At 45.3% G+C, this 144,179-nt stretch overlaps 1 protein-coding gene across 2 annotated transcripts; it reads left to right on the forward strand.

Annotated features, from left to right (window-relative positions):
- Positions 1-325: 325 nt before the first annotated feature.
- TALDO1 (transaldolase 1) lies at positions 326-93,617 on the forward strand. Of its 2 annotated transcripts, XM_033928708.1 has the most exons (8): positions 391-487; positions 18,512-18,635; positions 36,504-36,611; positions 47,439-47,570; positions 70,785-70,960; positions 78,995-79,192; positions 86,348-86,493; positions 93,384-93,617. In XM_033928708.1, exons 1-8 carry the CDS (start codon positions 391-393, stop codon positions 93,414-93,416), a joined length of 1,014 nt encoding a protein of 337 aa, XP_033784599.1. In that variant the 3' UTR covers positions 93,417-93,617. The 2 variants fall into 2 exon arrangements, with proteins under 2 accessions (XP_033784600.1, XP_033784599.1); XM_033928709.1 differs by lacking the exon at positions 86,348-86,493 and having other exon boundaries at positions 326-487.
- Positions 93,618-144,179: the final 50,562 nt, after the last annotated feature.

Here is a 144,179-nt window from a genome sequence, read left to right on the forward strand (position 1 = left end):
ACCTCGGGTCTGACCCAGCAGAGGCATTGCTTATGTTCATAGAGGTTGTGTTGTGCATGTGTGACCAAGGCCAGGTGTTCTGATAGGAATGAATAAGATTATATTTTGTGTCTGTATATATCAAAAATGAATGGAAAAATGTCATTACAATTAGTACTATTAATATTGGGGCGGGATCTGGGGCAGAACTTTTGAAAATTTGGCTGCCCAAAACCTGCCAGTATATACCGCTTGAATACGCAAAAAGCCTCCAGCGAAGCTGACACAGTTTTGGCCTTTGCCACCTCCCGTCTGGCGCTCGCGCTCGCATTCTCCGCCCACTTTTGAGCCTCGTCCGCGCTCTACCCGCTGCGCTCGCGCCCTATAAAAGCTCCCGCGTGCCCTCCCGAGATGTCAGCGTCCCCCGAGAAGCGGCAGAAGATGGAGTCGGCGTTGGAGCAGCTGAAGCAGTTTACCACGGTGGTGGCGGACACCGGCGATGTGAACGGTGAGAGCGTTGGAGGGAGGGAGGGAGGAAGAGGCGCGTCTCAGGCCGCCTTCTGAGGGCCGGTCCCGGGGCTAGTCCTGTGGAGGCGCGAGACGCTTTGGAAAGGACATAAAGAAGCAGCAGCTAAAAGTTGTAAAACAATTGGAAAATGAAGGGACCTTTTAGGGGTGGGATGAACGAGCCCCACAGCTCCAAATGCCTCTTGCTCAACATCAACTTACGTAAAGCGGCTGTTTCACAATCTGCCAATGAGTTGGCTCAGGGTTCCGCAACCCCTTGAAACCAGGAACTGCTAATGAAGTGCAAACGAAGGAGGGAGTGAGAGCAAGTAGGATCATTCATTTTTCCATGGATAAAAGCTAAGCCAAATTCAGATCAGTATTGTCTATCATTTTTTTTCTTTTTAATGCAGTTTGACCGATTGAGCAGGCTGCCTATTCAACAAACTGCACCAAGCAAAAAGTAAAGAACCAAAAAGCAGGGTTGTGGAGCTGGGGATTCACTGAAAGCCCTCACCACACACCATCCCTCCTAAACTGTAGGTCTAGTCAACTTTACACCTACCCTACAACTTAATTATCACTGTAGAGAATGACACGGTCTCTGTCCCCACAGTTAACATGGGAAGAAAGCATCCTCATGATGCTCTTTAAGGGAAGAGGGAAAAATCGGAGTATGAATGGGCATTGAAGAATGTTTGTGTAAAAGGACTAAGGTTGAAATAGACCAGTGGTCTCAAACTCAAACCCTTTGCAGGGCCACATTTTGAATTTGTAGGTACATGGAGGGCCGCAAAAAAAAAAAAAAATAGTTAATGTCTTATTAAAGAATTAACAATTTTGCATCAGGTAAAACTCTTTATAGTTTATAAATCTTTCCTTTTGACTAAGTATTAATAATAATATTGCCATTTATAGCTAAAGAGACATATGATCACTTTGTGAGTATGATAAACATACCGAGGGCCTCAAAATAGTACCTGGCGGGCCGCATGTGGTCCCCGGGCCGCAAGTTTGAGACCACTGAAATAGACACTAAAGAATGACATGGGATGCTTTGCCGTGGTTATCTGCAGGGATGGCAGCAAATTCTGTCATCGTGTCATTCCATACTTAACAGCTCTTCGCTTCATTTTTCCCTAGCTCTCGCATGTCATACCCTTGCCACTTTTACTTACTTTCTAATTCCTCCCCTCATCCCCACTTCAGCCTTGCTTCATCCACTCATCAGGTTTACTTTCCTTCTTCTAATTCTTTATTTAGAACACTCTCAAAGATATAGGACAAAATGCAACACAACAGTGCGTTCAACAGAAGCTCCCCAAATACATTAATAGCACTATAATCACTAGTACAATGTTAAACAGTTTCCAGAAACCCACAGAGAGGTACACCCTGCTAAAACCCTATCAAAACACCCCTTATCCCAGGTCAAGCAAGCAGCATATTCTCAACATGTGGGTGATGTCATCCATGGAGCCCTGTAGCAGACAGCCTCGCAAGCAGACTTGCTTGTAGAATCATGCATGTGCAAGTGCCTTCCCGCTGAACGTAGGTCGTGTGTCTCTTGTGAGGTACCTCAGTTTTCCGTGGAGCCAAGAAGCACCTGTTTTCCAGCTCTGCTGGTTTTTGAGTTGCCTTCTCGCACCGCGGCTTTCTTTTTTTCTTTGTTTCTTTCTCTAGTCGCTGTGTGATGCATCTCTATAAAAACACCCCCCCCCCAAAAAAAATAAAAACCTACATTATTCCGTCGGTTCTCATCTGGCAGGGCTTGGGCTCAGGCCCTGCCGCCAGCCCTTGTTTTGTTGCGGCCATATTGTTTTCTATGTCCCAGCCTCTTACCGGGTTTAAGAAGTGTAGCCATTGTAATCGGGCGTTTTCTCTCGACCCTCATCCTTGGTGTATCAAGTGCTTGGGGCCTGAATGTTGTCCTGAGTCCTGCCAGCATTGTGCTACCCTTCAAAAACAAGCTCTCCGGAGGTGTCATGCCAAGATCCTGGAGTTCTTCAGTCCTATGGAGTCGTCTGCTGAAAAGGCCTCGGCCTCCACCCCCGTGGCGGCCTCATCCAAGTCTTCAACCTTGAGCAAGTCGCGATTGTCTTCGAAGACCTTGTCTGCTGTGCCTCTAAAGGTCTCATCCTCAGGCAAGTTTTCTCTTCCCTCTGCAGGTACACTACCTAAGAAGCCTCCAGCTGAATCTCAAGCATTCCAGGCAACGAGTGCAGTCGTGCCAGCCTCTACGAGACCTCTAAAGCGTACCTCTAAACATAGGGAATACTCATCTTCGAGGTCGCCCTCTATGGAGCACACTGCTGCACCTTCTAGACCAGAGTCATTGGTCTCAGTACCTGTCTTCGAGAACATACTGCAAGCCATATTGACCATGCAGCTTACCTCTGTTTTGGCTAAGCTTGCCCCTGCCTCGGCCCTGCTTTCTGCGAGCCAGCCTGAGCATACTGTTGAGGCACCAAGAGCAAAACCTCTTTGGTCTCAACCCTTGTCCTCCAGTGACTCCTCGCCTTGTCCTTCCAGGTCCGGGTCTTCAGCTACTCAACCTGTTGAGAAGTGGTGGAGAAGCCTCTATCGAGGCCTCACTCGAAGCATTCCTCGTCCTCGAGGCACCTGGCTTCAAAGAAGAGTGCAGAGTATCCTATGCCTCGTTCGTCGCAGCCCATCGAGACCCCTTCCAAATCCAGGTAAAGGCTCAAACTCCGAAGCTTTCTACGCCTCAAGGCCCATCCAGGCCTCAGACTCCTCTCTCGAGACCATCTACGAGGGATCCTCCTTCGCCTGTCTCTATGAGGCACGAGTCAAGGCTGTCCATTTCTCATACTCCTGGGACTTCTCCATCGAGGCATCTCTCTTCCAACACTATACCCCCTGATGGATCAAGTGGATTGGATATGCTCCCTAGATCTCAAAGAGGCTTATACTCATATTCCAATCCATCCAGCCTCTCGCAGATTCCTAAGATTTTGGGTGGGGAAACTTCATCTTCAGTACCGAGTCCTTCCTTTTGGCCTTGCCTCATCTCCCAGAGTCTTCACAAAATGCCCGGTGGTGGTGGTTGTAGCCCTGCGTACACAGGGTCTTCAAGTCTTTCCATATCTGGATGACTTGCTCATCAAAGCATTGTCTCAACAGGAGGTTATTGTAGCGACCCAACGGACTATAGGGTTTCTCCAAAGTCTTGGGTTCAAAATCAATTTTCCAAAGTCCCAGTTACGTCCCCCCATACTTTACAGTTTATTTTAGCCTGGACACTTCAACTCAGAGCATTCCTGCCTCAATCACGTCACGACGCTCTCATTTACCTTTGTCAGCGAGTGTGGCAAGACAAATGATGGTTTTTCTAGGTCTCATGGCCTTAACGGTTCACGTGACTCCTTTTGTCAGACTTCATCTCAGAATTCCTCAGTGGACCCTGGCATCTCAGTGGCAGCAAGCTTGTGACCCACTCTCAACACATTATAGTGACTCCTTCGTTGAGACAGTCTCTCCACTGGTGGATGCTCTCTTCCAATCTTTCCAGAGGTTTACTTTTTCACACACACACTCCCTTCAGAAGATTCTCACCACAGATTCTTCAACCTACGCTTGGGGGGCTCATCTTGATGGGCTCCGTACTCAAGGCCATTAGTCCAGCACAGATCGTCAGTGTCGCATCAATCTGTAGGAACTCGGAGAGATTTTCAATGCTCTCAAAGCTTTTCAGCACCTTCTTCACGACCAGATAGTCCTCTTTCGAACAGACAACCAAGTCGCCATGTGCTAAGTCAACAAGCAGGGAGGAATAGGATCACTCCCTTTTTGTCAGGAAGCTCTGAAGCTTTGGAATTGGGCAATCCTTCACAACACCTTCCTGCGAGCTGTCTACATCCAAGGGCAGCAAAACTGTCTGGCGGACAAATTGAATCGTCTTATACAACCTCATGAATGGACACTCAATTCCTCGCCTCTCCATCACATTTTTTCTCAATTGGGTACTCCCCACAACAACAAACTGCCTCAGTTCTGCTCCAGGATATACTTGAGGCAGATGCTTTCCTTCTGGAATGGACGAATCAGTTTCTCTTTGCATTCCCTCTGATTCTCAAGACTCTTGTCAAACTCAAGAAGGAGCATGCCACCATGATTCTGATAGCTCCTTGGTGGCCCAGACAACCTTGATACTCCCTTCTACTTCAACTCAGCAGCAGGGAGCCTCTACTTCTACTAGTATTTCCCTCTCTGCTTACACAGAGTCAAGGGTCTCTACTTCATCCCAACCTGCAGTCTTTACACCTAACAGCTTGGTACCTCTCAACCTAACTGCCACTCTATAGTTCTCTCAATCTGTGCAGGACATTCTAGAGGCTCCCAGGAAGCCATCCACTAGGCAGTGTTACACCCAGAAATGGACTAGATTTTCTACTTGGTGTACTACTCATCACAAGGAGCTGCAATCTACCTCCTTGTCTTCAGTTTTGGATTACATAAGAACTGCCATCTCCGGATCAGACTTTCGGTCCATCAAGTCCGGCGATCCGCACACGTGGTGGCCCAGCCAGGTGCACATCTGGCATATTTTTAAGTCATGGAAACAAGCTAGCATACCACTATAACCATGAAGTGCATCACACTCTTCTACCACGGTCTCAGAACTGGAGCCTACGCAAGGTATTTATATCACAAACTCGAGTGATCAGCGTAGTAATTTAGCTCCCTGCTCCAATCATAGGTTTTAAAACATATAAACTTTAATAATTTAATCTTAAAATATTTCTTGTAGAAAACTTTTTTTATATATATACTTTTAGTTCATTTTATTTAGTTCATTTTATTTTAATTCATTTTATAGAAAACCTCACTATCAGTGCAAATTTGCCCACTTTGTATGCACTATTAAGGATTTGAAAAAATGACAAGCTACTTATCTTTAAACGGCGCTTGTCTCTGGATATGTTTTTTTCAGCAGTGTTCAAATAGTTGCACAAGCCGACGCGGCCAGCGTTTCACGGACTCACTGCGTTTTGAAAAATTTGACGTTGGAACTGAATGCTAATTGAATGCCGCAGTGCTGGCCCTGAAGCAGCGGACAAACAGTGAGTCTGCGAAACGCTGGCCGCGTCGGCTTGTGCAATACTGGCTTGTGCAACTATTTGATCACTGCTGAAAAAAACATATCCAGAGACAAGCGCCGTTTAAAGATAAGTAGCTTGTCATTTTTTCAAATCCTTAATAATGCATACAAAGTGGGCAAATTTGCACTGATAGTGAGGTTTTCTATAAAATGAATTAAAATAAAATGAACTAAATAAAATGAACTAAAAGTATATATAAAAATTTTCTACAAGAAATATTTTAAGATTAAATTATTAAAGTTTATATGTTTTAAAACCTAAGCGGTCAATGATTGGAGCAGGGAGCTAAATTACTACGCTGATCACTCGAGTTTGTGATATAAATACCTTGCGTAGGCTCCAGTTCTGAGACCGTGGTAGAAGAGTGTGATGCACTTCATGGTTATAGTGGTATGCTAGCTTATTTCCATTTATTATTTACTACCACTTGGGATACTTGTTTATATATTTTTAAGTCACCCATATCCCTCTATGCCTCTCGTAAGGAGATGTGCATCTAGTTTGCTTTTAAATTCTAGAACGGTTGATTCTGCAACAACCTCCTCAGGGAGGGCATTCCAGGTATCCACCACTTGTTGTGTGAAGCAGAACTTCCTGATATTTGTCCTGGACTTGTTCCCCCTTAGCTTCAGTCCATGTCCTCTTGTCCGTGTCACATTGGACATTGTAAATAATTTTTTTTTCTGCTCTATTTTGTCAATTCCTTTCAGTATTTTGAAAGTCTCAAACATATCCCCTCGCAGTCTCCTTTTCTCAAGAGAGAACAATCCCAGTCTCTTTAAGTCGTTCCTCGTATTCCAAGTTCTCCATACCCTTTATTAGCTTCGTTGCTCGTCTCTGCACCCTCTCTAGCAGTTTTATATCCTTCTTTAGGTTGGAAGCCCAATGTTGGACACAGTATTCCAAGTGTGGTCTGACCATTGCTCTATAAAGCAGCATTATAACTTTCTCCGATCTACTCGTTATTCCTTTCTTTATCATGCCTAACATTCTATTTGCTTTCTTTGCCCCTGCCGCACATTGTGCCAACGGCTTCAGAGTCCTATCTATCAGTACACCCAGGTCCTTTTATTGTTCGCTCTTACCTAAAGTTGCACCTGACATTAGAGAAACTGGGCCTCTTCTCTCTCGAGCAGAAGAGATTGAGAGGGGACATGATCGAAACATTCAAGGTACTGAAGGGAATAGACTTGGTGGATGGGGACGGGTTGTTAACCCTCCAAGGTAGGGAGAATGAGAGGGCACGGCACTCTCTCTGGGGTTGAAAGGGGATAGATTCTGTACAAACATGGGGAGGTTCTTCTTCACCCAGAGAGTGATGGAGAACTGGAATGCTCTTCTGGAGTCTGTCATGAGGGAGGGCACCCTGCAGGGATTCAGGACGGGGTTGGACAAGTTCCTGCTGAACTGGAACGTACGCAGGTGGGGCTGGTCTCAGTTGGGGTGTTGGTCTTTGACCAGAGGGCCACCGCGTGAGCAGACTGCTGGGCATGACGGACCACTGGTCTGACCCAGCAGTGACAATTCTTATGTTCTGCCTAAATGCATTACCTTGCACTTTTCCACATTAAACTTCATCTGCCATTTCTCCGCCCATTTCTCTAACTGACACAAGTCACTCTGGAGTTCCTCGCTATCCTTCTACGAACTGATTGCCTGGCATAGCTTTGTGTTGTCTGCAGACTTGATGATCTCACTGGATGTTCCTTCTTCTAGGTCATTAATGAAAATATTAAATAAGATGGGCCCAAGTACCGAGCCCTGGGGTACACCACTGGTCACTGTCTCCCAGTCTGAGAACTTCCCATTTATGCCCACTCTCTGCTTAGTGTTTTCCAGCCATTTGCCTATCCATCTTAGTATATCTCCCTTTATTCCATGGCTTTGTAGTTTTCTGAGAAGTCTCTCATGTGGAACCTTGTCGAACGCTTTCTGGAAGTCCAAATATATTATGTCCACCGGTTCTCCACTATCAATTTGTTTGTTCATGGTCTCAAAAAATGAAGTAAATTCGTCAAACATGATTTCCCTTTTCTGAAGCCATATTGACTGTCTCTTATCAGGTCATGTGTATCCAAGTGCCAGACTATGCTATCCTTAATCAGTGCCTCAACCATCTTTCCAGGGACAGACGTAAGACTCACAGGTCTGTAGTTGCCCGGTTCTCCTCTTGATCCTTTTTTGAAAATAGGTGTGACGTTCGCTATCTTCCAGTCATCCGGTATCTGTCCAGTTCTAATTGACAGGTTGGCAAGTTTTTGCAATAGTCCTCCGATTTCAACCTTCAGTTCTTTTAAGACTCTTGGGTGAATTCCATCCGGTCCAGGGGATTTGTCACTTTTAAGTTTGTTGATCTGGTAGTATATCTGGTCCAAGTCCACTTCTACTGTGGTGAGGCTGTCCTCTATTACTCCTTTGAACATTTTCACTGCTTCTGGTATTGTTGCGGTGTCCTCCTTCATAAAGATAGACGCAAAGAAGGAATTTAGTCTGTTTGCAATTTGTTTGTCTTCCTTGATGTACCCTTTTCTTCCCTGGTCATCCAGCGGTCCCACCGCCTCTTTTGCGGGTTTTTTCCCTTTTACGTATCTAAAGAAGGGCTTGAAATTTGTGGCCTCTTGTACTATTTTCTCCTCATAGTCATTTTTGGCATCCCTCACCGCCTTGTGACATTTCTTCTGATCATCTTTGTGTTTGTTCCAAGCTTCAGTCATTTTCATGCGTTTCCATTTTTTTTAAAGAGTCCTTCTTTTCTTTTATGGCTTCCTTCACCTCTCTAGTAAGCCATGCCAGTTCTCCTTTGCCTTTAGTTTTCCTTTCTTTGGAAATCCGCGGAATGTAGAGATTTTGTGCTTCCGTGATAGTATTTTTCAGTAGGGACCATGCCTGATCAACCGTTTTAGCTTTGTCCAACTTTTTCTTGAGCCGTTATTTCACCATGGCTCTCATGTTATCATATCTTCCCTTACATCTCATACACTCATTGTATGTATCTCATTGTAAACATCGCTTACTTCTTGTTGTAAACATCTCTTACTCTCATTGTATGTAACTTGTTGTAAACCGCTTTGAACTTATGGTACAGCGGTATATAAGAAATAAAATTATTATTATTATTTTTAAAGTTTAAGATCATGGTTAAGGTTTTGGTACATTTTCCTTTCCCGATGTCAAGTTTAAAGTTGATCATGTTGTGATCGCTCGTCCCCAGCGGGACCGTGACTTCTACTTCTTTTGTCGGTCCCGTAATGCCATTTAGAACCAAGTCCAAGGTGGCGTTTCCTCTCGTTGGCTGCACTTATGTCACTCTGGCCTCAAATCCACATCTATTAGAGTCCACCTAAGTGCCATTGCTGCTTTTCATCAGCCTATTGAAGGGAAACCCCTCTCTGCTCATCCGGTGGTTTCCAGATTTATGAAAGGACTTTTCAATGTCAACCTACCTCTCAAACCGCCTCCGGTGGTTTGGGATCTCAATCTTGTTCTTACTCACTTGATGAAGCCTCTATTCAAACCAATAGATTCGGCTCATCTTAAATATCTCACTTGGAAGGTGGTGTTTCTCATTGCACTCACCTCTGCTAGACGAGTCAGTGAGCTCCAAGCTCTAGTGACAGACCCACCTTTCACAGTTTTCCATCATGACAAGATGGTCCTTCGTACTCATCCAAAATTCTTATCTAAAGTGGTTTCGGAATTTCATCTCAATCAATCCATTGTCCTTCCAGTGTTTTTTTCCAAAGCCTCATTCTCATCCTGAAGAAATAGCGCTTCATACTCTGGACTGTAAACGTGCTTTAGCTTTCTACTTGCAACACACTCAACCTCATAGACCTGTTCCTAAACTTTTCATCTCCTTCGATCCAAACAAGTTGGGGCATCCTGTTTCCAAGTGAACCATCTCCAACTGGATGGTTGCTTGCATCTCTTTCTGCTATGCTCAGGCTGATCTCCCTCTGCACGGTCGAGTCACGGGCCATAAAGTTAGAGCTATGGCGGCGCCTGTAGCTTTCCTCAGATCAACTCCTATTGAGGAAATCTGCAAGGCTGCCACTTGGTCCTCGGTTCATACATTCACCTCTCATTATTGTCTGGATACTCTCTCCAGACGAGACGGCCATTTTGACCAGTCAGTTTTACAACATATGTTCTAAATTTCCAACTCTCCCACCATCTCATTCTGGTTAGCTTGGAGGCCACCCACATGTTGAGAATATGCTGCCTGCTTGTCCTGGGATAAAGCACAGTTACTTACTGTAACAGTTTTTATCCAGGGACAACAGACAGATATTCTCACAACACACCCACATCCCCTGGTTAGCTTCTTAGCTAGCTATCTGAACTGAGGTGCATCACAGGAGACGCACGACCTACATTTGGCAGGAAGGCACTTGCAAACTCTTTGAAAGTTATACAAGCAAGTCTGCTATGGGGCTCCGTGGATGACGTCACCCACATGTTGAGAAAAAAACTTTGTGACAAGGCAGTAGTGGCTGCAGCCAGAAGGATACTAGGCTGTATAAAGAGAGGTGTAGCCAGTAGAAGGATGAAGGTATTGATGCCCCTGTACAGGTCATTGGTAAGGCCCCACTTGGAGTATTGTGTTCAGTTTTGGAGACCGTATCTGGCGAAGGACGTAAGAAGACTTGAAGCGGTCCAGAGGAGGGCGACGAAAATGATAGGAGGCTTGCGCCAGAAGACGTATGAGGAGAGACTGGAAGCCCTGAATATGTATACCCTAGAGCAGTGGTCTCAAACTCGCGGCCCGGGGACCACATGCGGGCCACCAGATCCTATTTTGAGGCCCTCGGTATGTTTATCATAATCACAAAAGTAAAATAAAACAGTTTCTTGATCATATGTCTCTTTAACTATAAATGACAAGATTATTATTAAGACTTAGCCAAAAGGAAAGATGTATAAAATATAAAGAGTTTTACCTCATGCAAAATTGTCATTTCAGTAATAAGACATTAACTACTTTTTCTGAGGCCCTCCAAGTACCTACAAATCCCAAATGTGGCCCTGCAAAGGGTTTGAGTTTGAGACCACTGCCCTAGAGGAAAGGAGGGACAGGGGAGATATGATTCAGACGTTCAAATACTTGAAGGTTATTAACATAGAATGAAATATTTTCCAGAAAAAGGAAAATGGTAAAACCAGAGAACATAATTTGAGGTTGAGGGTGATAGATTCAAGAGCAATGTTAGGAAATTCTACTTTACGGAGAGGGTAGTGGATGCCTGGAATGCACTCCCGAAAGAGGTGGTGGAGAGGAACAGAGTGACTGAGTTCAAAGAAGTGTGGGATGAACACAGAGGATCTAGAATCAGAAAATAATATTAAATATTGAACTAAGGCCAGTACTGGGCAGACTTGAATGGTCTGTGTCTGTATATTGCCATTTGGGGGAGGATGGGCTGGGGAGGGCTTCAATGGCTGGGAGGGTTTAGACGGAGATTTCGGCAGTAGGAACCCAAGCACAGTACCGGGTAGAGCTTTGGATTCTTGTTCAGAAATAGCTAAGAAGAAAAAATTTAAAAAATTTAAATTGAATCAGGTTGGGCAGACTGGATGGACCATTTGGGTCTTTATCGGCTGTCGTCTACTATGTTACTATGTTAATATCTGCCTGCTGTCCCTGGATAACAACTTTTAACGGTAAGTAACTGTGCTTTACCTCCGCTGCCCCCCAAAAAAGACAGCTGAGATACCCCCAAACCAATAGATTTGCATACCCCATACCTAGACAAAGCATTAAATGCAAATACAAGAGCAAAGGTTCCCTCAGCAATAGTCCCCCCCTGTAGTCCAATGTCAGTCTTTGGGTTAAGTGTTGCACTGCCCTCCGCCTCCAGGAACCTATCTCATATATCCTCAAATTGTTGCCAGCGTCGTGTTAAATAAAGCCCTAGAGCTGATATTTATCAGAAACCCATTCCAGTTTCGTCTTCATCATCCTTCTTTCATTCTTTTCCGCTTCCAGACCTTTTCTTATACCTTATTCCCTATTCAGGCTTCATTCCCTCATTTTTATCTCCTCGCCTGCTCCATAACTGTCCCTTTCAACCATCTCTAATCTCTTGCTCCTTCAAACTGTCAATTTACAGCCTTTAGCATAACATTATAATCTTATTTACCTTCACCCAATCACCTAAGCCAAGATGCACAAAACTTTGACTATCTAATAATTGTCGCTAAATCAGTTCATCTGGCTTAGTGACAGACCTAATTTGCTGACCTAATGTACAGAATAGCCCACTGCATTCTTTTCCGTGTGTTCTTTCATTCTCTGATACTGCCATGCAAATGAGGTCATTAATATTAAAATGAGTCCTCCATTCAATACCCTGACATCACTAAGGCATAGCGATGGCTGTCAAGGGCCAAATTACTGATAAGTCTGCCTTATTTTTTATTATGGCCAAAGATGGTGTGTGTTACACACACAATATAAGTTGTGCTGAAGTGTTGCCATGCTATGACAGCTCCCCCCCCCTCAACAATGCTCCGAACAATAAAGAGACAGGAGAGATGCCCACTCCCTCCTGCCTCGGCCACCTGGACCCTCAACATTCAATCCACCCCCCCTCCGCCATGTTGCAATACCTGGACACCCCCACCGAAGATCCTTGGCAGGAGGGATGCCCACTCCCTCCTGCTTCAGCACATTTTAATGCATCTAGGACCCCTTCCAACCCCACCAAAGTCCCCAAAAGAAGGTCCTGCTGGGCTGGGGGAATCTGATCAGTCCTCCCCCCCTCCTCAAGGACATTCCAACCCCCTCCCTGGTACCTTGTAGACATTGTCGTCATAGGAATCCAGCAGGAGGGAGGCACCACCTCTGAGTAGGCCCTCTTCCCACTTTGAGAGGGGGACCTGGATACCTAAGGCCCCTCCCAGTGCATCCTAGGATATCTACATTTCTCTCTCCCCTCTTCTCGAACTGGCCAGCCAGCAGTGCTAGCATGTAAATCAAAGCACTGCTGGTTGGGAAGGTAGGAGTGTGGAAGGGGAGCCGCGGGGGAGGGAATGAGGAGAAGCTGAAGGACATGATTTGGGGGGAACCATGGCCCCGTGTATCCCCATTCCGACAACTATGCTTTCAGCTGCCAACCCCCTGGTGCTGTGCATGTGCGGCTGTACCCGGCCCAGAGAGCCATGCTCTGTGGTGCAGCTTATAGCCGCTTGCCTCAGATTGGTGTGAGATTAGCTGCAGGAGCTGACAATTGATTTTTCAAAGTGGCTTCTGTGGCTTTCTTGCAGGAGGAAGCTGCCTCCTCTATACCTTCACTCCAATCGCGGTCCTGTTGCTGGAGAGAAGGAGCTGAGATCTGACAACTGAATCAGGGAGGCCAATTTAAAATATATATAAATCAATTTGAATAGATTCAGTTGGAGTGAATCGTTTTGCATTGAGACTCAGGCAGCTCTACTTCACAGAATAGTTGGCAGGTATTTGTTTAAAAGCAGACTGAAAACCCACCTTTTTGGTATAGCCTTCAGTACATAACCATACTCCCCACTGCCTCTAACTCAGCCAGCAGATAAACAGTTCCCCATCTCCTCCATCCTTTTCTTTGTGAAACTACTGGAAGCACTAACTGTTAAACTACCTAGAACATGACATTCTTCATGACTCTCAATCTGGCTTTTGGCCAATATTCAGCACAGAGACAGTTCTAGTCTCACTAACGAATGACATCTACCACCTCTTCAGCAGAGGACGAAGTGCTCTCATACTTAATTCGACCTAAGCACAATTCGACCTTTGACTTAGTATGCCACCACATATTACTTTCATGCCTAGACGCTATAGGCATCACATGATCTGTCCTAAATTAGTTCAGGGGCTTCCTAACAAGTCGCTCATACCAAGTCTTCCACAATGACAAACTGTCACCTGGCCTGGACCTTCTCTCTGACATCAGAATTGACGTCGAAGGGAAGGCTTCTGGGCCGGTGACATGCAATCGCTGCATGCGCCTGGCCCTTCCAAGCAATTTGTTTGCTGTGGATTGGGAGTGAAGCACCACCGGCTTCCTGCTCCTCCTCCTCCCTTGCTCTCGGGCCGCAGCGAGGCCATGGCTTGTGGTGCCACGCTGAAAAGGATTCTGGAGTTTGACCCGCTGTTGAGCCAGGTGTCCCCCAAGTGCCGGAGATGCGCATGCCCCTGTCCACACCCAGCGTCACTGCTGCTGCTTCATCCCCGCAGAAGAGCCTCTGTCTGGAGCAGCTCACAGTGGCAGCAGCGGGAGATAATTAAATGGAGGACGCAGCAGATGGCAATGGCGGACTGGGGGGGAGGAGGAATTGGCAGCAGGTTGGCTTGGGGGCAGGCAGACTTCAGCACGTCTTGGAGGGGGGACAAAGGCTGGAAGGCAGTGAGGGGGACAAAGGCTGGAAGGCAGTGAGGGGGACATAGGAAGGAGGAACATAGGATGGTGGGAGGGAGGAAGGGGGCACTAACTTGGGACATAGGAAGGAGGGAGGGAGGGAATAGGAAGGGACAATTGTTGGGCCTGAGTAAAGAAAGAAAGAAATCACCAGACAACAAAGGTAGGAAAATGATTTTATTTTTAATTTAGTGATCAAAATGTGTCAGTTTTGAGAATTTATATCTGCTCTCTATATTGTGCACTATATTTGTCTATTTTTCTATAGTTGTTACTGAGGTGACATTGCATATTTTAAAGTCATCTGCCTTGACATCTTTGAAACCCCCCCCCCCCCCCCCGGATATAAATGATAATTAACATTTTCTTTGTGTATCGTGTGCTTTTTGCTTTTTTAATTTTGTGGTTACCATTATGTATTAAGATTATATTCTGTGTATATGAAAAATGGATGGAAGAAATTGAGTTACAGTTAGTATTATTATTATGGGGCAGAGTTTGGGCTGGGGTACTCGGTTGGTATTTGTTAGGCTTAGGGGGTACTAGGCTTGAAAAGGTTGAGAAACACTGAACTACATGACAAGTATTTGAGTTTACCCTTCCCCACGACTTGCATTTTGCACTCCAAACTCCATCTTTGTCTACCCCTCTCTGCTAGGAAAACCTACGTGACAAAACTATCATATCAAGCAACTCGCTACAGCTGGGAATTACTTCCCATTATAGATTGTCTTCGTCATACATGCTTTTCAGGAGGACTAAAAACATATTTATTTAAAAATTTATATACTGCATACAACTATGCGATTTCCATACCATATACATAAAATCTTGTTTCCCTCCGATTATCACAAATAACATAGACATGTCTAAACAACATCGTTAACCGTCCCTGTTATAATAGGGTTAGAGCACAAATTCAATGAATTCAGAAATACAAGCAAGCTTTAAATCATACATTGATGTCAGAAAATTCTAAAAGACGATAATGAACTGAAATATACCTTAGCATAAAAAGGCATTGGCAAATAACTGAGTTTTCAGCGTTTTCTTAATACATCCTCCCCATACAAAACTGCAGGATACCAGGCAAGGCATTCCATAGTTCTACGCCAGCCACAGATATTTGTTCAATAAATTCCTAATGCCCTCTTCATGTGTCTGTCTTGAGGATGATGAAAAAGGAAAGCTCTAGGTACGGACTCGTTCCTTTCTCGCCTCCAGCTCCCCTCACCTTTCCCGTCTCTGGGTTCCCCGTATCTATATCTGTACTGAGATCCAAACTTGAGTTCTCCTTATATTGCCTCACCTGTATTGTATTTGACTCAGACCTGCCACGATCCTTTGTTATTTATAGTCCTGTGTTACTTGTCATTGTACCCTCACCCCTTATGTATGATCCTATATTTACCCCGTTAACCGCATCAAAATTCATAGTATATTGTGGTATACAAATAAAATTTTGTTATGATCATGGTCCCCTGCAGCCATCAGCTATCGGGGCATGCCTTCCAGCTTCTCCCATTTTAATGTTTTCCAGTTGGTGTCCTGTCTGGTATTATGTCATTCTGTATTCTTATAACTAAAACTTAAGAATTTGATGGTTTACAGTTGAGAGTACTAGAAGTTGTGATTTAAGCCTTTGGTTTTGTTGCTAGTAACACTTTTAGGACGGAATAGCTAGTCCTATTCAATAATTGCAGAGGTAAAACTTGTTGTAAAGTTGTCATGTCCAAGTTCACTTATGTTTTTGCATATTAACTTCATATCCCACTGAGGGAATAAATATGCCACCAAAGCAATATGATATTAAGTACCTCGGATATATCAAGTTATTTGGAGTGGCGGTGTTAGAGAATCAAGCTGTAGGGGCCAGAATACATTTATTATTTATTCCATTTATAGCTTGCCTATTAACTAGCTGTCCGACACTGAGTAGTTTATTTGCGGTATATTCAATTGACGTTATGGTCATCTTTACCTTGAGTATCACCTTAAAATCATAGGGACAGAAAAAACTTCTCTATATAGCCTGCCTTTCCTGCACTTATTTCAATCCTGATCTGAGATTGGAGAGTCTTGAAGTCTTTATTTTTATCCTGCTCCATCCACAGTTCTTTTGTCATTTTTGTTTTGGAGAATGTATGATTGGCTTTCCTAAATTTTTACTATTTAGAGGAAAGATGAATCGGTCTAGCAGGAATGTCTCTAATGTCCAGATGGCTAAAGAGCTTGTAGCAGCCTCTTTTAACAAAAACTGGTGTTTGAGTTTGACTGGTAAATCCAATTAGTTGACCTTTGACAGGAGCTGTTGCATTCCTGAAATCATTTAGTAATTTAGAAAATTGCAATGCTAGAGTTGCTTAATAGGGTATGTGAACATACAGTATCTATAATGCTTCCTCTTACTCCAGGGCGGTCAGATCTGTCTATTGGTGTCTAGAATTGCTTACTTGCTTGCAGGTAGTCTGACTGCAGAAACAGACTTAGCAGTGAAGGTACTATACAGTATGTGTGGAAATAAGTAAAGCATGTGAAAGTTCTGCTTCTGAGGCTTGACTCCTGAGGGAGACTGATGTTTTTCCTCTGCATTCTATCCAGCACCAAGATATGCACTGAGAAATGTAGATAGTCCGTTGATGGCATTAGAATTATTTTTCTGAAGCTCTGTTACCACAGATCTTGAAAAGGACAATGTATTTTCAAAGATGGCTTGGAAAGGTATTGATGAAGAGCTCTGCAGTTTCTTGGGACTTTTTATACTTACTGTCTATTGTTTTACAAGTTGAAAAATGAACCCATATGTCAGCTGTGGAGCACACAAGATGGTAGACCAATCTTCACGAAAGTCATGGGCAGGAATCGTTTCCTGCAAATATCTTGTTCGATGTGGTTTGATGCATGTCAGAGAGTGACAAGAATTGGACAAGCTGGCACCGATTAGAGCACTGTTTGACATGTGGGAAGCAACATTGCAGGATGCATTTGTGCTACATGAAAATGTAACTGGATGAACAATTGTTGACCGATCATGGACATGTACCTTATCCCAGGACAAGCAGACAGCATATTCTCACATATGGGTGATGTCATCCATGGAGCCCCTATGCGGAAAGCTGCATAAGCAGTCTTGCTTGAAGAACTTTAGAAAGTTAATGACTGACCGCATTGTGCAAACGTGAGTGCCTTCCCGCCTGACCTAGGGCGCACATCTCCTCAGTTCTAGTTTTTCTGTGGAGCTGAGAAATCTATCGTCGAAGTTCTGCCTGTTTTTCTAGTGCCTTCTCTCTGAGGGATTTATTCCCTTTGGGTTTGTTTTTTGATCATTTGATCTATCTTTCTTTTTTTCTGTCTTTTCTTTGATCAGCTGTTTTCGACGGTGGGGCCTTGTCTTCTGTCTCAGCCTTCGGACTTTGATTTGGCTGAGGCGGTATTTCCGTCCATGTCCTGCCCGCTCACCGGCTTTAAAAAGTGTAGCAGGTGACGGCGCACAATCTGGTTCTTCAAGTTCTATAGAGTGGACATGGCATCACGGGAGGCCACCATCTTTGGGTCCTCAGTGTTGCAAGCAGGTGCAGAGGTCCATCCCTAGATTTCTAGGACCACTTTTGTATATCCCTACTTTCCAGAATGATGATAGGACACACCTATTACACTAGAAAAAGATTAGGTTCTTACCTTGCTAATTTTTTTTTAAGTAGATAGGTGTCATTCTGGAACCCCGTCCTCTCAGTATTTACTACGCCTGCCTATGGTTTTAATCAGGAAGTTAAGAGTAGACTGAGATTTTGCTATCAGACCTTAAAGGTATAAAGAATAATCTATTGCTATAAAACATTGGGAGAATGTTTGAGCTCCATAAATGTTTGATTGGTATGGTTATTTCAGTGTTTTGATCGTTAAATTTAAATGTTTAAAATGTTTGGTTCGGAGTAGAACAGATTTGTAGTTTGGGGAGTCTTGCCCATAGCCCTATATAGGAACAAATAAGGAAGGGTATCACCTGCTTTGGTACAAACTGAAGGGGGCAGCCAAAAACCTGGACTGGATGCCTTCTGCACAACTTGTGTGCATGGAGAGAATACTGGGCCGTCCAGAATGATGCACGGGGAGAATACAATAATGTCCAGAACGACGTACCTATCTACTAGAAAAGATATTGGCAAGGTAATCTCTTTAGCCTGGTTTCTAAAACTGTCCAGACTTTATGGTAGATATCCTGCAAACAATGGGATGGTTGGATAGGCTGGAGTGAGCTTGGACAGCAACTTCAGCATTTGGAGCCTAGGACAATACCGGACTCTACATTCTATGACCCAGAAATATCAAAGAAGATACAAGTTAATCTAATCTGTATTTTTTTAAATGGGTTTAACTTATTGGCAGACCTGGATGGACAGTTCAGGTCTTTATCTACCATCATTTATTATGTTACTGTGCTATGAAACTGTCAGCTGGACACTATACAAAAGCAAGTTTAAATGGATATTTGCTTTTTTTTTCTAGCTATTGATGAATATAAGCCTCAGGATGCCACCACAAATCCGTCCTTGATACTGGCTGCAGCCCAGATGCCAGATTACCAGCATTTAATGGAAGAAGCTATCAAGTATGGAAAAAAGCTTGGAGGGTAAGAGCATTTTTTTTAAAAGCAGTTGGCATGAGGGTTGATCATAGTAATAAAGCAGTCCCAAAACATCAAGTTTATTAAAAATTTGATTAGTTGCTTATTCAAAATTCTAAGCGATGTACAAAAAGTAAAAATTACAAATTTCAGGGGAAAGAGAACATACCAAACAAAAGGGGAAAAATGGGGAAAGAAATGCAATTGTTGATAGTAATTAAGACAAATAAGGAAAAAACAACAGGGAGGGTAAAAGCGGAAAACTTGAAATAAGTCAGAATATAAAATCCATTAAAGGTTCCTAATCTAGCTTACTAACAGTCAAATGATCTTTAAAAAGAAAGCATTTTAACTTGCTCTTGAATCTGTCAATAAGGTGCTTTTCCCTTAAATGGGGAGGGAATTCCATGTTTGGGACGGAGAAGATAAATTAATGACGTGTATTAATGTTTTTGAGAGAGGGAACAATTAATAAATGTTGGTGGTTTGACCTAAGTATTTTTGTTTCATAAAGGAGGGACTTGAGAGTTAGCAAAATATTTTATATGTTATGCGATGGGGCAATTGAAAGCCAGTGTGCTTTCTTAAGGAGAGCCGACACATGGTTGAATTTCTTGGCTTTCATAATAAGTTTGAGACATTTTGAATAATTTGTAGATGTCTTATTTCCTTTTGGGCTATTCCCTTAAATAGGGCATTACAATAGTCGATTTTTGAAATTACCAGAGAGTGAATTAATGTGTTAAGTGACTTGGGACATAAGAATTTTGATACAGAACGAATTTGACATAGCCTGAAGAAAGTCGATTTGACAATTCTACTAATATGGTCGTAAGTTAGTTTTTGATCAAATTAACCCCTAGAATCTTGATATTACTGGGCGTCTGGAGTGCGATACCCTTAATAGTGATTGGAAAATTGAGTTTAAGGCCGTCTTTCCAAGGGAAGAGCATTACATTTGATTTATTAACATTGAGAGCTAATCTGTTAGCATCAAGCCATTGAAGGATTTGTTCGAGTTTCATATTGATTGCTAATGTTTCCAGAGGGTTATCAATGTCCAATGGCTGTAAAAGCTGAATATCATTGGCGTAAGCGAATACGTTAAACAGAGATTGGCAGAGAGTCATCAAGTGTGCAAGAAAGATATTAGTGAGAGAATGGACCCTTGAGGAATACCATGAGTTGCTGAGAAATTTTCTGAAGTAGTGTTGTTGAAAGACACAGTGGAGGAACAATTAGTGAAATAGGATCTAAACCAAGAGAGGACCTGATCCGTGATACCAATAGTCTGTCCAAAAGGAGGTTATGGTCAGTTGTATTAAAGACGGATGAGAGATAAGAGAAATTAAAAGGACAGATTTATGGTGATCCAGATAGTAGAGAATAGAGGTAGACATGTCGATTAACGAGTGTTCTGTAGAATGATGCTGCCTGAAGCCTGTTTGATTTGGATGTAGGATATTGGTTTTTTCTATAAATTTGTGATACCTAAGTAATATGCAGCTGAGGCAGAACTACATTTCTCTGTGTCTGGTAGCATGGCCTAGAGCTGGGATTCTGGCAATACTAGATGACAGTACAGAATTCTCTCGAGTAAAAATTTTGGTAACTTTAATGTAAAATTCCCCACCCTTACAGGACATACAGAATTCTGCACTTGGCCATGTAGCTTCTCTAGAGTGGGTCATAAGGCTGAACCTTTACTATAGTCTTATCAGAACATGCCTCTACAAGTCTGAATGGTGTGCCTCATGTTTGGGACAAATTTAAAGGTCGCTCATGATCCTATTGTATCCTCATATTGAGGCTGGCTAGGCTCGCTATACCAGTCCAACATACCAAGTATCTTAACAGAGTTTAATTAAGCAAGGGAAGGTCGTGCCTAGGGAAGGTCGTGCCTAACGAACCTTCTGTACTTCTTTGAGGGAATAAGCAGTCGGGTGGACAATGGGGAACTCATAGACATCATTTACCTCGATTTTCAAAAGGCTTTCGACAAGGTGCCACATGAAAGGCTGCTTAGGAAGCTGTGGAACCACGGGGTGGGAGGGGATGTGCACAGATGGATCAAGCACTGGTTGTCGGGTAGACTGCAGAGGGTCGGAGTGAAGGGCCAATATTCTGACTGGCGGGGAGTCACGAGCAGTGTGCCACAGGGATCGGTGCTGGGGCCGTTACTCTTCAACATATTTATCAATGACCTGGAAAAGGAGGCAAAGTGCGAGGTTATAAAATTTGCAGACGATACCAAACTATGCGGTAGAGTTAGGTCCAGGGAGGAGTGTGAGGACCTGCAAAGGGACCTGGACAAGCTGGAAGACTGGGCAAACAAATGGCAAATGCGCTTTAACGTGGAAAAATGCAAGGTCATGCATATAAGGAAAAAGAACCCGTTGTTCAACTACAAATTGGGGGGTCATTGTTGGGAGACAGCAGACTTGAGAGAGACTTGGGTGTGCTGGTGGATGCATCACTGAAGCCATCTGCACAGTGCGCAGCAGCCTCGAAAAAAGCCAACAGGATGCTGGGCATCATAAAGAGGGGCATAACAACCAGGACGCGGGAAGTCATCATGCCATTGTATCGAGCGATGGTGCGTCCACATCTGGAATACTGCGTTCAGTATTGGTCGCCACACCTCAAGAAGGACATGGCGGTACTTGAGAGAATCCAAAGGAGAGCAACAAAACTGGTAAAAGGGCTGGAACACTGCCCATACTCCGAGAGGTTGGATAGGCTGGGGCTCTTCTCTCTGGAAAAAAGGAGGCTCAGGGAAGATATGATAGAGACCTTCAAGATCATGAGGGGCATAGAGAGGGTGGATAGGGACAGATTCTTCAGACTGAAGGGGACAACAAGTACGAGGGGGCATTTGGAGAAACTGAAGGGAGATAGGTTCAAAACAAATGCAAGGAAGTTTTTTTCACCCAAAGGGTCGTGGACACTTGGAATGCGCTACCGGAGGAAGTGATCAGGCAGAGTACGGTACAGGGATTCAAACAGGGATTGGACGGATTCCTGAGGGATAAAGGGATCGTGGGATACTGAGGGAGGAGCTGGGATGTAACACAAGTATAGAAAGCTAACCAGGTAATAAGTATAGAAACCCAACAGGTCGTGCATGTGCAAGACCGGAGGGTTAGGACTACGATGGGAAGATAGGACTTCAATGAGAAACCAAGGTGGTAAGGGAGCCCCTTCTGGTGATTCAGACAGGTCGTGACCTGTTTGGGCCGCCGCGGGAGCGGACTGCCGGGCAGGATGGACCTATGGTCTGTCCCGACGGAGGCACTGCTTATGTTCTTAACTCAATAATAAGATGCAAACAGTAATCCAACAGCAAGAGAGGAGTTATCCAATCTTTGCACCGAGTGACGCCAACTGGGAGATGAAGTGTGTGCTCGCTGCAAAGAGCTTCTGGCTCTCAGAGAACAAGTCACTTCCCTTGAGGCTAGAATTGCAGACTTAGAGGAGCTGAGGGAGACAAGAGAGGTAAATAGAGGAGACCTACAGGGTCATTGTAGAGAAGTCTCCCATTCAGTCTGGCAGCCCCTGTGCTGCCTTGGAGGAGGGAGGTCTCCTAAAAGGAGAACATCACCTGGTGATGCAGGAAATGATCCTGTAGCCAGGAGTTGCCCACTAGGAGATGGAGATACAATATCCTCTTCAGTGTTCTCCTCAGAAATTTTTTCTAGCCGGGTGGGGCAGGATGGGGAAATATGTTGGTGCAAATTTGATGCTATGCAAATTAACTCTCCTTGCTTACAGTGAAGGAGTAGGAGTAGGAGTGGGGAAGAGGGTTGGCCCACGACCTGGAACACTATGAAAGTTACCCCTCCCTGCTCACGGTGAAGGAGTAGGGTAGGGATGTCCAACCTTTTGGCTTCCCTGGGCCACATTGGACGAAAAAATTTTCTGGGGCCGCACAAACACCAACACTACACTAGCTGATGAACAAAAAAAAAGGCTGAGCAGGTCCCAAATTTGCAATCACTAATATAGAAGATGTACGTATTTAATAATAAACCTATGGATACTATGGAGAAGAAACCAAAAAAGCAGTAATTCTTACCCTGACTGAGTGATCCTCCACCGCTGACAGTGGGAGCAGCCACAGGCTTTCGCATCCCCACTCTGATGAGCAGGGATGCGCGTTCCTGGTTCACCCATTCACTTCTATTACAGCTATGGCGAGCCTCTTCAGAGGTGAGCCTCATCAGAGCGGGGATGCTGAATCAGCTGTCAGCAGCGCACGTGGAGAATCGTTTAATCAGGGTAAATATTACTGCTTTTTTGGGCCTCCTCCCTGCCCCCCTCCCTTGGTTTTCATGTATGCATGAAAGCAGGGGCAGCTTGAGGATATTGCCTTTGGCTGCAAAGCTTGGACATTTTGAGTTGCCAGACTGGAGGAAGATGTCTTCAGTTGGCAGGGCTTGCCAGTGCAGAAATTAGAAATAAATTTAAAGAAATGGGTCGTTATTTTGGTCTGTTCCCATTTTGTACTGTATATGAAGGTTTCAATCCCTTATACAAAGTTCTGAGTTTATTCAAGACCACATATATGAAATACCCCAAAATACTCACCAATTTCACCAATTAATAATTCAGAAACTCCAGTCAGAGTCTCAGGACTCCTACAGCCACTTTGGTTCTTGGGACACATTTTTTTTGCAAGCTGCGCTCCAATACTCTTCCCTGTCTTTACTCCAGGGGTGTCCATCCCGCGGCACCACAAGGAGTTTTGTGCGGCCCAGCTTTTCTCTCCCTCCAGCGGGTAGTTTTCTGGCCGGCTCCCTTCTGCAGTCGGCTGCTGGTGGCGTCGGCTCCTCATGCACGATTCATGGCTGATTTGATAGCCTTCTCTCTGACGTCGTGACGTCAGAGGGAACGCTTCTGACACAGCCACAGATCGCACGCTAGGAGCCAACGCCACCCACAGTCGACTGCAGTCGACATAGAAAAATATGGGAGGGAGGTTCAAGCCAAATTTAGACTCTTAGGTAGAAAGCTGAAATCCAGATCCTCCAGGGAAGCATTTTCAGAACTGCTCCCCATTCCACATGCAGGACCCAAGAGGCAGGCAGAGCTCCGAAGTTTCAATGCATAGTTGAGATGATGGTGCAAGGTTGACGGATTTAGATTTTTTTAGGAACTGGGCTACCTTCTGGCAAAGGGGGAGCCTATTACGAAAGGCTGGACTCCACCTTAACCTGAATGGAACCAGGCTGCTGGCGATAATGTTTAAAAACAAGAGTTTAAAAGCTACTTTAAGGAAAATATTTCATCATGACTGTTTAGCTTCAATGCTTTAGTTACAATAAACACCCCTAGTGGTAAAAGAGAAGATTAAAAAAAAAGAAAAACCACTTTATGTACAGAATGTGATAACATGTGACACAATACTGGTGTGTAAGGTAGTATTTGTTTGAGATAAAAGAAACAACACTAATGCACTTAAAGGTATTCTGTAGGACATTCAGAAAATACACCTTTTTATGTTTTGGACATAATTATTATGTCACTTAAAAGAGACCATAAACACGTACTGATGGTAATACCAAAATAAACACGTACTGATGGTAATACCAAAATAACTTATGTCAGAGATGTGCACTGCACTGTTTATACCTGGTAAGTTAAATAAAGAGAGACCATTTTTTATTTTATTTAGCAAATATCAAATACCAATGAGCACCATTTTACCAGGTATAAAGCTTTCTAATTTTTTCTCTTCAGATATCCTCTTATAATATAACCCCTAACTAAAATATAATTGGGCTGTATGAGCCATAGCATAAAATCATTGTGAGCAAGGTTTTCATAAGATACTTTCTTGTAAGTGGGGGAATCTTTTTTTGGAAAGGGAAATGGTACCATTTGGACTAATAGAAGGGGTGGAATAAACTCTGGAAATGGCCAATGTGCGATGTTTGTACCCCATAAGCTAAAACAGACAACACATAACAGAAACAGACAAACACAGAGCTCCGGCATGCTTTCTTCCATCGGTAATGATTCAGGGTTGAATTTAATCTGTAAATAAGCACACTATTAATCAAAAGAGTCATAAACAAATTTGGTATCCATTGTATTCCCACTATCAGGTCACAGTGCTGGAAGTATTTTAAATATGGCACAGTGAAATTGGTTCTCCTGACCATGTCTGGATACTAAGCTTCTAAAAGAAAGAGAGATAGAACTTAAGTTCTTGCTGGTCTCCTTTCTTTCTTCTTCCATTTCAAAGCTCTGTCACACAATCATAAGAGAATGCAAGCAGGGACGTTTTCATCTATAAAACATACAAGAGAGGTTTACGTGCAGGTACAGTGGTTCACAATGTTAGTGTTTGAGGTAAAAGACACATTTGCAAAATCACTTGGAGTGCAACTTCCTTATACTATCTAACAAAACTTTATACATTATAAAGGTCACTTAGCAATATTTCTACTTTTTTATTGTCCAACCTACCCCATATGTTACCCCAGATGTGAAATATGTTGCCTCCAGAATCCAAAAAGGCCCAAGTCTGTTTTTTACTTTGTGGAGAAGGGAAGTTTACAATTTTCTGTTTAACTTTCTCTATCACCTCTCGGCATCCTTATGCCCACTTTCTGCTATAATCTTGTGATAGAAAGTGGGACTATGTAAGTATTTTTGTGGTAGTCTGGTAGATGTATATTGCCTCCCTTGCCAAGTGAATGCAAATTGTTCTGGACATTGCTCCACTATAGGAATAGTAAAAAATGCATTGGTTCATGTTTACAATTTTAGTGGAGATCGGTACTACTATTGCTTTAGATAATTTCCCCACCACTACTGATCTCATAGGAATGTCTGGCAATTTACCAAAACTATAGATTCCATCGGAAAGCTGTAATGTTAACCCTTTTAGGATATCTAGCCCTATTATATTTTAAGGAATCCCATAGATTAATACAGTATATTCCCAAATTGGTAATTGTCCAATTTTAAAATTTGTAATTTTTTTTTTTTTTTTCTTCCTGCTTGTATAATTTTCCCCCCCAATCCTGATATTTATATTCCTCCACCCCAGTGTCCACTACAGCTTGTACCTTTTGCTCCCCAGATTTCTACTAAATATTTATCTCTACCTGCGGACGCTGTTCTAGTTTGGTCCAGGCAAACACTGAGGCTCGGCATTCACATTATTGATTCTCCCAACACTTCCTCCCTTTTAAATCAGGATAAAGAATGGAAGCAGTTTCCTCAGGGGGAGCCGTTGGCACCAAAATATCCTCCCTCTCTTCTTTGTTCACTTGTGCTTGAGACATAGATTTCTTTCCCAGTCCTTTCCGCGACGCATTTTGCATTGCTACTTCTTGACTAATTTGAACAAATTTAGGGGCATCTGTGGCATCCAACATAATCCCTGCTGCGCCCAGCTCCTGCATCCTAATTACCCATTGTATTAGTGGTTCCCCAGGCTGCTGTGTGAAGCGTGCCATCGTATCCATGATTTCATGTGGAGTAACATCCTCCATAACATTATTTCTAGTTAGATTTTCTCCTATCGGCAGATTTCTCTGTAATCTTTGTTTCCTCACAGGCTTTGCTTCTAAACTTTCTGCCTGTTCTCCTTCAACACATATATCCTCCTCACTGTTATTAGAATTTGAATCCCAAATATCCCCATCCCGTTTGTTTGGATTCCAATCATCCAGCAGATGATAAATTAAGATTTTAACTTTTCTGTAACTCACTTTCCGCCTCCTTTTCTTATATGTATATTGTGCACATTGCACATCTGCCTTTTCTGTTACATTTTGATAGGTGTCTACCTTATCCATTAACAACTTATTCTGACATTGTAGCATTTTAATGGCATGCTGTTGATTATACCTTTTCTTTTCCAGCTCTCCTAATTTCAATAGTAATTCCTGTTTAGCTTCATGCAAATTCTTCCAGTCTGACAAAATCATCCTTCCTTGTCTAGAAATTCCTTCTTGCTCTTCTCCTTTTGAGATTTTCACCTTTTGTAAGGAGGCACATAATTCATGTGGATCCCCACTTCCAAAAGTACAGGATTCACATAATCCTGCTTCTACAGACCACTCAGTGGCCATTAATTTACCTATACTGTCATTCCCATTCGGAATGGAGGGATTGGGAGCCTGCTCCTCAACCCCTTGTTTTCTAGGTAGCTTTTCTGACCACATTGATCAACCCCACTTCTGGTACCAATTTGTTCTGCCACTTATTTCTGTCAAATGGGATGATCAGTGACACTCAGAAAAGCACACAGACAATATAAAGCATAAACAATCACACTTTATTATACATATATATATATAAGAATAAAATAGCATCACCGTATCTCAAGGCAAACACTCTACCTTCACAATTGGGAATCCCTCAATAGATAGGCGAGTAGACACGGGAGACTGCCCCTTGAGACATCTTGGATCCTGTTCCTGGAGACGTCTTGGATTCTCCTGTTAGGAGCAGAATCCCGTCCTTATAAGCTGCTGAATTCAAAAGCATAAACAGCTGGTCCTGCTATTACAATTAGAACAGCTGGTCCTGCTCTTTTGTTCTTTTGTTTTGACAACACCCACGTCAGGATATCAGAAGGAGGTGTTGCAGAAATGGCTTCCCATCTGGTTCCCTTCGATGTTGTTTTGGGCAACACTCAGGTCAAGGAGGTCAGAATGTATGCTGAGTTTCAGTTACCCCCCTGGCCAGTCCTTTTGATGTTATCGAGGAGGTGTTATAGAGACCGGTTTCCCATCTGTCCTTTTGATGCTGTTTGGGCAACTCCCAGGTCACAAAGGTCAAGATAGCAGATAAACATTTGATGTTGTCTTGGCAACACCCAGATCAGATAAGCAGACTTGAGGAGACATATCAGTAGTATGCAGAGTTTCAGTTACCCCCCTGGCCATCTGCTTAACAATATAATAGGCATCTCAGAGACCTGGTGGAAGGAGGACAATCAATGGGACACTGTTACCTGGGTACAAATTACAGTGGAACCTTGGTTTACAAGCATAATTCATTCCAGAAGCATGCTCGTATATCAAAGCGAGTTTCCCCATAGGAAGTAAGGGAAACTCGCTTGATTCGTTCCCACCCCTCCGAGGCCACTGGCGCTGCTTCACCCCCCCCCCCCCGAGAACCGGCATCGCTCCCCCAGCATCCCCCGCCAGACCAAAAAGAAGCCTTACCCCATCTGGCATCAGCACGCAGCCTAAGGACGTGCCGGTGTACGAAGATCCCTCTTGTTGCCTGGGCCTTGAGCATCTGCACATGCTCAAGGCCTTCTGGCTCTCACTCTCACTCGGCTTAAACCTCTCCAGCTCATCCTGCACCACTGGGTACAACTGTCACATGGCCTTTGCCACCCGGAGGCCTGACTCCGGCATGTCCCATTGAGATAATCTCCTGCATGGCTTCATGGACTAGAAACATTTTAGGCAGTTTTCTCATACCTGCCATAAGGGGGTTTGCCGCCCCCCATTCCCTGCGGATCAGCCTGAGATATATTCAGTCTCTGAAATGCCTTTAAAAGAAGATAATTCCTCCCTGTGGAAAGGCGCAGCGCTATAGGATCATCCACTTGTATTTCTTTTAAAATTCTACATGATATCTTTAATCCTCTTATTCCTTTATTTTGGAACGTTTACCGATTCTCCTTTGCAATAGGTATCCAACAATTTAAACTCTCCCTTCCTTCTAAAAAAGGGATTAAAGGAGTCAAGATCTTCAGTCAATCTTTGGTTTTTAAATTCTCTCAGCTCTGGAATGATCTCCCCCTTTTTTTTTTTTAAGAAGTTCCAGTTTCTTTCAATTTTTACGTAAATCTTTAAAAACTACTCTATTTGCCAAACATTTTGAAAATTAATTCTTTTCAAATTTTGCTATTATCTTCAATTTTCATTCCCTGTTTATTTAATTGCTGCAAACCGAGTCGAGCCTTCTTCAGAATGATGACTCGGTATACAAAGTTAAGCTTTAGTTTAGTTTAGTTTAGCTTTGGTGGCAGCGGTTAACAAGAAGACTAGCTTGCCAGTTAAGGGGGGTGTTGCGCTGAAGGACATCCAGGATCGGATGATTGAGTATTCGCTCAAGCTATCTTTCGAGGTGGTGGCACCTTGCAGGCGACTGTGCAGTTCCTATGTAGCGCGCATATCTGCAATGGGTCAACAGATGCTGGAGTCAGAGGTGGCTCTCCCATCTGAATTTGCGGATGTAGAAATGGGTTTAGCATATTTTGTCAGGCGCTTTATATGATGTTTGCGCTTCAGCAAAGCAGATGTTGCTTTCAGTGGTTTTTTGCAGATCATTGTGGCTGTGTTATTGGGCTGCAGAGGCGGCTTCCAAGCTATTGCTTATTCAGCTGCCTTTTAAGGGTCGGCTGTTTGGTGAGGATTTTGACAAATTGGTGAAGGATTTTGGTGATTCCAAAACTCAGATTGCCAGAAGGTAAACCTAAGGGATCCTTGAGGGCCTTGCGCTGTTTCCGTGACACAAAACAGTATAGACCAGGGAAGTCAACTTTCACTACCGCTTACGGTTCGTCCTTTACTTCCAAACCTAAGTTTCCGCAGAGGAATTCCTTTCGTTCTACAAAACCCCTGGCCTCTCAGCCAGCCTGTGCTTCAGCATTGTGTAATTCACAATGACGGGATCTCGGCTCCCTCAGCCATGCCTATAGAGGGGGCAGCTGTCTTCTTTCCTGGTGGAGTGGGCCAAGATAACATCCGATTAGTGGGTCTTGGACATTATTCAAGAAGGTTACAAATTAGAATTCTTTCTCATCACAGATTCTTTCTTAGTTCCCCCATGTGTGGGGATGATCAAGTGGGATTCGGTTCTTGGGGTGGTAGTTCCAGTTCCTCCGGAGCAGAGGGGCCGGGGGGGGAGCCTTTGGCTAAGGCGACACTTAAGGATATGATGATGAAAACGGTATTTCTGGTGGCCATGGCTTTGGCTCTGCGAGCATCCGAATTGCAGGCTTTATCCTCCAGAGATCCTTTTTTGTGATTTACGGATTCTGGGATAACTGTTCGGACCATACCGTTCTTTCTTCCTAAAGTGGTCTTGTCCTTTCATGTCAACCAGTCTTTTTCTTACTGTGGTTCGCGGTTTCATTCCCTGCGTTTGCTCGACGTATGTAGGATGCTTCTGCATTAACGACTTTAGACGTTTGAATCACCTCTTTGTTGTATTTGCGGGACGCAACAAAGATATGGCACTGTCCAAAGCTTTGATCGCCCAAAGGGTCAGGGAGGCTATTTCTTCCTCTTACTTGGTGGCAGGGAAAAGGTTACCGGGCGGCACTTGGTCTTTCAGGAATAAGCATTATCGGTTGGATGTGGCGGCTTGGGCGCAGGCTGCTTATGGCGCTTCAGTTATTACGGAGGCAGCTTCCCACCCTGATTGAGGATTGCTTTACTACATCCCATTAATCTCTGGAGTTATCTGCTGCTATTGCTAAGGAAGGAAAAATTATGTTCTTACCTGTTCATTTTCTTTCCTTTAGACGCAGCAGATGAATCCAGAGCCCCACCCTTTTTCTGCTTATATGAGGTTGGTTTGTGTTTTGTGTTATGGTTGGTAGTTGTATTCTGTATAGTTCAATTTTGTACTTGTTATGGGGAAAGTTTTTTCATACTGGTGATATTTCTAGTTCCGGATGCTTGGGCAAGGAGCAATACTATGTGTACAGGAGACGTTCCATTCAAGAGGAGCACCTTATCTCCACCTGCTGGTAGATGTGTGCTATCCCAGTAGTTTCTGAATTCATCTGCTATGTCTAAAGGAAAGAAAATTAACAGGTAAGAACATAATTGTGTTCTTATATCTTTGCATTATGTTTGTCAGCCTTGTTACACGTTCTGAGCTTCTTAGAGAGGACGGGATATAAAATTAACTAAATAAACATGTGACAGGAGTAGACAATGTGCAAGTGGATTTCCTCAGTCGGAAGACCCTAGTTTCCGGGTAGCTTTCACCTACATTGTGTTTCAGTGGAGGCGCCCAACATTCGATATGACGGTATTGGCAGGCCATAGTCTGTTATTGAGAAAGACATGGGGGAAGCCACAGCTTGCCCTGTATCGGTAGCATGGAATATTGCTACTCCTTGGGTTTTGGCAAGGTACTAGTGACCTAGATTGGCCACCATGAGAACGGGCTACTGGACTTGATGGACCATTGGTCTGACCCAGTAAAGCTATTCTTACTTTCTTAATAAGAAAGTGGTTGCTTGGTCCTTCAGTCGAAGATAAAGGCCTTGATTCTCTGGTGTAACTCTGGTCAAAGGCTGGTCTTTACACCTTCCCTCCATAGCGCATGATGCACCAAGGGCTGATGATTCTAGTAGCACCAGACTGGCAGAGACAACCATGGTATGCAGACCTGGTCAGTCTACAGAGGGATCAGGGTTTCCAACGTCCATGTCATCCCCAGCTACTCATGCAGGTCCAATTGCCCTGCAGGATCCAGAACACTTTTGGTTTTGCAGCATGGCTTTTGAGCGCGCAGTGCTAGCACACACAAGCTATTCGGATGGAGTGGTCCTCCACCCTTCTAAGATGTTGGAAGAAAGCAACTAAAGTAGCATGTGAAAGCCTGGAGGTGCTTCCAAACTTGGTGCGCTCAGAGGAGTGAGGGGCCAGCTTTGTTGATGGATCATCAAGATGGCGTTTTTGGTGGCAATTATCTTCACCCGATGCATGTCTGAACATCAGGCTTTGTCATGCAGAGATCCGTTCCTCAATTTCGGATTCAGGTGTGATCTTACGCACGGGCCCCCTTTTATTTATTTTTTTACCAACTTCCACGTCAATGTAGAAATACTTGCCTGCCTTTACTCCCTCAGGATCAAGAGAGTGATCAGGTGATGAAATTGTTGGATGTGCGCAGACTTATTGTGGTATCTAGAGGTTGCAAACAATTTTTTTATTATCAGATCATCTGTTTGTATGGGTGGTGGCTGCCTATAAAAGTCAACTAGCCTCAAAAACAACCATTTCCAGATGGATCCATATAGCCATTTCCTCAGCCTATATAGGAAATAGAAAACATCCACCTGTACCCATGGAAGCACACCCCACTAGAAGCATAGCTTTGTCGTGGGCAGAATCTTCAGCAATGGTGTTGGAACCGACAAGGGATCAGGCAATACTGGACCTGATACTTACCAATGGAGAAAGTGTCACAGAGGTCTCGGTGGGCGACACATTGGCCTCCAGTGACCACAACATGGTATGGTTCAATATCAGGAAAGGTTTCACTAAATCTACTACACTAACCAAAGTCCTCAAATTCAAGGACACAAATTTCAAAGAAATGGGAGACTTCGTTCACCAGGCGCTACAAAGCCAAGAAGAAACCGATAACGTGGAAGACATGTGGTCGACTTTGAAAGCAACCAAACAAGAAGCAACAAACCGCTATGTAAAATCAGTAAGTAAACGGCGAAGGAACAATAAGCCACAGTGGTTTACTGCGGAGATCTCAGACCTGATCAAGGAGAAGAAAAAAGCATTCATCTCTTACAAACAATCAGGGAAGCAGGACTCTAGAGCAGACTACCTGGCCAAATCAAAAGCCGTCAAAACAGCAGTCAGGGAGGCTAAATTCCTCATGGAGGAGTCTCTAGCAAAGAACATCCAGAAGGGAGATAAATCCTTCTTCAGGTATATCAGTGATAGAAGAAAAAACTCAGGCGGGATTGTACGTCTTAGGAAACCAGACGGAGACTATGTGGAAAAGGATTCGGAAAAAGCCCAACTATTAAATGAATACTTCTGCTCAGTCTTCACCCGAGAAGCGCCAGGGCTCGGCCCTCAGCTACAGACAAGGGTTGGCTCAGTTGACCTGTTTAGTAACTTTGAGTTTACGCCCAGCAGTGTCTACGGTAAGCTGTCAAGGCTCAAGGTTAGCAAGGCAATGGGGCCGGACAACCTGCACCCCAGGGTGCTTAGGGAGCTGAGTGATGTCTTGGCGGAGCCACTGTCCGCGCTCTTCAACCTCTCCCTTAGTACAGGCAGCGTCCCGTTGGACTGGAGGACGGCTAATGTCATTCCACTCCACAAGAAAGGCTCAAAGATGGAGACAGCAAACTACAGACCAGTGAGTCTAACATCGATAGTGAGCAAACTAATGGAAACTCTAATCAAACACCAATTAGATAAGATCCTGGTGAGGAGAATCTACGGGATCCCCGACAACATGGATTTACTAAGGGGAGATCCTGCCAATCCAACCTGATCAGCTTCATTGACTGGGTAACGGGGAAGCTGGATATTGGGGAGTCCCTGGACATCGTGTACCTGGACTTTAGCAAAGCATTCGATAGCGTACCACACCGCAGGTTACTGAGCAAGATGAGTTCTATAGGATTAGGTGACACATTGACGAAATGGGTTGGGAGCTGGCTTGGAGGTAGGCTCCAAAGGGTGGTCGTGAACGGCACCCCCTCCGAACTGACGGAGGTGATTAGTGGAGTACCACAGGGCTCAGTCTTGGGCCCAATCCTATTCAACATATTTATAAGAGACTTGGCAGAAGGGCTTCGAGGTAAAATAACATTATTCGCCAATGACGCCAAACTGAGTAATGTAGTGGGCAAATGCACAACAGACGAAGATTCAGTGCCCGACAACATGATGCACGACCTACTCCTACTGGAGCGATGGTCTAGGACATGGCAACTCAACTTCAATGCCAAAAAATGCAAAGTTATGCACCTGGGCAGCCAGAATCCATGCAAGTCTTATACCCTTAATGGCGAGATCCTAGCAAAAACGGTAGCAGAACGTGACTTGGGGGTAATCGTCAGTGAGGACATGAAGTCTGCCAATCAAGTGGAGCAGGCTTCGTCCAAGGCAAGACAAATCATGGGCTGCATACGAAGGGGTTTCGTAAGGCGGAAGTCATTATGCCATTGTATAGATCCATGGTGAGGCCTCACCTGGAATACTGTGTGCAATTCTGGAGGCCGCATTATCGCAAGGATGTGCTGAGACTGGAGTCGGTGCAAAGAATGGCCACCCGGATGGTCTCGGGACTCAAGGATCTACCATACGAAAAACGGCTTGACAAATTACAGCTATACTCGCTCGAGGAGCGCAGAGAGAGGGGGGACATGATCGAGACGTTCAAGTATCTTACGGGCCGCATCGAGGCGGAGGAAGATATCTTCTTTTTCAAGGGTCCCACGACAACAAGAGGGCATCCGTTGAAAATCAGGGGCGGGAAACTACGAGGTGACACCAGGAAATTCTTTTTCACTGAAAGAGTGGTTGATCGCTGGAATAGTCTTCCACTACAGGTGATTGAGGCCAGCAGCGTGCCTGATTTTAAGGCCAAATGGGATCGGCACATGGGATCTATTCACAGGGCAACGGTAGGGGAGGGACATTAAGGTGGGCAGACTAGATGGGCCGTGGGCCCTTATCTGCCGTCTATTTCTATGTTTCTATGTTTCAATGTGCCCAGAAGAAATCTTTAGAGCTGCCTCTTGGTCTTCTCTCGTCATACATTCACAAAGTTTTACAGGGTGGGCGTGGCGGCCAAACAGGACTCCACATTGTGACAAACCAAGCACCCGTGCTAGTTTTGCACCTAAAACTGTTAAAAGGGTCCTATGCAGAAGAGCTGACCAGATCAGTTCTAGTGACCAACTTGAGACTGACCTCCCTTGACCATGTTATAAAAGCAGTGGTGATTTGGATCGGGGCAGGCAGACTCACAACATTGGCACCCTGTCAATACATCCACTAGGGCAGCTAAAAACAAGGTAGCTGTGTCTAGCAAAGCAGACAGGGAAAGCCTGCAGTAGAACCAAAGCCCATCCCCCTCTACAGGTTGAAAGGGAGTGGTTTTGAGCTGCTTAAAGGCAGGCTGAAACAAGCAGTAGGGGGAGTGGAGAGTGAGGAGGCAGAAACACTCCAGCAGCATAGAATAAGGCAGGAGCCTTGGGAAGAGGAAGCCCAAATGCTGAGGTCCCAGATTGGCCCATGCAAGAAGTAGAAGAAAGTCTCCCCACTTCTAACTTCCAGTCTCCAGAGGTGGTAGAGAGAATGGAAATTCAAGAAGCTGTCTCTATCCCAGAGAGCCAGGCAGAGCTAATGGACATTAGCAAACACACAGTGAGTAGCTGAGAAGCAGCTGGTGATTTTACCTTAGCAAGGTATGCTTTATGTTTTTGCTTCTTGCTTTTGAGTTAAATATTGGTTTTTTTGACTGAGGAGTTTACTTAGCTGAGTGTTGGCAGTCTGCTACTTTTATGTGGGGTTTGGACTAAAAGAACACTAGGACACTATGAATGTTTTGTAAGCTGAAAGCCTTTTCTGTGTTTGCTGTTGCTGAAAGGTTATCACAGGATCTCTTCCAGCTGAGCTTCCTACCAAGGGTAGCTATTGCTTTAGTGAGCTTTATGCAAAGCTGACCTTATGTTTGTTGCTTCAAGAAATATACAAACTGTCTACTGCCTTTAAATATCTGCTGAAGAAAGAAAGTTTTGTATTTTTGGAGGGGAAGTATAATTTCATTGCTGAGCCAGAGTGAATGGTTTCAGGCAGGACAAACTGTTTGTGTTCTCTTTTGGACCTTTATTTTTCCTTGAAAACTGGATTTTTGGAAAGCTGCATGTATTTGCCTATATGCTTTATCTTTTGACCACGGGTCAGAATAAAAGCTATTATTGATTTTGAAGAATTCTGACTGAGCTTTGGTATTTTGAATGGTTGAAGCCAGTGCCTACCTTTTCCTCCCAGACCTAGGCAGTTACCTAGGGCCAACTAAAAGATCTGAGGATACCCCTGGTAGTAGGGGACACGCCAGAGCAGAGGTTTGTCACTTTTTAACTCGGCTACAAGGAGTGTTTGTGACAACATTTAGATCTTCAGTTCTGACAGCAGGCTTATCAGTCTCACCCTAAACTTGGGGGACTTCTTTAATATGTCCCACACATTCAGGAATGGAGTGTCTGTCTCAGTAGAAGATTAGGTTCTTACCTTGCTCTTTCTAGTAGACATTCCATTCCTGAAGCCCGCCCTGTCAGATATTCATTTGCCTGCTTACTGCCTCAAAGGAGCCAGGGAATCCAGATATCTTATTTTCCCTTTGCCCAGCCTTGGCAAGGATAGAGGACACAGCTACCACGTTGAAGCTAGGGAATATCTATAAAATCTCCCACACTTAGTGTGGGTTGCGCTGTAGTTGGTGACTTGGTTTTTTTTGGGTTTTTTTTTTTTACCTTATGTATTGCAAATGGTTATGTTTCTGTTATGTTTAATGATATCATGTTTCTTTGGAGTGTCCCCACATCTCTTCCCCTTTTCCATTTCCTCTCCAGGACTGACCATCTGCTTTGGTACAAACTGAGAAATTGGAGGACGGCCCAAAAAGATGAGAGATGGAGCAAAAGAATGCCAATGAAGCTTCTTACAAGAATTCTTGCAAGAAGAGATTGACTACCCACATGTTCAGGAATGGAGTGTCTGTCTACTAGAAAGAAGATTAGAGGTAAGAACCTAATCTTTCAAATTTGTAAGTTTGTTACTGTACCTGCTGTACACCGTCTTAGGTGAACTCCTTCATAAAGGCAGTTGTTAAATCCCAATAAATTATACAAATATTGCCTTCAGAGTAGCTCTTGGTACCTCTGCTCTCAGAACATAGAGCCATTACTTCATCCCTATTCATAACGGGGCTTTACTATTATACAAAATGTCACACATTGGTGAAAAGGCCTGTGGTAACTAGGAAACTGGTAAAAATGTTAACGCTTTTTTGAATGGTGGAAGAAGCACAACTGCAAATGAGAATTTGACCATTGTAAGAATGTGTTTGTTTTGTATGGGTCCCTTGTTTAAAAACCACATTTTCTTCTAAAAGGTCGGAAAATGAACAGATCAGTAATACCATGGACAAGCTGTTTGTGATGTTTGGGGAAAAGATTCTGAAGAACATACCTGGCCGTGTATCAACAGAAGTGGATGCAAGGTGAGATTATATAATGCATGTAGACTTGTTACTTTTTTCAATGTCATTTTCTTTTATTTCATCCGTGGAGGAAGGTGGACAGCAAGAGTTAGTGTGGCTAAGAGTTTCTAAAAGGGGAAATAGCCATCAGCTTTATGGTCCTATCCATAGATGTTTTCAAGTTTGTTGACTCCTAGCAACCATCTAGTGAGAGAACATCCCCTCATTCATTTTCTTTGCATGAAACAGGAATGAATTACTACTGTCTTCTCCCAAAGTATGGAGAGCAGAGAATGACACAAGGACAAATTTTTCCCTGTCCCCATGGGAACTCATTTTCCCATCCTGGCAAGCTCTTTTCCTTTCCCTGCCCTATTCTTGCAAGCTCTGTCCTCATCTGCACAAGCCTCGAACACTTTAAGTGTTTGAGGCATTGAAGACCACCCTCTTAATAGGCCTTCAATAACTGACCTCACGACAATCCAATATGCTGGTATAAGTATATAGGTTATAAAAGGGGTGTCCAACCTTTTGGCTTTTTTCTGGGGCCGCACTAACACTAGCTGATGAGCCAAAAAAAGGTTGAGCAGGTCCCAAATTTGCAGTCACTAATATAGAAGATGACCATATCTAATAATAAACCTTCATTAAAGGGACACTGTGGAGAGGAATCCAAAAAAACAGTAATACTTACCATGACTGAGTGATCCTCCATGTGCACCACTGACAGAATCCACAGGCTGATGAGCAGGGATGCGTGCTCCTGGTTCTCTCATTCACTTCTATTACAGCTACGGTGAGCCTCTTCAGAGGTGAGCCTCATGAGAGCTGGGATGCTGAATCAGTTGTCAGCAGCGCACTTGAAAGATCGTTCAGTCAGGGTAAATATTACTACTTTTTTGGGCTTCCCACTTTGAGCTTAGGCCCCTCAAAATAAACATCTCCCCTGTTATAGCTAGTAGGGATCCCCAAGCCTCACCAACTGACAACCACCTCCTCCCCCTCCAACTTCCCAAGTTCTGCAGCTGGCATCAATATTGCAGAGCTGCTGCCTTCCCTCCTCTCTGCCCCCCCTTTGGCTTTCATGCATGCATGAAAGCAGGGGCAGCTTGAGGATATTGCCATTGGCTGCAAAGCTTGGAGATTTTGAGTTGCCAGACTAGAGGAAGATCTCTTCAGTTGGTAGGGCTTGGGAATCCCCACTAGCTCAAGTATTTATAAATTGAACTCAGGCAGGGAGAAACTTTGGTGTCCATCCACTAATTTGGGGCTCGTCCCTCCCCCAATTCAGCTGTATATGACTAAGCCACTGAATACAAAAATAATTGTGATGCACATATCCTAAAGCTAACATATTCCAGTTAATAAATTCAAAATAAAACCATTTTTTCTACCTTGTTGTCTGGATGTTTTGTTTTCCCAGTTTCTCTTTCTGCTTTTTCTCTATCTTGAACTAATTCTCTTTCCAGTGTCTGTCCATTTTTTTCTCCTCTTCTCTCGTTCCATTTCCTTTTTATGCCTGTCTCCAACGTATTGATTTTTCCCTTTCAGCTTTCTTAACTTTTTCTTTTCTGCCTCTGTCTACTCAAATCCTTCTTGTTCTTGCCTTCTTTCTCACCCTTCTTCTTTTTAAATGTACAGCTATCTCTCAATTATCCATCTTCTCTGTCTCTAGCTCTCCCATTTTCCATCTCACTCCTTTCCCAGCCTACTATTCCCTTCTATCTACTCCCCATTACCACATTTCTACCACTGTACTCACTGCTCTCTTACTCATCTTGTCATCTCCATTTTGACCTCATCCACATGGCTCACCACTTTCAGAATATCCCTCCCTCTCTCCACTGGTCAGGCTATAACGCCGTTCCTTTCTTTCCATCCCCTAGCATCATCTTATCCCAACTCTCTTCCCTCCTGCCCTCTCATGGTTTCATCTCTCCTCCTCTATCTCCATGGTCCAACATTTTGCTCCCTCTCTTTTCTTCTTTCCTCCCCCTTGATGCTGAATAATGAAATGGAGGAAAAAAAGAGAGAGAGATACTGCATCTCTCCACCTTCCATCCACAGGCCTAACATTTCTCCCTCCCTCCCATCCCCAGATCCAACTTCTCTCCCTTTCTCTTCCCAACTGTCCGCCATCCCATCTCTCCCCCTGCCTGCCTGCCTCCCTTCTCCAGGTCCACCATTTCTTTCTTTCTCTTCCCAACAGTTCTCCCTTCAAGTATCTCTTTCCCTCTTCCTCCACACTACCCCAGATCTAATTTCTCTCCCTTCAGACCATTGCCTACCATCTCTCTCTGTCCTATGTTTCTAGTCCCATAAGCTCTCCCCCCCACATCCAATCGCACTTCTTTTAATACCCTTCCACCCCAAAAAAAACCAAACCATCTCTGAGCAAATCCCCCTTGCTTTAATAATCTTATCCTCATTCTATTCTTTCTAGACAGCAACTGACCACTCTCTGTCTTCCATGTAGCATCAGCCCCTTCCATCCACTGTCTGCCCTCTCTCTCTCTGCCCCTTCCATTTCTCTGTCTGCTCTCTCCCCGTTCCATATGATATCTTCCCTCTTTCTATGCTCCTTTCATAAACTGTCTATCCTGTGCCCCTGCTCTCCTTTGTATATGATTCATTTCAGCTTCACCCCCTCTCCATTTTTCTGTCTCCACCCCTCCCCTATTCTCTGACATCTCTTTCTTCTCTTTTCCTTCCTTCCTAACCACTCCACCCTATGGTCAGGCATCTCTATCTCCGTCTCTTCTCTCCCCCCATGCCCTAGTACCTCTCTGGCACCTCTTCTCCCTCTGGTCTGGCATTTGTCTCCTTAGTTTCCCTTCCCTCCCCCCATGCCCTGGCATCTCTCTTCCTTCCAACTCCCCCTTCCCCTCCCCCTCCATTATCTGGCATCCCCTCTCATTCCTTTCTCTCCTTCCTTCCTTTCCCCTGGCCTGGCATCTCTCCCTCCCATGGACTTGACATCTCTCATTCCTCTCCCTTTTCCTTCTCCATCCTTCCCTCTCTCTCCCCAATTGAGTGCAGCAGCAGCATTTCTCTTCCCCCCCCCCTTCCTTTCCCTGTGCAGAAGCAGCATTTCTCACCCCACACACACCCATCAGCAGCGCAGCATTCACCCTCATGGCCAAGTGAAGCATTTGCTTAATACCGCTGATCCCTTACCCGTTCTCCAGCAGGGTCATGCAGAGCACTGGGTTGTTGGCCTTGTCCATGGAGCAGCACTGTAGGTTCCACGTGGCCATGCGCAGCAAGGGTCGGCACTTGTGCATGCTGGGGAAGGGCTCGATGGGCGCACGTGCCACCTGCAGCTGCCCCGGCCCGGCTCACCCCCGGCAGGGTCATTAGCTCCTCCGTGGCTGCATTAATGTTCAGGATCTGGCTGAAGTTACAGGCGGCACTGAACTTGCGGCTCTTGGAGCAAAAGCCCTGCCTGCAGCGTTTGCTCAAAGCCGCGGGCAGCGTCTTCAGTGCGGTTGATCTGGAAGCGTTCCCTCTGATGTTGCAACGTCAGAGGGAACACTTCCAGGTCAGCTGCAAGAGGCACATAAGATCCGCTGCTCGCGGCTTTAAGCAAACGCAGCAAGACGGAGGAGGGAGCCGGCAGAGGAAAACACTGCATCGTGAGCAGGGCTGCACAGAATTCTTCACGGGGCCGCAGGTTGGACACCCCTGGGTTACAAGAACAAGTCTTTCAGCATATAGAGCCAACAGCTTAATATACTTCAAGCGCTTGTCTGTCCTGAAGCAGGCCTCAAGTGACTGTCCTTTTATATATTTCTGACAGCCTGAGACCACGTTAGTACTTATTACATATTTGATTGTTATTGGATATACACAGTTTGTCATAAGGGTCATGTTCCTTATCAGTTCATTGATTGGACAATATGCTTTTCTGAGTCATATTGCGCGTGATGCCCTGTTACCAAAAAGGCCACTATTTCTCGACATATGTCTTTTTAATATCAAGGTCATCAATTTCCAAGCAAGGCCTACCCATTCCAGGACTTACTTGCATAGTAGTCAATTTTATATTCTTGGTCAAACACACTTCCCTATTTTATGGTACTTCAGCAGATGTTAGTTTCTGTATGAAAGGATAAATTTCACTTGACTTCCTTATTTTAGCAAGCACAGAGATTGTGTGAGTTCTGACAGTCTCAGGCCTGTAAAATATATTGTCATTTTTCTATTACCGTATTTTCACGCATATAACGCGCACCCGTGTATAACGCGCACACGGGTATAGCGCGCAGAAACCACAATATTATGTATAAAAACTTTTGTATACCGCGCTCACGGGTATAACGCGCATGCTGCCCGACTGTCCTCTGGCCACCCCGACTCTCCTTTCGCCCGCCCCGACTCTCCTCTGGCCACCCCGACTCTCCTTTCGCCCTCCCCGACTCTCCGTGCGCTGTCCCGACTCTCCGTTTACCCGCCCTGCCCTGCCCCCCCCGGCAGGACCACTCGCACCCCCACCCCGAAGGACCGCCGACTCCCCGACAATATCGGGCCAGAAGGGAGCCCAAACCCTCCTGGCCACGGCGACCCCCTACCCCCACCCCGCACTACATTACAGGCAGGAGGGATCCCAGGCCCTCCTGCCCTCGACGCAAACCCCCCTCCCTCCAACGACCGCCCCCCCCCCCAAGAACCTCCGACCGCCCCCTCATAAATGCTTTTATTAGAAGCTTATGGCTTGCCCACTAAATATCCTCCCTTCTGGAAGACACAGCAGAGAGTCTAATAAGAGCCCACGAGATACAAAAGTTTTTCTACATAGTTCCCACCCCGCCCGACGCCCGATTCACACCCCCCCCCAGCAGGACCGCTCGCACCCCCACCCCGAACGACCGCTCGCATGCGCTCCCACCCGCACGCGCGATCGGAGCAAGAGGGAGCCCAAGCCCTCTTGCCCGGCCGACTCCCCGACAATATCGGGCCAGGAGGGAGCCCAAACCCTCCTGGCCACGGCTACCCCCACCCCGCACTACATTACGGGCAGGAGGGATCCCAGGCCCTCCTGCCCTCGACGCAAACCCCCCTCCCTCCCTCCAACCACCGCCCCCCCCAAGAACCTCCGACCGCCCCCCCAGCGGACCCGCGACCCCCCTGGCCGACCCCCACGACACCCCCACCCCCCTTCCCCGTACCTTTGCTAGTTGGCCGGACAGACGGGAGCCAAACCCGCCTGTCCGGCAGGCAGCCAACGACGGAATGAGGCCGGATTGGCCCATCCGTCCCAAAGCTCCGCCTACTGGTGGGGCCTAAGGCGCGTGGGCCAATCAGAATAGGCCCTGGAGCCTTAGGTCCCACCTGGGGGCGCGGCCTGAGGCACATGGTCGGGTTGGGCCCATGTGCCTCAGGCCACGCCCCCAGGTGGGACCTAAGGCTCCAGGGCCTATTCTGATTGGCCCACGCGCCTTAGGCCCCACCAGTAGGCGGAGCTTTGGGACGGATGGGCCAATCCGGCCTCATTCCGTCGTTGGCTGCCTGCCGGACAGGCGGGTTTGGCTCCCGTCTGTCCGGCCAACTAGCAAAGGTACGGGGAAGGGGGGTGGGGGTGTCGTGGGGGTCGGCCAGGGGGGTCGCGGGTCCGCTGGGGGGGCGGTCGGAGGTTCTTGGGGGGGGCGGTCGTTGGAGGGAGGGAGGGGGGTTTGCGTCGAGGGCAGGAGGGCCTGGGATCCCTCCTGCCCGTAATGTAGTGCGGGGTGGGGGTAGGGGGTCGCCGTGGCCAGGAGGGTTTGGGCTCCCTCCTGGCCCGATATTGTCGGGGAGTCGGCCGGGCAAGAGGGCTTGGGCTCCCTCTTGCTCCGATCGCGGGTGCGGGTGGGAGCGCGTGCGAGCGGTCGTTCGGGGTGGGGGTGCGAGCGGTCCTGCTGGGGGGGTGAATCGGGCGTCGGCGGGGTGGGAACTATGTAGGAAAACTTTTGTATACCGCGCTCACGCGTATAACGCGCGAGGGGTATGCGCGGTAGGTAAAAACGCGTATAACGCGCGCATTATATGCGTGAAAATACGGTACTCTGGGATTTCAATGGGGGTCTGCCTTCACCTCCAGTATCATGGAAGTCTTACCTTCTTCACCTATACGCACCTGTATAGGCCTTTCTTCCCTTCCTTCCTCAGCTTGTGTGGTTAAGGCAGAGCTTACAGGAATGGGACAGGACAGGGAAAATGAGTTCAAGCAGGGATGGGGAAAAATTTGTCCCTGTGTTATTCTCTAATAGAGAGTTGCGTGGGGACAGAAATCAAACCTGTCCCTGCCCATCCCCAGTAGAATCAAACCCGTCCCCACTGGAATCAAATCTGTTCCTGCCCTTCCCTGTAAACTTCAAAAGTAGTTATTTCATTCAATTATACTAATTAATTAAAGGCTCTGGTAGAGAACATTTACAAATAAGCAAAGACTCTTTATTAATTGGGAAGAATACATACTTTGTAAATGGGTTTCTACCAGAGCCTCTAATGTAAATATAAATACTCTGCTGATGAGGACCCTCTAGCTGTCAGCTGAGGACTTCCTCTGCAGTTGGCCAAGCTTGGCAGGCAGCAGTAGCGTTCTTGAGTCACATTCTGGTATCTCAGTGGCTCATGGATTCTGCTAGCGACTGCTGCGCTTGGTGGAAGGGAGTTCTGGCCATCTCTAGAGGAGGTCCTCTGCTGGCAGTGTTTGGGGATCCCACCAGCAACAGCAAGGGTCAGCAAATACTTCAACACTGTAGAAATAAAACCAGAAATGCATTTCCTTTTCTTTTGAACACAATACAAAGACATCTGCTATATACATTTCCCAAAGCTAAAATATTTTAGTCAATAAATTCAGTTTTTTACCTTTGTTGTCTGGAGACTTATTTTTCCATCAAGTTGGTCCAAGTTTATTTTTTCCGCTTTCCTATCTTCTGTAAATTCTTCTGTTGTTGTCCATTGGTTTCTCCTACCATGATCCATCATTTATTCCTCTCTCATCCCCCGGACCATATGCATTATCTTTTGCCCTTGCCCACCAGCCCCATACCCAACATTTCTCCTTCTATCACCCCTCTCCAGCACCATGCCACATCTCTTCCTCCATTCTCTTCACCACGGTAGAAATAAAACCAGAAATGCATTTCCTTTTCTTTTGAACACAATACAAAGACATCTGCTATATACATTTCCTAAAGCTAACATATTTTAGTCAATAAATTCCAGTTTTTACCTTTGTTGTCTGGATACTTATTTTTCCATCAAGTTGGTCCCAGTTTCTTTTTTCCGCTTTTCCATCTTCTGTAAATTCTTCTGTTGCTGTCCATTGGTTCCTCCTACCATGGTCCAGCATTTATCCCTTTCTCATCTTTCACCCCTGCCCACCAGCCCCATGCCCAACATTTCTCCTTCTGTTCTTTCACCCCTCTCTAGCACCATGCCACATCTCTCCCTCCATTCCCTTCACCACTATGTCCAACATTCCTCCCTCTTGCATCCCTTCAATCTGTCTCACTGTTCCCTTTCCACCACAACATTTCCCCTCATCTTTCTCTTCCCTATCATCTGTACCTCCCTCCCTCTGATCAAAAATTCTCATTTCTTCCATTCCCTATGTATACAACCATCTCTTTCCCTCTCTCTGACATACCCATGCCCAATTTTCCCTTTCTATTCCCTCCCCCACCTCAGCATCTCTTTCCCTCCCTTCCTCCATCCTCTCTCCCAAGTTCATTCCTTGTGTCCAAAAATGCACTCCCTCCCCCCTTCTGTGTCTCGCATTTGCCTCCCGTGCATCTCTCCCTGTACTTTACAGCCCCCTCCCCCCTTTCTTGGTCCTCTTATCTTTCCTTCCACTAGGTCCACTCCATCCCTCTTTCCTTTCCATCCTCCCATCCTTGTTACCTCTGTCCGGCGCTCGCAATGAGATCCTCCCAAACTTCACCCAAGCTCTTCTTCTGCCTTCCGGTGACGCCACTTCCTGTTTCTGGCAGAGCGGAGGGAAGGCTCCGCTCCAGCGTGATCATTGTGACTGCCAGAGCAAGGGGGATAGAGAGTGGCACCCAGGTAACATGGCTAGAGGAGGGACGGAGGAGGGGGACATGCCCAGCCTCTTCGCTGCATCCACTGGATGGGGGAGGGGAGGACTGAAAAGGACTGGAGCTCTGGCTTGCTCGCCTGCATGCTTCATGTGACTGACACGAAGCCTTCTCTCCGACATCAGCTCTGACGTCGGGGGGATGACTTCCGGTCGGCTACGTGTTCAGGCAGGAAAAGACGAGCCTCTCAGCTTGAGCTGGCTCCAATCTCGTGTGATCCCCAAGACCACGATGAGAGTTCTCATGGGATTCCCGTTGTCCTCGTTCCTATGCAGTTGTCGACTTCTAGCTTCAGCAAACCATCACAGCAACGCCTGTTCAACGTCTCCAACCTTCCCAATTATTTCCTTTTTCTGGTAGGATTGCTGTTGTTTTGCCAGTCTTTCAATATGGCTTGCTTTTTTTTTTTTTTTGTATATCTGAGAAATCTGGCTAGGATGTACGCTATAATGTTTTGCAATAGAGACCTAACTCTCCCTTTGGTCAAGTCTCGTTAAGACATCGACACGTTCAACCAAAGACAATGATTTTTGTCCAGCATGGTGGACACGTTCAGCCAAAGTCAATGACTTTAGTCCATGCGACGCCATGGTGCAGTTACAAAGGTTTGAACACCAGGCCTAGACTGCTGTTCCAAAACACGTGGCTCATTCACATCAGAACGTGATTGCTTTTAACCGGAGTGAACATAACGTGAAAGAATAGAGGTGGGACTTATAACATCAGTGCGCACAAGCGGATTGTGTGCTTATCAGAAGTGCAAATATCCGGAGTTTACGTCCATTGACTTTAAAGTTAAAAAAACGGGACCATGGTGGTCAGGTACGGATAACTGAAGTGTGCGCTTATCTGATGTGCACTTAAGTGGCATCTACTGTAAATCGTTTGTGTGATTGTGTAAAAACTACAAAAAGGTGGTGTACAAGTCCTAATCCCTTTCCCTTCTCCCATATCTGTCTCAATAGCATACTATAGACTTTCCTCCAGGAACTTTTTCAAACCTTGTTTTAATCCGTCTATTCTAACCACTGTTGCCACATCCTAGAACTGTTTATGGTATGGCGGTATATAAAAATAAAGTTATTATTATTACCCTCTGAACTTTTTCCATTTAAAACATTCAAAATAAAATGCTCTTTCCTTTGTCTGGACATTTTATTTTGCAATCACATTCAAAGTTTTACAATTCAACGCGCCGTTATTCCTAGACCGAGTTTCATTCCATATTCTCCCTTACGATCCAAGGATAAAAATATAGTTACTATTCCATCCCTATGAATTATAAACACTAGACGTACCACACTCTTCTCTGTTACTGCTCCACAAAAGTGGAACCTTGAAAAATTTAAAGCAAAACTAAAAAGTTTCTTGTATAGAGACGCCTTTAATTAATTAACCTTTTAAACTGATCTAATATAACATAACTCCTATTGTTTTATCCCAATTTGTTCTCTTTCCTATATCAAATTGTAGTTATTCCCCGATTTCCCGATGAAATATACGTCTGTCTATCCCTATACTGTATGTCTCCCTCTTTTAAAAATATTTATTGTTCATTGCTTTGTAATCTGAAAAAACTGATTTTATCAAATATGAAATAAACTTGAAACTTTCAGTTTCTCTTTTCTGCTGCCCATTTGCCTCTTCCTCTCTCCTGTCCATTCCCTCACTACACCTACCTCTGACATCTAATCTAATCTTCCATTTGTGTGTCGCTCTAACCTAAACAGGCTCTAAGTGACTTCATTTTTACTTTTCCAGGTATCGGGTATCTATCAAATTTTCATCTTTCACCCTCTAGCTTGCCCATTCCCCATCTTGCTCTTTACTCAACCCTCCTTTCCCTTTCATCTATAATCTGCTCCCCATTACCACATTTCTACCCTCTGTAATCACTGTCCTCATTTCCTTGCAGCCCCTCCTTCCCCACCAATTGTCTTCCTCCCTCTACCATTCTAGCTCAGCATCTGCTCCCTCCACCATGATCAAGCATTTCTTCCTCTCATCGATCACTCCCTCTTTCTCTGTCTCCACCTGCTGTATCTCTTCTCTCGCACACTTCAATATCCAACAATTCTCCCCCTCATCCTGCATGCAGCATCTTTCCTTCCCTCCCCTACCCCACTTAAAATTTAATTCTTTCCTAATGGGTCAGTGGCAACAATTGCTACATACTCCTTATCACTAACCTGGAAGCCACTCCTCTGCCATATCCTACCCAGCAGAAATGGAAAGTTGTGTTGGGGCGGGACACAATAAAGGAGAGACTTTTGGGTTAGTGGTAGGGAGCATGTAGCAATTGCTGCTGATATGTTGAAGTAATAGAGAGAAGGGACGGAGATGCAGGGACCACAGGAGTTTAGGCTGCTCCCCCAACACCAGTGGTGTCCAAGTCCTCCACTGCTGTTCAGGCCTGAGCCCAGATTGGGCAGGCCAAACCTGCCTGTGGCTATACCCCTGCTTAGTATGCTGGTGATGTCCCTGGCAAAATGCAGTTGGTCTCTACCTCCCACCTACTGGTAGAAAGGAATAACACCCATTTATGCAGAATAGTGTTGCTGACTAAAGATAATTATCCAATAAAACATAATTTCTCCTTTGGTTCCCAGTATGCCCTCATGGTACTATTAGTTTATAAATCCTTACTCAGCTTAGAACTTTAAGCTCCCCTGTGACAGTGGTGGATAGGTGTGCATGTATTATGATAGGTAAGTGATCAGGCCATTCAGAAACCTGAAACTAAGTGTAATAACTTTTTACTGTCTAGGTTATCCTATGATACAAAAGGGATGATTGAGAGAGCCATGACTTTCATTAAGCTTTATAAAGAAGCTGGAATTGATAAAGAACGCATCCTCATTAAGCTTTCATCTACCTGGGAAGGAATCCAGGCTGGCAAGTAAGTATCTGCTTGTTAGAAAGTGCCAATACTTGTGCAAAAATCAGGTTGACTTAACACAATACTGCATGACTAGCATACTGGGTCCCTCTCCAGACCAGCATAGGTTAATCTTACAAGCAGGTTATATCTCATCATGACCAGCAGGTGGAGACTAAGACAAAACTTTGGAATAGTACATATCATGTGACTCCTCCCTAATTACCTCACTCTTCTCTTAATCTCCAGCAGGTGTGGTGAGCTTACCCATCTCCCTTGGTAGAGCTGTTGGAATTTGTTTAGGACTTTTGTCCCCTTTTTAGTGCCGGATTAAGCTTGAGTGGACCCTGTTTCGGGTACCATTCAACCTCGGGAGGAGTCAAACCTAGCAGGTCGCATGCTGGGTCCCTCCTCCCCTTTCCTCCACCTTCCCAACATTTTTTAGAGGTGCCTTAATGGTAAGCCTTACCTCCTTGTTGGTAATGCATACCGTTTGAAGAGCTAAGTGCAATTTGTTCTGTAAAAAAAATATCCTGAGGTAGTGCTGGTCTGAAGGGTTGTTTTCCCTTTAAATATGTTGTAAATTACTGTATTTTTCAACCTTCCTGCACTTTTCTTTTAGCTAGGTCACGTATGGAGCAATTGAGCATTTCTCAGGGGAAGAGGTGCTCAATTTGGTCCAGACGTGAGGCACTTGCGGCCAGCCTGAAAACAGCTGTTCGGGCCAGTGTGGTGGAGGAGCCTCGTCAGCAGCAGGTGCCGGTGTCTAGGGCTCTCCACCGCTAGTGCTTCGCGAGCCGGCAGCAGCTTGCAGGGAGCCCTGGTCTTCCCCTTCTGCCCACGGAGGGATTTCCTATCAGCTGTTTTCTTTTACAGCTGATGCCGGCTTTTGCTTGCTTTAGTGGCTGGGACAGTTCAGACTTCCCAGCCGCTACAGGCCCTGGAGGGGTTGATTTTGGCAGAAACTTTGCCATTTTTGATGGCAGGCCCCTCCATTTTGTCTGCAACCTCAGGTGACATTTCCCCAGTAGAGGTTAAATTTTACAAGTGGGTATATATCTCATCATGACCAGCAGGTGGAGACTGAAACAAAACTGTGGAATAGTACATTATGAGATATCGTCCCCTATTCCTATCAGTCTTCTTTCAATCTCCAGCAGGTATTGAGTGAACTGTAACCATCTGCCTTGGTAGGGCTGTTGGAATTTGTTTAGGGGTTTCTAGTCCCTGTTTTTGGCCAGATTGAGCTTGGGTGGGCCCTGTTTGGGGGTCCGTCCAACCTTGGGGGTGTCAAACCCGATGGGTCTCGTGCTGGGTCCCTCCCCCCATTTCCTCCACCTCCAAACATTTTTTTAGAGGAGCCTCAGCAGTAAGCCTTGCCCCCTAATTCAAGCAAGGCATATTGCTTTGAGAGCCTGTGGAGTCTGTTCTGTAAAAAAACAAAAAAAAAAATCTTGAGGTAGTGTTGGTCTGAAGGGTTGCTTTCCCTTTAACTATGCTGTAAATTACTGTATTTTTTGACTAACCGGCACTTTTATTCTAGCTAGGTCACATATGGAGCAATTGAGCACTTCTCAGGGGGAGAGGTGCACAATTTGGTCCAGACGCAAGGTACTCGCGGCCGGCCTGAAATCAGCTGTTTGATCTGGTGCGGTTGTGGAGCTCCGTCGGCAGCGGCTGCAAGCGTCCAGAGCTCCCCAGCCTTGGTGCCTCGTGAGTCGGCAGGGAGCAGTGGGGAAGCCCAGTCTTCCCCCACTGCCCCCGGAGGGATTCCCTCTCAGCTGATTTTTGTTAACAGCTGATGCTGGCTTGCCTGCTTTAGCAGCTGGGTTAATTCAGGCTTCCCAGCCGCTACAGGCCCTGGAGGGGTTATTTTTTGGCGGGAACTTAGCCATTTTAACATAAGGCCCCTCCATTTAGTCTGCAACCTCAGGCGACCTTCCCTCTGTGTTGGAAAAACAAGGGCAGGTTTCAGCTGGGTCCCCTGCTGTGGCAGGGAGTCCCATGGGACCCCTGGGGGTCCCCTGATTTAATTTTTTCTTTGTGCAGAGCCTATTTTCAGGCGGTTGGGGGGTCCCACGTGCGCCCGAGGGAGGAGGGGTTCCCTCTGCACCCCCTGTGGCTTTGCCTCCCTCTTCTCCTTTGGTGTTCCCTCTTCTTCCTCCCTCATCCAAGCGCCCGTGGGTGGCTTGAGTTGCAGATTGGTGGTCAGCAGAGTGTGTTGGCCTGGATGAGGACCTGGACCCTTTAGGTTGGGTTTCCTGGCAACGAGGCGTCCGTGGTGTGCCTTTTTCAGAGGGATGAGCTACCAGAACTGATTCAGCAGGTCTCATCGGTGCTGTGCTTTGAAGGAGTGCCACCGGAGACCCCGCATGTGGGAGACTCTCTTCTTAGGGGGATCCGTACTGTTTCCCGCTCTTTTCCTATGCATCAGGATTTTCGGGATATTGTACTGGTACAGTGGAATACGCTGTAGGCGCTGTTTCAGTTAGCGCGCTCCATGGCTCATTTGTATCGTCCTAGAGGGGGATAGGGCTACTTTAAAGTCACCAGTGGTGGACGCGGTGGTCTCAGCAATTTCTAAGCGGCATACCGTGACTGTTGAGGGTTCTGCCTTACGGGACTCTGAGGAGAGTAAGTTGAAGACCATTCTTAAGCAGAATATTGATGTCTCTGCCTTGGGGGTCAGGCAGCTATTTGTGGGGGGCTGGTGGCCTGCGCCGTGTTTCAGTGGGCTGAGCGTGTCCTGGATCTGCTACAGATAAGTATCTTTGCTTTCTTAGTGAGGGGAAGTTGATTAGAAAGTTGTTTTCCTCACATCTGCATGCTGTGTGAATGAACTTCAAGCACTTGTCTGGTCCTCATTACATAGGCTTCTGTCGTGACAGAGTAGTGCTCCAAAGTTGTCTCGAATTCCACCTCAACTAAACCATCATTTTGCTTTTTCTTTCCAATGCCATATTCCATTCTGGAGAAGCAGCTCTTCATACCTTTGGACTGCAGATGTGCTCCAGCATATTAAAGCAAATGGACCAAATCTCAGATGATTCTCCCAGCTCTTTGTACCTCTTGACCTTAACAGACTGAGTTCCTACTTGGCTGGCAGACAATCTCATTTGCACGTTCTCAGGCTGGATTGACTCTGCGGAGCAATGGAACAGCCCAAAGTGTCCAAGCTACGGCAACTATGGTAGCTCGGCTCTACTTGTATTGGACATCTGTAAAGCTGCTACTTGGTCCTCAGTCCATTCCTTCACCTTTCATTGTATGCTAGTAGATCTTGTGCATATTCATTGGGGAAATCCTGAAAACCCGACTGGATTGCGGCCCTTGAGGAGGGACTTTGACACCCCTGGTTTAGAGCAAAACTCCAGGAAAGAGTTGGTTTGGGCAAGCGGTTCTGGAGAACCCTTTGACTTTCTGAGCACCAACTTTCCCGCCATCCTACTTAGGTTTTGCCAGACTTTTCCAGAGCCATGATCTGGCAGCTTGAGAGTCCCATATGTGATTATGCCTGCTTGACCTCAGAAAGCAAAGATACCTTTAGCAGGTGTTCGAGGACAACAGGCACATCCTTTCACAATCCACCCACCTCTCCTAGTTTGCTGCTTTGTTATTGTGATAAGGATAGTTGTATTGTGCAGAATATAAGGGGGAGGCCCACGTAACCAATATGTATTGGATACACTTTTAGTTAAGGCTTTCAAAGACACTAATATATGAAAATGTAGCTGAATAATAGAAGTCCATTACACACACAGCAAAGTATAAACAGCAGCTCATAGAGTCCATATTTTTCCTTCATAGAACAAAATATTTTGGTTTAATGTCTGAAATAAGATGCTGGGGCCATAACAAGTGGGCTAAAAGTCACTTTAACACATTTGTTTATAAGTTGTTTAAACGGTTTAGAGAGAAAAACACATCTGTTTATAAGAAGGAAATATTTGCAATAGAATAGAAGATGTCTGCGAGGAGGAAGTGACGTCATCCTAGTGAATGGCTGCCTGAATTAAGAGCTCCGTAGGGGCTGAAGAGAAAAAGAGTTTTTAGGCTTCCAACGCGGTTTCGTTTTCGGCGCTGAGATCGCTAATCGGTTGCCGTGGGAATGGCGACGCGGAAGAAACTTGATAAGTTTAAATATTTCAACAAGGCTGGCGAAAAAGCGGCGGGTGAGGCGCAGGGAGGAGCGGGAGACATGCCCAAGATGGCGGCGGGGCCCGCGATGCCGGCGGAGTTGGCTGAGGCTGGAGACGAGGAGCTTCCGGCGGAGCCTGGTGGGACAGCGCACAAATCTTTTCATGCTTGGTTTAGGGAGCTGAAAGAAGAAATAGTTGGAGTCCGTGTTGATATAAAAGCAGCATTGGCAGAACTTCGCGTGGATGTGGGGGAGCTGGGGGCCCGAGTATCGGCCTCAGAGGACCACGTGGAAACGCTGTCTGCATCGGTGTCAGGGGTCAAAGAGTCATCTGCTCGCCTCTCCTCAGAGTTGCAGGATTTACAGGCACAAGTGGAGGATCTTGAGAACAGATCGCGCCGCTGTAACTTGCGATTCAAAGGAATACCGGAGGGGGAGGCGTACCGCGACTGCAAACATGTGGTGAGAGAGTTTTGTCGCAGCCTGCTTGGAATGGATGGCGCTGAGGTACCCAACGAGATTCATCTTCAGAGGGCACATCGGAGCTTGGGTCCGGTGAGAGGTCCTGGCTTCAAAGATATCATTGCCTGCTTTGCAGACTTCGCACTCAAAGAACGGGTCTTGCAGATGGCTAGGCGCCATCCCCGTTTCCGTTGGAAGGAGCTGGAAGTGGGAGTATACCAAGATTTGGCCTGGTCTACACTACAGAAGTGTAGAGCTTTTAAGGAGGTCACCCAAGCTCTGCGGGATGGGGGCCACAAGTATCGCTGGCTTTTCCCCTTTGGGGTCTGGATTACAGTAAATGGGAGGTCTCGGAGAGTGTCTACTGTAGTGGAAGCCTGGTCTGCTATGAAAGAGCTGGGGTGTGTGAATATTCCTGAGCCAGTGCCCGAGACGGAATCGGCTAGTACATCGGGACTCCAAGGAGCTTGGTCCACGGTCTTGCACTCTGGAAAGCATGCAGCTAAACTGGGAACCTGATGTTTCATCTATACTACTTTGCTGATTGATTGCTTGAACTGTTTGGCTGGGAGCTTCACTGTGTAGTGTGCTGACTCCGGTCTTACGTTTTTATTGGACTCCGCAATTGTTGCTGTTTCTTACTGACATTCCTTGTTGCTTGTCCTGTTATACTTCTTGGTTTTGTTTTGGACTTCAGGGGAGCAGCTTGGGTTAGTTACCTGGGGTAACTTACACTTTCTACGGACTGGCTGGTCCTTCATTGAGGGGGTCAGCTTCTGGTGGGGGAGGGAGTGGGGGGAACCAGGGGGGGAATACATGTAAACTTCTAAGTATAGGATCATGGAATGTGAATGGTTTGAACAGTCCGGGTAAACGGAGTATAGTGTATCGTGAATTGAATAGATTAAAATGGGACATCTGTATGCTTCAAGAAACCCATTTGAGGCCCAGACATGTGGGGGTTTTGAGGTCCTCTCACTTTGAACATGTATGGACTCATCAAAGTGCACAGTCTGCTAAAAAAGTGGGAGGACTGGCAATTCTTATCCGCAAGGGTTTGGGTTTTACTGTTCTAAAGGTAAATAGAGATTCTGGGGGATGGTGTCTAGCTCTGCAGGGTACATTACAGGGCCGTCTCATCACTGTGATTAATGTTTATGGTCCGAACGGGGGTCAGGCGGCCTTTTATGGCTCTATTAAAGAAGATTTGGTCAATTTTGTTGGGGGGTCAGTATATTTGGGTGGGGATTTCAATGTAACGCCTGATGTGGTGCTTGATCACTCTCAGGGAGGACTTCAACCGTCTTCACGAGCCTCTCGCAAAGCTTTTCTTGCCTTGATGTCCTCCCTGGGCTTGATTGATGTTTGGCGCTTGCACCATCCTACTCAGAGGTCATATACACATTATTCCTCTGTTCATTGTTCCTATGCTAGGATTGATAGTCTTTGGACACATCGTAATCAGTGGGGGGGGAATACGGACCGCTGACATTGAAGCTATACATATCTCTGATCATGCGCCTGTCTGGATAGCTTGTGAGGGCTATTGGGATGGGGGAATCTTCGGGCTTTTTGGAGGCTTAATGAATCATTGCTGAAGAATACGGAGGTGGCCAGCGAGGTAGAGGAGGCTATTACTAATTACAGTGGTGCCTCACACAACGAACTTAATCCGTTCCAGGAGCAAGTTTGTTATGTGAAACGTTCGTTGTGTGAAACGCGTTTTCCCATAAGAATACATGTAAAACAAAATAATTCGTTCTGCAGCCCTGTTTTCCCATAAGAATACATGTAAAACAAAATAATTCGTTCTGCAGCCCTACATTTCCCTCCCTCCACCTCACCTTATATGCAGAGTTTGCCAGCTTTCTTTTTCACCCAGCCGCACGCTTTCAAAAAGCTGTGCACGCGCAGCTGCTGGAGTTGATCAATGTTCTCCTCTCCTGCAACTTCCGGTTTCCGGTTGCGTCAGAGGAGAAGATTGAACAACAGAGCATGCGCGCATGTGCTGCTCTTTGAAAGTGTGTGGCTGGCCGAAAAAGAAAGCCGGAAAACTCGGCATCTAAGGTAAGGTGGAGGGAGATGATGGAACACTGCATTCAGACAGGAGGGTGCTGCTGTTCCCGGCTCACATTAGGAAGCGGCGAGAGTAGTTCCGCCCCCCCCCCGGGCCCCTCGGGCGACTTCGTTGTGTGAAACGAAGTTCGTTATAGGGAGCAAGACAAAAAGTTCGTTATGCGCAGCGTTCGCTGTACGAGGCGTCCGTTATGCGAGGCACCACTGTATTTGCATGACAATGATAATGGCATGGTTGGGGACTCTATTTTGTGGGATGCCCTTAAAGCTGTGCTACGAGGGGTCTTTATTAAATGGGGGGCCCGCCTTAAGCGGAAGCGGGAGCGCAGAGTTGTATCCCTTCGGGAGAGTTTGATGTCCCTGGGGAGGCAACACCAGTGTTCTCATGACCCGGAGGTGTTTGCACAGCTTTTGAGAGTGCGACATGAGCTTTCTCTTCTGCAGATGGAGGATATTGACTTTTATAGATTAAGATTGCGCCAGACGGTGTATGAGTATAGTAATAAAGCTGGATCGCGACTCGCTCGGTACATTAAATTGAAACAGGCCCGATCCGCTATTACACGGATTAGGGATATGGGGGGGACGATGCAGTGTACTGATGGGGCTATTAAGAAGGTTTTTCTTTCCTTTTATACCAAATTATATGGGAAAGTGGAGGGGGTACAATTGGAGTCTATCACGGCGTATTTAGATAAAGTGACGTTGCCCCACCTGGGAGACTCTGATATAGCATATCTTAATAGTCCTGTCTCCTTGGGGGAGGTACTAGGGGTTATTGCCAGATTGAAATTGGGAAAGTCCCCGGGTTTAGATGGGTACACCATAGTTTTTACAAACAGTATCGGGACGGTCTAGCTCCTTTATTGGTACGGGTTATTAATGGGGTGAGGGGAGGTAACATGCTACCGCCATCGATGGGAGATGCGGGTATTTCTATATTGCTTAAACCGGGGAGGGACCCTGCTAGTTGTGGTGCGTATCGGCCCATTTCACTATTGAACACCGATGCAAAAGTTTTGGCCCTCCGGATAGGGAAGTGCTTGCCAAACCTGATTCATATGGATCAATCGGGGTTTATTCAGCGTCGTCAAGTTAGTGATAATATTCGCAGAACGTTGCATCTTATTTGGGAGGCACAGCAGACTTTGGATAAAGTAGCTCTCTTAGCAGTCGATGCGTAGAAAGCTTTTGATCAGGTGGGCTGGGACTTTTTATGGCAAGTCATGGAGTGGACGGGGTGTGGGGATTTCTTTATGGCATGGGTGCGGGCGTTTTACCGCTCTCCGAGGGCGACTATTAAAGTGAATGGGGGTTACACGGAGTTCTTTTCAATTGAACGGGGTACACGTGAGTCTGGGGGGCGAGCGCTTCCCAATTTGTTCTGGTATTATAGGGCGGCGCAGTTGAGACTTTTGTTGGATTGGGATATAGCTGAACAAAAATGTGTAGTCCAATTGGAACAGCAACTAATGGGTAACCGGGTATTACGAACTTTAATTTGGTGTTCTTTATCAGACTGGGTGGTTTTCAGAACTTTGAGCAATCCTATTTTGAATCATCTCTTGAGGATATGGTGTGAGACGCGGAAGAGATGGGGAGCAGTGATGGTGCCTTCACTTTTGCGGGCGTTGTGTGATGAACCCTTATTCCCGGTGGGTAGGGAGAGCTCGGTTTTTTCGCGCTGGGTGCGTCTGGGGCTCCGGACATTCTCTGATGTCCTCCATAAGGGGATCTTGGTATCCTTTTAGGTTTTTCAGAGGAGTAATGCTTTACCTCAGGGGGATTTTTTGGCTTACTCCCAAACCCGACATTTTATTCACTCACAGGGCTGGACTGGGGAATTGATCAAGTCCATGGCTCCCTTAGAACATCTGTGGCTTACACTTCGTAGTTTGCCCAAACCCATTTCAGTTCTCTATCAATATTTTCGGGGCTCGGTTACCTTTCATCCTAAATATAAAGACATTTGGGAACGAGACTTGGGGTGTTCCTTTTCTGAGAGGGAATGGACCCAACTTTGTCTTGAGGTGGGTAAGGCCTCCTCTTGTGTTCTTATACAGGAGAATGCCTACAAGGTGTTTACCAGGTGGTATTATACACCAGCTAGGATACATAAAATGTTTCCGGGGTCTTCTGCAATGTGTTGGAGGTGTGGGGGGGCTGTAGGCACATTTTTGCATATATGGTGGGATTGTCTTCCTTTACAAATTTTTGGGAAACGTGTGGTTGGTTGTTTATCCCAATTGTTACAATTAGTGCTCCCGTTGGTGCCAACGGAATGTTTATTGGGCTTACATAATGTGTGTGAACTTATTGGGCTTACATAATGTGTGTGAACATGCTTGGCAAACTAAACTCCGCCGTTGGGGTCTGGCTGCGGCTAAATGTTTAATTGCTAATCACTGGAAGAGATCTGAGGCGCCTGCTATGTTAGAATGGTCTCTGAAATTTCATCATATGTGTACTATGGAACTTTACATAGCCAAACGGCATGGGCACTATTTTTCATCTATTCGAACTTGGGCTGTTATTATGGATAAGATTGATACTTTGGTTTAAGTTTACTGGGGTTGTGGGAATTTGGGGGATTGATGCTGTGGGGATGACTACCTGAAGGAACAACAGGGAGTTGTCCACTTGGGATGTTTCAGTTTATTGGGGAGGGGTGGGGGGGTATTGAGATTCAATGCGAGGGATATCTAATTCTTTTTCCTTAGCATAGCAGCAGATGAATCCAGATACAAGTGGGAATAGCTCACATCGACCAGCAGGTGGAGATAGAGAAACTGATTAACAGTTGGCCTTATAGCCTAGTATTCCTTCTGTCCATTCAGTTTGCTCTATCTCCCAGCAGGGGTTCGAGCTAGCACTCTAGCTCCTGGATTCTGGCTGTGCCGGGTGAATTTCTATACAGTTTTAGTCTTCTGTTGAGACTAGCTCTCTTCAGACAGACAGGGGTGCCTGGCTGAGCGGTGCCGGCTTTAGGAGCTACACCTGGGCTCTCCCAGGTCCCTTCTCCACCCTCCCCTCCGGTAGATTGAGGGGTTAGTTGGGCTCTGCGGTTTCTTCTTTCCAGTTAAAAAAAAAAAACAACTGCCAGCCATAACTTTGCGTTTTGTACTGCTGTTTGGGAGTTTTTGGTGAGTACATTTTCTGATTTTCTGTACTTTAATGGTGGCATTTGTTCCCCCCCTCGTCCTGTCCGCCGAACGAGTGCCGGTTTCTTTTTTTTTGGAAGGCTGCGTCGGCGATTTTGACGGGCTATTTCAGTTTAAAAAAAAAAAAAAAAAGGGAAGCTAAATGGCAGAGGCTGCAAAGCGGTGTTTGCGCTGTGGGAAGCGCAGGACACTGTCGGGGCTGTGCTCGGCCGGGTGTTCAGATACACCGGCAGAGGCTTCTTTGATGCAAGCGGGTGACTTGGCCATTTCCCGCGTTGGGGAGGCGCGATTGACTTCCCCTTCCCTCGCGGTCGAGACGACCGTACTTCAATCTACTTCAGGGAGGAGGGGAAGTCAGCGACTGTAGTAGCGTCGGGTGCGCCAAGAGGAGCCGCGGTTCCGCTCCACTGCTCCGAACAGGCAGGGTCGGCAGGATTCGGGTTGAATTCGTTTTCACCTGAGTTTGTTATGCTGATGCACCGGGCTTTTATGTTGCAGACCTCTCAGCCTGATCAGCCGGTGCCCTGGAGTTTTCTGTTGCTGCCTGTTCCATCTACTTCCACTTCTAATTTTTCTAGCAATACTGCTGGTGCGGCTGCGGTTCATGCGGTTTCTCCGGTGAAGTCTCAGGTTGCAAAGAAGCGCAGACTCGCGGACGAAGGGGATCCTGTTCCAGTCTCCCCTTTATCTCTTCCTGAGTCACTGGAGGAAGGTGAGGTGTTAGACTTGGAATCGGCTGATCCCCCGGGTAGGGAAGTGGATGATCCTTCCGCTCTCCGTCTGTTTCATAGGGAAGAACTTTCTTCTTTAATTTCAAAGGCGTTGCAGGGGTTAAATATCTCGCAGGTAGATGCTGCAGTTTCTGGGTCCGTTTCTGGAGGACGGCTAACGTCATTCCACTCCACAAGAAAGGCTCAAAGATGGAGACAGCAAACTACAGACCAGTGAGTCTAACATCGATAGTGAGCAAACTAATGGAAACTCTAATCAAACACCAATTAGATAAGATCCTGGATGAAGAGAATCTACGGGATCCCCGACAACATGGATTTACTAAGGGGAGATCCTGCCAATCCAACCTGATCAGTTTCTTTGACTGGGTAACGGGGAAGCTGGATATTGGGGAGTCCCTGGACATCGTGTACCTGGACTTTAGCAAAGCATTCGATAGCGTACCACACCGCAGGTTACTGAGCAAGATGAGTTCTATAGGATTAGGTAGCACATTGACGAAATGGGTTGGGAGCTGGCTTGGAGGTAGGCTCCAAAGGGTGGTGGTGAACGGCACCCCCTCCGAAATGACGGAGGTGATTAGTGGAGTACCACAGGGCTCAGTCTTGGGCCCAATCCTATTCAACATCTTTATAAGAGACTTGGCAGAAGGGCTTCGAGGTAAAATAACATTATTCGCCGATGACGCCAAACTGAGTAATGTAGTGGGCAAATGCACAACAGATGAAGATTCAGTGCCCGACAACATGATGCACGACCTACTCCTACTGGAGCGATGGTCTAGGACATGGCAACTCAACTTCAATGCCAAAAAATGCAAAGTTATGCACCTGGGCAGCCAGAATCCATGCAAGTCTTATACCCTTAATGGTGAGATCCTAGCAAAAACGGTAGCAGAACGAGACTTGGGGGTAATCGTCAGTGAGGACATGAAGTCTGCCAATCAAGTGGAGCAGGCTTCGTCCAAGGCAAGACAAATCATGGGCTGCATACGAAGGGGTTTCGTAAGGCGGAAGTCATTATGCCATTATATAGATCCATGGTGAGGCCCCACCTGGAATACTGTGTGCAATTCTGGAGGCCGCATTATCGCAAGGATGTGCTGAGACTGGAGTCGGTGCAAAGAATGGCCACCCGGATGGTCTCGGGACTCAAGGATCTACCATACGAAAAACGGCTTGACAAATTACAGCTATACTCGCTCGAGGAGCGCAGAGAGAGGGGGGACATGATCGAGACGTTCAAGTATCTTACGGGCCGCATCGAGGCAGAGGAAGATATCTTCTTTTTCAAGGGTCCCACGACAACAAGAGGGCATCCGTTGAAAATCAGGGGCGGGAAACTACGAGGTGACACCAGGAAATTCTTTATCGCTGAAAGAGTGGTTAATCGCTGGAATAGTCTTCCACTACAGGTGATTGAGGCCAGCAGCGTGCCTGATTTTAAGGCCAAATGGGATCGGCACATGGGATCTCTTCACAGGGCAAAGGTAGGGAAGGGACATTAAGGTGGGCAGACTAGATGGGCCGTGGGCCCTTATCTGCCGTCTATTTCTATGTTTCTAAACCCCCTTATGGCAGGGACACGAAAGCCACCTAGGTCCTTCCCAGTGCATGAAGCTATGCAGGAACTTATCACGGCGCAATGGGACACGCCGGAGGCCAGTCTAAGAGTGGCAAAAGCCATGCGGCTCTTGTATCCTGTTGCCCCGAACGAACTTGAAAAATTTCAGTTACCCAGGGTTGACGCACTGGTGGCCACAGTTACCAAAATGACTACCTTTGCCGGTTGAAGGGGGAGTTGCACTGAAGGATGCTCAGGATAGAAAGATTGAATCTTCTCTGAAGATGTCATTTGAAGTGGCTGCGGTCACTTTACAGGCCGCGATTTGTAGTTCATATGCGGCAAGGGCATGTCTGCAGTGGTCTCAGTTGATGACTGATAATTTGATGGAGACGGGGGGTTCTGTCCCATCGGAACTGGCTGATTTGGAGTCTGGTCTGGCGTATTTAGCTGATGCCTTATATGATATTATTCGCGCTTCTGCAAAGCAGATGTCTCTTTCGGTTGTTTCCCGCAGATCCTTATGGCTCCGTCATTGGGCGGCAGATGCGGTGTCCAAGCTTCGGCTCGTTAAACTCCCTTTTAAAGGACGTTTGCTGTTTGGGGAAGATTTAGATAGATTGGTGAAGGATTTTGGGGATACCAAAACCCAGCGGTTGCCGGAAGACAGGCCTAGGCCCCCGTTGAAGTCCTCCGCTTCCAGACAGCGTTTCCGGGATGTTAAGAGATATAGGACAGGTAAACCTGTTTTATCCCAGGACAAGCAGGCAGGTATTCTCACTAGTGGGTGATGTCATCCGACAGAGCCCCGATATGGACATCTTGCAAGCATGTCTTGCTTGAAGAAACTCAGAAGTTTCGAGATGCCCGCACCGCGCATGCGCCAGTGCCCTCCCGCCCGATGTACCGGGCGTGTCTCCTCAGTTCTTTTCTTTCCGCGGAGCTGAGAAGTTTCACTTCATTCTGCGCTGACTGAATTTCAGTAAATTTGCCTTCTTTGTACCGCGTTTTTTGATTCTTTGATTTATTTCAATTTTACTTTATATTTTCTTAAAAAAAAAAAAAAAAAAGTTAAACTTATTTCTTCTGGCGGTTCGGCCGGGCTGGCCTCGTGGCTTAGGCCTAGCGCCTTCGACCTTGCGGCGACGATTTTCCGGCCTATGTCCCGGCCAATCACCGGTTTTAAAAAGTGCAGCAAGTGCCAGCGTGCGATTTCGTTGACGGACCCGCATCGATGCTGTCTTCAGTGTCTTGGTCCAGAACACGTTCCGAAATCGTGCCGGCCTTGTTCCACGCTTACTGCGCGCTCGTTTAAACGGCGCTGCTTGCTCTGGGAGTCGATGTTTAAGATGGAGACTGCCAAGGAGCCGTCTGCTTCAACTTCTGCTGATGTTTCGCCGGTCCGTTCGAAACCTGCATCGACGACTCCTGCATCTGGCATTGTGAAGCCGGCATCGTTTACACCGACTTCAGCCTCGAGTTCGACACCAGTGCCTGTCCCCGTCTCCTCGGCTCAGGTACCGCCTTCCACTGTCCCTCCGGTGGTCATCAAAGTGCCTAAAGCTAGCAAGCAGAAGCATTTGGCCACAAAGGAGCGCGAAGACCGTGCTGGAGGACCCCCTTTCGGTGCGGATCCCTCCATATCGGCTTCGCTGCGATCCCTGCTGAAAGCTCAGTTTGTCGAGCTTATGCAGTCTATGGGACCCCGGCTTATCGCCTCCATTCAGGGTGACCTCCCGGTCCCGGGGGGCGGACCGCCCCCTCCCCCTCGTCGTTCGATCTCACTGCTCGACGAGGAGGATCGACGGAGGGCGGCGGGAGCCTCGAGGCGGGCTTCCTTTAGTGATATGCCGCCTTTGGAGCCCATCACGCCTCCTCGACATCAGAGTACTATGTCAGCCCCTGATAATCGGAGTCCTGGGCATACCGCATCGCAGGAAGAGTTCTTCCGCACTCCATACCAGACCTGGGTGGCACTGCGTGAGTCCGCATCCTTGCCACCTCTGCGATCCACTGCATCTAGTCCCATCCATTCCTTGGAGGCTTCGGGGGATCGTGCGATGCATAGAAGATCTCGTTCCCCATCCCGTCACCGGGAGGGGCATCGATCTCGACACTCATCTCGACACTCCTCATGTCATTCGGAGGTGTCCCCGCAAAAGAAGATACAGCGTATGGGATACTCCTCGTCGGATTTATCCCCGCCTGAGGGACCGGAGTATGAGGAACCATCTACCTCCTATTCTCCTTGCCGCTCCCAGCTCTCTCTGGACCCGGAGGCTTCCACTTCTTCTAGTCCGTCTCGCCGGCCGGCGCTGGCGGACCAACTGTCCTTTTCCTCCTTCCTGCGACAAATGGCGGATGACTTGGATGTAACTTTGGACACTGGTTCTCGATATTCTAAGGAGTATCTGGACACCATGCATTTGCCTCACCCTCCGGCGGAGACGCTCCGGCTTCCTCTGCATAAACTGCTTGACCAGACTTTCATGCGTTGTTTTGAGACACCATATTCCATCCCTGCAGTTCCCAGTAAGTTGGATGCTCGATACCGCATCGTCCACCACAAAGGGTTTGAGGGGGCACAACTATCTCATCAGTCCCTTCTGGTCGAGTCCTCCCTCAAACGATCTCATCCCTCCCAGGTTTACGCCTCAGTACCACCGGGCCGAGAAGGGAGGACGATGGATAAATTTGGTAGACGTATCTACCAGAACTCTATGATGGCGACTCGAGTGCTCAATTACAATTTCTTCTTCTCTTCATATTTGGACTTCTTCTTGCCGGTGCTCCGCAAGTTCATCCCTTTTATCGATGCTCAGGCTCGATATGAGTTTGAAGAGGTGGTGGCGACCCTTTCCCAGTTACGCCTACAGCTGATGCAATCCTCCTACGATGCCTTCGAGCTCTCGGCACGTGCTGCGGCCTGTTCGGTAGCCATGCGTCGCTTGGCATGGCTTCGTACGATTGATATGGATCTGAACCTCCAAGACAGACTTGCAAATGTGCCTTGTGCGGGGGCGGATCTGTTCGATGAGTCTATCGAGACTGTTACTAAGAAGCTTTCGGATCATGAGAAGTCCTTCCAGTCTAGCCTACGGCCTAAGCCCAAGCCTCAACAGTCTCGTCCCTCTAGGCCGCCTCTGATTTACCAGCGGCGTTCTCAGCCGAGGCAGACTCCTCCTGCGAGGCAACCTGCGAAGAGACAGCCTCCCCAGAAGCCTCAGCAGAAGCCTCAGATGCCGGCTGCACCCAAGGCTACTCAGCCTTTTTGACTCTCTTCCAGGGAGCATAACCAACCTCGTTCTGTCTCCCCCCGTTTTTCCCATTGGGGGTCGTCTCCATCATTTTTGTCATCGATGGGAGACAATCACCACGGACCTTTGGGTCCTTACCATCGTAAGAGAGGGATACTCTCTTCATTTCCAACGGGTCCCCCCGGACCACCCGCCAAGAGAGTATCCTTCCACTTGACGCAGACCGCTCTTCTCCTCCAGGAGGCTCAGGCTCTGCTTCGGCTTCGGGCCGTCGAGCCAGTTCCATTAGATCAGCAAAACCGGGGGTTTTACTCCCGGTACTTCCTGGTCCCGAAGAAGACGGGCGATCTGCGTCCCATTTTGGACCTTCGAGTCCTCAACAAGTTTTTGGTCAAGGAGCAGTTCCGTATGCTGACCCTTGCTTCTCTCTATCCCCTCCTCGAGCAGAACGATTGGTTATGCTCTCTGGACCTCAAGGAGGCCTACACTCACATCCCTATTCATCCGGCTCCCGCAAGTTCCTCAGATTTCGGGTGGGACATCTGCATCTGCAGTATCGAGTGCTTCCATTCGGCCTTTCCTCGTCTCCCAGAGTCTTCACAAAGTGTCTGGTGGTGGTGGCCGCTGCACTCCGGAACATGGGTCTTCAGGTGTTTCCATACCTCGACGACTGACTCATCAAGGCACCGTCGGCTCCAGAGGTCATTTCGGCGACCTTGACTACAATTTGTTTCCTGCAGAGCTTGGGCTTCGAGATCAACTTTCCCAAGTCTCATCTTCAGCCCAACCAGTCTCTCCCCTTTATCGGGGCTGTCCTGGATACCATTCAGCTTCGAGCATTCCTTCCTCCTCAACGCATGGATGCTCTCCTTCTACTCTGCCAGTCGGTGTCTTCTCGCCAATCCATCTCAGCGAGACACATGATGGTCCTCTTGGGCCACATGGCATCTACAGTTCATGTGACGCCTTTTGCCAGACTACATCTCAGAATTCCTCAATGGACCCTGGCATCTCAGTGGACTCAGGTGTCCGATCCGTTGTCCCATCACATTGTAGTCACTCCTGCTCTACGGCAGTCTCTTCTCTGGTGGATGACCTCTTCGAATCTATCCAGAGGTTTGCTGTTTCACTCTCCTCCCCACCAGAAAGTTCTCACGACCGATTCTTCGAACTATGCATGGGGGGCTCATCTGGATGGTCTTCGCACTCAAGGGTTCTGGACCAGTGCGGAACGACTCCATCAAATCAATCTTCTGGAGCTCAGAGCCATCTTCAATGCTCTCCAAGCTTTTCAACATCTGCTTCACGACATGGTGGTCCTTATTCGCACCGACAATCAGGTCGCCATGTATTATGTCAACAAACAAGGGGGCACGGGCTCGGCCCCTCTTTGCCAAGAAGCTCTTCGAGTCTGGGATTGGGCTGTTCGCCACAACGCCTTCCTCAAAGCTGTCTACATTCAGGGGAAGGACAACGTCTTGGCAGACAAGTTGAGTCGTCTTCTCCAGCCTCACGAATGGACGCTCCACTCCAACCCCCTTCATCAGATCTTTGCTCAGTGGGGAACGCCTCAGATAGACCTCTTTGCAGCCCCCCACAACTTCAAACTGCCCCAGTTTTGCTCCAGGATCTACACTCCTCATCGCCTCGAGGCAGACGCTTTTCTACTGGATTGGGGGAATCGCTTCCTGTATGCGTTTCCTCCATTTCCTCTCATTCAAAAGACTCTGGTCAAGTTGAGATCAGACCATGCCACCATGATTCTGATTGCTCCTCGGTGGCCCAGACAACCTTGGTACTCCCTTCTACTTCAACTGAGCAGCAGGGAGCCAGTACTACTTCCAGTGTTTCCTTCACTACTTACTCAACATCAAGGTTCACTACTTCATCCCAACCTGCAGTCCCTCCACCTGACAGCTTGGTTCCTTTCAACGTAACTCCTCACCAGTTCTCTCAAGCAGTGAGGGAGGTCTTGGAGGCTTCCAGGAAGCCTGCTACCCGACAATGCTATTCCCAAAAATGGACTAGATTCTCTTCATGGTGTATTTCCAATGCCACGGAGCCTCAGCGAGCTTCCCTATCCTCTGTGTTGGACTATCTTCTACACCTGTCTCAGTCTGGTCTCAAGTCTACCTCTATACGAGTCCACCTGAGTGCTATTGCGGCTTTCCATCAGCCTCTACAGGGGAAACCTTTGTCTGCTCATCCTGTGGTTTCCAAATTTATGAAAGGACTTTTTCATGTCAACCCTCCTATCAAACCTCCCCCTGTGGTTTGGGATCTCAATGTTGTCCTGTCTCATCTCATGAAGCCTCCGTTTGAACCTCTCAACAAGGCTCCCCTTAAGTATCTCACCTGGAAGGTGGTTTTTCTGGTGGCCCTCACGTCTGCTCGCAGGGTCAGTGAGCTTCAGGCCCTAGTGGCGGATCCACCGTTCACAGTATTCCATCATGACAAGGTGGTTCTTCGTACTCATCCGAAATTCTTGCCTAAAGTGATTTCTGAATTTCACCTCAACCAATCCATCGTGCTTCCAGTGTTCTTTCCAAAGCCTCATTCTCATCCTGGAGAATCTGCTTTGCACACTCTGGACTGTAAACGTGCTTTAGCTTTCTACTTGGATCGCACAAAGCCACACAGAACTGCTCCTCAACTTTTCGTCTCCTTTGATCCAAACAAGTTGGGACGACCTGTATCGAAGCGCACCATCTCCAACTGGATGGCGGCTTGTATCTCTTCCTGCTATGCCCAGGCTGGATTATCCCTTCCCTGTAAGGTCACAGCCCATAAGGTCAGAGCAATGGCAGCCTCTGTTGCCTTCCTCAGATCGACACCGATTGAGGAGATTTGTAAGGCTGCCACTTGGTCCTCGGTTCATACATTCACCTCTCATTATTGTCTGGATACTTTCTCCAGGCGGGATGGACAGTTTGGCCAAACAGTGTTACAAAATTTGTTCTCTTAAGTTGCCAACTCTCCCACCATCCCATTGGGGTTAGCTTGGAGGTCACCCACTAGTGAGAATACCTGCCTGCTTGTCCTGGGATAAAGCAATGTTACTTACCGTAACAGTTGTTATCCAGGGACAGCAGGCAGCTATTCTCACGTCCCACCCACCTCCCCATGGTTGGCTTCTCAGGCTAGCTACCTGAACTGAGGAGACACGCCCGGTACATCGGGCGGGAGGGCACTGGCGCATGCGCGGTGCGGGCATTCGAAACTTCTGAGTTTCTTCAAGCAAGACATGCTTGCAAGATGTCCGTATCGGGGCTCTGTCGGATGACATCACCCACTAGTGAGAATAGCTGCCTGCTGTCCCTGGATAACAACTGTTACGGTAAGTAACATTGCTTTCCGGTCCACGTATGGTTCCTTCCCTTCTTCGAGACCTAGGTTTCCCCAGAAAAGTTCCTTTCGTACTGCGAAACCACCATCAGCCCAGCCAGCCCGTGCCCCAGCAAGTCGCACTACACAATGACGGGGTCTTGGCTCCCTCCGCCATTCCCTTAGGGGGGCGGCTGTCGGCTTTTTTAGCGGAGTGGGCCAAAAATTACGTCGGATCAGTGGGTGTTAGACATTATTCAAGACGGTTACAAGTTAGAGTTCTCCTCTCCCGTCGCCGATTCTTTCTTGGTATCCCCGTGCAATGGGGCGGCCAAGGGAGACTCGGTCCGAAGGACTCTTCAGGTGCTTCGGGATCTTGGGGCGGTGGGCGTGCCGGTGCCACAGGAAGAGGTGGGCCTCGGCAGGTATTCCATTTACTTCATTGTGCCCAAAAAAGGGGGGTCGTTCAGACCGGTGCTGGATCTCAAAAGAGTCAACGAATTTCTCAATGTTCGCCATTTCCGTATGGAGACAGTTCTCTCAGTTATTGCGGCAGTGAGGCCGGGGGAGTTCCTCACTTCCCTCGATCTCAAGGAGGCGTACCTCCATATTCCGATATGGCCCCCGCATCAGCGGTTTCTGCTGTTTGCGATCCTAGGCCAGCATTATCAATTTCGGGCGATGCCCTTTGGTCTAGCAACAGCTCCTTGCACTTTTTCAAAGGTGATGGTGGTAGTGGCAGCATTTCTACGCAAAGAGGGAATTCGAGTACACCCTTACTTAGACGACTGGTTGATCCGCGCCTCTTCCAGGCAGGAAAGTTTGTCGGTGACTCACAGAGTGATATCTCTCCTTCAGTCTTTGGGGTGGATCATCAACTTTCCCAAAAGTTCTCTGTCCCCGTCCCAGTCATTGGTGCATCTGGGGGTAAGGTTCGATACTTGTCTGGGGAAGGTGTTTCTGCCCCGATAACGGGGAGAGAAGTTGCAGTCTCAGGTTCGTCTGCTTCTCGAGTCACCCAGACCTCGAGTTTGGGATTATATACAGGTTCTGGGCTCAATGGTGGCGGCTCTGGAGGTGGTACCATGGGCTCGGTTCCACATGAGGCCATTGCAGATGTCTCTCCTTTCCCGATGGTCCCCGGCATCTCAGGACTACGATCGGCGTCTCCAGTGGACTCCTCAGGCGGCTCACAGCATGCAGTGGTGGCTCAACGAGTTCCGGGGCATGCCGCTAGCGACGCCAGATTGGGTCGTGGTTACGACAGATGCCAGTCTTCTGGGCTGGGGGGCTCAGTGCCTACAAGAGTCGGTGCAGGGGTTTTGGTCCTCGGAGGAGGCCCAGTGGTCGATCAATATGCTGGAGTTGAGGGCTATCAGGCTTGCGCTTCTGGCGTTTCAGTCCATGATTCAGGACCGTCCGACCAGGGTCTTTTCGGACAGCGTCACGGCGATAGCATATATCAATCGTCAGGGAGGTACCCGGAGTCCTCAGTTAGCCGAAGAGGCAATGGTGCTGTTTCGATGGGCAGAGGTGCATGTTCCTCTCCTCTCGGCGGCATACATTGCGGGTCACGAAAATGTTCAGGCGGACTTCCTCAGCAGACATCTTCTCGATCCAGGCGAATGGGAGCTGTCCGCTCAGGCGTTCGATCTGCTGGTCCTAAGGTGGGGACTTCCGGAAATAGATCTCATGGCCTCGTCTCGCAATGCAAAGCTGCCTCGGTTTTTCAGCAGACGCATGGAACAGAACTCGGAGGGGGTGGACGCGTTAGCTCTCCCTTGGCCTCTGAATTCCCTTCTGTACATATTTCCTCCCTGGCCGATGATAGGTCGAGTGTTACAACGCATCGCTCTCTTTCAGGGGAGGGTGATCCTGGTAGCTCCAGATTGGCCGCGTCGGCCGTGGTACGCAGATCTGATGCAACTATACGCAGGCGATCGGTTGAAGTTTCAGGTGACTCAGGACTTACTAACTCAGGGTCCAATCTCCATAGAAAATCCGTCCCACTTTGGTCTTACGGCCTGGCTATTGAACGGTCGCGGCTGAGGAGTAGGGGCTATTCGGAGCAGGTTATTGCCACTCTTCTTCAAGCAAAGAAGATTTCTACGTCTGCCTCCTATGCTAGAATCTGGAGAGTTTTTGAGTCGTGGTGTGGGAGGCAGGGTATTTCGCCCTTCCGGGCGTCTTTGTCGGCTATTCTTTCTTTTCTGCAAGAGGGCGTAACTAAAGGGTTGGCCTATAATTCTCTGAAGGTTCAGGTGGCGGCCATTGCTTGTTACAGAGGCCGGGTTTCTCGTTTGGCGCTCACTTCGCAGCCCGACATGGTCCAATTCCTCAAGGGGGTTCACCATATCCGGCCTCCTGTAAAGCAAACCTGTCCCTCGTGGAGTCTTCAGCTTGTCCTTGGGAGGTTGCGGGCGGCACCTTTTGAGCCTTTGTCTACGGCTACGCTGAAAGATGTCATGTTGAAAACGGTGTTTTTGGTGGCTATGGCTTCTGCAAGACGAGTGTCCGAATTGCAGGCACTATCTTGCAGGGATTCGTTTTTGCGTATTTCGGATGCTGGGGTATCTATTCGAACGGTGCCGTCCTTCCTGCCTAAGGTGGTTTCTTCCTTTCATGTGAACCAATGTTTATTCCTCCCGGCCTTTCGGCGGGGGGATTGGGGGGAGCAATTCTCGTCGTTGCGTCTCCTGGATGTGCGCTGGATGGTTCTTCATTATTTGGGGGTGACTAACGACTTTCGTCGATCAGATCACCTATTCGTGTTATTCGCGGGAAAAAATAAGGGTATGGCCGCGCCTAAAGCTTCCATCGCTCGGTGGGTTAAAGAGACGATTGCTTCGGCTTATTTGTTAACCGGGAAGCAGGTACCGGAGCAGCTTCGTGCTCATTCGACTAGAGCATTGGCTACGTCTTGGGCGGAGTCCGGGGGTATTTCCTTGGAGGAAATTTGCCGGGCGGCTACTTGGTCTTCTGGAAATACCTTCTCGAAGCATTACCGATTGGATGTGGCTGCCCGTACGGAGGCTAGTTTTGGCGCTTCAGTGATAGCGAAGGCGGCATTAGCTTCCCACCCGGTTTGAGTTTTGCTTTGCTACATCCCACTTGTATCTGGATTCATCTGCTGCTATGCTAAGGAAGGTAAAATTATGTAATTACCTGTTAATTTTCTTTCCTTTAGAAGCAGCAGATGAATCCAGAGCCCCACCCCTTCGGTGGAATGCCTGTCGCTGGGTTAGGTGGCATCTTTTCAGTTGAGTTATTGTTGGTAGTTGTATTCTGTAATTTAAGGATTGTACATTAGCTACTGGAAAGAAGTTTTTTTTTGTGGATGCTCATTCTCTTGTTTCTAGATGCTTGGGCAAGGAGCACAACTGAATGGACAGAAGGAATACCAGGCTATAAGGCCAACTTTTAATCAGTTTCTCTATCTCCACCTGCTGGTCGATGTGAGCTATTCCCACTTGTATCTGGATTCATCTGCTGCTTCTAAAGGAAAGAAAATTAACAGGTAATTACATAATTTTACCATGATAATTGTTATTGCTTTTCTGTGATTCTTGATTCTGTTGTGTTTCTGTTTTGTTACATACTGTGGAGGTGATTGTAATATGATATCCACATTTTGCTTGTATTTTGGAAAAAAAAATTTAAAAAAGATTTTCAAGTTAAAAAAAAGAATAGAAGATGTCTGCAACGGTCAGTTTGACCTCAGTAAACCAATAGCACGTTGTCCACAAATAGCATGTGATGAGTTAAGTCACTGTTGCTAAGGAAATTAAGAAACCATGTGACTTCAATTTGTCAATGGATTGTGATTGGAAGATATACCAACTACGTATGTTTAATAATGAATTAATTAATGATGTCAATAAAATGGCCAGTCACCCGTATTGGGGAAGATTTTCTGACATGCCATTATGTTGACGAATGCAGAGCCGCTTCTCAAAGCTTTGACTATCTAGCTGCACTTAAGTGTGGAATTCTTTCTGAACTGAGAAATACAGTATATGGAAGTATTAGGAGGCAGGTAGATAGCCTGTATACATGTTTTTTCAACCAAGCAACTGAACTGATGATCCCACAAGGTGACAACATTGACACTGCCTAAAAGGTCTGTACTGGGTTCCGTGGATGACGTCGCTCATTTGTAAGAATAAATGCTTGTTGTCCTCACAACACCTTCAACAGATAAGTATCTTTGCTTTCTTAGTGAATTATGCAAAATTAGCTTTCTATGAAACTTATTCTGTAAAACTTGTACATGGAACCAGTCAAGTTTTGTCTCTGTGCTGGCCGCTGAGCCAGTTGAGTTAAACTTCAGAGTTCATTGATCAGGGACTATGTGTATGTATTCAAAACAGATAATGCTACAGTGTTTTAAAAGTTCTAGCTCATGGCACAGTGAGGTTGCTAGCTAAACTTTCGAACCTTCTCATGGTGTGTACTGTACAGCTCCTTTGAAACAATCCTTTTCTCAGTTTGGCAATTAGCAGCTGGCCTTTTCTTTTTGCAGGGTCTTAGAGGAGCAGCATGGGATCCACTGCAATATGACTTTGCTCTTTTCTTTTGCTCAAGCTGTTGCCTGTGCAGAAGCAGGAGTCACACTGATTTCCCCCTTTGTGGGCCGCATTTTGGATTGGCATGTGGCAAACTCAAACAAGAAGTGTTATGAGCCATCAGAAGACCCAGGCAAGTTCAGATAATATATATGTTTATTTTAGGCCTCTCTATTTGCTTGTGTTGGTGTAGAAGTATAGAAACTTAGGAAATGATAATGGATGAAGACATATGGCTTATCCACAGTCTGCACATCCATCCATCAGTTACCTTTATCTCAGTGCTACAGGTTTCTCTCATGTTTTTTGAATTTTCTCCACCAGGAGACATTCCACATGTCCATCACTTTCTATATAAAAATTTCCTTGTTACTCCTGAATCTCTTCCCTTTCATTTTCATCCTGTGTCTCCTCATTCCTGAACAAGCTTTGGCTTTGAAAGATTTGCCTCTTGTATATTTATGCCACAGAGATAACTTTAAAATGTCTCTTCCATATTTCCTGTGCCTTGCTTCCCCCCCCCACCAAAGTTTACGTATTGAGATCTGTCATAAACCGCATGGGACAGACTTGGACTAATGACAATTTTCATAGTTGCGTTCTGGACTGACTCATGTAATTGCCAGGATGGAAATTGTCCGTGGTATGATAATTATCAAAGGATCTGTAACATCTTTGAAGGAATGTTGGTAAAATGCGCAGCAGCAATAAGTAATGGAAGATACCCTTCAAGAGCATTTGATCAGTGTTTCTCAGCATGTGGTACTTGTACCATTAGGGGTACAAGGGCTACTTGTTGGGGGTACGTGGCCTGGCCGCCGCAGAGAATATTCCCTGCCCGCCCGTTGAAGCCATAACCACCGCCAGGGGTCTCTCTTGGCAACCCACCCCCACCTGCTGAAGCCACTTCTGGAGATCTGTGCCCGCCCATCAAAGCCGATCCCTCCTTGCTTCCTGCCCCAACCGCTTGAGGAGAGGGTAACATGAGCATAACGATACTGGTAGAAAATGAGGCCCCCATATATGCCATAATGCTAATGATTTAAGCGTTCTAGCGGTGCATAACTGTTGGTGCCCATTTTATAGAATCACCCTCACACAGTGTATGTAACAGGAAAGAGAACTTTGCTTTTCCAGGTAGTGAGTTTTCCCATCAAGGGCAACTGAATTCCCAAAGCATGCACAGCTAGGACCATAGTGAGATTGCTGTGTGGATGTTGTCCTCCAGAGGCTTTTTGATGCAGCTGCTTTGGGCATAACGGCTGTTTTGGCGATGTCCTTTGTCACACGCACCTCTGTCTTGGCTGTGCACCCTGGAGAGTGAGGCTTTGGCTCCTCTTCAACTCCTTTTGGTTGGGGGTGATTATGTTGCTGATGCTATATGATATTCGGGTTCTGGCTAAAGGGTCGGCATACTCCATTTCTGCTTGCAGGATGCTCTGGATCAGACAATGGGCTGGTGATTCCACTTCCAAGGCTACTTTGGCTAGACTTCCCTTTAAGGGGCAGTTGTTGTTTGGCAAGGGCCTGGATGATCTCATGAATTCTGTGGTGGACCCGTTGCCCTAAAACCCTGCCTAATAGCAGACCCTGTAGAGCAGAGGTGTCAAAGTCCCTCCTCGAGGGCTGCAATCCAGTCGGGTTTTCAGGATTCCCCCAATGAATATGCATGAGATCTATTAGCATACAATGGAAGCAGTGCATGCAAATAGATCTCATGCATATTCATTGGGGAAATCCTGAAAACCCGACTGGATTGTGGCCCTTGAGGAGGGACTTTGACACCTCTGCTCTAAGGATCTGCCTGATCTAATTTTTGTGACACCAGGCGTTCCTGTCTGAGAAGCCGCTGCTTAGATCCTCTATAGGTTCCTTCTAACGGAAATGACCAGACCAATGCTCAGTGTGTAGCCAAAACAAATCACTCGGTTTATTAGAACAAGAAAATCAGAAATAAAATAGTCAGTATCATATGTATAAAAAGTAAATTAGTAAATCAGAGCAATAAGTATGGCTAAACAATGGAGAGAGAGAGAAATGGATTGACAGCAGTCCTGTATGTATGTTAAAATCTCTCTGACTACACCTTTCACATAATCTAGGTTATATACACAAGCTTCTTAGGTCTGCAAGACCCTCCCCTGGCTCTATGTACAATCCCTATAGGAGCACAAAAACTGTCTATCTAACCCACCCCTAATCCACACCAGGACAGGAATGTCTTCTTGAACTTTCTGCGTCTTGAACTGTCCATTCTTCACACAGGTACACATCAGTACGTCAGTATCAGTGCCTCACCACATAAGCCTGGCATCTCTTTGATCAGTTCTTAGTTTCCTAGAGCTGTATGCCCATATTTATTATAATAATAATAACTTTATTCTTATATACCGCCATAGTCAGATGATTTCTAGGCGGTTCACACTGAAGAGAGCTGGACAATCAGCAAATTACAAAATGCAAATAGAGAAAGTACAACATACAGTATAATCCCGTTATAACGGACTTCAAGGGACTTGGAAAAACAGTCAGTTATATCCAGAGTCCATTATATCCAGAGTTGCATTTTTTTTAAAGCTTTATTTAAGTCAACTTGAAACAACGTAAATCGATGAACAACAGTCGCTGCACAAGCATATCAGCAACATCAATAACAAAACTCAGCAAAATATTGGTATGGCACGAAATGATTGCAAACCAGAACACTGTACTGGAAAGAAAAATACTCTTGTCATTTTTTGTTCTGGGCTGCATTTTGATACTATATCACCGGCATGCCACGTGCTTTGTAGGCGGAGCCTGCATGTCCGTTATAGACAAATAAAACTACAGCTAAAAGCGGCTCTGGAGACCAAATTGTTTGTCAGTTATATCCAAAAGTCCGTTATATGCAAGTCCGCTATATCCGATGATTTTCTGTATGTTTATAATGGCGCTCGGCCAGGACCAGCGAACCTCGTCCGCTATATGTGAGGTTCCATTATAAGCGAGTCCGGTATAACGGGATTATACTGTATTACACAAGAAATAGACATAGTAAAATATAAATTTAGTGTGGCTTTGAGATAAATCTGTCAAATAGTACAGTTTTAATTTCTTTGGAGTGCACTGCCGACTGGGCACAAAATGTAGCAATTTCTGTCTTCAACACCTCCATTGTCCAGGGTGTCCTTGAGAAAGCAGATTGTTAAGCAGGAAAATGAAACCAACACACTCACATGCTGGCCACACAGTAGCATTTGTACTTTACAAGTCTGATCATGCCTGTGACTTCAGCAACTTATTATATATACTCGAATATAAACCGAGGTAACCCCTTTCCCTCAAAAAAGGAGGATAAAGGTTGACAAGAATATAAACCGAGGTTAGAAATCTGGGTATATGAGTGTCGTAAGTAATCGCTAATTTTTTCAGTTGGGGCTGTTTCAAGTCCAAAAAAGCTGATTTAGGGCCTCAACACCAACTAGAGTTTCTGGATTTCTGTCCCCACCAGAACACCTGGGCTTAATCACACATGCAGAAAACAGAAAAAAAAGCCCAACACCTTTTCAGATAGAAATCCACAAACTAAAAGTACTATTGTAAACAAAGAAACCCTAATATGCCAGACTCTAGACACAGTACATCACAAGAGAGCTAAAAAGAAATGAATTTCTTCCTGAACAGACCAAAATATAAAAACAACATATAAATTTTCTATATCCTTCTTTGACACTGATTTTCATGTTCAGTTTTCTTCCATTTTTCTGCTTCCATCTCACCATCTCTTCCCCTTCCCTCCATCCATGTGGCCCATCTTTTTCCTCCTCTTCCACTTCTCTATCCTTGTGCCCCATCTCTTCCCCTTCCCTCCATCCATGTGCCACCATCTTATTCATCACCCCTCCATCCATGTGCCCCCGTTCCTATTCTCTCTGCCCGCCCCCTCCCCATTAGCAACGGCAGTCTTTACATCTGGCTGCTCTTGCCAATGTTGGGCCTTCTCTGCCGGGTCCTGGATTCACAAAAACAGATCAGGCAGGAAGTAGGCAGGACTAGCAGAGAGGAAGGCCCGACACTGGCGAGAGCAGCCAGCTGTGAAGGCTGCTGGCCACTGCAGAGAAGATCGTGAGCATTTGTACAGGCTGCACCAGCTGCCGCACAACCCCACCCCGAACTGTGACTGCTCTTTTTACCCGCTATCATCCTCTCCTCCATGTCGGGTCCTGACTCCTGACTTGCCCCTTTTGAACTTTTTTAAAGGTTTTCCCCACCACCTCTCCTCTGGCTTCGGCGGCGTCAACTCAACACGCAGTACACAGTGTCTGTGCATGAGGTGGGCGGGACAAGGGGAAAAAGGTCGAGCAGAGTGGAGGATCCAGCTTCATGCACAGCACTCGCCAATCTCCGCTTAGTTGACATGCTGCAGTGGAGGCCAGAGCTGATCTTTAATTTTCGGGTTGCTGGCTGCCACTCTGCGTCCTCCCCCCTCCCTAAATGGTGAAACTCAGAGGATAAAAAGAAAAATCTGCCCGGACTTTCTAACCAAGTGCCAGAAACAGGACATATGCCAGTCATCGGGGGAGGGTAGAGATGCAGTTCCAGTCATCGAGGGAGGGGGAGGTTAGCAGTGTCAGTCATCAAGGGAAGATAACAGTGTTGCTCATCGGGTGGGGAGGGGAGGAAAAAAGTACCATTATTGGAAGGTGACTCGAATATAAACCGAGACCCCCATTTTTGGGCCATTTTTTTGGGGCCCAAAGATCTCGGTTTATATTTGAGTATATACGATAAGCAAAATGCAGAAACTAGGTCTTCCCACTCCAATAGTCTCACATCTGCTCACACCCGTATGCGAGCATCATGTCTCAGCAATTTTCCCAGAAATCTCAGCAGCAGTACTCCAGCTACAGGCGGACCCAATCTTCTGCCTCCTGTCCTCTCCCAAAAAGGCGCAATAATGCAAGACTAAAGGAATGGGGGCAGACCCTCAGCTTTTCTGCTGACCAATGGGTCCTGGACATTATTCGGTGGGCTACATGTTCGAATTTGCCTGGCCTCTGTTGAATTGATTTATGAACTCTCTCACAGGACGGCCAGACAAGTTGCTCAGGATGTAAGCCACTGTACAACGCTTGCTGGATATTCAAGCTATAGAGCGGGTGCCACCTGACCTCTCGGGCTCAGGCAGATACTCCATATACTTTATCGTGCCAAAGAAAGGCTCCGATGATTGGAGGCCTCTTCTGGATTTTCAACATGTAAATGCAACTCTCAGAGCACCACGTTTCCACATGGAGACTCTGTGATCTGTCAGTACAGCGGTAACCCCAGGAGAGTTCCTTGCCTCTCTGGATCTCACAGAAGCTTACTTACACATTCTGATATTTCTGGCCCACTGGAAATATGTACGGTTTCATGTTTTGGAAAATCATTACCAGTTCTCAGCCAGTTGGGCTGGCTATAGCTCCCCCATACCTTCACCAAGGTAATGGTTGTCGTGATGGCTTATTTACAGAAAATGGGTCTGCAAGTACATCCTTACTTAGATGTCTGGCTCATCAGAGCTCCCTTGTTAGCCAAGGGTGATCCAAGTTCTGGAGGACCTAGGTTGGATAGTGAATTACAGAAAGAGTAGTCTGACTCCCATATCTGGAATATCTGGGTGTTCTGTTTGACATGGCAGCAGGCCATGTCTGTCTTCCAGAGGTACACAGACAGAAGCTGTGATCTCAGAGTTCTTCTCTTCTGGAGAAGCCAGCTCCATCAGTGTGGGACTATTTGCAGGTACTAGGGTCCATGGTGGCCACATTGGATGTGGTCCTTGGCAAGGGTGAACATGTTTCCTCTCCAGCATGTTTTACTCTCTCACTGGGCTCCACACGAGGATGCATTACAGACCTGTCTTCCCTGGACTCTGGAGGCTCGAGCCAGCATGACTTGATGGCTTCTCCTTCACACTCTGCAGGGGCGTGCCACTGCGGTTTGCCTCCTGGGTCGTGGGGATGACAGATGCTAGCCTTTGGGGCTAGGGAGCCCACTGCAATCATCGTCCCATTCAGGGGTGTTGGACTCTCGATCAGTGACTCTGGTGCAATTCCAGAAGATTCTGGAGGGCCAAGCGGTCTGAGTCTTCTCCAACAATGTGACGGCAGTAGCTTGTGTCGGTTGCTAGGGAGAGACCAAAGCGCACCACACTAAACTAAACCTTAGGTTTATATACCGCATTCTCTCCACAATCACAGAGCTCGGCACGGTTTATAAGAGTTGGAAGAGAAAGGAACTCCAATGAAGGTTAAAGGATATAGTGAGAGGAGTATATGGTGGGCATGCCAAACATGGAGAAAATATTACATTTTTGAAAACAGCCAGGTTTTCAGATGTTTGCGGAAGAGTTGGAGAGAGTTCAGGATCCAAAGGGGGGAGGTAAGGTTGTTCCAGAGCTCAGCGAATCTGAAGGGGAGGGAGGACTCTGGCTCAGGAGGCCCACCTTCTCTTTCTGTGGGCGGAACATCATCATCAGGCACTGTCAGCAGGCATGTGGTGGGATTTAACAGTGTTCAAGCAGACTTCCTCAGCAGGTGGACTTTGATCCGGGCGAGTGGGAGCTGTTCTCAGTAGTGTTGGGAGCCATTGTGCGATGCTGGGGTTGGCCCTGCTTCGACCTTATAGCTACGGTGCAGAACAGGAAGGCGACTCAATTCTTCAGTCGAAGATTAGAGTCTGGCAGCAAAGGCCTGGTACAGCCGTGGCCACAGGGAGTTCTACTGTACTTTTTTTTTCTCCCTGGCCCATGATAGGTCAGATCTTCTGGATTGTGACTCATCCGGGAAGGGTTTTCTAGTGGCTCCAAACTGGCCTCGCAAACCATGGTATGCAGATCTGTGTCTTCGCATAGGTTGCAGCCTTTGGTTTCAGGCTTCTCCAGACCTCTCTTTCAGGGCCCAGTCTTGTCTGGAGGATCCCGGTCGCTTTGCTCTTAAGGCATGGCTATTGAGCATGAAGCGTTAGAACGCAAAGAATATTCTGATGTAATCATCTAAGAAGTCATCTTCTGTCTATCTACGCTTAGGCATGGAAGACTTTTTTTCAACATTGGTAAGACCAAGAAAGTATGGAGCCATATTCCGCTCCTGTTTCTGTGGTGCTCGCCTTTCTTCACTCAGGCCTTGATAAAAGGCTCACTGGCTTCTCTGCAGGTCCAAGTTGCTGGGCTATCTTGTTTTAGAACTCGGGATCATAGTCCTACCCTTGTGTCTTACCCTGACGTAGCCAGATTTTTGAAGAGTGGTCTTTGCACTAAACCTCCCAATCAAACCACCGTTCCCTTCGTGGGACCTTAAGTTGGTTTTGTCTAGCCTCACTAAGGCTCCGTTTGAGCTTCTGAAAGGCGCATCAGGCAGATTTTTTGGTTTCCATTACCTGAGCCTGGAGTTCCAAGAAAGGCTCTTTACAAGATAGTGAGACATTTCTTGAGGATCTTAGAGATCTTTTCCAGTAGATAGGTGAGACATTCCAGACTCCCATTCTGTCCTTCCTGTCTATTCTTTTTCAAGTTGATTCACAGTCAGTCCATGGGTTGGGAAGAAAATATATATTCCTCTTCTATGCAGTGGTCATTTCTGAGCTCCTTTGCATTTGTAGTTTTTCAGTTAAAGTTTGCATATTAATTCTTAAGCAGAACTGTTTATGGACTTGATTGCCATAGATGTCTCAATTTCCCATTTTGTGAGGTGGCTCTCAGTGCTTGGGTACTAACTGGAGGTGGAGCCAGAGAGAAAAGTGAAGTAGAGCAGAGTCACAGAAAAAATCCAGAGTGGATTCCTTCTGCATATGGCATGCGACCATTAGGCCACTACCCGCTTGTCTAGAATGTCTCGCCTATCTACTGGAAAAGAGCTTACCAGGGTAAGTAGATAATCAATTTTTTTTTTAATGTCTTCAATTTGTCCACTTCTATCTGTGATGGAGACCTGTTTTATCATATCAGTGTAAATACATTTTCCATTCCCTTTTTCCACATTGACCCACAGTGCATACCTACAGGTCCTGAAATTGTGTGGCCTTTAATATGATCTTACTATATTAACTTGCTGCATCTACTACATTTAGATGAGGAAAGGGTTCTGTTCTCAGGGAGGTTTGGCATGCTTCTAGAAATATTTAACTTGTCATTCATTCTTGACAGGGGTGAAAAGTGTGACTAAGATCTATAATTACTACAAGAAGCATAACTACAAAACTATCGTTATGGGTGCTTCCTTTCGTAACACTGGTGAGATCAAGGCATTAACAGGCTGTGACTATCTCACAATCTCCCCTAAACTCCTGGGGGAGCTTAGCAAGGACCACAGTAAGCTAACACCAACCCTCACTGTTGAAAAGGGTATGTACCTTTATCAATGTCTTAAGCATGATCTTGGGTGGGCTTAGTGCCTTGGAAATTTTCATTCTGTCAAATTGCATTAATTAAAGGGATTTAACTTATCTAGGTAGCGCTACTTTCAGTGTGACTACTTAGCTGTAAAAACAAGTCTTTTTATGTGACTCTTCATATTTAGTAATGAAGATATTTCCATTAGTCATAAATCTGCAGAAGGGTACCACTTAGAATTTCTCCCATTTTGCAGTGGAGAAAGCTCCCTCTTCAGTTTTTTCTTCTGAAAGCAAATTAAGAAGGTGTGTTCTGCTCTGTTCCCTTTTGTTGTTTTTGGGTATTTTTGCTGTTCATCCTATAATTTTCTGTGTAGCTTTGGTGCTTGGAGGTCCCCTTCTTGGGCTTACTCCGTTGGGGAAAGGATGCAGTCCCAAATGGGTGGACTGCTGCTCCCAGGCCAATCTCTTGGAATACCTGTGAAGCCAACCTGCTTTGTGTCCCTTCAGGAGCTCAGGGTCTGTTCCCCTGGGAGCTGCTCGGCTGATACTAATCAGAGGCTCGAGCGCAGGCTAATGGGGCCCTTGTATAGCAACCCTCTGTGTATCAGGGAGCAGACTGCGAAGTTTCTCCCCCCCCCCCCCCCAGGGAGTCGGTGGTCAGGGTCTGCACAACTGACAGCCAGAAGATCTCCATTGACAAACTTGTGTTTTCAAGGTTTAGCGACAATCGCTGCTTAACCAACCCGATTTCACAAAACGGCCACCGCGTTTTTCCCCTCGATCGCCCATTTTCCGATCCAGACATGCAAATTTTTAAAACCTCATGCATAATAGCCAATCAATTGATTCACTAACATTTGCTTGGCTATTTTGCATCAGGTTTTACGATCCAAAAACCTGACTGCTGTAGACCTGTCAGTAACTGTGATGCACCAGGGAGGGGCCTGAGGCCCGCATTGTGCAGCAGGAGGCCAGACTTATGCTTAACTAAAGCCAGTACTGGGCAGACTTGCACAGCCTGTGTCCCGTATATGGACATTCAGTTGAGGACGGGCTGGGGAGGGTTTCGATGACTGGGATGGTTAAGATGGGCTGGAGTGAGCTTTGATGGAGACTCCAGTAGATGGAACCTAAGCACACTACTGGGCAGGGCTCTGGGTTTCTGGCCCCAAAATATCGAAGAAAAAGGACCTATTAATTTATGGAGCATGTATGGTTGGGCGGACTGGATGGACCACTCGGGTCTTTATCTGCCGACATTTACTATAATAATAATAATTATTATTATTTTATTTTTTATATACCGCCTAACCAGGAATGGTTCTAGGTAGTTCACAAGAAATAAAAACTGATCATACAGCGAAGAATACAATTTAAAACGGAAATACATCAGATAATAAAACATAAGAAATGCATAAAATTTTAAAAAGACGACAGAATACAATTAGGATTCAAATTTATCAAATAATTGGGTCTTCAATAATTTTCTAAAATCAAGATACGAGGAAGCTCTTAGCATAATTTTTCCAAACCAACCATTCAATTTAGCAGCCTGAAAAGAGAGAGTTCTCTCAAGAAATCTTTTATAACAACACAATTTAACAGAAGGAAATGTAAACAAACTCTACATGTGGACTTATTTGAGGGGTTCAAAGAAAAATGGGAAAGAAGGTAGCCAGGTGACAAGCCAAAGATTGATTTATAGCAAATACAAGCAAACTTAAACAAAACTCTGGCCTCAATCGGCAACCAATGAAGTTTCTGATAATATGGTGTAATATGCTCCCATTTTTTCAAACCAAAAATCAATCGAGCTGCAGTTTTGAACCACTCTCAATTTTCTAAAATATTTTTTATAGGCACCCAGATAGATAATATTACAATAGTCAAGAATACTTAAAACAGATGACAGCACTAACAGACGGAATGAAGCTTCATCAAATTATTGCTTAATGGTGCGAAGTTTCCAAAGCACCGAAAAGCATTTCTTCAGTAATAGATAAGTATGCTGTTCCAAAGTAAGATGTCTATCTATAGTCACTCCCAATATTTTTATAGACTGTTCTATAGTATAATCGAGACCATTCAAATGCATCAATGTTTCTTTGATTTTATCATTAGGAGTTGCAAGAAAAAATTTAGATTTTTCTGGATTTAGTTTCAATTTAAAAGCAATCATCCAAAGTTCAATCTGATTCAGAATAGTCGCTAAAAAATTTGTGATCTCGACTGTCAAGCAAGTTAAAGGATGACTATGGTAATACCATCCGCATAAATATAAAGATTTAAATTATGCAAAAGGTTTCCCAGTGAAGCAAGGTAGATATTAAATGAAGTGGGGGATAGAGGCGAACCTTGTGGAACCCCACGTAGATTTTTCCAACAGTAAGAAAGACTTTTGTCCTTGAACACCTGGTATGATCTGTTACCCAGAAATCCTCAAAATCAGTTTAAAACATTTCCTGAAATACCAATGGATTCCAAGCAGTCAATAAGAATAGTATGATCCACCAGGTCAAAAGCGCTGCTCAGATCTAACTGCAGAATCAAAGTACTTGTACCTTGATTAAACAACATATGAAGATAATCCAACAAACAGGCCATGACCGTTTCCATACTGAAACCTGACCGAAACCCAGACTGGTTATCCTGTAATATATTAAACTTATACAAATAAGTAGTTAGTTCTGAGTTAACCAGACCCTCCAGCAGTTTAGTAAACAAAGGAATACTAGCAGTGGGTCTATAGTTGGAAGCCAAGGTAGAAGATTCTTTAGAGTTTTTGATAATCGATATAATCAAAATCTGACCCAATTCCTCTGGGAAAGTCCTGAAAGATAATAAAAAGTTAACCCAATTAAACAGTTTAGCTTTAAAAGTGACAGGGGCAACTTTCATGATATTCGGGGGACAGCTATCAAGCCTACAATATGAATTGACATACTTAGTATAAAACTTACAAAAGGTTTGCCAATTGAAGGCTGTAAAATTATTTCAATACATGTCAACTCTAGGGTCCACTAAACACTGAAAAACTGGGGAATACAGATGATTGTTAATATAGAAACATAGAAGATGACGGCAAATAAGGGCCATAGCCCATCAGGTCTGCCCACTCTGCTGACCCACCCCCAAGTCTACTATCCTAGGGATTCCACTCCTGGTGACAGGTTCCCTTGGCTTAACCCTCTAAGGGATCCCACATGGGCATCCCATTTGCTCTTACTAAAGAAGTTCTCAATTTATTTATTTTCGTATTGAAGAAGTCAGCCAAAACATCAGCAGAGAGGGAAGATTCTTCAGTAGAAGCAGTAAACATCTCTATATCATAGAGGTCGTTAACCAGTTTAAAAAGAGTACTACTATTAGTTGTATGTTACTATTAAGTTCTCCTCCCTAACTGTTTCATACAGAAAAAAAAAAATTCTCTGTCTTCTGCTAAATCATATTTCCTCTTCCTTATCATAGGAAGAAGGGTAAGACTTACCTATCCACCTTCACCAGGATCACTGTTCATATATAGAGAACCAAAAAAATCAAGACTACTCAAATCAATTCACTTCCCAACCAATCAAGATAACCTTTATTCAATGCAATCACTGTGGTGCTTTAATTTCAAGACATACTACGAGGGCTGTTCAAAACATATCAGACCTTAATTTTTCTTGCTTAAATAAATAAAGCTAGGGAGGTGTAGTTTGATGCACGTATGTAGGCAACCCTAATGCGCATGCCTACAGAAGTTGTCAGTTGCTGGCAGACCGCCGATGAGTGAGGAAATATAAGTGAGCGCCGATGGATTTTTGTTTTTGACAAAATGACAGAAAAAGTTGAACGTTACTGCATTAAATTTTGTGTAAAGCTTGGCGATTTACAAGTGGAAACAATCTGCAAGATTCAACAGGCCTTTGGGGATGAAGCAATGGGTACCACACAGATAAAGGAGTGGTACAACCGCTTCAGAGATGGCCACACAGTGGAGAGTGAAGCACGTTCTGGTAGGCCCTCAACGTCTGGAAATGAGATCGTCATTGACCAAGTGAGGCATGGTTCATCACGAGTACACACCACAACCATCACCAAGGGGGTACTACCAAGAGGTTCTGCATTACTTTCATAATGCTGTGAGATGCAAACAGCCAGGCCTGTGGGCAGCGGGCAATTGGCAGCTCCATCACAATAACGCACCTTCCCATTCTTCACATTTGATACGGAGTTTCCTGGCCAAACACAACACACCTGTGATTCCTCAGGCTCCCAACATGGCTCCGTGTGACTTCTGGCTTTTCCCCAAGCTGAAAATGCCCCTGAAAGGGACCAGATTTCAGTCAAGAGAAGACATCATGCAGAATGCGACGGACCAGTTGTAAGCAATCTCAAAAGAGGCGTTCCAGTGTTGCTTCCGACAGTGGCAGAACCGTTGGAAGAAGTGTGTGGCAGCCTAAGGAAACTACTTAGAAGGAGATTAGTATAAGATTGTTGCATCTGAATACAAGTGTTTTTTTATGAATAAAGGTCTAATACTTTTTTAACAGCCCTCGTATTTGGAAGCTTAATGCTTATGGATTGCCCCATCTGTCTTCAACTTGCTAGTATTAAGGAGGAGCTCTGCAAACTTAAACAGGAATTGAATACAATTAAAGCAGCTTTCATCACTCCACAAAATCATACCAACTTACCACCTCTACCTCAAAGAATAAAACCATCCAGTAGTAGGCTCAGGAAGACTGTGACATGTAACCCAAACATCCACCTTCACAAATATTACTTCTAAAGAATTTCTTTGCTCCACTAGTGCATTGCAATACTCAAGAAAACAGAATTGAGGTGGGACTGGAACCAGTGAAGGTAGCTCGAGAGAGAAAAGGCACCCTAAGCACAAATTAAAAAAAGCCCAAAACAGAAAACTATTGCTGCTAGGGGGATTCCATCTTGGAACACAGGGTGAGGAGACTAAAATAGTGAAATGTCTTCCAGGATCCTCAGCTACCAGGAGTTCCAGGCAAATACTGACTATAAGGAAGAAACTAATGTTATCCATCTGGGAACAACCAACAACTCCACACTTGCAGTGCAGAAAATTTTTCAGGAGTTTGGCGAGGGCTTGAAACCTTTTGTAAAGACTAGCTTTTTCAGAAGTACTGCCTGCATATGGAAAGGGAGAGCAAAGAGTAAAAAACACTTTAGACTTCAATAGATGGCTCAAAGCCTGGTGCAATCAAGAAGGCTTTAAGTACATAGATGGATGGGGAAATACATGGAAAGACAAGAGACTATATTGTAATGATGGGTTACTTTAGCATGAAAAAGAATCTTTGCTGAGAAATTTAGACAATATGTTTCTAGGCATTTAAACTAGAAGATGGCTTCGATGGCTGGGATGGTTAAAATGGACTTGAGTGAGCTTTGATGGAGACTCCATTAGATAGAACCTAAGCACTCTACTGGGCATAAGAACATAAGAAACGCCTTCACCGGATCAGACCTAGGTCCATCTAGTCCGGCGATCCGCACATGTGGAGGCCCAGTTAGGTGCTCCTTATTGGAGACCCGGATTTCCTGTATCCCCCGATGTGATTTGCAAGAAGGTGTGAATCCAACTTGCGCTTGAAACCCAGAACAGTAGTCTCTGCCACAACCTCCTCTGGGAGAGCATTCCAAGCACCACTCATTGTGTGAAACAGAACTTCCTGACATTTGTCCTGAACCTGCTTCCGCTCAGTTTCAGGCTATGACCTCTTGTCCGTGTCACATCTGAAAATGTCAGTAATGCTGTTTCCTGGTCAATTTTATCAAATCCTTTTAATATTTTAAAAGTCTCTAGGTTTCTGGTCCAGAAATATCTAAGAAATAGGTCCATTTAAACTAAATAATTAATTTATGGAGCATGTATAGTTGGGCAGACTGGATGGACCACTCGGGTCTTTATCTGCAGTCATTTACTATGTTACTATCTAAAGGCAAAGAAACAGTGTGACAAGATGGTGGCTGTTGCCAGAAGGATGCTAGGCTATATTGAGATGTGTGACCATTACAAGATAGGTGTGAAAGGAAAATGGTAAAACCAGAGGGCATAATTTGAGGTTAAGGGGTGTTAGACTCAAGAGTAATGTTAGGAAATTCTTTACGGAGAGGGTGGTTGATGCATGGAATGTGCTCCCGAGGGAAGAGATGGAGAAAAAAATGGTGACAAGTTCAAACAAGCTTGGGATGAACACAGAATCTCTAATCAGAAAATAATGGGTATGCATTAACGGAACTGCCAGTACAGGGCAGACTTGCACGATCTGTGTTGCGTATATGGACATTCAGTTGAGGATGGGTTGGGGAGGGCTTCGATGGTTAAGATGGTCTGGAGTGAGCTTTGAACCTAAGCATACTACCGGGCAGGGTTCTGGGTTTCTGGCCCAGAAATATTTAAGAAAAAGAAATAATTAGTAAGAACATAAGAATTGCCGCTGCTAGGTCAGACCAGTGGTCCATCTTGCCCAGGAGTCCGCTCATTTGGCGGCCCTTAGGTCAAAGACCAATGCCCTAACTGAGACAAGCTTTACCTGCGTACGTTCTGGTTCAGCAGGAACTTGTCTAACTTTGTCTTGAATCCCTGGAGGGTGTTTTCCCCTATGACAGACTCTGGAAGAGAATTCCAGTTTTCTACCACTCTCTGGGTGAAGAAGAACTTCCTTACGTTTGTACGGAATCTATCCCCTTTTTTTAGAGAGTGCCCTCTCATTCTCTCTACCTTGGAGAAGTAGTAGTAGAAGTAAAAAAGGGGCATTTAAATTAAATGATTAAAATTTATGGAGCATGTATGGTTGGGCAGACTGGATGGACCATTCGGGTCTTTATCTGCCGTCATTTACTATGTTACTAACTACTTGGCTTCATTGCTTTAAGCCCTCTTAACTAACAATTTAATATAGCTGACATGTGAACTCTTACCCTCTCCTCCAAATTGAAGGCTGCCCATTCTTGATTAGTCTGCAGCTTGCCTGCCATTGGCTTAAAATAAGTTACTGAAGAAACCTCAAATTAAATTCAAAATAAGAATATAACATTTCCAAGTCTAAATTTTAAATTTGGTTTATAATGCTAGCGTTTTAATTGCTAGATTCTACTAGTAAAGTGTGTAAAATCTTAGAGTTACGAGTTTTTCTTCCAACAGCCCAGGCAAGTGACCTTCAGAAGATACACCTTGATGAAGCAACTTTCCGGTGGGAGCATAATGAGGATCAAATGGCAGTTGAGAAATTATCTGATGGTATTAGGAAGTTTGCTGCTGATGCTATCAAGTTGGAGGACATGTTAAAGGTAACTCAGTTTAAATTACATTACCTAAATATAGCTGAAGTTACAGAAATATGTTGAAGTCAACTCAGCAGGTGAAAATAGAATACTGACTGGAAGCAGATGCACAGTAGCCTTGAAGGCAGAGATCAGCCATATTGTCTTATCTCCAACAGGCTGATAGAGGCTTATCCTGTGCATCCTATGACAGTAATGTCCTAGCTTGTTCCTGGGCTTCTAAATTTGACCAGTTGAACAGCTTAGCAAAACAGCTGTTATCCATCTGGGAACAAATGACCTGGCCAACAACTCCACACTTGCAGCTCAGAAAGCCTTTCGGGAGCTTGGTGAGGGCTTGAAACCTTTTGTAAATACTTTAGCTTTTTCAGAAGTACTGCCTGCATATGGAAAGGGAAAGCAAAGAGTTAAAAACACAAAAGACTTCAATAGGTGACTCAAAGCCTGGTGTCATCAAGAATTCTTTAGGTACATAGGTGGATGGGGAAATACATGGAAGGACAAGAAGCTATATTGCACTGATGGGCTACATATTACTACACAAAAACAGTGTTATATAGATCCATGGTGAGGCCCCATCTGGAATACTGTGTACAATTCTGGAGGCCTCATTACCGCAAGGATGTACTGAGGCTTGAGTCAGTCCAGCGAATGGCCACCCGGATGGTCTCGGAACTCAAGGATCTCCCGTACGAGGAACGGCTGGATAAATTACGCCTATACTCACTCGAGGAACGCAGAGAGAGGGGAGACATGATCGAGACGTTCAAATACCTCACGGGCCGTATTGAGGTAGAAGAAGATATTTTCTTTTTCAAAGGTCTGACGGCAACAAGAGGACATCCATGGAAAATCAGGGGCGGAAAATTGCACGGCGACACCAGGAAATACTTTTTCACCGAAAGAGTGGTTGATCGCTGGAATAGACTTCCACTTCAGGTGATCGAGGCAAGCAGTGTGCCTGATTTTAAGAAGAAATGGGATCGTCACGTGGGATCTCTGCACAGAGATAAATAGGGTAGGGTCATTAGGGTGGGCAGACTAGATGGGCCGCGGCCCTTATCTGCCGTCTTTTTCTATGTTTCTCCCTAGGACCTTTCAGCTGGGTGGTCCGCCCGGGTAATTTAGATGACCGCCCAGCTAAATTCTGCTGCTGCTGCTCAACATTAAAAAAAAAAAAAAAAAGCCGGCTTGGAGATTTCACCTTAGCCCGTAGCGAACTTATGCTCCGGGGCTCTAACGTGTGCGTGCCGGCTTCCCTTCTCTTCCCTCCGAAACTGGAAGTTATGTCTGGGGGGGTGGGGAAGAGAAGGTAAGCCGGCACGCACATATTAGAGCCCCGAAGCATGCTAAGGCGGGAGACAGGTCAGTGAAGCTTACCATTTGCTCTTCTTGCTGCCAGGTCCTGCCTACTTTCAGTTTCTGCGAAAGCAGGACCCGGCAGCATTTCCCCCAATCGATCGTGATCTTAGGCCGATCAGCCTTCTTCTCCGACAGCAGAATTGACGTCAGGGAGAGGAATGCTGGTCGGCCCGAAGTAGGGAGAGCTTGGGGTGACGGCAGCGGCTTTGGGGCCTGTTCCCCAATGGCAGCGGCATTGGCAGTGGCTTGGGGGATGGCAAGGAGAAAGAAAGAAAGAGGGCAGGTAGGGTCACAGAAGGAAAGAAGAGAAACAGAAAAAAAGAAAGGGGCATGAAAAGAGAAAGAAAGAAAGGGCAGGAAGAGAGGAAGAAAAAGTTGGGGGGAGGGGAATGAGGTCAGGAGGAGAGGAAGCATACAGGCTGAAAGAAGGGAAGAAAGATTGGATGCACAGTCAGAAGAAGAAAGTGCTACCAGAGACTCATGAAATCACCAGACAACAAGGTAGGAAAAATGATTTTATTTTAAATTTACTGATCAAAATGTGTCTGAATTTATATCTGCTGTCTATAGTTTACACTATGGTCCCCTTTCACTAAACCGCAATAGCGGTTTTTAGCACAGGGAGCCTATGAGCGTCGAGAGCAGCGCTGGGCATTCAGCGCAGCTCCCTGCGCTAAAAACTGCTATCGTGGTTTAGTAAAAAGGGAAGGGGGGTATTTGTCTATTTTTGTATGGTTGTTACTGAGGTGACAGTGCATAGAGTCATCTGCTTTGACTTCTTTGAAAAAACCCCGGAATAGGAATGATTATTAACATTTTCTCTGCGTACAGTGTGCTTTGTGGGTTTTTTTTTTAATTTTATTGTTGGTAGATCATTTTGACTTGGTCATTTTAAAAGTAGCTCATAAGTCCAAAAAGTGTGGGCACCCCTGCTCTAGAACATCACTCCTTATTTTTATCAAGTGGTGCAGTGAGGGGCCAGCACTTTACATCTTATCACCTCATTCTTTCTTTTTTCTCCTCATGTACAGCACGGTTCTTTAGTCTAAGCAGCTCTGGCACTAACAGTACTACAGGTGCCTTATGCTACCACTTGCAGTCAGGTTCGGCATTTTATCATGGTTTGGGGTTTTTATTTCGTTTTTCACCAGTATTTTCATTTATTTATTAAAGCAGCATTTTTTAACAGCCCGATGCCCCTCCTCTATCAGTTTGCATTCAATCCACTGCCGACACTTTTTTGGCGCCTCTTTCAATGGATCAAATATCATAGCCCCACTGTCGCGTGTTCACATTTATTCTGTGTACGAGTTTATCTCATCAGTGCAGAGACCTTTTTGGTAAGTCCATTTTACTCTCCCTTTTTTACTTTCCCAAGTGCTGTGGTTTTATTCTTTGGTTTTAATAGAAGCTCATTTGTACAATAATTTAGATCTTTCCCAGGTTCACTTTTCATCTACCCGGTCGGCTTGTCTTTGAGCTTCTATTGGCTTATGTTTTCCCATACGTTTACTTTTGCCCTGTTTAGGTCAATATAGTCTAGGCATACTGTTTGTAACCAGCCATTATTTAAGTATGTATATGCCCTATTTTAGGGGGGGGGTTAACTTCTTTTAGCATGTTGTTTCATTAATTCTGAGTTCGGTGTTACAATATGTGTTCTTGGTTTTTAGTTTACACATTATTTATTCTTTTCTATGATATGTTCGCATCGCAATTTTACTCAAAAGTATAAATAGGTATCCATATCCATATTTTAAAGACTCACTCGTTATAATTAGCAGTGATCCACACGTCTCTTCGTAATGGACATGTCCGATTTTAGCATTTGGATCTTAGTACTATGGGTTTGGTCTTTTCTGGTTTCCTTTCTATAGTCTGCTTTTCGTCTGGTGTCTTGAGTTTAGAATTACATTTTATGACATATTTTTGTGGTTATAATTGTATGACAAGTCTAAATCGGTCAAGTTATCCATTCTTTCTATTATTTTTTGTCCCCTCATACAGTGGCAGGCCGCCCCGGGTGCCAGCCCTAGGGGGGTACACAGCCGGCTTTGATACAGAACCTTCCAAGCTGCCCTAAATGGCACCTGCACCTCAGCACGGCTGCCGTACTTATTCTGAATTAGAGTCGGCAGCCGCATTGAAGTGCAAGAAGGTCCCACGATGACTGCATTTGCTGCCTCTGGAAGACTTAAGTGACGTCAGAAGGGGGGGAGCGGCAGCTGCAGTCATTGTGGAACCTTGCCGCAACTCCCTGTGTCTGCTGGCCCACCCCCTCCAACTTCCCCCCGCCACTTCCAGAGGCAGAGGCAACAGAAGCAGTCATCATGGGACCTTGATGGTTTGGAGGGAGAGAGGAGTATAGAAGGGTGGTGGAGGGACAAAAAGGAGGTCAGGGTGGTGGAGGGAGAGAAAGGGGGCAGATGCTGATGGAATTGATGTGCAGGGAAAGGAGAGAGAGACATAAGGGGGAAGGATACTGGATGGAATTGGGTTGGAGGGAAAGAAAGGGGGCAGATGCTGATGGAAGTGGGGGGAAGGGAGAGGAGAGAGTGAAATGCCAGACCATGGGGGTGTGGGAGAGGGAAGGGAAAAAGAGGAGAGAGATGCCAGACCATTGAAGGAGGGAAGGGAAGAAGATGGATGCCAGAATAATAGGGGTAAAGGGAGAGATGGAAGGGGAATACAAGGAGAGAAGATGCCATATAGAAGGGGCAGAGAGAGGGTAGACAGTGGATGAAAGGAAGAGAGTGTCAAGACTATGAGGAAAGCAGAAACCAGAGAAGACAATGTAGAAAAAAATTATATTTATTTATTTTTTTGCTTTAGGGAAGATGCATCGCTGTTTCTGTGGTGTTGCATTGTATGCAGAGTCCATTTTCTTGGTGGTTCAATTTAACCTTTGTCTACGTTTTTCTATTTTATCCCCCCTTTTACAAAACTGTAGAGCGTTTTTTTTAGCACCGGCCATGGTGGTAATTGCTCAGAATTCTATGAGAGTCTGAACTGTTACCACCATGGCTAAAAACCACATTTCAGTTTTGTAAAAGGGAGAGGGGTTAGTTTGTGATTACAAATTCCATACTACACGAAGGTGTTTTCTGTGTTCTGTGTGTTCGAAAGACATGGTTTTCAGTTAGGATTGACTGTGTAGGATTGATCTGTACTAGTCATTAAGCCCATTACATTAACGGGTGCTAGAATATTGTTCACCCTCTATGTTGCCCCTTCCATTCACTGCCCTCTCTTTTCTTTCCATCCAGGGTCCGCCCTCTCTCTCTCTCTGTCCCATATGGCCTCTCTCCATCTCCTCCTTCCTTTTGCCTTGGTCTGGCATACCTTCCTCCTTCCCTCCAAGCCATTCTCTCCCCTTCTGCTCCCTTTCCTCATTTAACTACTTCATTGGTCAGCAGCAGCATTCACAATTCATTGCTGTTGCTGGCTTCAGATCTTTCTCTCTGGCTGGTCCTGTCTTCATGAAAACAGGAAGTAGGTAGGACCGGCCAGAGAGGAAGGCCTGAAGCCAGCAACAGCAGTGAATTGTAAATGCTGCTTGCTGCCTGAAGCACCCGAGGCAGACGCTTCTCTCCCCTCCCAGCCCAACCCCCGCTGACTCTGCGACCCTCCCAGCAAGATGACTTTAATATCAAACCTCCCTCCAGCGTTGGCATCCGCAGCACGCTAAACAGGCTGCTTCGACTTTCTTCTGCCGTTGAGTGTCTCTGTCGCGTCATTGATGACGTCATCAGTGACGCGTCAGAGGGACTCAACTGCAGGAGAAAGTCGCGAAGCAGCTTGTTTAACGTGCAGCGACTGCCAATGCTGGAGGGATGTTAATACCGGTGCAGAAGCGATATGTCTCTCCCCCTCCAGTACCTGTGCAGCACTTTGCTGCGGCGCATCCTCCCATCGTGAGTCGGCCACAGCGCTCGAATCTGTTTCTCCCGCTTTGTCTAGCCGCCGCATACGCACTCTGGCCACGGACCTACAGATCACGGATCAGGGATTACAGATCACGCAGGTCTGAGTGCGCATGTGCGGCTAGCGTTTTATTATATAGGATGCTGCCTTTTCCTAGGTACACTCTTGTGTGATGTGTGGATTGTTACTAAAAATCATGTTTTTCATACAGATGAGGGGGTGTCATAAAATGATGGGCCTCGGGTGTCACATATGCTAGGTACACCACTGCCTTCATAGTTTATATCTAATCCACAAGCCTGCTTTTAGGACCTACAGGGTATGTATCCCTCTGATTCATGACAATTTCACTTTCATGTTATCTTATCCATTCTTTTTATTATACAACTGCCCAGATAAGCATCATTCTTTGATGTGATTGGACCTTGAAAATTAGGGCATCAGTGTTCTCCCCAGAAATTTTTTCCAGCCATGAAAACTATTTGCTGCATTTAGTATGCCACAAAAAACATTTGCTCCGTTTAGTGTGCCGGAGTTACAAAAGTTTAAGAGATGCTGCTCTATACCATTTGAGCATTGGAAAATAACTAATAATAATTAACTAATACAATAATACACATTTAGGGCTCCTTTTACTAAGCTGCGATAGCGGTTTTACCGCGCGCTTAGCTCGCGCAGAATTGCCGCACATGCTAGATGCTAACGCCAACATTGAGCTGGCGTTAGTTCTAGTCTGTAATGTACTAATTACTAAGGAAAAACTAAACACTATGTGCAGATGGACATGCATAAGAACATAAGCAATGCCTCTGCTGGGTCAGACCTGTGGTCCATCGTGCTCAGCAGCCCGCTCACGCAGCGGCCCAACAGGTCCAGGACCTGTGCAGTAATCCTCTATCTATACCCTTCTATCCCCTTCTCCAGCAGGAAATTGTCCAATCCTTTCTTAAACCCCAGTACTGTACTCTGCCCTATTACGTCCTCTGGAAGCGCATTCCAGGTGTCCACCACACGTTGGGTAAAGAAGAACTTCCTGGCATTTGTTTTGAATCTGTCCCCTTTCAACTTTTCCGAATGCCCTCTTGTTCTTATATTTTTTGAAAGTTTGAAGAATCTGTCCCTCTTTACTCTCTCTATTCCCTTCATGATCTTGTAGATCTCTATCATATCCCCTCCAGAGAAAAGAGACCCAGTTTCTCCAATCTCTCAGCGTATGCAAATAGTAATCGAACTGGAAATCAATTTAAATTCCATCTTCAGGCAGCTACAGTAGGGTTACTCTGCATAAGAAAAGTCTTTGAAGCATGTTCAATGTACTTTCAGGATAGTCATCAACTTTAGTTGTGACTCCAGAATAGAGACACCTGAATCTTGCGACCTACTATTGAAAGGCTCATGTAGGCTTGGGTGCTAGTTATTCAAAATGCTTGTTTAATGGAATTTTACCTTCAACAAGCCTATATAGCATTAAAATACTAGATGGCGGGTAACCCTTCTTATACAACAAAAGCCTTGTATGTTCTTTTGCCATTGTTTGATTGTGTTTTCTTTCTTGTTAATAAAAAAAGATTTAAAGTAAAATACTAATAACCTTTCCTCCCCCCCCACAGGTACGAATGTTTGGTACAGAAAATGGTAAATAGAAAATTGAGAGAGAATTATGAAACCAAAGTGGTGCCTAAATTTTTCTACTGATCACGTGGGACCTGCAGAGTAAGATTCATGATCACTCACATGCAACAGTCTTACTGCTGGCTACTGATTCTTAGCTTTTTCATTTCTTGTTATTAAAAGGACCAAAATGGTGTCTATTGATGTACTATTAAAATTGACGTTTAAATTTGTTTGTGTTAGTGTGTTTACTATGATTTAGTATAAGAATACCTGTTAAGAACATTGCCTTAAAATTCAGAGAGCCAAAGTTATTTATGGTTATATATTTTATCCTTGTATTTGAAAATGGAAACCATAGCTTTTACCAGGTCGGGTATCAGAATTTCCCAAATGCAGGGCTGTTGTTAGGGGAGGGCAAACAGGGCAGCTGCCCTGGGCCCCACAGTTCCAGGGGGCCCTGCGGTCCGGGAATCTTTTCCCCTTGTCAAGCCATCTCCCTCCCTTCATGGTGCTTTTCAAAATCAAAGCTTTTTCTCTGAAGGGCCTGTCCTCACAAGTTGCATGCAGCTGCCTCAAAGTCTCTCCTCTGATGCGATCCACCCAGCCAGAAACAGAAAGTTGCGCCAGGAGAAGCTTCGGGGCACCACGTGCAACTAGTGAGAATGGCTGCTGCATTCTGGCCCCTTGGAGAGAAAACTTCAATTTGATTTTGAAAAGCACCCTTGAAAGTGAGCGGGAGGGAGATGGTCCCACAAGGGGCAAAGGTTGAGTGGTGCTTTAGCTTTATTGTTAATGTTGTGACAGAGTTGGTTTATAGTGAGAATTCAGTGTGGCCCATTGCTATGTAGTAGTATTTTTTTTCTTTGGATTAAGCAAATAAACCCCTAGAAGGGTGATTGCATAGATAAATTACATTGAAAATTTTATTTTTTTATTTTAATGAAATGGACTTCATTTTTTTGTACTAAAGTAATAATAAGAATTGATATGAAACAATATTTAAATAACATAAGAGGAAAATGACGTAAAATGAATCAATCCCATGTGGCTCACTGAGTTAAAGTGTCATGTTCCTCTTAAATTTTACAGTCCCAGAAGAGGAATTGAATCCCATGTTTACTTACACTTTGTTGAACAAAATATTTTTACATCTTAAAAAAAGTAATTTTGTCATATAAAGCCTAAAATATTTCCATTTTTGTTAAGAGTAGGTTTCTTTTGGTGTTTTTAAAATAATATGGAATTATCCTAGGATAAGCAGGCAGCATTTTCTCACATGTGGATTACATCATCCACGGAGCCCGGTAAGAACAGTGGTAAAAGTGTATTGCCACTTAAGTTTTTAGAAACTTCGTGAGTGCCTTCCCACCCAAAGCCAGCTCGCAGTAGCTAAGTTCTTCATTTCCACGGAGTGAAAAAGTGCTTTTTTTCTGGATTCTGTCCAGTGCGACCATTGCCTTCCCATCAATGTTTTTTCTTGGCTTTTTGACATTTTTTTAATATTTATTTTCCTTGTTTATTTTGGTTTAAAAAGTTTTTTTCTGTTAAGTTGGGCCCTCATACCTCTGTGTTTTTTCTTCCTTCAGCGGTTTTTTTTCTTGCTGCCAAAAATTTTCCTTCTATGTCAAAACCATCGAGCAGGCTACTCACATTAATCCTTCAAACCAGAAAATATATGGCCAGAACAGTATTTGATGCATTTGAGCTAACATCAAGAGCATCTGCCATGTCTGTGGATATGAGGCATCTTGCTTGGCTGTGAGTTTCTGATATGGATATTAATCTTCAAAATCACTTAGTCAACATTCCATGTCTTGGTGAAGAACTCTTTGGCGACTACATAGAGGTGTCTACTCAAAAACTTATTCAGCATGAGCAGAATTGGAACTCTTTAAACAGATCTAAGACTAAGAGTCAATAATCTAAGCCTCCTACAAAACCTACTACTTAGTCCTATAAGAGAAGTTATCCATCCACATCTTCTATAAAACCTCCATTTCAGAAGAGGCAGAAACATTAGAAGACTCGGTCTTCGGCCCCTCAAAAGCCAGCTCAGTATTTTTGATGTGCTTCTAGAGAGCATGGCCAAAATTCTTCCTCCTCAGCCTCTTCCCCAACCCATCAGAGATCATCTGCAATTGTTTCATCTGCACTGGACTCTCATCACTACAGACTTCTGGGTCCTCAAAGTCATCAAGGAGGGTTATTTTCTCTATTTTGTGACCATTCTCCCAAACCATCCTCCAAGAGAGTCCTCTCACATCCCAGCAGACGTCCCTTCTTCCCTTTGCTTCATCTTTGCACTGCTTTCATTGTATGCTAATAGATCTCATGCATATTCATTGGGGAAATCCTGAAAACCCGACTGGATTGCGGCCCTCGAGGACCGACATTGGACACCCCTGGTCTAAGGGCATTTCTTCAACAAAGACAATATACTTTGCTTCATCTTTGCAATTAAGTCTACACACTATCTCAGAGAGACAAATGATGCAACTCTTAGGGCACATAGCATTCATAGTTCATGTTACCCTCTTCGAGACTTCATCTCAGATCAGCTTAGTGGACTCTAATAATAGTCTCAAGCTCTTGATCCCCTCTCTTGAAAGATCAGTCACTTCACTTCTTCATCAAGCCCTTCAGTGGTAGATCTGTCGAATCTTGCCAGAGGTTTGCTGTTTCACATTCCTCCATATCAGAAAGTACTCACCATGGAAGTATCTATGTATGTTTGGGGGGCTCACTTAGATGGTCTCAGGACTATTTAAGTGTCCTTACCAGGGCTCCATCGGTGACGTCGCCCACATGTGAGAATATCTGCCTGCTGTCCCTGGATAACACCTTTTATGGTAAGTAACTGCTTTTTGTGCTTCAAGACATGTAAGAGTTCTAGTTTGTTTCCTGCTCATCCAGATGTGATCAAGTTTCCGAGAGGGGCACATCATTTGTGACCTCTCTTGCGTCATTCTTTCCCTTTGTGGAATCTTACCTTCATTCTACAGGGCCTTTTGGAAACCCTATTCGAGCCACTGAGAACTGCTACTCAAAGAGGGAATTGAATCTACTGGAGAGAACATGCAACAACAGACGGATATGTTAGAGTCTCTATGGGTCAAAATTCCAGGAACAAATGGGCCGGAAACGAGGATCGGCATCTACTACCAACCCCCAGGGCAGTCCAAGGAAATTGATGGAGAAATGACAGATGAGATTAAATACAACTGCAAGGAAGGGCAACGCAGTTATCATGGGCAACTTCAACTATCCAGGGATAGACTGGAACCTAGGCACCTCCGGCTGCGCTAGAGAGACCAAGTTCCTGGATGCTGTAGGCAATTGCTTCCTGGAACAACTTGTCAAGGAAAATACGAGAGGAAATGCAATTCTGGATTTAATTCTAAATGGACTGTAGAAGGGAATTTGGGAAACAACAATCACAACATGATCCGCTTCGACCTGGACGCAGGGGAGAAACATCGGTCCAGAATGACAGCCACGGCACTGAACTTCCGCAAAGGAAATTACGAAGGAATGAGACTCATGGTAAGGAAGAAAATTAAAAGAGGATAAGCACTGTAAAAACACTAGAGCAAGCTTGGCCCTTTTTAATTTTTAATTCTTTATTCATTTTTATAACTTACATCAAGTGCATCAAAAAGTAACACCATTTGGACTTAAATACATCACTTGAAACTCTACAATTCTTTAAATTACATAGAATTATCCCTTTCCATCCCTTCCCTTCAATACCTCATAATGCATACACCATATAATAAAGTCCCTCCTCCCCCCACCCCATTCTTTCATTTGTACATATCAGGGAAAATAATACCTATTCATTACAATAATTTGTTAATGATCCCCACACATCTTGAAATTTATTAAAATTTCCTTTCTGAATAGCTAATGTTCTTTCCATTTTATAAATATGACACACTGAATTCCACCAAAACTGTAGTTTCATCTATTCCAGTTTTTCCAATTACAAGCTATTTTAATTTTTTTTAAGGATACGGTCACCGAGGCGCCTTCGACGCGCACCAAACGGCTGAGGGCCGTTGGCCCCACCCCCTTTAAGGTGGAGCTCCAGATCTGAGTTTTGCTGATGTTAGAGGGGTGGGCGAAGCTACCTCTTGCCACTGCCCCTCTCGCCTGCCTTCTGCCCTGCTCCTCACTCTGTTCTGTCTTGCTCTTTAACTGATTCTCCTCCTTCTGCCTCTTGACTTCTCCAGGCTGCCCTGCTCTCGGGCTGCAGTGGTGGACTCGCCGTTGGCCCCTCCCCTTTTAAGGGGAAGCTATGGATCCGAGTTTTGCTGACATCAGGGGGTGGGCGGAGCTACCTTTCGCCTGCCTTCTTCTGCCCTGCTCCTTCTCACTCCGTTCTGTCTCCCTTTTCAACTGATTCTCCTCCTCCTTCTTCTCGACTTCTCCCAGCTGGTTCTATTCTCAAAACTGTAACACTTCCCCCCCTCTTAGGCCTCTCACCTTCCCCCTTTACACCTAACTCTTTAATCTCTCCACTATAGTTCCTCTCTCATCCTTCTTCCTGTAAACCGTGCCGAGCTCCGCATTCGTGGAGATGGTGCGGTATATAAACCCAAGGTTTAGTTTAGTTTAGTTTAGCTGCCCTGCTTTCAGGCTGCAACCACCTAGCATACTGAATCCAGAAGGGACATAACAGAATAGAAGATTAGGTTTTCACCTTCGATAATCTTCTTTCTGGTAGAGTCTGGAAAATTCAGTGATGCCCACCCTCTCAGTTGTTCTGCATCACATGCTTTCTTTGGCCTCGGTTATTCTCCTTACAGGCTTGGGGATCTTTCAGCCAGTAGATGGGTCCAGTGGGGAGTTAATTTTTCTGTAATGTGACAGGGACACCCAGCTAACCATTTAACAGCCAGCTTGAACCCTGCCAGCCAAACAGTTGGATGTGTGACTTAAACTTCTGCCTAAGATTCAGTGCCTCCCAAGCGCACTGCTGGACCTCTGGCTCTGACGTAATGTACTCCAACAAAACATCACACAGTTTTTAAGTAGGAAAAATAAAAATTTCAACTTATAGCCACTTATATTAAACTTGTCAGGATCAAAGTTCATATACTGGTCCACACTGGATCTTAAGTAACCCTGGTAGGCTGGCTTAGCCCTTCACCTTTCCTTTGATCAGGGTAACAATAACAGAGCTTACAAAAAGAAAACTCAAAAAATTATCAGCTCGTTCATAATAGTTCATACCAGTCTTTCTTTTCTTCCTGAAGGAAAAAGAGCTTTTGCCCTTCCCCCACAACACCTCTTGCACAGAACAGAAAAAAAAAACCCAAATCCTTTTCCTGCACTCCAGGCAAAAGAATAAAGGGAGTGCTAAAGGAGGACAAAGCAATCGCCGACAAACTAAACACATTTTTTGTGTCCATATTTACCGAAGAGAATATACGCAACATACCGGAAGCCGACAGGCTATATGCAGGAAACAAAGACAGGAAACTTACAGGGTTGATGGCCAGTCCAGTAGAGGTATGCAGGCAGATTGATAGGCTTAAAATTGATAAATCCCCATGACTGGATGGCATCCATCCAAGGGTAATCAAGGAACTGAAAGGGGCTGTAGCTGAACTGCTCCAGCTAATAGCCAATCTATTGATCAAATCGGGAAGGATTCCTAAAGACTGGAAAGTGGCGAATGTTACGCCGTTCTTCAAAAAAGGTTCAAGGGGAGAACCGGGAAACTACAGACCGATGAGTCTGACCTCAGTACCGGGAAAGATGGTAGAGGCACTGATAAAGGACTGCATCATCGATCACCTAGACTGACACAATCTGATGAGGACCAGCCAGAACAGTTTCAGCAAAGGAAGATCTTGCTTGACGAACTTGCTGCACTTCGAGGGAGTAAACAGGCAGATAGACAAGGGTGACCCGGTAGACATTGTATATCTGGATTTTCAGAAGGCGTTCGACAAGGTTCTGCATGAATGACTACTTCGAAAAATTGTGAGCCATGGAATCGAGGGTGAAATACTCACGTGGATTAAAAACTGGTTGGCAGATAGGAAACAGAGAGTGGGGGTAAATTGACAAGTGGAGTGCCACAGGGTTCGGTGCTTGGACCCGTGCTCTTCAACATATTTATAAATGACCTGGAAATTGGTAAGACAAGCGAGATGATTAAATTTGCAGACGATACAAAGTTATTCAGAGTAGTGAGGACGCAGAAGGATTGCAAAGACCTGCAGTGTGACATAAACACACTCGAGAAATGGGCCGTTACATGGCAAATGAGGTTTAATGTGGATAAGTGTAAGGTGATGCATGTTGGTAAGAAAAATCTTATACACGAATACAGGATGTCTGGTGCAATACTTGGAGATCCCCCCCCCCCAGGAAAGAGATTTGGGAGTACTGGTCGACAAGTCAATGAAGCCGTCTGCGCAATGTGCTGTGGCGGCAAAAAGGGCGAACAGAATGCTAGGAATGATTAAGAAGGGAATCACGAACAGATCGGAGAAGGTTATCATGCCGCTGTACCGGGCCATGGTACGCCCCCACCTGGAATACTGCGTCCAGCACTGGTCGCCGTACATGAAGATGGACACGGTACTACTTGAAAGGGTCCAGAGAAGAGTGACTAAAATGGTTAAGGGACTAGAGGAGTTGCCGTACAGTGAGAGATTAGAGAAACTGGGCCTCTTCTCCCTTGAAAAGAGACTGAGAAGGGGATATGATCGAAACATTCAAGATAATGAAGGGAATAGACTTAGTAGATAGAGACAGGTTGTTCACCCTCTCCAAGGTTGAAAGGGGATAGATTCCGTACAAACGTAAGGAAATTCTTCACCCAGAGAGTGGTGGAAAACTGGAACGCTCTTCTGGAGGCTGTTATAGGGGAAAACACCCTCCAGGGATTCAAAACAAAGTTGGACAAGTTCCTGCTGAACCAGAACGTATGCAGGTAAGACTAGACTCAGGGCACTGGTCTTTGACCTAAGGGCCGCTGCATGAGCGATCTGCTGGGCATGATGGACCACTGGTCTGACCCAGCAGTGGCAATTCTTATGTTGTTAAACTTCACTGTTGGAATCACCCACAATGTAGGCCCTTGCTATTCCAAGCAGCACCGGGCCTGGATTCCACTTGCCTGGACTGGTTAGGCTGACCCAAGTATTTCAGTAGCCCGCCTGCCCTCCCGCCCAAAGTTATGCAGTGGTTTTCTTTGCACAGTTCTGCCACTTCCCTGATGTTTCTCGGGCAAAGAGAAAAAAATAGCACCCTTAACAATTCTAGGCTTCTCTCTCATAAGCACAGTGACAAATAGTAGAGAGAAAAACAAAACACATGAAGGAAAACTTTTCCTAATGTCCAAAAGTAAAGCTATCTTTTAAAGAGTCCGGCTAAGCTCCTCCCAAATGGACATACTCTGGTGCCTTGAGCTCACGTTTTAGCCAAGAAAAAAAAACCCAGCAATCACAACAGAAAACTTTTCCCTCTTTATACCAGAAATTCTGACCTGCTTTAAGAGCTGTGCTGCAGTTCACGGTATCTGGAGATTGCAGTGGCAAAGGAACATTTTCCCAGTCCATCTGGCTTGTATCCAACATGGGAAAATCTTCACCTGGTGACACTCACAGCTGTTTTCAGCGTCTGTAATCTCCAACACCATCTCCTGCTCCTCTGCCTGCACTCTGCTGGAGAAAAAGGGCTCTGATATCTTACGCCCCTCCCCCTCGCTCAGCTCGGGTGAAAGCACCAGAGGCTTGTTAGTTTGTGACCAAGGCATTTTCCTGTCTCTCCTTAAAGGAACAGGCTTAAAAGGTGCAGCACAAATCTGTTTACCTTTTTTATTTATTTATTCAATTTTCTATACTGTTCTCCCAGGGGAGCTCAGAATGGTTTACATGCATTTATTCAGGTACTCAAGCAGTTTTACCTCTCTGTCCCGGCGAGCTCACAATCTATCTTATGTATCTGGGGCAATGGGGGGGATGAAGTGACTTGCCCATTGTCACAAGGAGCAGCGTGGGTATTGAAACCAACAATCTCAGGGTGCTGAGGCTGTAGCTTTAACCACTGCGCCACATTCTCCCCTTAGTCTGCACTGATCTAACTTTGGGAGTAGACACAAAGATAGGACTAACATGCTATAGATCTTGATCTACATCCTGCATTTCTTATGTCAGGGACACAGCGCGAGGTCCCTGTTACAGTGAGTATACATTTACCTAAGACTGCTTCATATGGGTACTTGTTGCACAAAGTAGGTTAGTTCTACATTGATCGTCAATGTTTTTCTGTGTTGCCTTGTGCCTGTTTATTGCTTGTCTTCTTATTTTGCAGACCAGACCAGTTCATAAACTTGTTTATGTTGCTGGGGAGCTTCCCCAGTACCCCCTTCCTTGTCATGGATTTGGTCAGGTATGTTATTTGGCTTTGGGACTGAACTACAGGGGGCTCTAACTCTCTGAGGTGGGAGGAGCGTGTGCTCAGAAAAGTGTTTGGATTTCTGCAACTCCTGGATTGTGGGAAGGGATTGAACACCTAGTGTACTGAATCCAGGGACTAACGGAAAGATTATTGAAGGTGAAAACCTAATCTTCCATTATATCAAAGAACATAATCATATATGGTATCCATTGGATTCCCAATACAGTGTCATAGCAATAGACATACTTCTTGTGTGCACAAATGAGCAAAGTATATGTACAAATAATGCATAACATAACCATCTCTTAATCAGAAAAGGCACAAAACTCTAACTCTTTGAGATGTATCTATCTCTGCAGCTGCAAAATATGCTTCTTGGAGTATTCTATTGTGAATGTTTGCTTGTAACCTGTTCTGACCTACTGGGAGGACAGGGTCTCTGCCAAAACTGGTCTGGGGTAGTCATGTATGCATTCTAACTGTGGGTGCTAAGAAAAAGAAGAAACATTTTAAATCATGATCATCATCAAGGTCACTTAGAGCAAAATTCTTCCATGTTCCAGTCCTGCTGACAGAGACCACATGCCTGCCACCTGGGTCCCATTGCACTCTGAAGAGTAGGCATTGCTGTGGAATGGTCAGGTCCAGGCTGGATGTGTCATCTTTGGTCAGCACTGTTGTGTCCTGGCATTCAGAGACAAGGGACAGATTCCAAAAGCCATTAGCTATGTCTAAGACAGAGGAAACGATTTGGGGTTAAAGTTACGGTAAACATCATTTCAGATTAAGAGGCTACTACAGATCTGGAAACCTGATTTAAGGCCCAAGAGTCTATAGGGAGCCCAAAGGAGCTTCCCATATTAGCAACTGAGCCACATGCCAAAGAGGTAGGTCCAATCAAACTCCTCTCCTCTATCTTAGTCATTGGTTCTGTTGCTTGATGAAATACTGTTGCTTGATGGTTACTGTTTTTGTGGTGGAGGATCTTCTCCCTCTAACACACATGTAAAAATCTGGCCCATGGTGTAATAAAATTTGGCCCGCCAGACAATTTCAAATTTGTACTTAAGCTGGCCTGCCGGTACAAGCGCCACATCAGCTGTAGGTTCACACAGCTTCCAGTTCTCACAATAAAGTAGCATGCAGAGGATCACTGTCGGCTGTAGCAATCATATCCAGGTGGTGATGGTTTCACAGTAGTTTTATAAATCATTTCAAGATACACTATTACCTTATTTGTTAAATTTATATCAGGTCCAACTAACTAATGGTTGCATCATAGGTACTATGGCAGAATCTGTTACTATAGTTTTGCCAAAGCCAAATAAAGATCCCACATTGATTTCAAATTACAGGCCTATTTCTTTAACCAATGTAGATGGCAAACTTCTACCTAAAACATTGGCTTTACACTTGGCCAAGGCTTTCCCTTTTATTATTTTTATGCACCAAACAGGATTTGTTGCTCAGAGACATTCCTCTAATAACACCAGATTGGCTTTTCATATGTTAAATTTAACAAAAACCATGAATGATCTGGCCTTTTCTGTATCCTTGGACGCAGAGAAGGCCTTTGATCGGGTAGAATGGGCCTTCATGTATCAAGCAATGGAATGGTTTGGTATAGGTTCAGGATTTATACAAATGATCCAAACATTGTATAGCTCCCCTGCTGCTGGATTATATATTAATAATAATTTCTCAGAGAGTTTTAGGTTGCAGAGGGGGGTTAGACAAGGCTGTCCTTTGTCTCCTTTGTTTTTTTATATTGTATTAGAACCCTTGTTATTAGCTATTCAGCAAGCAAGGGAGATACAGGGTATTCCTTATTCAGATCGGGAATATAAAGTTTCTGCTTATGCAAATGATTTATTGCTTCATTTGAGAAATTCCGAAACAACCATTCCAAGCTTATTAGAATTGACAGAAAAATTTGGAAAATCTTCAGGGTGTAAGATAAATTGGAGTAAATCAGAAATTCTTCCACTTAATGTCCATTGTACAAAAGGTTTATTTGAAACATTCCCCTTTCTATGGAAAGAGGACGGAATAAAACATTTAGGTATTTGGATAAAAAACACGGAAGAAACAATGAAAGTGAATGAAAAATTTTTATTACAGAAGGTAACAGAAATGTGTGAGTAATGGAATCCTTTACATCTTGGTGGGGGAGAATTCAAACTATTACAATGATGGTATTGCCTGTGGTTTGTTATCAAATGGGTATGTTACCTGTTTTTTTTAGGGGTCCTTTTATAAAAAGTTAAATTGTTTTCTTACAAAATTTATTTGGCTTGGCAAAAAAGGTTAGAATTGCTTTAGTATCTCTGCAAAAACCAATTGCAGAGGGAGGGGTAAATTTCCCCAACTTTTACAGGTACTATCAATTCTATATTATGTGCCAGGGTATGTATTGGATCCTCCCAGAGCCTATTGATAATATCCTGGATTGGTTATGGTTGGAATGGCCCCTCATATTTCCTCTGCGATTATGCCATGTACTTAGTATCAAAATGCCTAGATTATATAAAGAAAATAGATTATTTATAGACACATGGAAAACAATAAGATATGCAAGTAATTTAACACCTATTCCAATTCACAATCAACCTATATGGCTGAACTCCAAGATTCAAATTGGCAGATTTAAAGTCATCTGGAAGCATTGGATGATTGCAGGAATACGTGTATTAGATGATGTTATTTCTAATGGTAAACTGCTTGAGTTTTCACAGTTGCAACATAAATATGGCCTTAACAAATCACAAAATTTTAATTGGATGCAACTGAAGTAGGCCATTCAGGTGGGGTTCCCTGAATGGAAAAATCTTAATAATCAATATAGTTTGGAATTCTTGTGCTTTCAGGTGGATTTCCTGGGACATCAGGCCGCTCATTTGGAGTATTGAGATTAAGCATCAAATTACTGCGTCTCAATGGCCACAAATTTGGTCTTGGAGGATGAGATGTATGATGTCTACGTCTATGAGACAAACATGATTTTTCCTGTTGCATAGAGCATTCTGGACCCCTGTTCGTTTACAAAAATTAGACTGCTCTAAGTCTGATAAATGTTGGCATTGTCATCTTGAAGCAGGGACTTTAGATCATTTATTGTTCTATTGTCCATTTATTATGGCTTTCTGGAAAATCCAATTTGGGGCCAAATTAACAGCTTGTTAGAAATCATGTGGCATTATCGTATGATACAGTATTATTTGGCATGCTCTAATGAGGGCTAAGAGCCAAATATCTTCCTAAAATAACAAGCTCTTACTTATTTTAACAGGGGTTGCCATACAGCAAATAACCTGCAATTGGAAAAATTGGAATAGATTAAACTACAGTTTTTGGTGAAATTCAGTGTGTCATATTTATAAAATGGAAAGAACATTAGCTATTCGAAAGGGAATTTTAATAACTTTCAAGATGTGTGGGGGCCATTAACAAATTATTGCAATGAATAAGTATTATTATCCCAGGACAAGCAGGCATGATATTCTCACATGTGGGTGACGTCATCTACGGAGCCCCGGCGCGGACAGCTTTTCAAGCAAACTTGATTGAAGTTTCAAGTTTGCACACTGCACCACGCATGTGCGTGCCTTCTCGCCCACTAGAGGGCGCATCCCACCTCGTGGTCCTCAGTTCAAATTTTTCCGCGGAGCAAGAAAGCCCTGTGGATCTGAGCTCCAGTGTTTTTGCCTTCTAGCTGCCGCGTTTAGTTTGTTTTTCCCTTCGAATTAGTTCGCGGTACTCTTTTCCTTTCGTTTCTTTTCAAAAAAAAAAAAAAAAAAAAAGTCTTTCGTTTTTCGTCGGGTTCCGGGGGCTCCCGGAAGCCGTGGCCGCGGGACGTCGGTACGTTCCCGGCCTCTTCTTTTTCTTCGTGGATTGTCCCGTCCTGTTACGGGATTCAAAAAGTGCAGCCGGTCTGAGAGGTTGCTTTCCATCACTGACCCTCACCGGTGGTGCATTGTCTGTCTTGGGCCCGAACATCCGACAGACTCGTGTTGATCGCTGTGCTACCTTCCAAAACAGGGCCCTCCGTCGCCGTAAGGCAAGAATGGCCGAATTGTTCGCCGTCGACGCGCCGCCTAAGGCCTCGACGTACGGCCTCGGCTTCGGCCCCGGCCTTGACCCTCGGCCTCGGCCGTCCTCGGGGCCTCGGCCCTCGCCTCGGCCCTCTTCCTCGAAAGGCGTCGTCAGTGAAGCAAGCTTCGGGTAAGTCCTCTGTTCCATCCCCCCCTTCAGCAAAGAAGCCATCCTCGAGTCAGGCCAAGGCGGGTGGGTCGACCCGGCCCGCATCGGACCTCGACTCGCCACACCCCCGAGGGAATACTCGAGACCGAGGTCGCCCTCCAGGGAAGTGTGACCCCGGACTCGGAAACTCCCCACCCTTCGTGGGGATTCCGGCCTTCCAGGATCTCCTCCGAGCTCTGATCTCATCGGAGCTGTCGGGAGCCCTGGAACGATGTTGCAGCGTGCTGCGGTTCCGGCGGCCTCGACCTCGGCCTGGACGCCTTCGGTCTCGGAGGCCCCGGCCTCGGCTCCCTCGGGAGCCCCGGCCTCGGCGACATCGGTCTCGGGTACTGGGACCCCGTTCACCTCGGTCTCGGCCCCGCCCCGGACCTCGACCTCGGGGGAACCCGCTGATGCGGAGTGTAAGGCCCAAAGAAAAGTTGCGCAGAGATGCGCAGTCTTTCCTCCTCTTCCTCCGGGTCTTCCAGACACGCCTCGCCCCTCGACGCGACCTCGGACGGGGCGGTCGATCGAGGAAGTCTAAGCGGCCCCGAGGCTCGCCTCGGCGCGACCGTTCATGTCGTTCGGGGGCGAGGCGTTGCAGGTGTCGGAGTTGCGCCTCGACAACCCGAGGCTCCTCCGCTCACCCACATGCGGAAGTCTTCCCGGGCCGCCTCGCCGAGGAAACGGTGAGAGTGTCCCACGAACCCCGGGGTCCTCACCCAAGGGTTTCTGCGAGGAGGACAACTTCCCCTTCCCCTCGAGGGCCCTCGATGAGGGGATCCTGGGATTCGGGATCGGTTAGGGATCCTCATTATTCCCATGAGGCCTCCCCCCTCTCCTCGGTGGGGCGGTCGAGAACCCCCTCTCCCCAGGCTAGGCCAGTCCTCATTTTCATCCTTCGTTCAGGACATGGCCCAAGCCCTGGGGATTGACCTGATGGTAGGCTCTCGGTATTCCAAAGAATTTTTGGAGGAACAGGACCTCCCCATTCTTCCTAGGGAGGTGCCTAGACTCCCTCTCAACAGTGTCCTTCTGCAACCTGGCTGAAGAACTTGTCAAACCCTCTTACAGTCACGTCTGTGCCTTCAAAAATGGAATCGAAGTATAGGACGATTCCCCCTAAAGGGTTCGATAAGGCGCAGCTCTCACACCAGTCTCTTCTGGTGGAGTCTGCTCTTAAAAAATTCACAGCCCTCACGGGTTTCTGCGGCGGTTCCACAGGCAGGGAGGGGCGGACCCTGGACAAGTTTGGCCGCCGCCTCTATTCAAATTCCCTGATGGCCACAGGGTTCTAAACTACGCCTTCACCTTTTCCTCCTTTTTGCGTGGTATGGTGAAGGACCTTCCTCAATATCGGAAACTCGTTACCGGGACTCCCAAAGAGCAGGATTCGACAAGTTTATGTCCAACCTGTCTCAATTGCGGTTGTACCTATTCCATGCAGTGTACGACGCCTTTGAGCTGGTTTCGAGGGTGTCGGCCCTCGCGGTGGCCATGCGCCGCTTGGCCTGGCTCGCACCCTCGACATGGACCCAAAACCTGCAGGAACGCCTGGCAGACTTGCCTTGTGTGGGGTCCGAGTTATTCGACGAGTCATTGGATGCGGCGACCAAGCGCTTGTCGGAACAGGAGCGCTCTCTAGCATCCCTGGTCCGCCCCAAACCTAGGCCCCCGCCGCAGAAACCCTTTCGGCCTCCGCCGCGCCGATACCCTCAGAAGTCGACCCCGGCTTTCTCGAGACCGCCTCCGAGACGTCCGTCTCAGCGAGGGCAGAGGGGGACAACCCCAAGCCCCGGCGCAGGGCCCTTCTAAGCCAGCGCCTTCCTTTTGACGGGATGAGGCGGACGGGGCGGGTTCCCCTCCGCACTTTCTCAGGAACACCCTTCCTATCGGGGGCCGTCTTCGGTTCTTCCGGGAGGCATGGACCGGGATTACCTCAGACGCTTGGGTGCTCCGGATCGTCTCCGAGGGCTACTCGCTCAACTTTGTGTCCTCGCCGCCGGACAGTCCCCCAAGTTTAGTTCCCCTGCAACCGTTCGCAGCTACCGACCCTTATAAACCGAAGCCAAAGCCCTCTTGAAGCTTCGGAGCCGGTCGAGCCGGTCCCCAAGGACCAGTGGGGTACGGGGTTTTACTCCCGCTACTTTTTGGTCCCAAAAAGACGGGGACCTGCGCCCCATACTGGACCCTCAGGAAGCTCAACAAATTCCTGGCCCGGGAGAAGTTTCGAATGCATATCTCTCCCGGTTTTGTACCCCCTCTTGGGGGAAGGGGACTGGATGTGCTCCCCTCGACCTGAAGGAAGCATACACCCTATGTTCCGGTGCACCCCGCCTGTCGAAGATTCTTACGATTCCAGGTGGGACCACTCACCTCCAGTACAGGGTACTGCCCTTCCGGCCTGGCCGCGTCCCACGAGTATTCACGAAGTGCATGGTGGTGGTGGCAGCAGCCCTCAGGGCACGTGGACTCCATGAGTTCCCCTTACCTGGACGATTGGCTCATCAAAGCCCGACCAGGGAGGGGGTTATCTCAGCGACCCGACAGTCTATTGCCTTCCTGCAAACTCTCGGGTTCGAGATAAACTTTCCAAAGTCTCAGTTGAGACCGTCGCAGTCTCTTTCAATTCATTAGGGGCGGTGGCTGGACACGGTGCGCCTACGCTCCTACCTGCCGACCCAGCGGGTGGAAACCTTGGTACGGATGAGCCGCCAGGTCTCCCAACTATCAGAAGGGTGTCGGACCAAGCGCATGATGATTGCTGCTGGGCCATATGGCCTCGACGGTACATGTCACGCCGTTTGCGAGGCTACACCTGAGGATCCCTCAGTGGACCCTCGCGTCCAGTGGCGCCAGGTGTGCGACCCAGTGTCTCGCCTCATTTCGGTAACTCCGCCCTTGCGGAAATCGCTGCGTTGGTGGACAGACTCTTCAAATCTGTCCATGGGGGCTATTGTTTCGCACTCCGCCTTTTCGCAAGGTCCTGACCACGGACTCCTCGGAGTACGCGTGGGGAGCCCATCTCGACGGTCTTCGCACGCACGGGCCTGTGGTCGTCAGAAGACCGTCAGTGTCATATCAACGTGCTAGAGCTGCGTAGCCATCTTCCTAGCACTTCGAGCCTTCGTTCACCATATTGCAGGACCAGGTGGTCCTCGTCCGCACGGACAATCAGGTGGCAATGTATTATGTGAACAAGCAGGGAGGAACAGGGTCATGGCCCCTCTGCTCCGAAGCTCTTCGCCTCCTAGGGATGTGGGCGGCCTCCCGGAACATCTTCCTCCGGGCAGTCTACATCCAAGGAGAACGGAATTGCCTGGCGGACAAACTGAGTCGACTTCTGCAACCGCACGAGTGGACTCTACACCTCTGTAGTTCTACGCGAGGTCTTCGCTCGCTGGGGAACGCCAACAGGTGGATCTGTTTTGCCTCTCCGGAGACACACAAACTACACTATTATTGTTCCTCGGATGTACTCGCAGGACCGTCTGGAAGCGGATGCCTTCCTACTCGACTGGGAAGGGAGGTTCCTGTATGCATTTCCCTCCGTTCCCTCTGATCATGCGAATCGTTGGTACACCTAAAATCGTCCACGGCCACGATGATTCTCATCAGCACCTCGGTGGCCGCGTCAGCACTGGTTCTCCCTGCTGCTCCAGCTCAGTGCCAGAGAGCCTCTTCCCCTGCCTGTCCTCTCCCTTCTCTGCTGTCTCAGAGTCAAGGATCCATGTTACCATCCCAATCTGCAGTCATTGCACTGACAGCCTGGTTTCTTGTTCCCTGACTCCTACGGACCTGTCTCAATCGGTGAAGGAGGTGTTGGAAGCCTACCGCATAGATCTCGCGAGGCTTTGCTATGCGCAGAAATGGACCAGGTTTGCCACCTGGTGCTCGTCTTTTCACCTGGATCCGGTATCAGTTCCGGTATCCTCGGTTTTAGAATATTTGTTTCATTTGTCGCGCTCCGGCTTGAAAACCTCTTCGGTGCGGGTTCATCTCAGTGCGATTTTCTGCTTTCCACCAACCTCTGGAGGGACGCCCTCTGTCACCTCCATACCTTGGTGACACGCTTCATGAAAGGGTTACTCAGGGTTTGCCCCCCTCTTAAACCTCCGTCTGTCGTGTGGAATTTGAATGTGGTTCTGGCTCAACTGATGAAACCCCCGTTTGAGCCACTCAACAAGTCCCTCTTGAAATTTCTGACTTGGAAGGCGGTGTTTCTAATTGCCCCTCACCTCCGACAGGCGGATCGGGGAGTTGCAAGCCCTTGGTTGCGGACCCCCTTTCACTGTCTTTCATCACGACAATGGTGGTTCTCCGCACCCATCCTAAGTTTTTACCTAAAGTTGTTTCTGACTTCCACCTCAATCAGTCCATTGTCCTTCCTGTGTTCTTCCCGAAGCCCCACTCCCATCCTGGCGAGACGGCGCTTCACACGCATTGACTGTAAGAGGGCGTTGGCATTTTATCTTCAACGCACCAGGCCTCATCGGAAGGTTCCTCAAATTGTTTTTGTCCTTCGATCCCAATCGATTAGGGCATCCAGTTTCCAAGCGCACTCTGTCTAACTGGTTGGCCGCTTGCATTTCCTTTTGCTACGCTCAGGCTGGCCTTCCTCCCCCGGGTCGAGTCACGGGGCACAAGGTCCGAGCGATGGCAGCTTCGATAGCTTTCCTCCGATCCACTCCGATGGAGGACATATGTAAGGCTGCCACTTGGTCTTCGGTTCATACATTCACCTCTCATTACTGTCTGGACACTTTATCCAGGAGTGACGGCCGGTTTGGCCAGTCAGTTTTGCAAAATCTGTTTTCCTAAATTGCCATCCTCCCACCTGCCCTTTTTTGGTTAGCTTGGAGGTCACCCACATGTGAGAATATCATGCCTGCTTGTCCTGGGATAAAGCACAGTTACTTACCGTAACAGGTGTTATCCAGGGACAGCAGGCATATATTCTCACAACCCGCCCGCCTCCCCGGGGATGGCTTCCTTGCTAGTTATGGAACTGAGGACCACGAGGTGGGATGCGCCCTCTAGTGGGCGAGAAGGCACGCACATGCGTGGTGCAGTGTGCAAACTTGAAACTTCAATCAAGTTTGCTTGAAAAGCTGTCCGCGCCGGGGCTCCGTAGATGACGTCACCCACATGTGAGAATATATGCCTGCTGTCCCTGGATAACACCTGTTACGGTAAGTAACTGTGCTTTTTCCCTGATTTGTACACATGAAAGAATGGGGTGGGGGGAGGGGGGACTTTATTATATGATATAAGCGTTATGAGATGTTGAAAAGATGGGAGGGAAAGGGATATTTCTATTTAATATGAATAATTGTAGAATTTCAAGTGATGTAAGTTATGAAAATGAATAAAGAATTTAAAAAAAAACAACCCAATTATTTCTTCAAATAATTCAAATATTTCTTCAAATAATGATTCCACCATTCATGAAAATTGAGATTAGATATGTCTTTCCATTTGCAGGCAATGTGATGGATAGCCAGAGCTATCATAGTGTCAGATATTTTAAAGAACTTTGATGGAACTGAGATATCTGGGTTTGAGGAGTGCAAAATAAAGCCTTACAAGAGATAGGCAAACCAATGTCTAAATGAGTTATAGAACGAATTCTAGGCCATACACTTGACCAGAACAAATGTACGTTATGACATTTATAAAGGAGATTTATAAGAGTGCCAGGTTGTATATGGCAAGACCAGCACTTCCCTGATGAAACTGAGTGTTTAAACTTAGCTATTTTATTAGGGGTCAAATATGCCCTATGCAAAACAAAAACATGGTCAGTCTAGCTGATAGAAATCAGATGGAATTCCAATTTATTTCATCAGGGATTAAATTCAATTCTTCTGCCCAGAGGTCATCAAAGGGGATAACCACTTTGCTACTGACTTCTCGCATAATTTTATATTATTTGGAAGCTTTCTTTTTCCTATTAAAAGAGACTGGGTGAGCTTAGAGAAGTTATGTAAAGTAGGCGCCCTCTCTCTCCTTGGGATTATTAAATCGTTAAGAAATTCTGAGAACTCTTGCCAATTTTGTAAAATACAATCAGAGTGATCCAAAATACATTTCAAGTCATTTATCAGCATAAGTTTACCTTGAAAGGTTAACTGAGAAAGAGACCATATATTTTTTTAATCTGTGAATCTTCTCAAGACCAGAGATATGATGGGAATCAATGGCATTATTATACCGTAAAGGAATATGATTCACTTCCATAACACTATCATTTATAGACTTGTAGAATGTAACGATGTTGGAAGCCAAAGATTTGAGGACTTTTAAAGATGTATTATATGGAAATTTATCTATGAATGGTACTAAATGTATAGGTACTGGAGAAATTAGCAGTTTGTCAAAAGCCAACCATCTTGGAACATCAGTCAAATTTTTGATACCAGCCTAGACATTGAGCAAGTCTAAAAGCTAGGTGATACCATTTTAAATCAGGCAAATGAGTTCAGCCTTTGACTTAGCCGATCATGAGAAATTGTTACAATGCTTAGATGCAATTGGCAGCAGAGGTGAGGTTCTAAACTGGTTCCAAGGTTTCCTTATGTCCTGCACCTATCAAGTATGTTTCAATTACAACCTCTCTAATACTTGGAGAAACCCATCTGGCATTCCACAGGGGTCACCATTATCCCCACTGCTCTTCAATGTTTACATGTCATCACTAGGCGCATAGATGGCCCAGCGACGTATAAAATTATTCAGTTACGCAGACGACTTTACAATCATTATCCCGTTCGCTACTTCTCTCTCTGAAGCTACCCCCATGGCTACAGAAGTACCAAACTTGATAGAACAATGGACAACAGAATTCAGATTGAAGCTTAATCCAGGAAAAACTAAATTCTTTGTGACCTTGCCACACCCACTTGTCACCACAACATCACTATGCATCAACAAACCCAGCTACCCTATTCAACCTACAATGAAGGTTGTGGGGATAATACTGGACCAAGGCCTAACCATGAAAGACCAAGTGAGCTTCCTAGTCAGAAAGGGTTTTTTTTTTCTCTCTGGAAGCTTAGGTCTATTAGAGCATACTTTAACGCTTCATCATTCAGGCTTCTGGTACAGTCCCTAATACTAAAACATCTCGATTATTGTAACATCGCTCATCTGGCAATTTCCCAGAAGAACATGCAGAGACTGCAACTGGTGCAGAATGCGGCGGTCAGGTTGATCCTTGGGTTGAAGAAGTCCAATCACATAACCCCTTCCTATCGATTCCTGCACTGGCTGCTGATGGAGGCAGGTGCGAAGTTCAAGCTGGGATGCTTTTGCTTTATGGTACTATCCGGTTTAGCCCCTAAATATATAATTGACCTCTTCCACTTCTCAACCAATAGACACAAGAGAGGTACACACCCAAAGTTCATCTCCCCACCGGTTAGAGGATGTAAATTTAAAAGACACCATCAACATCTCTCTTAACAGGCGGCATTATGGGGCGAAGACTTGGAAAAACTCATTATAAATGTAAATAACTATGGTGAATTTAGGAAACACCTAAAGACATACCTGTTCTTGAAATATGAAATACCTAGGTAGCGAATCTGCACAATCTCTCCCATCACAATCTCCCACCTCAATCCCCCCATCACAACTGTTCCCTTAAACTGCTAGCCACTATTCTTCAACTAAGTAAGTTCTACTCTATTTGTAGCATCTTTCTAATCATTGTAAACCGCATAGAACTTTACAGTCCTGCGCTATATAAACTGTTATTATTATTAATCCACCTCTAATTTTGGGTAGTTTTAATTTGTGATGCACTATCCTAGGGGTTTTATTTTTCCATAAAAACTTAATAATAAGGCTGTCCACTAAGTATTATAATAAAACATTTGGTCCGCGACTTAGCCTATGTTTTAGATTTCGGCCCCTTATGTGATTGAGTTTGACACCCCTGCTCTAACAGAAGTTCAGCGTGCATCCTTCCACACTCTAGCTTGTCTTGTGCCCAAACTGGGATATCTGCCACCTCAGAGAATTGCACTAAGATCATGCTGCTGAGTTGCCTTAGTGCACTGCGTAGCTAATTAAGAACATAAGAACATAAGAATTGCCTCTGTCGGGTCAGACCGGAGGTCCATCGTGCCCGACAGTCTGCTCACGCGGCGGCCCCTCAGGTCCAGGACCTGATAGTGCTCCTACCCTAAAACTCATACGCTTTTCGCTTATGTCCTGTAGAGTAACCTTCTATCTATACCCTGCAATCCCCTTTGCTTCCAGGAAGTCATCTAGTCCCTTTTTGAAATCCAGTATTGTACTCTGTCCTATTACCTCATTTGGAAGCGTGTTCCAGGTGTCCACCACCCTATGAGTAAAGAAAAACTTCCTTGCATTCGTTTTGAATCTGTCCCCTCTCAGTTTTTCTGAATGACCTCTTGTTTTTGTTAGTCTGAAGAATCTGTCCCTCTCCACCTTCTCTATGCCTTTCATGATTTTATACATCTGTATCTTGTCTCCTCTCAGTCTCCGCTTTTCCAGGGTAAAGAGCCCCACTTTGTCTAACCTTTCGGCATATGAAAGGTTCTCCATTCCTTTTACCATCCTAGTTACTCTCCTACGGACCCTCTCAAGTATCGCCAAGTCTTTCTTAAGGTACGGTGACCAGTATTGGACACAGTATTCCAGATGTGGTCACACCATTGCTCGATACAATGGCAGGATAACCTCCTTCGTTCTGGTATTGATACCTTTTTTGATAATGCCCAGCATTCTGTTCGCTTTCTTTGAGGCCACTGCACATTGCGCCGCTGGCTTCATTGTTGTATCCACCAATACCCCCAGGTCTTTTTCTAGGGTGCCTTTCCCCATCACCCTTCCTCCCATCGTATAGCTGTACATGGGGTTCCCTTTCCCCATGTGCAAGACCTTACATTTCTCCACATTGAAGCTCATCTGCCATCTTTTTGCCCACTCACACAGTTTGTTCAGGTCGCTCTGTAGTTCTTTGCATTCCTCAACAGTTTTGACCCTGTTGGAGAGTTTTGTATTGTCCGCGAACTTGATAACTTCGCACTTCGTGCCCGTTCCCAGATCGTTAATGAATATATTGAACAGCAGCGGTCCCAGCACTGACCCCTGCGGGACACCACTTGTGACCCCTTTCCAGTCAGGAAAAGTCCATTGCACATACTGGTGGAGATAATTGAGTACATAAGAACATAAGCAGTGCCTCTGCCGGGTCAGACCAGAGGTCCATCCCGCCCAGCAGTCCGCCCCCGCGGCGGCCCAACAGGTCATGAACTGCCTTAATCACCAGAAGGGGCCCCCTTGCCCCCTAGGTTTCTCATCGAAGTCCTATCTTCCCATCAATGTCCTAACCCTCCGGCCTTGCACCTGCACGACCTGGTGAGCTGTCTATACTTATGCAACACCCCAGCACCTCCCTCAGTACCCCACGACCCCCTTTTCCCTCAGGAATCTGTCCAATCCCTGTTTGAATCCCTGTACTGTACTCTGCCGGATCACTTCCTCCGGGAGCGCATTCCATTTGTCCACGACCCTTTGGGTGAAGAAAAACTTCCTTGCATTTGATTTGAACCTATCTCCCTTCAGTTTCTCTGAGTGCCCCCTCGTACCTGTCGTCCCTTTTAGTCTGAAGAACCTGTCCCTGTCCACCCTCTCTATGCCCCTAAGTATTTTGAAGGTCTCTATCATATCCCCCCTGAGCCTCCTCTTTTCCAGAGAGAAGAGCCCCAGTTTATCCAGCCTGGATGGGTATGATCTCATGAACCAAAGTTATAGAAGTCTTTGGAATTTCTGCACCCTGCCACTATGCAAGACCAGCCACATCAACTATTTCTTTGTCTGCATTCACGCTCCTGCTGGCAGTATTTTCTACAATGGAATGTCGGACTTGCCCCTAAATATATAACTGACCTTTTCGTCTTCTCAGCCAATAGACACAAGAGAAGCTCACATTCCAACTTCGTTTCCCCCCCAGTGAGAGGTTGTAAACTGAAAAAACACCATGAACATCTTCTCTCGCACCAAGCAGCATCATGGGGTAAAGACCTAGAACAATTGCTTTTGCCCACTACTTATGAGGAATTTAGGAAACGTCTGAAAACACACCTGTTCCTAAAGTATCTAGACAACTGATCCTCTCTTCTCTCTCCCCTCTATAGCGTTTAACTTGTTCTATTGATCACTCTCTCCTCAAAAATGGATTTCCTGTCCTATTAACCCTCTTTCTTCCTCCCCTCTTAAAGTCAATCAATTTGTACCTTTGCTTAATCTTTGTAAACCGCATAGAATTTCACGGTATTGCGGTATATAAGCTGTTATTATTATTATTATTATTCTGTTCCATTTCTACTGGGATAGGCACACAATTCGAAACTGTGTCATTTACACCCTGAATCTCATACATTTCCACATTTGTCTGATCTCCAATAGGAAGTGCACTATTTGTAAAACTGATCCCAGCCCATGTATCAAAGTTAATTTATCCTGACCCTCTAACATTGGGTGAACACAAGTTTTTGCTTCTTCAACCCTTTCAGGTGTATTTTAAGATTTTTGGATGCTGATCATGAAAATCGTGTTTATGCCTTCTTTGCCTCCAGTAACACAGACAGGTTAGTATCATCATTCTGTTCATTACATTTTTACAATTTCTCATTATACTTTCACTGTAATTCTTAATATGATGCAAATGGAAGAAAAAAATAGCTGACATGGTAAAAAATGGAGACAAGACATTTTGTAGATATATTAGTGAAAGGAAGAAGTGCAAAAGTGGCATTGTGAGATTCAGGTGAAGGGGAGGAATATGTAGAAGCTGATAAAGAAACAGCCGAATTGCTTAACAAATATTTCTGTTCTGTTTTTACGGTTGAAGCACCGGGAGCGGGACTGCAGAAGACAAATGTGAAGAGGGATGGAGGAGTAATAGACCCTGATCAATTTTCAGAGGGTTGTGTTCATGAGGAGCTAGCTAAAATAAAGGTAGACAAAGTGATGGGGCCAGATGGTGTACATCCGAGGGTGCTGAAGGAACTTAGGGAAGTTCTGGTATCTCCACTGACTGACCTTTTCAACGAGTCTCTAGAGTTGGGAGTGGTACCAGAGGACTGGAGAAGGGTGGATGTGGTCCCTCTCCACAAAAGTGAAAATAAGGAAGAAGTAGGGAATTACAGTCCAGTAAGTCTGACCTGTGGTAAGCAAATTAATGGAAACACTTTTTAAAACATAGAATGGTCAAGTTTCTGGAATCCTGTGGATTACAGGACCGGAGGCAACATGGATTCACTAGAAGAACACTTTTTTAACATTTTTATAAATGATATTGCTGAAGGGTTGTTGGGTAAGATTTGCCTCTGCGGATGATACCAAAGTCTGCAATAGAGTAGACACGCCGGATGATGTGAATAATATGAAGAAAGATCTGGCAAAGCTTGAAGTATAGTCTGAAATTTGGCAGCTAAAATATAATGCTAAGAAATGCAAGGTCATGCATTTGGGCTGCAAAAACCCGAGGGAACAGTACAGTTTAGTGGGGGAAGAACTTATGTGCACGATGGAAGAGGGGGAATTGGGTGTGATTGTATGTGATGATCTTAAGTGGCCAAAGAGGTTGAAAATGTTACGGCGAAAGCTAGAAGGATGCTACATTGCATAGGGAGAGGTATGGCCAGTGCACCTTCAAAAATATATAAAAAGGATGGAGTCAGTCTAGAGGAAGGCTAATAAAATGGCGTGTGGTCTTTGTGATAAGGCATATGGGGACAGACTTAAAGATCTCAATCTGTATACTTTGGAGGAAAGGCGGAAGAGGGGAGATATGATAGAGACGTTTAAATACCTAAGTAATATAAATATGCATGAGTTGAGTCTCTTTCATTTGAAAGGAAACTGCAATGCGAGGGCATAGGATGAAGTTAAGCGGTAACTGTTCGGCGTTATATGAGGAAATACTTTTTTACGGAAAGGGTGGTAGATGCGTGGAACAGTCTCCGTGAAGAGGTGGTGGAAACAGAGACTGTGTCTGAATTCAAGAGGGCCTGGGATAGGCACGTGGGATTTCTCGAAGAGAGAAAGAGATAATGATTGCCGCAGATGGGCAGACTAGATGGGCCATTTGGCCTTTATCTGCCGTCATGTTTCTATGTTCCTAATAAGAACTGGCAAAACATTCCAGAGAGAAAGTGGGACAGATACATGTGGTAGTAACTACCAAAAGAGAAATGGAAGAAAGCCCAGAGAAGCCAGGCAGTAGCATCAGCAACCATACCACAGACATTCCACCCAGCATACATACCCCCCAACCATATTGCAAAACAACTCAGCCACCTCTCACCCCTCACCCACACTCTACAGGGACACTTCCATGTACTCCAATGACTACACCGGAAAATAGGGGTAATATAAAAAGTCAATAACCCCATTTGTTCAACAATCAAAAATGACAGCAGAGCAGAAAAGTAGCACAAAGAAGGGCAGAGGTAAACCCAAAAACGCAGCAAAAGAGGCCAAACAGTCCATCCACCATCTGTCACTAGCATCTATACCTTCTGTGGGACAAAATAAAAAGTGAATAAATAGCAGCTTGGCTCAACAAACAGGATAGTCTGAAGACACAGCCATACCCCAAACATACCACCAAAACCAAGAGGCTCACACATACAATAACAACCACACCTATAAGCCCCAAAGTCAAATCACTGCCAGCAACAAGGCCCAATGGGTGTGAATGGAGCCTAGGGCACAAGAGCTCAGCAAACACGTCTTGCTGGGCTCAGCACATCATATGACCTCCTCCTGCATACCATTTTACTGCATATAAATTTAATGTAAAAAAACAGCATAAAATCAGTGTTCTAATGACATCATAACACTAAAACACGATAACATTATAGATGTAAAGACAACTATGTGCAGGGTACACATGTTTAGCCACCCAACATTAAAAGCCTGCCGATTCAAGAGATATCTGGGCAGAACTCTCGCCTTCCAGGCAGGCCAACAGAACGGTTGGCTGGGTAACATCATTAAACATGCCTCATCCTATCTTAACTTTAGAAAACTAGTTAAAACAAACCTGTTCAACCGATTTGTAACCAAGAACTCTTAATGCCTAACCATGTACGCTTCCTACATTTACGCGACGCTTCCGCCCTCTCCACTTGTACTTGACGATTTCACTAATTATTTTTCGCTGATTGTCCAGCTCTTCTTGTAAACCGCCTCGAACTACCACGGCTTTGGCGGTATATAAGAATAAAATTATTATTATTATTAAAAGGCGATTCTATAAAGCACTCCTAATTGTATAGACTTAAATTCTTAAGTATTTAAATAGTGCTCAAATTCATTGAGCGCAATTCTCTATTGTGCGTCTATGCTTAAGAGAATTGCGCTGAGCGTTGCACATTAGGGTCGTCTACATATGTGCACCAAACCATACCTCCCTAGCTTTATTTGTTTAAGCAAGAAAAATTCAGTTCTGATAGTTTTTGAACGTCCCTCGTATAGTGTTTAAAAAATATATAACAATCATGTATGTTTTAGGTACAGTTTGTCTCATAAAGAACAAAAAAATAGATTCCTTCCAAAGTGACTTTGTGGGTGTAGAACCAAGAACAAACTTCCCACAGTGTAAGAGCCTATGTAATGTAGAATTGGAAGTTGTCTTTATATTATTATACGTGTCTGATTTTCAGCTATGAAAATCTATCACTGGAGCAGCCAGATTACACATGCACATGGCAGTTTGCTCTTTTGTCAGTAGTTTGGGGCTTTTTTCTAACTCAGGATTTCTTTATCTATCTTTCTATAAACCTGTATGCACATTTCATCCACTGTCAATATCTTCTTAGGGCTGGATGTATCTGATGTAAGTCCCTACATTGCTCATCCAAGAGGTAAATATGTTTAATTCACATGTTCTGTGTATAGTATTGTTTCCCAGTAAACACCTGCCTGTAATCCTGATGACTGGAAAAAACCAAGAGGAAATGAAGAAGTAGGTCTTCTGTCTGCTGCAAAGGAGAGGATCAAAAGCAGTGCTTAAGCTGAGCTTTGGAGTAGGAAAAGGACTTGTACCGAAAAACTACTACAATGGTAAAGACACAAGATTTGTAAGTTTACATTTTCTTTTATAAGCCATATTTTATTCATATCTATTCATTTTTTAATTTTTTGTATTGCAGAAATCTAAAGCAGTGCTAGTCTTTCTGTTCTTTCTGGTCATGGAAGCTTGGTGTGCTCAAAAGGTAAAGTTGGCTGAAGGTGTTTTCGTCGTTTTGGCTGCATTATCTTCAAGGCAGTAATCTCATGTCATTGTAATCCTCAGAACAAAATAATGGCAAGAAACTGGGGCCCACAATCAATGCTATACCTCAAAGGAAGATGTAAGTTTAAATATCATGTTTCCTACTTTGCAGTTCCAATATTTAACATTACGTAGCAAAACAATTTATGTAAGATTTAAACTGGACTTTCGATAATGTCTATATTTAGAATTGGATAGCAATTTTCTTCAAGTTTAGTGATAGAGGCACATGTTTTATTGTTGTGTTAGAGATTAAAACATTATATGGGAGGGTGGAGGGATATGATGTTCTTCAAGTTAAGATTTCTTTGTTTATCTATAAGAATTGTTACGTTTGTAAGCCACATCAAATTTTTTATGGTGGAGGGAGTTGTTAAAATAAAGAAATAAATGACAATTTGACTTGAAATAGTATTTAATGTACGAGCTTAGCTTATATCTATTATTTTTTTAATTAACCCCCTCCCCCTTTTACGAAGCCGCGTTAGGCTTTTTTATTGCCAGCTGTGGCAGTATCAGCTCTGACGCTCAAAGGAATTCTAAGCGCGTCGGAGCTAATACTGCTGCAGCTGACAATAAAAAAAGACTAATGCGGCTTCATAAAAGGGGGGATGGGGGGTTTAATTAATTGGGAAAAGGGAAACTGATTGGAGAATCAAAACTTCACAGGCCAGTAATTTTACATTTCAATCTGTGCCCAATAAGATTAAATAAATTGAAGAAAATAAAATATATGCATGATAAAAAAAAAATAAAAATTATGCATTAACGTACCATTTTTCTTTTTCCATATTTTATTTAGAGTGCTTAAATTAAGGATACTATTTTAGGCACTGTATTATTAAAACTTGTTTGGAAAATAGGTGTTCAATAAAGCCCTATTGAGGGCTATTTTTCTAAAGGATGTGATAATATAAATAATTATTCTAATTAACTACAGTACAGCACAAATGTGAAAATACAGGGAAAACAGCTACAAAATGTACTTTACAAATATTCCAAGATGGCCAATTTAGAAGCCATATGTGACTTTAAAATGTTTAAATGCACAGGCAAATGGCCAACACATGTGCATTGCGATTTTACAATGTCACATTTCACATTATTTATTTATTTAAAAATTTATATACTGCATAAAAACTATGCAGTTTACAAAATTACATGCATACATATTAAAACTACTAAAACATGTTTCGACAGAACAAACGCAATAAAACAATAACAGTATCATTATTAAAACCTTTTTTCAAATCATCCTACAAGATGGAAAGGCAAAATCCCATAAAAACATTTCCAGGACAGTAAAGCAATAGCATTAGCACATGAAGCAAATAATAAAGCAACAGCAAATAATAGCGTTAGCACATGAAGGCATTAAGAAATAATTGTGTATTCAACATTTTCTTAAAGTTCAGTCTCTCATCACAGAATCGCAGACTACCAGGCAGCGCATTTCAAAGCTTGGCACCTGCTAAAGACAGCATTTTTGCCCCAATCTTAATATGAGAGACTAACATCTTACCCTTCAAATTCACTTTCATACCATTTTCAGATCTCAAACATTTTCTGAGTTGATAAGACTTCAAAAAACTCCTTTAGTGCCATTGGGGAAAAGTGATATAAGATTTGCTGTATGATTGAAAGAATTTTAAACTGTACTCTCTGCTGCATACACTGGGGTTATACGAGTCATTCTTGAAACCCCAGTAATCAATCTTGCGGCAGTTAATTAATATCTGCATTGCCCTCATCTTCACTATAGTAACTCCCAAATAAAGAGAATTGCAATAATCCACTCTACTTAGTATTACTGGTTGCACCACACTACGGAAATCATAAGCTGGTAGCATAGGTTTTAATCTATATAACAAAAAAAAAATGGGGATTAAAGGGTTTTAGACAAAGGATCACTTACAGGTCATGGACCTGATGGGCTGCCGCAGGAGCGGACTGCTGGGTGCGATGGACCCCTGGTCTGACCCAGCAGAGGCAACTTCTTATGTTCTTATATACTCAACATCTTCCCTGGATATCTGTGTAATGTCTCAGCAATTGTTTTAGCCAGAATTTCTGATCTTCCAAAATCAGGTCATGGACATGGTCAACAATTTCAGGAGCTGACACCATTTGAGGCTGCCTAGATCTTGTTGCATCTTTGGTCTGTCTCCACACTGAAAGTTTGCAAAGTAGAGTTTGATGGGCATTTGTCACTCAATGTTTGCATCATACATTCATGGATTTCCTGTGAAGTTTTCTTCTGTAGGATTAGGAATCTCATGATGGCTCAGAGTTCCACACTTTTTGTTGACATGGTTCAGTCAGAACATAGCATAACAATTCTGCAAAATAAAATAACACTTTTCAGCTGCAGTGGCAAAATAATGCCCAGAATTTAGGAAGTTGGTTGGTTAGGATGAGAACTTTTTAGCACCCCGTTGTACTTCATGGGTCTGAACAAGAATCATGAAAAGCAAAAATGGGAACACCCAATGTTCCACAGAAAAAGGAGTAATCCAACAACAAAAACTGGACGAAACCAATGTTCTTACATAAGAACATAAAAACATAAGCAGTGCCTCTGCTGGGTCAGACCAGAGGTCCATCTTGCCCAGCAGTCTGCTCATGCGGTGGCCCATGAGGTCCAGGACCTGTATAGCGATCCTCTATCTATACCCTTCTATCCCTTTTTTCTTCAGGAATTCATCCAATCCCTTCTTGAACCCCGATACCGTATCCTGTCCTATCACCCCCTCTGGAAGCGCATTCCAGGCATCCACCACCCTTTGGGTGAAGAAGAACTTCCTAACATTGGTTCTGAATCTGTCCCCTTTTAATTTTTCTGAATGCCCTCTCGTTCTTGTAATTTTCGAAAGTTTGACGAATCTATCCCTCTCCACTTTCTCTATGCCCTTCATGATCTTGTAAGTCTCTATCATGTCCCCTCTAAGTCTCCGCTTTTCCAGGGAAAAGAGCCCCAGTTTCTCCAATCTCTCAGCATATGAAAGGTTTTCCATACCTTTTATCAATCGCGTCGCTCTTTTCTGAACCCACTTGAGTATCGCCATATCCTTCTTAAGGTACGGCGACCAAAATTGGACGCAGTACTCCAGATGTGGGCGCACCATTGTCTGATACAACGGCAGGATGACCTTCCTTTATTTCTTCAATCAATGTTAAGAAAAATATCCACATCAACCATATTAAAAACTAACAGACCCTACGGTTCAAGTGGATATTTTTCTTAACATTGATTGAAGAAATAAAGGAAGGTCAAGAACATTTGTCCACAGTTTGTTTTGTTGTTGGATTGCATGAACAAGAATCTCCACTTCCTGGGTTGAATGTACTGAGAACTTGTTCTAGTTCTACCAACTCCTGATAGTCAGTGCTCAGGTGGGCATTCACTGAACAATGAACAATAAAATTCCATACTTTTTCACAACAGCAACATCTTACTATACCCATCATTAAAATCTGTCAAATATAAAAGGCATCATAAATGCACCTTTCAATACCTGGGTGCTAAAATCTGGAATTATCTTCCAATGGTAATTAGAACTATACATACCTACTGCATATTTCATAAATTGCTGAAAACCTGTCTCTTTGAACAATGGGCTTCACTCAAACCATGATATTTAGCAATATTATTTATAATTTTCAGTATTTTTGTTCCTAATCACCCTTTGTAAATTTTTTGTAATCTTTTGTAAACCGCATTGAATCCAGTAGGAGATATAGCGGTATATAAGACACCATTAGCATTAAAATTCATCTCCATTTATTCTGCCACCTAATACTTGTAGTTTCCATTTATATGGTTTATGAGCAATTTGCTGTAAATAAAAATGTTGAATTAATGGTACATTGATATTTATTGTAGATGGTAGAAGATATGCTTCGGACAGTGAAGATGATTATTACAAATTGGACCTGGACGACTGGAGCACCATTCTGAAAAGTATATATTTGGTCATTCTTTGTATTGCACTAGAAATATTTTTAAAACTTTATCAAAATTAAATAATGCAAAAATCAGCCTTTCTGTGTAATCTCTGAGCATCAGTTTACCTAAATTTGGGTTTATGTAATAACTAATTACATGAGGATTTTTTTAAGTAAAATCATAGCGTTATAGTTCCTAGAGGGGATGCAAACAAAAAAAATAATTCTTTAGTCATCAGAAGAGCATAGGGATATAAGAAATGTCATATTAGATCAGACCACAGGTCCATCAAGCCAATCCAGATCACAAGTATTTAGCAGGATCCCAAATATTAGCTAAATTCCATGCAGCTTACCCTAGGAAGAGCAGTAGCATCTACTTTAATAATGGTTTATGGACTTTTCCTCCAGAAACTTGTCCAAATCTTTTTTTTTTTAATACAGATATGGTAAATGCTTTTACCACATCCAACAGCAGCCTCAGGTGGAAACTCTGGTCAGCATTGGATTTAAACAATGGTCACAATAATTAAATCTATACCTGAATGTTAAGTACTGGTTGAGGAACAGATAATGGAACTGAATATCTGGATATAGACTTATTGCCAGAAAGTATCTAGATACCACCAATATACAGCACTGGTACCCAGATAACTATCCAGGTAGATTAAGATAGTTATTTATTTGGTTATACTTCCCCCTCCGAATCCTCGATTTCAGTATCTGTGGATTCGGTTATTTGCATTTTTTTGGCCCGGGACCCACCCCCTAGTGAAACGTTCCGTCCCTGACCTCCCCAGACCTTACCTGGTGGTCTAGCTGCTGTGAGTTCCTATGGTCTCATGAGACTACAACGGGAACTCATGGCAGCCATTCTTGATGACGCCTCTGCACGGGGCAGGAGTGTAGGAAGATCGCTCCTGCTCCGTGTCACCACTAGACCACCAGGTAAGGTCCGGCGAGGTCCAGGACGCAGGAGGGAGGTGGGGTGGGTCAGAGTCGGCCCAAAAGTTATTTGCAAATTTTCTGTATTCATGGGCTGGCTCTGTCTCTAACCCCTGTGTATACGGAGGGAGGAGTGTATTTTGTTGTCCTGATTTAGCTCCACCTCTGGACTGTCCCAACACTACCTGGATAGTGCCAAGGTGCTCAGTGAAGATTTTCAGTGACACTATCCAAATAATACTGCTGAAAAATCCAGGGATAGTCCCAGTGAATGGCCCTTAAGGACATAGTTATCCATGTGGGCTACTGTTAAGATGTGTTATTTTACTAACTCATTGATTCTATTTTATGCAATATAATTTAGTTACTAATAACTGAAGTTAATAGTTATCAATGTGGGCTGGATAGAAGCTGCTTCTACTTAGATAAGTTCTTCTGAATATTGGGCCCAATGCAGTTATACAGGGCTTAAAATAGCAGAAGCTTATCTAAATCTTTGGCTGTCTGCTTATGTCATTTGTTGTTAAGTGCCATCGACTCGTGCTTGAGTCCTAGCAACTATTTTTTTTAATGTTTTATTTTATGATTTTTCATATACAATAATACAAACTATACATCACAATTGGGTAACAAGTCCCCCACTACAAAAGTAGGTTGAGGGGGGAGACAAGCTAAAGCAACATATCAGAGCTGGGAGGAGAGCAGAGAAGAGCCGGCACAGCCAGGAGGAGAGCAGGAGAGTCGTAAGAAGAGCAAGGGAGAGTCGGGAGGAGAGCAGGGAGAGCTGGGAGCAAGGGGCAAGCGGCGAGAGAAAGCTCCTCCCACCCCCACCACGTCATCGCCTGGGCTCCCCCTTAAAAGAGAGCGAGCAAAGAGGAGTCGGGAGAGCCGGGAGGAGAGCCTTAAGAAGGGCCAAATTGTTGACAAAAGGACACCTAGGGGCAGCAAGGTAAGAACAAAAGTTAACACAACTAAACTAACAAGCTAAAAGGCAGACCAACTAGCACACAGCTAGCGATAGATAACACCCAGCACATAGCTAGCTAGCAACAGATAGCACACAGCAGGCAGACTAACCAACACACAGCAGGCAAACCAACCAACACAAACAAACAACCGGAGTACAAACCCAAGTGGAAAAGACAAGATCAGAAATGGCAGGGAAGACAAGAAGCACCAAGACTACAATCAAAATCAATGCCTCAGCTGCCGAAGAGATCCAGATGAAGGCCACAGTCTCCGTGCAGACTGAAGAGGACTGCCCTCCCCCGATGGACGACGGAGATCTCTATACAGATCGAAGCTGAGTCCCAACGGAAGACCTCAGTCTCTTGTGCAGACAGAAGAGGACACCCAGCAACAGCCCAACGGAGACATCCTGCCGGAACTGACAAGTCAGAGGGAAGAAGTGAGGCGGATAAGAAGTATCCGGGAGGGCGAGGCGTTCATCGATGAAGTCCTCCTAGAACTGTCTCAAGTCTCCGAGAAAGTGCACAAAAACAGGTCCATCCTCAAGATGCCCAAACCAACTGGACATGCAGCATTGGAAGTAACGACTGGGGTACAAGAAGAGACTCAAGACAATGACACCTGGCAACTAGTCACCTCTGCAAGCAAACACAGAAGGCAGCCCTCCACTTGATTATCTTCAAGCAAGCACAGCAACCTCACATCGACACCACAGATCACCTTGAGCAACAGATTCCAGCTCCTACAAGAAAGACCTGCCAGCAGAACTCAGAAGAATATTCAGGAAGACATCCAGGAGTGTAATCTCAAAACCCAGCAGACGACCCCAACTCAATAAGCAATGAATCGGCACCCCCCCCCCCCAAGAAGCACAGAGTGGTTGTCATTGGGGACTCTATGCTGCGGGGAACCGAAGGACCGGTATGCAGACCAGATCTACAATCAAGAGAGGTCTGCTATCTATCAGGAGCCAGGATCCGGAATGTGACTACCTGCATAGGAAAAATAATCAAGTCCCAAGACCACTACCCAATGCTCCTCGTCCATGTTGGGACAAACGACACCGCCAGGAACTCACCGGAGAAGATACAGGAAGACTTTAGAGCCCTAGGTGAGAAGCTGAAGCAACTGGAAGAGCAGGTGGTCTTCTCCTCCATCCTACCAGTAAGGGATAAGGGGAGAGCTAGAGAAGAACGGATCAAGAGGACTAACGAATGGCTACATGGATGGTGCAAAGAGATGAACTTCAGCTTCCTGGACCATAGAGAGACACTTCAGGGACTGCAGGGACAAGATGGGCTACACCTAACCAGAAGAGGAAAGAACGTCCTGGGACGACACCTGGCTCACCTGCTCCGGAAGGCTTTAAACTAGTTGAGCCAGGAGAGGGGACCCACTCTCACACTAGTAGGCTAGATAACTCCATCTTGGAACCTGAGGTAAATAATCTTGCGAATACTAAAGGGGACAGAAGCAATACCAAAGAAAAAAAAGGCAGATCGAGGAAGGCGAATTAACTCACGTCAGTACAGAGAGAGACAGAGCGAGAGACAAAGACTTAGTATCTGAGGTAAGTAATCGAGTCGATAAAGTGGGGAACAGAGGGAGAGACGGAGACTCCATCTTGAAGTCAGAGGTAAGAAATCGCGTGAATACTGAAGGAGACAGAGGAAATAATAAGGGCGACAAAGGCAAGATTGAAGGGGCCAAACTATCTCAGACAGAAAACACTCCATGCAAACAGAAAGAATGGACAGCCATGTATGCTAATGCCCGTAGCTTAGGCAACAAAATACTGGAACTAGAAATGGAAATGAGGAACGCTGACCTTGATGTAGTGGCGATTACAGAAATGTGGTTCTCGGAATCCCACGAATGGGTCATGGTCATACCAGGATATAACTTACTCCATCGCGACAGAGAAGGCAAATCAGGAGGAGGAGTAGCTCTGTACATTAGAGAAGACATCAAAGTTACTAAAATCACAGACATCAAGTATATGGGAGAATTCCTCTGGGTGAACCTTGCCAGGGGCAATAACAAATGCCCCTGGCAAGGTATACAGACCACTAAGACAAAAGGAGGATGCTGACGATGAACTAATTGAAGACATTGAGACCATCACACTGCGTGGAGATACAGTGCTGATGGGAGACTTCAATATGCCTGATGTGGACTGGAACAAACCTTCTGCTACAACCAGCGGCAGCAAGAGGCTACTAGCCTCCATGCGAGGTGCACACCTCAAACAGATGGTATTAGAACCCACCAGAGATCAATCAATCCTGGACCTGTTACTCACCAACGGAGACAGTGTCACAGAGGTATCGGTGGGAGAAACCTTGGCCTCCAGTGACCACAACAAGGAGTAGTTCCACTTCTAGAAAGGAACCACTAGATCAAATACTGTACATAGACTAAGGTCCTAAATTTTAAAGGAACTAACTTTCAGGGCATGGGGGACTATGTCTACAAAACCAAAGCACGACGGACAGTATAGAGCTACTATGGTCGGCTCTGAAATCTACCCTGCAAGAAGCCACCAACATATACATAAAAACCGTGAGCAAACAATGCAGAAAAAATAGACTACAGTGGTTCTCCGCAGAGATCTCAGAACTAGTAAAGCAAAAGAAAAAAGCTTTTGTAACCTACAAACAATCACAATGACCGGAAGCTAAAGAAACTATCTTGCAAAATCTAGAAAAGTTAAAACGACAGTCAGAGAGGCTAAACTCCAGATGGAAGAAAACATAGCTAGGCAGGTTAAGAAAGGGGAGAAATCCTTTTTTAAATACGTCAGCAACAGGAAGAAGAACACAAGCGGTATTGGGCGCCTAAAGAAACCTGACGGCAACTTTACAGACTTGGACGCAGACAAAGCAGAACTACTCAATAACTACTTCTGCTCAGTCTTCACCTGCAAAGCGCCAGGATCCAGATCTCAGCTACAGACAAAGGGGAGCTCGGAGGACCCATTCCGGGATATGGAATTTACTGCAAACAACGTCTACCACGAGCTATTAAAACTAAAAGTAAACAAAGCTATGGGCCCGGATAATCTACACTCTAGAGTTCTTTGAGAATTGAGAGATGTCCTGGCAGAACCGTTAGCCGAACTCTTCAATCTTTCCCTAAACAAGGGAAAAGTTCCCTTGGACTGGAAAACTGCCAATGTTATCCCACTCCAAAAAAAGGGATGCAGGTCAGAGGCTGAAAATTATAGACCGGTGAGTCTCACATCAATAATGAGTAAACTCATGGAAACCCCAACATCAGCTTCTTTGATTGGGTGACGGAGAAGCTGGATATTGGGGAGTCCCTAGACATCGTGTACCTGGACTTTAGCAAAGCATTCGATAGTGTACCACACCGCAGGTTGCTGGGTAAGATGAGTTCTATAGGATTAGGTGACACATTGACGCAATGGGTTGGGAGCTGGCTTGGAGGTAGGCTTCAAAGGGTGGTGGTGAATGGCACCCCCTCCGAAATGACGGAGGTGATCAGTGGAGTGCCACAGGGCTCGGTCTTGGGCCCAATCCTATTCAACATCTTTATAAGGGACTTGGCAGAAGGGCTTCGAGGTAAAATAACATTATTCGCCGATGACGCCAAACTAAGTAATGTAGTGGGCAAATGCACAACAGACGAAGATTCAATGCCCGACAACATGATGCACGACCTACTCCTGCTGGAGCGCTGGTCTAAGACATGGCAACTCAACTTCAATGCCAAAAAATGCAAAATTATGCACCTGGGCAGCCAAAATCCATGCAAGTCTTATACCCTTAATGGCGAGATCCTAGCAAAAACGGTAGCAGAACGAGACTTGGGGGTAATCGTCAGTGAGGACATGAAGTCTGCCAATCAAGTGGAGCAGGCTTCATCCAAGGCAAGACAAATAATGGGTTGCATACGAAGGGGTTTCGTCAGCCGTAAGGAGGAAGTCATTATGCCATTGTATAGATCCATGGTGAGGCCCCACCTGGAATACTGTGTGCAATTTTGGAGGCCACATTATCGCAAGGATGTGCTGAGACTGGAGTCGGTGCAGAGAATGGCCACCCGGATGGTCTCGGGACTCAAGGATCTTCCATATGAAGAACGGCTTGACAAATTGCAGCTATACTCGCTCGAGGAGCGCAGAGAGAGGGGAGACATGATCGAGACGTTCAAGTATCTTACGGGCCGCATCGAGGCGGAGGAAGATATCTTCTTTTTCAAGGGTCCCACGACAACAAGAGGGCATCCGTGGAAACTCAGGGGAGGGAAACTGCGAGGAGACACCAGGAAGTTCTTTTTCACTGAAAGAGTGGTTGATCGCTGGAACAGTCTTCCACTACAGGTGATTGAGGCCAGCAGCGTGCCCGATTTTAAGGCCAAATGGGATAGACACGTGGGATCTATTCACAGAGAAAGATAGGGAGGGTCATTAGGGTGGGCAGACTAGATGGGCCGTGGCCCTTATCTGCCGTCTATTTCTATGTTTCTATGACCAATTTTCTGGCGATGTCCCGTCTGGACAAGGAAAAAATCTAAGGTTGAGCTCTAAAGAAAATAGTAACTTCCTTCCCAATCTATAGGAACAGCATTACTTCTTTGATTGTTTTCTGTATGTTTTCTCACAATTAATTCTTGGATCCAATGAGGACTTGAGCTAATTTTACCATAATAGTTTCTTTTGTATTTGTTTAACATTGTTAAGTATGGATTTATATGATTGTAATATGCTGTGGTTAAATTTGCTTTCTATACAAGTTTACTTGATATAATATTGAAATCAATAAAAATACTTAAATATAAAAAAAAAGAAAGCTCCATCCCACACATAGTATGGAGCTTCAGAGACCATTCCACAACCGTAGGAGGCGCTATCTGCTTCCAGTGACTAGCAATTAAACATTTGGCAGCAGCTAGTCCCCAACGGCGAAGTTTAGTTTGCCAAGTATAAGGACATACGTTGTTAAACCCCAGAAAGCATTCCCGCGGTGCAAAAGGGAGCACAAGTTTAGCAGTTGTGATAAACAGCCTACCACCTGCCTCCAAAAAGGCTGTAAAAGGGCACAGTCCCAACAAACATGAAGAAAGGATCCCAAAGCCACCCCACACCTCCAGCACGTTGCAGAAGTCCCAGGATACATTTTATGCAGACAGGCTGGCGTATAATACCACCTAGTAAACACCTTGTAAGCATTTTCCTGGATAAGGACACAGGAGGAGGCCTTTCCTACCTCTATACAAAGCTGGGTCCATTCCTGTTCTGAAAAGGAACATCCCAAATCTTGTTCCCATGCTGCTTTATAGCGGGGGTGGAAGGGAATTGAACCCCTAAAATATTGGTAAAGAGCAGTGAGGGGCCTAGGCAAACTCCTGAGCTTGATCCACAAATTTTCTAAAGGAGCAGATGAGGGAATAGTTCCCCCTTCCATCCCTGTGAGTGAAGAAAATGTCGAATCTGGGAATAAGCCAGAAAATCCCCCTGGGGCAAGGCACAACTAGTTCGAAATGCATCAAAGGACACCAGTATCCCCCTATGCAAGACATCCTTAAAGGTCTGAAGACCAAGGCGCCCCCAGTGCAAAAAGGCAGAGCTCTCTCCACCCGCAGGGAACTGAGGTTTATCGCGTATCGCCCCCAGAAGAGAAGGTACCAACCCATCACCCCATCTCCTCCTTGTGTCACACCATAAACGCAAAAAATGCTGCAGAAAAGGATTGCTCTGACCATCAAGTATCACCCGTTCTGACGAGGAAGACCAGAGCCAAAACCTTAATACATGAGGTCCCACTATTTGCTGCTCCATTTGCACTACAATCTTTGCCTCTGCTATATCTCAATCTAACAAAAGTCTCAGCTGCGCCGCCCTAAAATACCAAAATAGATTTGGGAGTGCTCGCCCCCCATGGGATCAAGGCGACCACATACACTGCCGAGAAAGTCGAGGGGGTTTCCCCTTCCAAATGAACTTTAAAAATAATGCATGAAGTTGTTTTATGTTTAAATCATTTTTATTAAACACCACAAAGGTAATACAATACGCAAGAGAACACATTGTCATAAACATAATACAACTCCAATCCCTACCCTCCCAAACATCCACCCTCCCACCCTCCACCCCACCCAGGCAGCAGCGGTAGTAAGTAGATCAAATAAACAGTAAGAAATAAAGTAAAGGGTAAACTAGTTAGATTTTCCAAATTTGATTTTGAACATAAGAAGTAAAAGTCATACTAAAAGGGTACCAGCATTGATAAAACAATCGTCCAGCTTTGGTTGACATGTCCATGATATCTCGACGCTCTAATAACATTTGATGTAACATTAATGCTCTCCACTGAGGGATAGTTGGAGGCTGCGGCGATAGCCACTGTAGCAGAATGCATTTCCGTCCCAGCAATACAGTTTTTCGAAGGAAGGCTGAGCAACCCGGTCTAGCTGGATGGAAACGAATCTGTAAGGTAAATAGGAAACTAGGGTGCATCCTCCAAGAACAGCTCCACAGCTGCGCCACCAAAGACACCAATTGTATCCAAAAGGAAAATATCAAGGGGCAAGTCCAAAACATGTGTCCAAAAGATGCCATGGGACATGCACACTTACCACAGCAATGTCCCGCACTGATTCCCATCACATGTGCTCTCTTAGGTGTGTAAAAAGCACGTAACAAGAACATGTAATTCCTCTCTCTCTCCACCGAGGATAAGGTAGAGGCACGTCCCAGACGGATACCTTTACGAATCGTATCGGCTGAAATAGGTAACTGTAGATCCATTGACCACTTCCGGGCCAGAGTGAGAAAGTCCAAATCGCCCGCATGTTCTTGTAAGAACTTATGATAGAATTTTAGCGGTATTGGCTCCTGCGCTGTGAGGGAAAGCGCCTCCTGTAATCTGTCTTGAACATCCTCCCGCAGCACTGCCGGGGTCAAGGTCTGTAAATAGTGTTGAAGTTGTCGATACCATTTTGCCGCAAACCAGTCCGTCGGTAACAGACGAAACTTCGTCTGCAGCTCAGTGAAAGAGACAGGAAGACCAGTATGTTGCACAGCCTGAGACACATATTGAAGGCCCACACTGGACCAGCGCTGGAACACTGCAGAATCCAAGCCAGGTAAAAAGTCCTCGTTACCAACCATAGGAAGGCAAGGTGTTCTGCGGGGAGAAATCTGTAGCATCGTACATAACAGCTTCCATGCTTTGCGCATAGCAGGCAGAAGCGGGTGTGACTGCAGCTGTGGTAGATCTGGCAACTTGAGAGCATGAAGGAGATAGCTAAAGTGGTAAGGCTGGAAATGGAAACATTCAATCTCAGGTAATGAAAAATTAGCAGTATTACAAAACCAATCATGGATATGACGTAATTGACATGCAAGGTTAAATCTAGATACACATAAGAGATCTAACCCCCCTTGAGCAAGTGGAAGCATTAACTTCACCAGAGAAATCCTAGCTCGTTTGCCCTGCCACAAATATGCCGATAGGTGCGACCTATGTAGCGATAAATGTTGTGCAGTTAACATAATAGGAAGCATTTGCAGTATATAAAGCCATTGGGGCAATATCATCATATTATAAAGAGCTATGCGGCCAGAGAGAGAGATAGGAAATCTCCGCCAGTTGTGTAACAAACCGGAAGTACGACGGAGCAAAGGTAAAATATTAGCTTTATAAAGCCCATTCAAATTTTGGGGAATAATCACTCCTAAATACTTCAAATGAGAAGGAGCCCACTGCAGAGGAAACTCTCCAGGCCAAGTCAGTCGCACCTCAGATAGAGTAGGAAGCGCCAAGGACTTCTGCCTGTTTAGAACTAAACCTGAATAAATATGAAATTCATCCAAGAGTTCTAATGCTCGCGGCAACGATCTATGAGGATTGCCCAATGCAAGCAACAGATCGTCCGCAAAGGCTAGTACCCGTAACTGTGATGAGCCCTCAGGTAAGCCCACAAGCTCATCGTCTCTCTTGAGTGTGCGTAACAGGGGATCTAAATATAAAAGAAAAAGAAGGGGGGATAGCGGACAACCCTGCCTTGTCCCCCTACCAATGGAAAAGGAGGGAGATCTCATGCCATTGACCAACACCGAGGCCGTTGGTCTAGAGTAGAGCGCCTGTACTAATGTCAAATAACTGTGGGGAATCCCTAAGTATTGTAAAACCTGAAATAAATAGTGCCAGTAAACCTTGTCAAAAGCTTTTGCTGCATCTAACCCAACAAGTAGACCAGGACATTGTGCCTGTTGAGCACGAGATAGAGCTAAAAGAACCCGTCGAACATTAAGCACAGATTGACGATTCCGAACAAACCCCACCTGCTCAGGTACAATAATACAAGGCAAAATGGGGGCTAACCGATCAGCCAAAATATGAGCCAATATTTTAATATCAACATTCAATAATGATATCGGTCGATAGGATTCTATATCAGCTGGTGGTTTAGAGGGTTTCAAGATTAATGTAATCAAGGCGTCATTAGCATAACGGGGGAATATACCCTGTTCTTGAATAGTCAAGTAGTAGTCTAAAAGAGAGCTACCTATGGATAAGGATAAGATCTTGTAAAACTCCGGGGAATAACCGTCTGGTCCCGGTGCGGTACAAGGTTTCAATTTCTGTATCGCCCGCAACACCTCCTGTAAACGTAAAGGCCTATCCAACACGGATATCTGAGTAGCCGTCAATCGAGGAAGCCCCGCATCCTCCAAGTAATCACACACATCGGGACCTGCATAAGGACCCGGGGACGTGTAAAAAGCCTCAAAATAATTCTGGAAGCTGAGATATCTACCGAGGATGTTAAAATCTTCCCCGAGCTTTCCTGTATCATAGAAACGTATCTAGATCCTTTCCAACTTTTAGTTATAGACGTTAATAATTTCCCGGCTTTATTGCCATATTTGTGGAAGTGATATTTACGAAAAAATAACAGCTTCTTCGTACGTTCATGAATAAGAGAATTCAACGCCACCAACACAGCCTTATACGCCTCTCTATTAGCCTCTGAAGGATCCCGCAACAAATCCCGTTTCAACGACACCAACTGTCGTTCGAGCTGTACTATGCGATGAGCTATTCGACGAGTTCTAGTAGCGACATAGGCAATAATATCACCACGTAATACTGCTTTAGCTGCGTCCCAGAACAAGATAGGTTGGTCTACGTGTTGGGCATTGTAAGAGCAATAAGCCTCCCACTTCTCAATCAAGAATTTCTGGAAATGGGCATCTTTATGTAAATAGGAGGGAAATCTCCAACCAGACCCCGGGCCTACTGGACCACCTAGTGCTACATCAATCCAAATCATGTTGTGATCCGATATTTCAAGGGGGCCTATTGTGGCCTCAGAGACCCGAGCAAACAATGTTTCAGAAATTAAAGTGTAATCAAGCCTAGAAAAGGAGCCATGCGCTCTAGACTGGTGGGTATAATCTCGTTCGGTAGGGTGAAGCAATCTCCAGGGGTCCACCAACCCCAATGCTCGACAAAGATAAGGAATACCCTTAGTTTGCTTCACCGTCGCCACTCCAGATGACCCAGAGCAGCCCATATTGGGGTTTAGTACTTGATTCAGGTCGCCCACCAAAATTAATGGGCAATCGGAGTCTTGCAAGCAAATATTAACCAAATTCTGAAAAAAAGAATGTTGATAACCATTAGGGCCATATCCCACTAAGAGTCTAAAGGTCCCGCCAGGTCCAGCCACTCTCACCAAAAGGTAACGGCCCTGGGGGTCACGTCGTAAGACCTGTACTTTACATAAGAAGCCCTTTCGAATCAAAATGGCTACCCCGGCCCGCTTCCCCGGTGAAGAAGCATAGTACAGTTCCCCAACCCATCCTCTCTGAAGTTTCTGATGTTCAAGATCAGTAAGCCTAGTCTCCTGGAGACACGCTATGTCTGCAGAATGATGTTTCAATTGTGATAATATTTTTGTGCGTTTCGCAGGGGATGTAATTCCCGATACATTCCAGGAAAGTATCCGTATCTTCCGGTCACCCATAGGAATCCTCACCCCTCATGTTAAAGCAAGCAAGCCATTGAAAAAGAAGTGTCCCAGGGCGCCCAGCCTCACCCCAAGACATCACAAGCACACTCCAATCAAACCATCCACTCAGCTGTATATAAATCAACCTAAAACAAAAAGCAAAATAGAACACAAGAGAACAACACCATACCGCTGCTGCCCCCCAAAATTCCCCCTCCCCCCTGTGCCCCCCAACAAACCCAAAGACCCCCATCCCGTGGGAGAAATGTAGGTCACAAAAGATATCCCCCCCAGGGCCACCCTAACCATCAAAATATAGTGCCCTCAAAAGGGCCAGTGAGACACCCTTCCCTCGATTGTGTACAGCAAATATTGCCCTGAATCATCAACAAACCCCTCTAGGTGTGTACTAAACCAAGCAGTCAATCCACCCTAGAACCGGGGCTCGCAAGTTGCTTTATATATTCATCAGCAGCCTCCGGGGTCTGAAAAGATTTCCAGACTCCATTACATTGAATCCGCAACATGGCCGGATAATTAAATTGAAAGCGTTGTTTCAGTTCAGATAGTCGTGCACAAAGAGGGTAAAAAGGTCTCCTCCGCTCTTGTAGCGCCACAGAAAAATCTTGACTAATGCGGACCGGGTTTCCATCATATTTTAATCCATCTTTCCTGGCTCGGTATTGTTGCAGTAATTCCACTTTATGTCGGAAATTTAGAAGTTTCAGGATGACCACTCGCGGGCGTGTTTCCAAACCAGGGCGGGGGCCCAAACGATGCGCCCGCTCCAGGCGCAAAGGCCCCATAGATGGCTGAAGAGGGAATTCATCTTGTAGCCAACGTTCTAACATCTCCAGCAATAATCGATCAGCAAGCGTTTCAGGGATGCCCATCAGGCGCAGGTTAGAGCGACGAGATCGATTCTCCAAATCGTCAAGTTTTTCAGCCTGAGCTCTAACCCGCGCCTACAGCGCGCCAAGATCCGTGCCACGCACCGCAGAGGAATCCTCCAGGTCAGACACTCGCTTTTCCAACTCTGTCGTGCGAGCTGCAGCTGCGGCTAGCAGCGTTTCAATATTAGTTATTTGCGTTGTAAGCGATTCCATTTTGGGCCCCAATACTTGCGCCAACGCTTCTTTAATATCGCTCAATGCCGTTTCAGTGAGATGAGAGACCGCCGCTGCGGGGCTCGTCGCCATCTTGGATCCACCAGCCGCGCTCGTTCGCGATCTTTTCGCGCCGATTTTGCATGCATGGAGTCGTGAGACCTCGTTAAATATCGGTCCATACAATAAGGGTATCGCACAGGGCTCCACTCACGCGGTGAAGATCGGGGAAGAGTCTCTAAATATGCGAAGTTAGGCAGGGCAGCCCCGGAGTGAACGAAGAGACGTCTTCACTCGTTCATGACATCACGTGACCTCCCGCATGAAGTTGTTTAAACACTAAAGAAGGAACCGGAATGAGTAACGTTTGAAATAGAAACAGTAAGCAGGGCAAAACATTCATTTTAATAACAGCTGTTCGTTCCCACCAGGACAACCACAACCCATTCCACTGCTGAAGGTCTCCCCGAATCTGCCGAACAATATGAGCATAATTCAAAGCATACAACTGAGACAAATCACTCGAAATATGGATTCCTAAATACTTAATTGCCCCCAAAGCCCACAGAAATGGAAACAGCCCCGATAAACGAGCAATATCATCTGCATTCAGAGTGATTTCCAACAACTCAGATTTATCCTTATTAACAGTAAACCCAGACACCGCACCATATTCCGCAAAAAGGTCTATCAAAATAGGGAGGGAAAACTCTGGGTCACGCACATACAAGAGCACATCATCTGCAAATAAGGCAATGCGATGTTTCTGATCTCCAACCCAAACCCCTCACACCTCCAAATGTTCCTGAATACGAATAGCCAGGGGCTCCATCGACAAAGCGAACAAGAGGAGGGAAAGAGGGCAGCCCTGGCGTGTGCCCCTTTCAATCGGAAAAAAATGCTGTATATCCCCCATTAACCCGAATAGTTGCCCACGGGGCCCCGTAAAATGCTCGTACCCAGGTTAAAAAGGAAGCTCCCAACCCCATCCTCCAGTATACATTTTATACATTATTATAGATTGCACAACTTAATATGAACTGGTAGTACCATAGACAGTACACTCAACTATAAACCGATTCAAATACAAATCGAGATAACATTCCCCCCCCCTTTTGTAGGGGAAAAAATGTTAATTCAAATATAAACTGAGGGTTTATATTCAAGTGCTGCCCAGCTGTACACCCAACCATCCCTCCTAAACCTAGTGCTGGCCTTTCAGTGGACCCACTTTAAATCCTGGTGGTCCAGTGGTGTGGTGTGCCAAACTGGAATGGGAACAATCCCTTCCTCCCCAGAGGTGAGATGTCGGGTCCTGTCCTGGCTGTCAGCTGGCTGAAGAATCACTGTGTGCCCCTTCCTTCCCTCCCTTTCTTCCTGTTGTAGAATCAATGTGCGCCCCCTCCCTCCCTCCTTCCTTCGTGTAGAATCAATGCATGCCCCTTCCTCCCTGCTATAGAATCACTGTGTGCCAACTCCTTCCCTCCCTCTCTCAGAGAAACAACATAGGCCTCTCCCTGGGCCTACCTTGATCTCTGGTGGTCCAGTAGGGTAAGTTGAGGCAGGAGCTATCCTCTTACTTTCCTGCCTACACAGTCTCTCTGAAAAAATGACTGCTATGAGTCCCCGCAGAAATTAAGGAAGATCTAAAATGAGGGGTCTTAGAATGAAAGTGAAAGAGCCTAAGAAAATAAGAGATGCTCTATTTAGGTCAGACCAAAGTTCCAAGTAATTCAGTATCCTGTCAGAGTCCCAAATGGTAGATTTCATATTACCTAACCCCAGGAATAAGTTGCTACTTCCCCAAATCTACCTTAATATTAGTTTATGGACTTTTCCTCCAGAAATTTATGCAAACCTTTTTTTAAACCCAGCTACATTAACTGCTTTTACCACCTATTAGTGCAGGTGGTGGAAACAAAAACTGTAATGTAATTCAAAAATGATGGGCTAAATACAGAGGATTCCTATATGGAAAGAGAATGAAACTTAAGACTTTCATGGCTCTTGATGTTATGTTGTATTTGTATATGGCACCGATTTGTTATGTGTTAAAGTGTTTGGGAGTATAATATTGATTATATGGTGATATTCAGTTTTATTATCTGGTGTGAGATTCTGTTGAGGATATTTATATTTTCTATCTTTATATTTGCAGAAGATTAAATCATAGATATTGCTGAATAAATTAAAATTGAATATTAGTAAAATGTAAGTGTGTTTATCAAAGAAAGTTGTGCGTTTGATTTTTTTCCTCAGTCGGTAATGGTAGATGGTGAAGAATTGGAAATTTGAAGGGAGTGAATGTATGTTGGATTTCTTTTAGATTCAGGAATGTCTTTTAAGCTTCATGTAAGGATGTGTGAGAGATTCAGGGGTTTTCCCTCACTGAAGCTACTATTACTACTAATCACTTACTGTATTTTTCACTCTATAAGACGCACTTTTTCCCCCAAAAAAAGTGGGTGGAAATAAGGGTGCGTCTTATGGAGCAAATACCCCCCCCCCCTTAATTCCTCTGGCAGTCCAGTGCTGTAGGGCAGGAGCTTTCAGCCTCCAAACGTCCGGATTTCCCTGAATGGCTTTTCAAAACCCAGCACTTTATCCGGGTTATGAAAAGAAATTAGACACAAGGGATGGTGTGGAGGAGGGATAGAGATACTGGATAGGAGGGTAATTAGGAAAAGAAACGGAGAGATGGTGGACTCTGGGATGGTGGGGAAGGAGGGAGAGATGCCGGATGAAAGGGTATTTAAGAAAAGGTGGATCTGTGGAGGGAGATGAAAAAAAGGAAAGATACCAGACTTCCTGGGAAGGGAAGGGAAATGGAAAGGGAGGACAGAGTTGGCAGATGGATGGTTAGCATGCAGAAAGAAGGAGACCCTGGCAAGCAAGTTATCAGAAGAAAACCAGAGCCTTGGACCAACAAGATTTGAAATATAACCAGACAACAAAAGGTAGAAAAATTAATTTTATTTTCTGTTTTGTGATTATAACATGTCAGATTTGAAATGTGTATCCTGCCAGAGCTGGTGTTGGACTGCAAACGTGAGCTAGGATTTAACAGAAAGAGGAAAAGTCCTTTTTGTTTCTTTATTTTATTTACACCACAGCGCCAGTGTGGTTAGGAGAAGCAAAGGGGGTGAAAAAGCTATAAAACCCACCAGGAGTTTTGAAAAAAATCACCCAACTGGGCAGGAAAATCGAATTGAAAAACCAATTCAATAGGGCTGAATCGAATCAAAATTTTTTTTTCCTGTATCTGGCAGCATTAGTTTGCGCTACTGTCTTAGACTTTAGGACCTGGGATTGGGGAGAGATGGCATCCTCAGTACTTTATAATGCAAGTGAAACGAGGATTTGGTCAGACTTTTGAAGGGTCTGCAGAAAAAAAATATTGTATAGGCCGGGGACATGAGACAGCAGGAAATGGGAACTTTTCTTCCTTCTATTTTTGTGAATGGAAAGGCTGAGGATGTCAGAGAGGTCAGTTAAAATATGTGCTTTATAAGAAAATATAATAATGTGTTTTATAAAGTTTATAGCATAGCTGGCCTACCCAGTGAGGTGTTCCTAGTGGTGATGGTGGCAGCGTGTCAATGTGTTGAGAGGAAGAGGTGGTCTGGGAAATTCTGCTGAGCAAACTCCGGGCCCATTTCCACCCCCCAGTTAGTCCACTCCACTCAACTGATTCACACACTGAGTGGGTCTTTGGGTGTTGTGTTGGGATCTCTTCCAGTGGTTTATCTCCTTCTGGTCCAAGGAAGGAAACTTTGTTATCCTTAGCATTGACCTACAGAATATGTTTGTAACAGCGCTGCTTGTGTGGCATTAGGCTATGTAGTGATCGAAAGAAAAAAACAGACCTTTGCACATTTTTGCACTATATGGTGGGTGTATGAGGAGATTCACATTTCCTGCACAGCTAAGTCCATGTGAAGTTACCTTGTGCTGTATTTGACATCTAGCAAGGTCTCTGTTTGAAAGGAAAGATCTAAACTTAAAAATGAAGTGGCCAGAAGTTATGGTAAAAGCAGATAGTGTAGCTGGTTTTAAGAAAGATTTGGACAAATTCCTGGAGGAAAAGTCCATAATCTGTTATTAAGACATGGGGGAAGTGTCTGCTTGCCCTGGATCGGTAGCATGGAATGTTGCTACTCTTTGGGTTTTGACCAGGTATTAGTGTCCTGGATTGGCTACCATGAGAATGGGCTACTGGGCATGATGGACCATTGGTCTGACCCAGTTAGGCTATTCTTATGTTATGTTCTCATCTGTAGGGGCCTTTGTTTTCACTTCTTATTTTAATGTATTTTTTTTCTGGGAACTTATCAGTGTTTTTTATAATGGGAACAAAAATGGAAGAGAATTAATGTGTGTGGAATGGGGGGTAACTAATTTCTTCAGCTAAATAATTCAATCCACTTCAAACAGACATAGGAGAACTTGTGCACCATTCACACACCCTCCAACCAAAAACGTCAAAAGAAAAAAACTGTTCGACAACCTCCTAGCCATTCGAGCTGCAACACTCGACCCCCAATTCTACAACCAATTGATATCAACCACAGACTGCAAAACCTTCAAAAAGAAATAAAAACCCTTCTATTCAAAAAACACATAAAACCGAACTAACACAATCAGAACTGTCCCAAGCATCACCTGCAACTACTCCATATGTACTTCTAATGTCATGACAATTTAGACATAATTTATGTTATGTTATGTTTGGAATAATGGTTACATATATGAGGTTCAATAAAAGAAAATTTTCACTGCCTGTTTCTATTCTGACCATTTATTCCATTTCATGGTTATTGCAAAAAAAAAATAAAAAATTTTTTTTACATGGGGGGGGGGGGGGGGGAAGGGGGGTGTCAAAAAATGATGGGCCCCGGGTGCCACATACCCTAGGTACGCCACTGAGAGTGAGTAAGATACTGGAAGGGGGAATTGAGACCTGGATAATAAGAAAGAATACAATCTAGACAGGGACAGCGAGACAGATGTAACCGAGGTTAAATAAAACGATTCTTCCTGCGGATGGTGAGAGCGCCTCAGTGGCTCGCGTGAAAGCCACGTGCGCTTGATGACATCACTATTGGCACATGCGCAGTGGGCAGGTCGGCCCAAAGTGAAGGCAAGGCCCGGAGCTGAGAATTTTGCTTCGGAGGCCCGTTTTGTTTGCGCGCTGGCGTTGCCGGCTTGGGGCTTTTGGCAGCTGAGTGCGCTAGTGAAGTGGCAAGAGCCTCCCCTGAAGGGGTTTTTGGTTAGTAATCACAGGGTCAGCGTTGGGGGTTGCTGTGGCAAAATCTGTCAGTCAGGCTCATGGCCCGAGCAGCGGAAGATTTAAAGACGGTTTTTATGAAGTTTTATGTGTTTAGAAGTTCAGCAAAGGTAAGAATATGGATTTTCAAACGTTCTCGTTGTAGCTTGCACTGTTCTTTTCCTGCACAGGTTTGGATGTCCTCGTGCTGGAAATCAGCAGTAGGTCAACGTTCTAAACTGTCATTTTTGACAGTTGGATGGAATCCTTGGACTGAATGTTATATGTTAAAGTTTTTTTTCTAGTGGTTTGAGTAACTTTTGTTCATATTCTCAAATTGTGGTGACAAAATTACTTGCTGTATGTAAGATTTGTGACTTACCAGAATTATTAAGGATTTCTGTGTTTTGGGTGTGGAGAAACATGGGTGAGGAATTATGTGGCCTCAGCACATGTTGATAATAATAATTAATTTTCTTGTATACCGCCCCACCAGCAGTTCTAGGCGGTTCACAACAGAAAAACTGAGGGCTCCTTTTACAAAGGCGTGCTGGCCAAAAACTACCGCCTGCTCAAGAGGAGGCAGTAGCGGCTAGCGTGTCCGGCGGTTTAGTGCGCCTTTGTAAAAGGAGCTCTGAGACATTTCAGCAAAACACACAATTTAAAAAATACACTACTACATACAATAGTATTAGCTAAAATACAATTTCATTGCATTGCTATCAATAAAAAAATCATAGGTTAAAAATGATTAAAAAGTAAAAAAACCATCATAACTATCAGCATTCTTGTTTATCAAATAAGTACGTTTTTAATAATTTCCTAAATATAAAGTAAGAGTTGGCTTGAGCAATCAATGGGTCCATTCAGGAGTCCATCTTCCCTGCCTGATACGCCAATGTCCTGTCCAAAAATGTCTTGTAACAACAGGCCCTTGGGGTAGGGAAGATAAACATACCTGAATTTCTGGTACATTTTATTGAATAAACAATTTAAAGTAAGATACCAGATAAGAGGGTAATAATCCAAAAAGTGCCTTATAACAAATACACCCAAACTTGAAAAAAACTGTGGCCCCAAATGGCAGCCAGTGCAGACTAGTATAAAAAGGACTAACATGATCATATTTTTTTAGACCAAAAATCAAGCGGACCACAGCATTCTGAACTAATCGGAGTCTTAATAAAGTCTTTTTTTGGTAGCCCTAAATAAACAATATTACAATAATTCAAGGTAGATAATACAGTAGACTAGACCAGCAACTGAAAGGACTCCATATCAAAAAACTTCTTAATGGTCCTCAATTTCCACAATATTGCATAGCTTTTTTTCATTAATAAGTCTGTATGCTTCCTAAATGTTAACGTACGATCCAAGGCTCGGCTGGTCATTCTCTTCCACAAGGGGCTTGTCACCCAGGTGGCCAAGATTTGGGCGGATTTGGAGGGCCATATTGTTTTCTGTTAGGTTACTATTAATCATAAACCGGTGGTGCTTTGTAATGTTTACGCTCCAACAAATATGATACCAATTTTTGAGGCGCTTAACTGTGACTCTTCTCCATTTTGATATATCTAATCTGATAGTTGGGGTCAACTCTGTA

This window comes from Geotrypetes seraphini, chromosome 19 (assembly GCF_902459505.1).
Source record: "Geotrypetes seraphini chromosome 19, aGeoSer1.1, whole genome shotgun sequence".
Classification (NCBI taxonomy): domain Eukaryota; kingdom Metazoa; phylum Chordata; class Amphibia; order Gymnophiona; family Dermophiidae; genus Geotrypetes; species Geotrypetes seraphini.

Coding starts and splice junctions, on each gene's coding strand:
- TALDO1 (XM_033928708.1), top strand. CDS start 391: ATGTCAGCGTCCCCCGAGAAGCGGCAGAAGATGGAGTCGGCGTTGGAG. Junction 70,961..78,994: donor TGAGCCATCAGAAGACCCAG/GCAAGTTCAGAT, acceptor CATTCTTGACAG/GGGTGAAAAGTGTGACTAAG. Junction 79,193..86,347: donor AACCCTCACTGTTGAAAAGG/GTATGTACCTTT, acceptor TTCTTCCAACAG/CCCAGGCAAGTGACCTTCAG.